Source organism: Cetorhinus maximus, chromosome 16, assembly GCF_964194155.1.
Source record: "Cetorhinus maximus chromosome 16, sCetMax3.hap1.1, whole genome shotgun sequence".
In the NCBI taxonomy this organism is placed as follows: Eukaryota; Metazoa; Chordata; class Chondrichthyes; order Lamniformes; family Cetorhinidae; genus Cetorhinus; species Cetorhinus maximus.
The window spans coordinates 33,658,241-33,802,419 of NC_135894.1; the positions used below are offsets into that span (position 1 = coordinate 33,658,241).

General features: G+C 43.7%; 2 protein-coding genes across 5 annotated transcripts in view; one reads left to right on the top strand and one right to left on the bottom strand.

Annotated features, from left to right (window-relative positions):
* The first annotated feature begins 2,004 nt into the window (after positions 1–2,004).
* On the top strand, positions 2,005–91,873 carry LOC144691494 (kelch-like protein 13). Of its 3 annotated transcripts, XM_078559627.1 has the most exons (8): positions 2,005–2,162; positions 8,460–8,677; positions 71,333–71,477; positions 71,954–72,086; positions 77,399–77,595; positions 79,018–79,813; positions 89,693–89,806; positions 90,777–91,873. In XM_078559627.1, the coding sequence occupies exons 3-8, from the start codon at positions 71,388–71,390 to the stop codon at positions 91,271–91,273; spliced, it is 1,827 nt and encodes a 608-aa protein (XP_078415753.1). In that variant the 5' UTR covers positions 2,005–2,162; positions 8,460–8,677; positions 71,333–71,387; the 3' UTR covers positions 91,274–91,873. The 3 variants fall into 3 exon arrangements, with proteins under 3 accessions (XP_078415753.1, XP_078415752.1, XP_078415751.1); XM_078559626.1 differs by lacking the exon at positions 8,460–8,677; XM_078559625.1 differs by lacking the exons at positions 2,005–2,162; positions 8,460–8,677 and adding an exon at positions 50,832–50,984.
* Positions 91,874–134,833: 42,960 nt separating this feature from the next.
* Positions 134,834–144,179, bottom strand: part of wdr3 (WD repeat domain 3) — a 57,762-nt gene continuing 48,416 nt past the window's right edge. For both annotated transcript variants that reach the window (XM_078559629.1, XM_078559630.1), the window contains exons 20-27: positions 144,011–144,061; positions 142,013–142,078; positions 141,809–141,901; positions 139,667–139,714; positions 138,172–138,215; positions 136,922–137,050; positions 136,621–136,714; positions 134,834–135,261 (exon numbers count right to left, since the gene is read on the bottom strand). In XM_078559629.1, coding sequence (XP_078415755.1) covers positions 135,106–135,261; positions 136,621–136,714; positions 136,922–137,050; positions 138,172–138,215; positions 139,667–139,714; positions 141,809–141,901; positions 142,013–142,078; positions 144,011–144,061 — 681 coding nt within the window. In that variant the 3' untranslated portion in view covers positions 134,834–135,105. The remainder of the gene's footprint in view (positions 135,262–136,620; positions 136,715–136,921; positions 137,051–138,171; positions 138,216–139,666; positions 139,715–141,808; positions 141,902–142,012; positions 142,079–144,010; positions 144,062–144,179) is intronic.

Consider the following 144,179-nt stretch of genomic DNA (forward strand, 5'->3'; position numbering starts at 1 on the left):
AAACTTCATGAGGACTGAAGCCGATGTTGAGGACTCCCAGGGCAACTCCCTCCCGACTGTATACCACTGTGCTATCACCTCTGCTGGGTATGTCCTGTTCCACCGACAAGGATTGTCAATAGTGGTATCTGGCACATGATCTGTAAGGTATGATTCTGTGATTATGACCATGTCAGGCTAGTCTGTGAGACTACACTCCCAATTTTGGCACAAGCCTTCAGAAGTTGGTGAGGAGGGCTGGTTTTCCATTGTTGTTTCCAGTGTCTAGGTCGATGCTGGGTGGTCCGTCCGGTTTCATTCCTCTTTATTGGCTTTGTAGCAGTTTGATGCAACTGAGTGATTTGCTAGGCCATTTCAGAGAGCATTTAAGAGTTACATGTAGGCCGGACCAGGTATGGATGGCAGATTTCCTTTCCTAAAGGACATTAGTGAACCAGATGGGATATTCTGACAATCAACAATGGTTTCATGGTCAACATTAGACTTTTCATTGCAGATTTTTATTGAATTCCACCATCTGTCGTGGCGAGATTCGCACCTGGGTCCCCAGAGCATTATCCTGGATCTCTGGTTCACCAGTCCAGTGACAATACCACTACGCCATTACCTGCCATGCAGGGTTGGTCACAAGCCTCAGCCTCCTCCTTCCATCCTTGGGGTACAGGGTGTCCCTCCTGGCCTCCACTGAATTAGGCAGCACATTAAGGGTAGAACCGCTGAACCTGGGGGCCGGAGCTCCCTGGGATCACCAGGCCATCTCCCCCTTCCACGGTGGGTTTGCAACAAAGAAGTTGATGTCCAGGTGCCTTTTAAATATGGCGCCCTGATATGACGGCGGAGCGTGTATCATCCAGGTCGCCCCACCACACTATATGTCTGGAAACCCCCAACTGCATAATTAATGAGCCAAGCATTGTGCAATTTGGCGTAAATTCCCACCAGGCTCCGCGGCAGGAAACAATCCCAGTTCCCAGCCCTGCCATGGGACTTAGACCCAGAATGGAAAATCCCAGCTACTGTTTATTTGAGATATTTTTCTTATTACAATATTGCACTTTGATACCTCCAGATGCATTATCAGGTTTTGTTTAGAATCCCTGGTTCATTTGTACCTTAGTAAAACCCAAAATTACAGTTCTGCTATTTCTCCCTAATGTTAATGAATTCAGCAGCTTGAAAAAGACACAAGCAGCATGACAGCTGATCATTCTAGCTCTATTTTGTTATCACACTGCAAGTTTAGAACAGCACAGCCAGAATAACAACCAATTTTTTTGTATTATCATTCTGTTATTTTCCTTGAGGGTTTTGCTTATGTTAGTGTGACCGACAATGTAAAGAATCTGAGATGGAAACTCATTTGGGCCCGGCTTCAGGCTTGTGATGGATGCTGCACTGTGAATTGTGCACCCCAATCAGATGGCCTGAGGCCAATAACATTAATATTATTTACAGAATCTCCCAGTGTCTTTCACTTGTCACTCTCGCACAAGCAACTTACCCTTTTCAACAGGATCAATTTCAGGCTACTTACATCACTAGGATCAGTCCAAATGCAAGAGGCAACTGGAAATAGATAGTGGGAGGTGTGATAGGAGAAATTGTGGGATCAGAGAAGCGCTCCTGCGCTTCCTGGCTATTTAGGAACAATTTTTCGATTTTTTTAAAAGGCAAAAGCTTAACTTTTGTTGGTTGTCACTGATTGTCACAGTGATTGTTTAAGAATCCTAAACAGAACAGGTACTACGGTATTTAATTTTGGCAAAGGGGACCTAAACAGGTGCCGGCAAGGACACCTGAAAAATGGCCCAACCCATCATTGGGTTGGACAACTATCAGGCTTATTTTGGGAACAAGATAGCAGCCCCAAATTTGGCCCTTGTTATACTCAGAGCACAGGTGCAAAGAGATACCCTGCTGAACCTATTGATATTTTGTGGGTTTTTCAACCGCTGTAGCAGCATGCTCTTTGCAGACGTCAGAAACCACAGCGTTAGCATATGACTCAGGCTGTGCTGATAACTGCTGCACTTGGTTAGTTAGTTCTCGGCCCATTTGTTGCATGGCTTCAATCCTGGAATGAAAGAGGCCTAGAAAAAATCGAATGTTTTGTTCTGGAAATACAAATTCTCATTTTTAAAAGTACCTACAGGGCATCACTGGTAAGCGGTTCTCCAGATTTGATTATTAAGCATGAAATTATATACAAAGTAATTAATCATGATATTGCTACATGCTGTTTATTGCTTTTTGAATATTTTTGAAATGCATTTGATCTTACAATTGTACCGTTTTTCTGTAAATTGGAACTAAAGGAATGTATTATGTCAACTCATAATTCTTAGTCCAGAGGGTCCTTGAAGAAATATAGAATAAATGGGACCATAGCCTTCAAGTATTGAAGCTTTTACATTCTCTTCAAGACTCAAATTGAAGAGGTAATGCTAACCTATAAAAAATATTAATTAGACTTCATTCATAATAATGTGTTCAATTTTGGAAATCTTGCTTAAAGAAAAATTTTAAGCACATAGGCTGCAATGTTATGGCCTCTCCCACCAGCGGGATTTTCTGGTCCCGCTGAAGTCAGTGGATTTTTTGAATGGCTCGCTGTATTTTCCGGCTCCGTCCCCACCACGACAGGGCCATGAAACCTCATGGAGAAATTGCAGAAAAGAGTCTCTAAGAAGACACCATAAAGGGCACCACAACATGTTACTTTAGTTATGAATAAAGATTAAAAACTGGGACTCATTTCATTTGAACAAAAGAAGTGTAGAGGAGACCTGAAAGAGCTAATCATGAGAGATTTCGATTAAATAAATGACAAAGACTATTTGGACTAACCAGTAAGTTTGTGACTTAGTAGCATAAATCTATGATCACCAGCAAAAGAATGAAAAGAGAGGCAAGGAGAAGGGAGTTTTTAAATGGAGGTATGTAAGCAAATGTATTGGCCTGGAAACAGCAGTGGAAACAGAATCCAAATGAATGCATGAACTTAAGAAATCTGAGCAGGAGCAGGTCATCAGGTCCTTCAAGCCTTCTCCACCATTCAGATCATTGCTGATCTTCCACCTCAACTCCACCTTCCTTCATGATCCCCATGTCCATTGATTCCCATTGTGTCCAAAAAAACCTGTTGATTTCTGAATTGACTGAGCATCCACAGCTCTTTGGGGTAACAGTGTTTAAAAGGGAAATGGATAAATATTTGAAAAGGAAAAACTGAAAAACTTATGTGGAAAGGGCAGAGCAATACATCCAAATGGAAAGCTGTTTCTGAGAGCTGACAGATGCAATAGTTGAATGATTTTGTTACTGTGTTGCAACATTCTATGATTCTATTCTATCGTTTAAATGGTTTTGTGGTGGGTTGTGTCATTTTTATTTTTATCTGTATTGGTCTGCAATGAGCCAATGACTGTCATTTGGAACTGCAGTTCTATTAACAAAAGCTGCCAGTGATTTGTCTACTGTAACTCTGATACTCAATTTGCTGTGAACTGGATCCCTTTCTAATTCATGAAGGACTATATGGATGAAACACAGCGTTAGGTTTAGGGGCAATGGTGTGTCTAATTTCTTCTACAACAGTGCAATCACTTTAGCGAAGTTGCGACTGCATGTAGCCTCCTGATGGTGCATCAGTCCTATTGCTGACAGTCTAATCCAGAAGATCTTGTGATGGCATTTCAGTCCAACCTCTGAGTATTCTAAATGAGGCTTATCCAATGCTTGTGGTAGTTCCATCCAGTCTTGGAGTTCTTAGCAAATATGAAACATGCCCATAAAGTTACAGGATTTGCCCCAAGTTCAGCATTTGAATTGATGTGAAATTTTGCAGAAACATTTGACTTTAGTTCAAATAAAAGAGGTGAAACTGAACATTCAGTGTGATAAGATCTGTGTGTCAACAAGATGATGGGCAGTATTTAACGGAGGTGATGGGATCTCGCACTCAGGCTGAAGAGCAGCCAAGAACTCCATGTTGCCTCATTTTGGGAAGGTTCACCACATGAAGTTATATCTCTGGGCAGTGGCAGGTTTCCTGGAACCCCATAACCCCATGGACAGTAGTTCCACCCACTGGGAACTCTTCATTGCTCAGCAGAACCACAGAGGAGGCAGTGGCTGCTGCTGATACTACACCCCCAAGGCCTAGCGTTGCCAATGGGCCGAGGCACAGGTGAGTGATAGCAAGAGAGGGGTCATGGGGATGGGAGGAGGAGGGTCAGCAGCAAGAGTTGGGGGTGGCTCTGGGCAGTTGCCTTTACTGATGCCAAGGCCCTAAATAAGGCACTGAGTCCCTTTGAATGCGGGACACCCTCCCCCACCAACCCAGCCCAACCCCAACACTGGGATCTCGCAAGTAAACATGCCAGGATTTGCTTTTTTGGGCTTCCCACATGGCAAGCCCCCACCAACAACTGAGTGAATACCAGCAGCAGCTGCATAATGCCCTTAGGTGGGCATTAATTGCCCACTTAAGGGCCTCAATTGACAATAGGGTGGGAAGGCCATCCAAGGGCAGTGGTGAGAAGACGGCGAGGTCTTCACGCACAATGCGCCCACATGATTACATGACCCCCACCAAACTGAACATGGGAGAGGGCATTAACTTCCGCCCAATGTTTCACTTTTGTCTATTTCTGTGCACATATAGACACAATACAATATTTTGCTCATGACTTCCTATGTAACGAAAGAAGCTCTCTGTAGCTGGAACTGCAGTTACAAACGTTGGTGGGTTTCTTTGGTCTCCATTATTTTTAACCTGATACCTTGGAAAAGAAAATCAGACTCAATGTTAAACTGGCCATCATCACCTGTTTCAAACTCCACCCAAGAGCAAATCTCTCGCTCCCGGGGAGGACAGTATTTGATCCGTATTGATTCAGTGACAGAATGTCCATCCATTTCCTTGTAGGTGTAGGCAAACTGCAGTAATGCTTGCATCCTGAGCCTATGCCCATCTTAACCTCGCACAGCTGAACACAATGTTAAAATGGAATGAAAAATCTCCCAGACCCAAACAGCGTTATTTGAAGAGATCCATGAACTATTTATAGGTTAGTTGTTGTATTATTTCTTCTGGTTACAGGTGCAATTTTATGCATTTTTTGGAGCTTTCCTGTACTTGCTTAAAATTGCACAAAAGTCTTACACTGAGAGACATACTGCCATAAGAAGCATTATGGAGCACACCATCTGCATCCTCAAGCAATGGCTGAACCACTCTGGAAGAGCTCAGCTGAATGGGAGCCAAGATTTGTGGCAATATGCTGCACAATTTGGTTATTATGAGGATCGGCCCTTGCCAAAATTAACCAGCTAACAAGCTAAGGAGCAGGAGCATGAGGAAGAAAAGGAGGAGGGGGACGATGTGCAATAGGAAGTGGAGGAACCGGAAGAGGAGAGTACAACATGGACACCTGCTTTCTAACCTGGGTTGTAGGGATCACAATTCCTGAGTAATACCTGCAACAACAGCATCTCCCCAGTCTCAACAGTTCCACAGTCTGTACCTTTCCTCTGTCACTGACCATCAAATTGTTCTCTTTCAAAGAACACAAAAATAAAAACCACCAGAAACTGCACATTCAAACCCTAATTTATAAATGTAATTATTACATTATGCAAACAAAAATAAATTAATCACTCTTGTGCATCCCCTCAGTGCCTACCTAGTGTGTGTCTTTGCCTAGTGCTCCTAAGTGTTATCAGTAGCTGCAGTATGGCTGGTGGAATGCTGCTGACCTTCAGTCGTGTGGTCTGCAAATGATCTTGGTGGGCAACCCCAAGGAGCTGTGGGCCTAGACAGCCTGGCTTCAGACTGCCCCAACCTGGCTTGGGCTGAAACCGCTGGCTGGCTGACAGGCAACAGCAAAGGCGCTGGTAGAGTGGCAGGGGTGGGAGCTAGAATGTTGTCATCCTGAGGGAGGACAACAGGATTCATGCTCCATAATGCCACATTCATTCTCTGGGGCAGCACCTCAGCAATCTTACTAAATCATTGGAGAATAGATTGATGAACTGTTGTGAAGTCTTGGAGCCCCTTTGGACATTAGTATCCAGAGCCATGAGGATAGCAATTTAGGTTTGTAAGGCTTGAACTTTAACTGCAGCATTCAGACCTTTGATGGAAGCTGTTTGTGCTGCAATGGAAGGAACATAATGTGACATTTGTCATCAGACAATGCAATTGGTTCCACGGGTGCATTGGTCCAAACTGGAAAAGATATGCTCCAAGTTCTGCACAGAGCCCTGTGCCATGGGCTCTTCCATACTCCTTGCTACAGAGTGTGCGCTTTCCGGCAAGTTGTCCTATACACCAAGCATTTGGCTGTACACAGGCATTTTTCTGTAGCCTGCTCCATTGAAGTCCTCACCCGAGTCCTCTTCAGCAGAACTCATTTGTGATCTCACCCCTCAGGAAAGACACTTGCGCTATCTTTTTCCTTGCCCTGGTTCCAGTGCACTTGTGCCTGCTGTTTCACCACATGCAGATCCCTCCTCTATTCTAGCCACTAAAATTCATGCAGTGTCAGTATCTGAGATGATGGCTACAACTGTATAAGATTGAGTAACGATGTCTCTCCATTTTCACTGTTTTCTTTCTGTCCTACCATTGACTGATCAATTTCCAGTTCTTGGGAATCTGAAATAAGAAAGACAATGATTGGGTTGTGGTAAGAGCAGAGGAGAAAGTGAGATCGACTGCTTACACCATCAACAGCTCCATTCGAAAGAGGCTAGGGGTGGAGGGAGAAGTGGGGTGAGAGAAGGAGCATTAGATACCTTGATATCATCGATCATTCCACAGCTTCAGTGACTCACCCTCCCATGATGGTCAGTACTGTCTCTTCCATGGGTGATAAAACATGCAGGCACTGTTGTCCCCCTGCTGTTATGTGCCACTTTCTCCTGCAAGAGAGAGGGAGATATGTCAGTGAGTGTCCTGCAATTTGTCTAGGTGATTTGGCTACCATGGTTGACTAGCTGCCAGTGAATGCAAGCTGTGAGTTGGAGGTGCAAGGTTTGCAACAAGGTTCAGTGTATAAGGGTGAAGTAAAGCATATGAGTGAAAGGGTCAAGTCCTGATAGATGATGGACGGGTGATGGGGTGAATTAATCAGTGATTGAGGCCAGTGGTATAGTTGGTAGTATATGTCATTTGAAAATGAACTCACTTATCTTGTCAACTTGTCATTAAACTTTTTCCTGCATTGCCTCCAGGTTCTAGGCGTTGGACTCCACCAATATTGCCTCCCACTGCCTCTTGAGTCCGTATCAAGTAGGCCTCCCGGCCCCTGGAGACACAGGACGTCTCTCTTCCTTTCCACTAAGATCTTGAGTGCAGGGTTTGAAAACCTTGGTGATGGTCTCTTACAGCAAATTTTCACTCTTTCACAGGAGAGATTCATTTCTGAAATGACTCCCAACACTTCCTGCAGCCACAATGTACCTCCATATTAAGAGGCTGCCTTTAAGTAGCATTAGCCACTCCGGATATTGAGCAGCCTCCTGATATGAGGGGCTAATGAAAAGCATGAGCAATGTCAGATGCAAGCAGCAATCATGCAAATCAGCAGGCAGCTCTCATTTACTGTGCTTCCTGCACAATTCAACAAACAGGCGTGGGTCAATAGCACATCACAATCCCCACGACCATTTGTGGTCCCTATCCAATTTAACCTCCATTTTGTTTAATTTCCTGGCAGCCTCGGGAGTCTTGTAACCAAGCCATTGGGACTGAACTTTATCTGCACTTCATGAATATTTAAATTTTATGTTCCTAATATTCTCTGATAAACTCCCCCATAAAATAAACGATACTACATTTTTTTCATTTGGTGTTTATCAACTAGGAGCAGAGAAAGCACAAATGATCAATGGGATTTAAAAATCTCCCAGTATTTCTCTGATGCTGCACTTTGAAAATTCCTTACTAAGTGAGAAATGTATTTTCATCTGATAAACCTGCTTCAAATTATAAAACCATTGTTCTTTTTTCACCAAGTTATATCAACAAACTTTCATCTTCCTCAGCTGGCTGTAGAAGCAATTTAACAAGACTGCAGCTTAATGTACGGAGTTGTGAACATTAACCCAGCACTAACAAGGGATTACATTGGCTTTCTATTTTCCTTTGAAGACCAAAGGATCTATAAAAACAGCGCTTTGAGTGCAGGTAGCTGTACGTTATGTAATAAGTTGGCTAAAGCTGCAGCCAAAGTGTGACTATAGTCATCAGGAACTGGAAGCATGAACTTACATTTATCATTGCCTTATCACCGGACCCTGGTCACCCGAATAATATGTTCTCTATACAATGATTGTTTTGTTTTTGCAGTGCAGTCATTGTTACATGGATAAAATTTGCCATCTTGTTGACAGTTTTTACTCACAATTAGCCTTCTGGGAATTACTGTATTCCTGTGCTCCATAATCCCTAGGGCTCCCAGTTTAACCCAGCTGCTACACTTATGCATTGTCAACAAAACAAAAAAGCACTGGATCAGAAATAACTTCAATCCAGAAAGGCCGGTTTCTGTCCAGGAGTGGGAAGGCAGCCCTCCACCCAGACAGCTGAAATGTTGCTCGCAGCAGGTATTGCAGAGCATTAAGAGAAAGAGCTAAAATACTTATTAATTCAGTCAGCATCTGAAGACAGGTAATATTTTTGTTGTAGTATTTTCAGAATGTTAATCTGATTTAAACCTCATGTTAATGCCTATTTTCTAAAGCTGACAGATTCAACGTGCAATTGTATTTTTAGATGTGGCAATTGCACAACTATTTTCCTATCACCCCTTGTGCTCTAGGATCAAGTCATGGTATAAATAAAGAAGATCATACAGTATTGGGAGTGGTTTTGCACTATTACTGGAGTAGGGGTTGATATAGCATGAATAGGGAAAGGAATTTATCTCATTGCTGTTTGTGGGACCTTCTTATGGGTAAATTGGCTGTGGCATTTGCTTCCAAAACTGTAGTGACCACAGTTTGAAAGTAATTAGTTTGCTGTAAACGCCTTTAGAAAATGAAGGGAAAATTCTTTTTTGAACTTCAGCCATTATATTTATGTAACTGTCCAATGATCTGGATAAACTTTGCCTATTGAATTGTACCTTTATAAACAGCTGTGCCCCAAATAGCCCAGTTAAAAAGTTGTTGCCTTGTGTTTTTGGAGCCACTAAGCCACTATAACTGACAATGTGTGATATACTTCCAAATGCAATCATTCTGTTTATAAGTCAATGGAGACATATACCAGTGCAAGATTCTGACATGTTTACCCATCACACCTCTGAGTGGGGACTATGTGAATGCAATAAATAAGTTAGTAATCTGATAATTCGGAGAAGATGGGCAGGAAGGACAATTGCTAAATTAAAACATAGGCACACATCACAAAAATGAAAACAGAAACAAAGAAGTAAAAATTGACACAAACTTTTAAAGAAACCACTTCCAGAATTTTCCCGTTGGTGTGCGGGGGCGGGCCCCGCACACCCACACGTAAAATGACATGCGGTGACGTCGACGTCACCGTGTGCCATCGCAATATTTGGGAAGGCGGGTGCGCTGTAAGTTCGGATGCGCACCCGCCATCAATTAACGGGCCAGTTAAGGCCCTTGAGGCAGCAATCGATCTCGATTTTTCAGGGCCCATGTGATCTTCAGGACGTCGCATGGGCGCAATGGGTAGGCGGGTAGGAGACATTTGTATAAACCTCATCCACGGGTGGGATAAGAGGGGTGAGTGGGACCGCAAATGTGATGTTTGAGGTATTTAAGTGTGAAAGTAATTTTTACTTGCCTAAGTGAGCAGAAAGACTTCAAAACTCAGCTGCTAGGACAGGAGTAAAAGCCTTGGTCAGAACTCTAGAAATCAATTCTGGGGCCTGCAGATTTCAGGAAGCCTTCCCTTAACCTGGGAATAGGATTGTACTCTCCACTGGAGGCACCTCCTCTGAGGAGGAAAGGAGGGCCAGAGGAAGCAGGAGGCTTCCAGGGGAGCCACCTTTTGGAGGAGAGGCGCAGGCATAAGGGGTGCAGGGCCAACAGGAAGTCCAAGGCAGAAGGGGCCGCAGAAGAAGCCAATATCTTGCTGGCAGGGTTTACAGGCAGCGAAACAGCTACCTCAATACATCTAAGCTGCAGTGCCGAAGGAGGCTCCATCTCTCAAGGGAGACAGTCAACTATATCTATCAGATGATAGGCCCTGAGATATCCCCAAACTGTGTGGGTGGGAACCCCATGCCAGCGGCTCTGAAGGTCACAGCTGCCCTCAACTTCTATGCCTCCGGCTCTTTCCAGGGCTCGGTGGGTGATTTCTGCAGAGCCTCCCAATCAGCTGTCCACACTTGTGTCAAGCAGGTGACAAACGCTCTGTTCAAGCGTGCATTGATTTTCATCCACTTCCGTTGGGACGATGCCAGTCAGATAGAGTGAGCCAGAGGCTTTGCGACCAATGCTGGCTTCCCCCGTGTCCAGGGTGCAATAGACTGCACACATGTGGCCATCAAGGCGCCCGGTGAGCCCGGTGCCTTCGTCAACAGGAAGGGCTTCCACCCCATGAACGTGCAGATAGTGTGTGACCACAGGATGCTGATTCTACAAGTCTGTGCAAGGTACCCAGGCAGCTCCCATGACGCCTACATCCTCAGACACTCCCAGGTGCCGGGGCTCTTCAGTGTTCCAGCCCGGCTGGATGGATGTCTGCTGGGTGACAAGGGCTATTCCCTCAGCAGGTGGCTCATGATGCTTCTCTGCCATTGAAAAACAGAAGCTGAGCAGCGGTACAATAGGAGCCACAGCTCCACAAGGGCTGTGGTGGAGAGAACCATCGGTCTTCTCAGGATGCGCTCCCAATGCCTGGACCGCTCAGGGGGCGCACTGCAATACCCCCCAGATCATGTGTCGCTGATAGTGGTTGCATGCTGCACTCTCCACAATCTGGCGCTGGAAAGGGGCGACACAGTGGACGAGGAAGACGTGGGCACAGTGGCTGCGGCTGCACATGATGAGTCCAGCAGTGAGTCCGAGGATGAACACGCATTGGAGAATGCTGAGGGGGTAGACGCTGATCCGGGCATACTCCAGGGAGGCAGGGACACCTGGGAGACTTTAATCCAAAGAACCTTCAGCTAGCACACTACAGATGGACCTCCAATACACGCTAGGGCTGCAGGCCCCACACTCGATACCTGAGTGCTAAATCAGCCTGGATAATAACATTAACTAAGGTCCTTGTCAATCAAGCTCAATGTCAAACAACTCACTCATAACATCATGGCTTCCTGTACACATGCAGAAGTAAGGAATAACCCTGAGGCATGGCAACATGTCAAAATGTATTGAGTAAACAAAAATAAATTCATAAAGCAAAACAAAAACAGTGTTGGACATCACACCAAGTCTTCGAATAAGTACTGTGGGCCAACATAAAAGCACCAGTGAGAAGCCTGTGGTGTGATTAAGGTGCCTTAAATTTACGCTTATGGGTGCTACATCTAGGTGCTGTCCCCTCGCTGGCGCTGGCATCTGAGACAGCCTGCTCACTGTGCTGTCCTGTTGGCCTCGATGACCTTGGTGGACGTCCTCTGGTCCGCAGAGCATTCGATGGCCCCGCCTGGAAGGGAGCGGACAGTTACACAGCAGCATCATCGGATCCCATGGTCACTGGGAGAGGGGTGGAGGAGCTGCTGCCCTCATCCGGAGTGCCCTGAGAGGAGCCCGCAGAGACGACAGGCAGTTGCTGCGCCGACGTGAGGTCACTTCAGACCTCCCTGCTCATCATAGATGGATGGACACCGAGCTGGGATACTTGGTGCCCAAACCATCTCCCACACTGGCACTGACCAGCTGAGGTCAATGCCACTCTGAGGGCTTGCAGGTCCAAGTGCAAACCCAAGAAGCAATGATTGTTCTCCTGGAGGAGCCTCTCCATGAGAGTCGCCACTCTCTCCATGGAGGAAGCATGGCACTCAGCCATGAGGCTCATTGCATCAGTGATGCTCCGCGTGGACTCTTCCACCACAGGCACCATACCACGCATAGCCACATGTATCTCCGCTGGATCCTCCCGCATACCCTGCTGCACTTCCAGCATTCGCTGCCTCACGGACGACTCCAGAGGCGCATCATCAGCCACTGACCGAGCAAGTACCTGGTCCCCTGCAGTCCTCTGACTGCCGGCGCCCTGGGCACTCTCTGCCTTTGCCCACACCTCAAGCGAGCTTTTAGTCCCCTCACCATTGCACCCCGGGACACTAGCCGATAATTTAATTTCCACCGAGGTGTTAGTATCTGCGCTGGTGCCTGCTTGGCAGAGATGGTGTGATGCTGGTGAGTGGATTTGCTCGGGGGCTTCAGGGATGAGAGGTGGGCCCCTCTGCTTCCTCCTCCTGGCCCTGCTCCAGTGATGCTGAAAGGAAGAAATTAGTTACAGTGCAGACAATGTCAAATTGCATGCCGCTCACCCAGATCAGTATGTGCTCATCCTTCCATAATCAATGGTCAACCCATGTTGCTAACTTCAATCACAGAGCACTCAGCAGTGCCATGGCTTCTGGGATACACATGGTGACCTGAGTGCTCGCCAAACATACCTCCCCGTGGCACCCCAGCCTCACCGCCATCGGTGGAACTGGGGGCATGGCGCCTCTCAAGGTCCATGGTCTGCTGCTCGTAAGCTGTTAGGATGGTCAATTGGGCCTGCCCTCCGCCAGTCTGCATTCATTCCGATGCATTGTGTGCGGTCTTCTCCTGAAAAGGAGAGAAGAGCAATGATTAGTCCAGCGTGTACCTGGATTCCCATCGCATCCCTGCCAACCCAGCCAGAGTGGGACATTGCAGGACTCCAGTTCTTCATCACCCCGCAGCTGCCGCACACTCACACAAACAAGCCAGGGCTGACCCCCCGCCTCATTGCCCAAATGCTGCCTCCTTCACATGTGGTACCACAAGGTGTCACTTTGCTAAGCAAGGAGGCACAAGCATGTGGAGCGCAAAGACCAGCAGATGGATTGGTGCCCCGCCAACTGGAAGCTCCCCTCCCAGCATGTTAGCACCCTTACTTTGACATGCTTCCCAGTTCCAGCACTCTGCCTTGACTTTCACCCTCATTCTATACTCTGGGTGTCAGTGTCACACATGCTGCGGATGCAGAACACATCCTAGCTCAACCCTCTCAGGATGAACTGGGCATGGGAAATCTCTGCTGTCACACCCAGTGAGGGGTACATGCCGTCAGGGATTCAATGACGTTACTGTACTCAGAGTTGACAGGGGTGTGGGGAGGGGGGCGGGTTTGGGGAAAGGGTGCCAGCTGCATTAAGTGACTTGAGGCAATATGGTACTCACCCTTCCCGAGCGCAGGAGGTCATTCAATCTTTTACGGCACTGGACCCATGTGCACCGCACCACATCATGGGAGCTCACACTCTTGGCCACCTCCTCCCACGCACATTTGGCTAGTTGCGGAGGCCTCTGCCTACCATCCCTCAGAAGAAGGACCTCCCGCCGCGCTGCCAACTCCTCCAGGAGGGCAGCTAGGCACTCGTTTGAAAAACGAAGGGCACACTGTCCCACTGGCCTACCCTCCGGCCTGGCCTGCCCTGATGTCCTACCCTCCGGCCTGGCCTGCCTCGATGTCCTACCCTCCGGCCTGGCCTGCCCCGATGTCCTACCCTCCGGCCTGGTCTGCCCCGATGTCCTACCCTCCAGACTTGCATCGCCAACATTGCCTCTCTGCAGAGCCCTTCGCCCAGCCATTGTGAGCAACCTTTCCAAGGCTGCCAGGCCTTCCTTTATACAGGCCTCTGGGTCGCCACTGGACCCAGCGGGCTAAGCGCGCCCACCGTGGCCCACCCGCTCCCACTATGCACAAGAATTGTGAAGTACGTTGGGCAGGCCTTAATTGGCCCGCCCAAGTAAAATGGCAGCGCGCAGCCAATCGCGGGCACCTGCCCGCACCCAGTCCCACAACACCCCCCCACCCCCCCCCCACCCCCAACAGGGAGAAAATTCTCCCCTTCTCCCCTAGAATATTATCTATTCTCACTTGCAATGTTTCTTTGTCTTTTTTAATTAATTATTAGAAGACATAAAGTATTTTTAAACTGTCGTTGTCAGCTGTAGATTATACAGCAGCAGATGTGCATTATGTGAAGATGGAAAAGATTGCTCAGCGAGGAGCCCAGAACATAGTGACCACACTAAACCACATCCTCTTGTTTCTTCATACTTCATACTTACCAAAAGTAACTTACTGCAGATTGAGAGCATTCAGATTGAAAAACTAACCTTGATGATATATTTTTCACTGAGTGTGTACTGGCATTTTTTTTATTATTCGTCCATGGGATGAGGGCATCGCTGGTTGGGCCAGCATTTATTGCTCATCCCTAATTGCCCTTGAGAAGGTGGTGGTGAGCTGCCTTCTTGAACTACAGCAGTCCATGTGGTGTAGGTACACCCACAATTCTGTTAGGAAGGGAGTTCTGGGATTTTGACCCAGTGACAGGGAAGGAACGGCGATATATTTCCAAGTCAGGATGGTGAGTGGCTTGGAGGAGAACTTCCAGATGGGAGTGTTCCCATGTGTCTGCTGCCCTTGTCCTTCTAGATGGCAGTGGTCATGGGTTTGGAAGGTGCTGTCTAAAGAGGGATAATATGAACACAATCAAAAGCTTTTCATGGACTTGAAGACATTTAGGTACACTCCAGCAATAAAGTACTTTGGCTGCAGCTTGTTGTTCAGTTGGTAGCCATCCTAAGCCTTAGACCTCATTTTAGCAATAAGGGTGAGCTGCCAGAGTCTGTTGAGCCTCCAAAAGCTGACTCGGCGATGCTAACGAGTGAATTTGGACCTTCTGCCTCACCAGCAGTGTCCCTCTGTAAGTTTTGAAGGGGTAACAGAGGAAAATGTGCTGGGGGAGTAGAAGCAAAATGCAGGGATGTAGTGGTCCACTGTGGAAATGGAAGGAGCACTCTGGCTTTTCTTGACTCCTCAGGAAGGAAAGTACAAACAATATACCCAACCATTTCTTTGGCGGTCTCCAGTTGCCCCTTTAAAGATAGGAAATCTAATCAGAACTTTCATGGCATATATTCCATAGAACCATAGAACCATAGAACACTACAGCACAGAAAAAAGGCCATTCGGCCCTTCTAGTCTGTGCCGAAATATTATTCCGCTAGTCCCATTGACCTGCACCTAGTCCATAACCCTCCAGACCTCTCCCATCCATGTATCTATCTAATTTATTCTTAAAACTTAAGAGTGAGCCCGCATTTACCACGTCAGATGGTAGCTCGTTCCACACTCTCACCACTCTCTGAGTGAAGAAGTTCCCCCTAATGTTCCCCCTAAACCTTTCCCCTTTCACCCTAAAGCCATGTCCTCTCATGTTTATTTCTCTTAATCTAAGTGGAAAGAGCCTATTCGCTTTTACTCTGTCTATACCCCTCACAATTTTGTAAACTTCTATCAAATCTCCCCTCATTCTTCTACGCTCCAAGGAATAAAGTCCTAACCTGTTTAATCTTTCCCTGTAACTCAACTCCTTAAGACCCGGCAACATCCTAGTAAATCTTCTCTGCACTCTCTCAATCTTACTGATATCCTTCCTGTAGTTAGGCGACCAGAACTGCACACAATACTCCAAAGTTGGCCTCACCAATGTCTTATACAACCTCACCATAACATCCCAACTCCTATATTCAATACTTTGATTTATGAAGGCCAGTATGCCAAAAGCTTTCTTTACAACCTTGTCTACCTGTGATGCCACTTTCAGGGAATTATGTATCTGAACTCCCAGATCCCTTTGTTCCTCCGCACTCCTCAGTGCCCTACCATTTACTGTGTATGTCCTACCTTGGTTTGACCTTCCAAAATGTAACACCTCACACTTTTCCGCATTAAATTCCATCTGCCATTTTCTGGCCCATTTTTCCAGTTGGTCCAGATCTCTCTGCAAGCTTTGAAAGCCTTCCTCGCTGTCCACAACGCCTCCAATCTTAGTGTCATCAGCAAACTTGCTGATCCAATTCACCACATTATCATCCAAATTATTGATATAGACAACAAACAACAATGGTCCCAGTACAGATCCCTGAGGCACACCACTAGTCACAGGCCTCCAGTCTGAGAAGCAATCATCCACTACCACTCTCTGTCTTATCCCACACAGCCAATTTCGAATCCAGTTTACAACCTCTCCATGGATACCAAGTGTCTGAACCTTCTGAACTAACCTCCCATGTGGGACCTTGTCAAAGGCCTTACTAAAGTCCATGTAGACAACATCCACAGCCTTTCCTTCATCTACTTTCTTGGTAACCTCCTCGAAAAACTCTACAAGGTTCGTTAAATACGACCTACCACGCACAAAGCCATGCTGACTATCCTTAATCAGCCCTTGGCTGTCCAAATAATTATATATCCGATCTCTCCTTTCTAGTTTTTCACAATTTTGGCTGAATGGTCTTGATCTGTACATGGATCATTCTTTTCAGTCTAAATCAATCCAGATCAAACTCAGCTCCTGACCTCAGTGCAGCCTTAGTCCAAATATGGACAGAAGAACTGAACTCAAAAGGTGAGGTGAGAGTGACTGCCCTTGACATCAAGGCAGCATTTGACTGAGTGTGGCATCAAGGAGCCCTGGCAAAACTGGAGTCAATGGGATTCAGGGGGGAAACTCTCTGTTAGTTGAAGTCATACCTAGCACAAAGGAAGATGGTTCTGTTTGTTGGAGATGAATTATCTCAGTTCTGGGACATCGCTGCAGAAATTCCTCAGGATAGTGTCCTAGGCCCAACCATCTTCAACTTGTTCATCAGTGACCCTCCTTCCATCATAAGGTCAGAAGTGGGGATGTTCACTAATGATTGCACAATGTTCAGCACCATTTACGACATCTCAGATACTGAAGCTCATGCAGCAAGACCTGGACAATATTCAGGCTTGGGCTGAAAAGCGGCAAGTAACATTTGTGCCACACAAGCACCAGGCAACGACCATCTCCAAAAAGGGAGAACCCAACCATCTCCTCTTGACATTCAATGGCGTTGCCATTGCTGAACGCCCACTGTCAATATCCTGTGGGTTACGATTGTTCAGAAATTGAACTGGTCCAGCCATATAAATACTGTGGCTACAAGAGCAGCTCAGAGGCTGGTAATACTGCAGACAGTAACTCACTCCCTGGCTTCCCAAAGACTGTCCACCAACTACAAAGCACAAGTCAGGTGTGTGATGGAATACTCTCCACTTGCCTGGATGACTGCAGCTCCAACAACACTCAAGAAGTTCGACACCATCCAGGACAGAGCAACCCACCCAACCAACTGACACCCCATCCACCATTTTCAACATTCACTCCCTCTACCACTGGCGAACAGTAGCAGCAGTGTGTACCATCTACAAGATGCACTGCAGCAATTCACCAAGCCTCCTTAGACAGTGCCTTCCAAACCCGTGACCTCTACCATCTAGAAGGACAAGGGCAGCAGACATATGGGAACACCACCACCTGCAAGTACCTCTTCAAGTCACACACCATCCTGACTTGGAACTATATTGCTCTACCTTCACTGTCGCTGGGTCAAAATCCTGGAACTCCCTCCCTAACACTGTGGGTGTACCTACACCACATGGACTGCAGCAGTTGAAGAAGGGATCTCACCACCACCGCCTCAAGGGCAATTAGGGATGAACAATATATGTTGGGCTAGCCAGCGATGCCCACATCCCGTGAAAAAAATTTAAAGAAAAGATCACTTGCCAAGGATGCCTAAAAGCAACGTGGGTCCACAAAGTAGTAGTCATGTCACTGGCTCATTTCAGGCACAGGACCATATGAATCATATATCAATTTCTAACTTATAATCTTTTAGTGCTGCTATACAAGACAAAACAAAATGAAATTATAGTCAAAGAAAAGATGAGGGTTCAGCATCGCATAAAGAAAACCTGGAATTAATTCCTTTTGAATCTCTAAATCCAGCAATAAATATAAGTCCATTTGACACTGAGTGAATAAATGGTTTGTGGTATTCTTTATCTGGAATGGTCATTTAACCCAGCAGCATAAATGGACCCTAATGGGCAAGAGTTTACACAGAGTGGAGTGATTGACAGTTTTGGGGTGGGGATTTTCAACTCCAGGCTGTTTGTTTCTCACCTGAAAATGCCCAACTAGCAGAGGAAAAGCCTAGAAATGTGAACACACAGAAATCTTTGGGCAGGCAGGGGTGCAGGGAACAATCCCTGTGCCTGATGAGGCTTGAAGCATAGCCAGCTTGGTTTTCCTGAGAGCAGCCAGCCAGTGCCGAAGCAACTGGTCATAATCTTTGGGAGCCAGGAGGAGCAGGAGGACACCCTCAGGTTTCTCCTCTCCTGTCCCTCCCTCTTCCCTCTTCCTCTTCCTCCCCAAACTGATATTTGTTTGGGAAGCTGCTCCCAGTACTTATGCCAAGGCCCATTCAATTAGGCCCTGACAGCTAGCATTGGCCTCAATTCCTATTCCTGTCCATTGGCCTTGACATCATTCCTGTAATCTCTGAGCGACCACTAATATTATTTATTCAAATATGGCCATTAAGTTAAAACCATCTTAAAAGCTTAACTTTATTTGATGGCAGCCGGCAGTGATTAATCCACATGTAGACCTGGTTTTGCTCAACACAGAACAAACCAATTTCATAAAGGTGGGGATCAAGCTAGTGTCAGGCCGCTTATAATGCAAGAGGCCAAATATTTATTTCAACCCTGGGCCCTGGATACCTCTTTTGATGCCTGTGCCAATACCACTTCTAGCATAGAATGTGCGAGAACATGCCACCCAGCATATTATATGCTTTGTCACCCATTTTCTGCCTGTAGTGTCATTGTATTTCTAGGCACCTAGTCACTGAGGAGGGCTGAGTAAGGAACAGATTGAACATTAGCCTAGATATAGTTCATAGCCTAGAGTAATTCAGGCATCATTGTCATTTATACTGTTTTACCACACAGTGAGGCATGCTTTCTCTGAAATAGCATCACCCTGTCATGACAATAACACTTATTCCCCCAACAAAGTATTTTTTTAAAAATCAATAGAAGTATAGAGAGAGAGAGAGAGGAGGGGCAGGCAGGAGAGGGAGAAGATATGACACAATAATAAAAGGAGTTTATCAGTCCCTTTAATGTAGAAAAGTATCCCAAGGCACTTTAGGAACACAATCAGAAAAAAATTAATGCTGAGCCAAAGAATGAAATATTAGGAGTAGTGACTAGATGCTTCTGCTAAGAGGTGGTTTTAAGAAAGAGCTGGAGAGGTGGAGGTTTAGGGAGTAATTGCAGAGTGTAAGGCCTTGACAGCTGAAGGCATGGCTGCCAGTGCTTGGAGCAAAAGGAGTGGAGAATGCATAAAAGGCCAGAGTTAAAAGAGTGCAGAGTTCTCAAAGGATTGTTATCATAACTCTTTGTAACTGATTTTTCAGAGGAATTAATGATTGTGACTTTTTCTTATTCAGCTCCCATCTGTTTTCTTCATTCTTTTCAATGGTGATAAAAGCTTTGATAGAACTGGTGTTTTTTATGAATGAAATAATGCAGGAAATTAGACACAAAATGTAGTGTCTAAGTAATCACAGAGCATTCTGTTAAAGAAAAACAGCACTGGAGATAGCAAACTTTTACTCCTTAGTAATCAAGTAGCAATCACCGTCGGATTCAGCTCCGCTCCTATTTTCCTACCTTGGACTGGAGCTCCACATTTCTCGCCCAGGCTTGACATCTGGGCCTGCTGAGAGATGTGGAGTGTAGTTGCTCCTGGAGCCATTCAGTGCAGTGTAGGAGCGTCGGAAGAAATGAAGCTATGCCCCATTTTTACAGCACGAGCTGCTGTAAACCGGTAAGTTTAAATATCCCAACCACTTTGACAAACCACAAGGTAAGGTAAGTATGTAAGTAAGAGGGTGAGGGGGTAGAATGGATCATGGGGGTGTCAGGTGATCAGGCAAGGCATCGAGTGATCGTGTGGTGTTGGGTAGTTGGGGTTGGCCGGGTGATTGGGGAGGGTCAGGTGGTCATGGATGGGGGTGTTTGATTGGGTGGTGGGGAGGTAAGAACATAAGAAATAGGAACAGGAGTAGACCATTTGGCCCCTCGAGCCTGCTCTGCCATTCAATAAGGGGGCGAGGGGCAGTAGGTGGTTGAAGGGTGGGGGATTAGTCATGGGATAGTCAGGTGGTTAGGTAGTTCAGAGGGTAGTAGTGGGGGTGGAGGGATGAGGCTTTAGTTGGAGGCGGGGTTTAGTCAGGTGGTGAGAGATGGGTAGGGTACTTGGGGGTCAGGGTTTGGGGAGTCTGCTCGGGGTGAGGGAGTAGTAGAGGGGTTGGGAGGGGTAGTCATGGGTGGGGTAGTCATGGGGTTCAGCATGAGGTGGGGAGGTGCTGTCAGTAGTAAAGCTACTCAGGAGTTAGAACTGGTTTTAATGTTTCTACCTTTTCCTGAGTAACTACTCTGCTAATTAAATCAGGACGATCCAAGGTCTCCAGCTTTAAATCAGAGTTTCAGAGTGTTCCAGATGCAGGATAATCACTCAGTGGAAGTTCAACCTTGCTGGGCAATTCCCGTGCAGTCCATGCATGGGGCCTTCAGAGGGGTTGCCCAGTATGACCCTCTGGAGAAGAGAAGATCTGAGCAGTTAACACTAGGAGAGTTGACGAAAAAGAGTAGCTTTGTAGAGGGAATTGTAAAATATTTGCTTCAATGTGCTGGCACCAATCCAGGATACTGAGTGTTAAACCATTGCAAAATTTGACCCAAAATCACTGAATAATATGCACTAAATGCAGAGAGGCTTGCAAATTAGCTGCACTCTGTTTCTATGATTTTTGTCTAACATTGGGCGGGATTTTCCGGTCCCGCCAGCAGCGGGCATCATCGTGGGCGAGATGGAAAAATTTGGAGAGCTTCCTTTTCCTATCCCACCTATGATGATGCCCATTGCTGGCAGGACCGGGAAATCCCAATCATTGAGTTCTCAAAGCTTAACAAGCAACAGCTCACATCTGTCTGCAGCACTTATCATTGTCTGGAACCTCACTCCTTCAGAAAAAGGGGCAACCAAATGAAAAGTAATGAAACAGAAGTAACTAAATCCACAAACTGAAATGAATGAGTCTAAGTGGTATTGTCAGTACTTAAACAACCTAAATAGTCATTGTTAGCTGTCCCTTGATTCAAGGATTACGTCTACTCAGGGTCATGAGTTTCTGCCATGGATCTTCATGTGACCGAACAGGCCAATTCTTAACCCACAGATCTTTGGGCACATGGGGCAAGATGTCCCATGAGGCAGTGGGATCTGGAGTGTAGGATTTGCTTCCTTTTCTTTCCTTCTCTGCTGCTGCTCTGCCTCATTATTAAGATGTTGTGAATCAGAGTGTGATGCAGCTGAGTGGGCAAGGTGTCACCATTTTGAACGATTGATAGCAAACTCCTCCCAGTCATTAATGTCAATGCTGCTGCGCTTTAGAGGAGCTTCAGAGTGTCAATGAAGTATTTTCTTTGTCCTCCTCTGGAACACTGGCCATTTGAGAGTTGAGGAAATAGGACCTGGCAGGGGAGACGGTTTTCAGTCATCTGGACACGGTCCATCATCTTTGTGGGGTGATGGTGGCATAGTGGTAATGTCATTGGACTAGTAATCCAGGGCCCAGGCAAATGCTCTGGAGGCATGGGTTCAATTCCCATGATAGTACCTGATGGGGACTTTTAATTCAATTAATAAATCTGGAATTGAAAACTAGTCTCAGTAATGGCAACCAAGAAACCATTGTTGATTACCATAAAAACTTATCTGGCTCACTAATGTTCTTTAGGGAAGGAAATCTGCTGTCCTTAACTGGTCTGGCCTACAGGTGACTCCAAATCCACAGCAACATGGTTGACTCTGAAATGGCTTAGCAAGCCACTCAGTTCAAGGGCAATTATGGATGGGCAATAAATGCTGGCCTTGCCAGTGATACCCACATCTCATTAAAGAATTTTAAAAATAGTTGATTTTTGCAGGAGGTTTTCCTGATTGTTTGTAGAGCTAGCTTCAAGAAGGACCCAAGCATTTGTTTGATGGTCCTCCTAATGAACCTGGAGAATGCGGTGGAGGTAATACTGATGGAATTTCTCTAGCACTCTCATGTGTCACTGATACACAGTCCAGTATGGCAGTACAGGAGTGTGGTGACGACAACTGCTCTGTACACTAGGATATTTGTTGACTCACTTTGTTATCAAACACTCGCTACCATAGTTTGTAGAAGGCTGAGCTGGCACAGCTGATCCAGCGTTGGATCTCCTCGTCAATGGTGGCTTTTTGAAAGGTGACTGCCAAGGTATGGAAACATTCAAGGGCAGGTCGAGAGTCTTGTATGCAGAATCGAAGAAATTGAGAATGGCTGGAAAATCTGGTGCAGAGTGGGCAATAACACTATAGTCATCCACAAACTGTAGATCGTGTATGTATGGTGATCAATTTAATTTTGGCATGGTAGCGACTGAGGTTAAGAGTTTTCCATCTTAGCAGTATTTAATACCTACACCTGAGGAAAGTTGACCTTTGATGAGGTGAATAGCCATTGTCAGGTAGATTGTAAATAGTATCAACTATGAAACAGTTTTGCTGACTCTGGTCCAGGTATCTGTTTCAGATCTCCCACTTAAGACAGTGACAGTCATATCATCATGAAGCAGTTGCAGGATTATGATGAAGTTTCTTGGACATCCAAATATTTGGAGCACAATCTACAGAGCCTCGTGCTTTACTGGATCAAATGCTTTGTTCAGGTCTGCAGAGTTCCTGGTGTTGTTCTCAGCACTTTTCTTGGATTTGTCTGGCAACAAAAACCATTTCAGAGGTTCCTCTGGAAGGTCTAAAGCCACATTACGTCTCTGGGAGGATTTCCTCAGCCACAGGAAGTAGGTAATTCAGGAGAATGCTTGTCAGGATTTTCCCTGCTGCTGACGAGAGAAATATCTCTATAATTTCCACAGCATAAGTTATCTCCCTTCTTGAAGATAGCTACAATTGTCACATTCCTGAAGTCGGACTAGGGTGTGGGGGAGTTATTTTTCCTCCCAACTCCATAGGATGAGTGCATGCAGTTTTGATGTGAGCAAAAGTCCACCAGCTTTGAAGACTTCAGCTGGAGTACCAATAGGGCCACAGGTTCTATTGATTCTTGTCTGTTTGATTGGTTGTTGCAGCTCTCCCATCGATGGTGGTTCACCCATGAGTTCTACCACAGGACACTGGGGCTAGCCTGGAGAATATCAGCTGCAACTGTGGATTCGCAGTTAAGAAGTTGTTGTAATTGTTCTTTCCGGTGTTGGTGAATGGCATTGTAATCTTTAAGAAGAGAAGCACTAGCCTGTAAGTGAAGGGAATTTTGTCCATTTGGCTTTGGTCTTTAGATGGCCCTATTGGCTTCAAAAAACCTTTACATGTCATGATGGTCAGCATATTGTTGGACCTCTCAGACTTTCTCTTCCTCCCAATTGTCCTTTATCTTTCAGATTTATCTTTGGTTATCAGTTTTGAGCTGTTTGAATGCTGTCTTCTTAACTTGCGACCTTCGGTTGTATTACCAGGCAGTGAAGGTTGCTCGTTTTTGTTCCTAGAAGTCACATATTTCAGCATAATTTTCATTGAACCAGTCCTGGTGACGACACTCAAACCCAATGGTCTGGACACAGGAGTACAGCTGACTTTATTTGATCTCACTGTTCTGAATTGAGTTGGATGTGTGCAGATTTTCCAGATTGTTTATGAACTGCACTTCAAATTCCTCTCTTCAGTGGGGCTGCTTTAGAGCTGAGACATTCACCTTCTTTCTCTTGGACTTTTAGGTCTTGCGATGTCTTGGTGCTGGGTGGATGTTCATCACCGATCAAACAAGTCAATGATCTGTCCAGCAGGCATTGGTCCCCAGCATGCATCGAGTGATACAGACATCACTTAGAGCTTTGACTCAATGATATAATCCAGGAGGTGCCAGTGCTTTGATCTACGTTGCCTCCATGTGATTTTGTATTTGTCCTTCTGGTGGGAGAGGGTATTTATTATAACGAGGCCATGCTGACCACACTTTTCCAGCAGGAGGACATCATTTGCATTGGCTTTTCCCGACCCTTTTAAAAAATTTATTTACAGGATGTGGACATCACTGGCTAGCCCAGCATTTATTGCCCATCCTGCGTAGGTAAACCCACAGTGCTGTTATGGAGGGAGTTCCAGAATTTTAACCCAGCAACAGTGAAGGAATGGCGATGTATTTCTAAGTCAGGATGGTGAGTGACTTGAAATGGAATTTCCAGTTGGTGGTGTTCCTGTCCTTCTAGATGGTAGCAGTCGTAGATTTGGAAGGTGCTGCCTAAGGAGCCTTGGTAAGTTGCTGCAGTCCATCTTATAGATGGTACACACTGCTGCCACTGTTCATCGGTGGTGGAGGGAGTGAATGTTTGTGGATGGGGTACCAATCAAGTGGGCTGCTTTGTCCTGGATGGTGTCGAACTTCTTGAGTGTTGATGGAGCTATACTCATCCAGGCAAGTGGAGAGTATTCCATCACACTCCTGACATGCCTTGTGGATGGTGGACAGGCTTTGGGGTGTCAGGAGGTGAGTTACTCGCTGCAGAATTCCTAGCCTCTGACGTGCTCTTGTAGGCACAGTATTTATGTGACCAGTCCAGTTCAGTTTCTGGTCAATGGTAACCCCCAGGATATTGATACTGGGAGATTCAGTGATGGTAATGCCATTGAATGTCAAGGGTTAATGGTTAGATTCTCTCTTATTGGAGATGGTAATTGCTTGGCACTTGTGTGGCATGAATCTTACTTGCTACTTGTAAACCCGAGCCTGGATATTGTCCAGGTCTTGCTGCATTTGGACATAGACTGCTTCAGTATCTGAGGAGTCCCGAATGTTGAACATTGTGCAATCATCAGTGAACATCCCCACTTCTGACTTTATGATGGAAGGAAGGTCATTGATGAAGCAGCTGAAGTTGGTTGGGCCGAGGAACACTACCCTGAGGAACTCCTGCAGTGATGTTCTGGAGCGGAGGTGACTGACCTCCAACAACCACAGCCATCTTCCTTTGTCCTGGGTATGACTGCAAATAGCAGAGAATTTTCCCCGATTCCCATCGGCTCCAGTTTTGCTAGGGCTCCTTGATGCCACACTCAGTCAAATGCTATCTTGATGTCAAAGGCAGTCGCTCTCCAGACATCGGAGCTACTGACAACCCTGGTAGTAAACTCTCACAGAAGAATGATCTTTTCTTTTTTGGGATGGCAGTGAAAACTTCATTAAGGTTAGGATAGAACTTTTCCTTAACATTTTCATTGGAGTCAAGGGTCAGGGCATAAGTGCTGATGATGGTGGCATGTTGATTATGGCTGAACTGTAAGTGAAGTGCCATGAGCCTTTCATTTTCCAACTGGGGAGTTCTGTCTGTCCATCCAGGATTCTATTCTGGATGACAAAACCAACTCTGTGGATGCAAGGGTTGCTGTCAGTCCTTCCTTTCTAGTAAAAGATGTATCCCCCCGCTTGTTCCTTCAGCCACCCCTGCCCAGGAAGGTGGATCTCCCTGAGGGTGGCATTATCAATTTAGAGTTTTGTTAGTTCATGTGATATGATTGCAGTTCTTCTTTCCAGACAGTAACTCTAGAGATTATCCATGATTGTTCTAACATTCCAAGTTACAAAATTTAAAGTTTTCTTTCTTTGACCATGAAGATGGTGATCCTGAGCAGTATGGTTCCCCAACCAGAAGAAAGTGGGACAATCTATTTTTAGGCTGCCTTTTCCAGCCCCCTCCTCATTTGGGGTGAGCAGAGGGTACCCTGAAAAGGACAGCTCAGTCACTGATGCTGCTGCCCAAAGACATCTCTGTCCTAACACAGGTGTCCAACAATCTTCATGCATCTGTTGCCTGTGTGCAGATTCTTGATTAGGGACTCCTAGGTCCACAACCCTATGCCCATCACTAATTCTCCATCGCCATAGGGCTTGGCAACTGAAATGAACCCTCGTAGAAATGTGCATGTGACTTTGTTTAACCTGGGGACCTTGAGAATGGTCATTGTTCACATGACCTTGATGGATTAGTGATCAGATTCTGGTGACATGTTGAACCATAATGACCAGGACCACTTTGCCACTGGAGGCTTCTTCCACCTTCACAGCTGGTGAGATGCACAGCCTTCCTGTTTTCGCCTGTTCTGCCATTGAGGAGATTTTGGACTGCACTTCACCTGGCACCTCCCCACAACCTTGCTGCCATCGGTGGCCCTACCAAAAGCAAGAAGCCCCCAACAGCATCACTCAAGGGATCATTGAAGCATATGAGCCTCTCCAATATGTCAAGGTGGCAATCCACAGAGGGCTAAATAGTACACGAGTAACATGGTGATATGTCACTGGATTAGTAATTCTGACTCAATGATCCAGGCACATGAGTTCAGATCCCATCATGGCAGTTGGGGAAATTAAATCCAGTCAATTAAATAAATCTTAAATAAATTAGTTAGTGATGATGACCATGAGACTACCCAATTGTTGTAAAAACCCATCTGATTCACTAATGCCCTTTGGGGGAAGGTAATCTACTGTCCTTATCTAGTCTGGCCTATTTGTGATGCTAGACCTGTGCTCTGAAATTGCCTAGCAAACCATTCAGTTGTATCTCAGGGCAATTAAAGATGGGCAACAAATGCTGGCCTTGGCTGTCTTACCCACATTGTGTGAAAGAATGGAAAAATAGTTCTCCTGCAGCTCATGTTAACTAATTCACTCACAGCCAGGTCCACGTGATTAATGTGTAACTTCAGCTCTTCTTTGTTATGGGATCAGGGCCAGGAAATTCTTTGGTTCTGCTCCAATTACACTGCATTGCTTTGTCGGAAGTGCAGTGGAAACCCCATTTACCACAATTAAGCTGGTTTAAATTTAAGTTAGATAGAAATACTATCTGGAAATCCCCTATCTTGCACCCAGGAACTAGCAGACAGCAACACATTACAGGGCTGGGGCAGCTGCTATTGAGGTAACTCCTTCGCATCAGCCTAGAATTGGGTTTATGTAAGCATGGACAGAGAAAGATCTGGTAGACCAGGGATTTGATAAAGCAGCAAGGCATTGGAGGACTTGGGTAATAATATGTTGAAATAAATTAGAGATAATTCTGCTGAGTGCAAAAGTGAAACATCTGTCAGCATGACCTTCAAACATTAACAACTTTCACTAAAATAGCACTTGTAACAGAGGGTATAAATTTTATGAACTTTCAGGTGGGGTGTATAAAAGATGACCAATCCAATTTTGCTTGTTTTGTGCCCATATCAGAGGAGAAAGTTACAGCGATAGTGAAACATCCCACGCCACTCCATCAGAAAGGAATTGGGAGGAAGGTGACTGAAAGATAAGATTAAATAACTTTTTGTAGATTGAGAGAGATGTACAAGGAAAGGTTTAATCGAACAATTCCAGTGTGTGGGTATGAGGTGGCTGTAGGCCCTACCACCAAGAGTGGAAGTGAAGATGCATGGGTGCACATTAGAGCCAAAGAGCAGACAGTGTGAACTGGGAAATACAGCAGGAACAGGTTTAGACACAGGTAAGAGCATAACTGTGCAATGAAAGTTGACAATAACAGGGGTGACAGATTATATAGTATTACTTACGCTTTTGATGGTTCTGGAATCACCCAGAAGTAAACATGACAAGCTGTTTTTCATCTTGCCCAAAACAGCTGAACAGAGGGCACAACCTGCACTTGAAAGGGGATAAATTGCAACTAATCCGTCGAAACATCCCAACCAGATCTGACTACTCCCCCACCTAACTACCTTCCCGACCGAACCCGACCACCCCCACACTTGATTACCCTCTCTACCTGATCACCACGCCCCCACCTTAGCAACCCCCCTGACCTGACCCAACCCAACTACCCTTCCACCCAACTACCCCACCACCTAACTGACTATTCACCTGCTCGCACACTCAATAAGTAAACATCAATACAAAGAACTCATAAGTATTCCAACCTTCCCCTAACTCTCTAATTATATATCACCCTCTTTGTCCTTAATTGAACCCACTCCACCTCTTACTGTTTACTATTTACTGCTGGTGGAAGATTTTTTTGGGATCCCTGTCTTATTTACCTCTTTACCCTACTGTATTTGACCTGGTTCTCACTTGAAGAATTCACCTGACAAACATCATACACTCTCTTTTTCATCATAAACTCTGGGCGGAATTTCCCCAAACTTGCAGTAAGTGCGGTAGCGGGCAGGCAAAATGGTGTTCCACCTGCCGACGGCAATGGCAGGTTTTCACGCCGTATTGTCCCGAGCCCGCCACATTAGTTATGCATTCCCGGGAAACACACCGTTTCCATGGTGGACGGGCTCTCATTCGCCCGCCCACCATCACCCCGCCATTGCATCAAGCTGGCTGCCATGTTTAAAAGGCAGCTGCCAGCGAAGTGCTCATTGCCACCAGCTCACCACCGCTGCCCAGGAGACATGGCCAGCAAAGGCAAAAAGACTGCAGCCCCCCTGGGTCCCTCGAGCAACTGCTGGATGCCGTGGAGGCACAACGGGATGTCCTGTACCCCCACTCTGGCTGCAAGATGAGCAGCAACGTGACCAATCCAGCTTGGAAGGTGGTGGCAGCGGTGGTCAGTGCCAATGCCCTGCAGATGAGGACAGACACCCAGTGCCCCAAGAGGATGAATGATTTCCTCTGTTCCACCAGGGTAAGTCACTCTTCTCAGCACTCTCACATTCACAAACCCATCACACATCCACAGGACCCTCATTCACTGCCAGTTCAAGAGACATCACCATTCACTCTCTCACACACACCGTCATTGTCCTCATTCCATCCATGGGACAACTTACCACCCACGCAGGCCAGGCATACTTATCATCTGGCCCGGCAGGCGTCCTGATGCACTCTCCCTATCTCTAATCATACAGGACAAGCTGGCTCACAACAAGAGGGAGAGGTCACAGGCCGGTGGCAGAATGCCCAAAATCAAGGTCCTTGGACTTTGAAAACAGAGCCATCCAGCTGGCTGGCCACAGTCTGGACCAGTCCTGTGCTGACAGTGACGTTGGCGCTGCTCTACCAAGTGAGGATCCAGCAGTGCAACATCCATCAGACAACCATGCTGTGAGTGATGTGTCCTCTTTCACAGGCCACTGCCATGCACTAATTATCTCCCCTTGCTTTCACAGGCACATCTGCCAAACAGCCGACAGCATCCATGATCCAGGGTCTCCAATCAAACCCTGAAGAAATCTCTGAAGAGGAATCTGAAGGCACCCTCCCTGAAGTCCCGTCACAGCGCTCCCCCACGCCGTCCACCAGCAGGGACACACACCTCAGTGGGAACTTGTTTTAGAGTAGCCTGGGATCACAATCTGGTAAACACATTGCACTCTGTGATCCACAGCAGGCGGAGGCAGGGACTTCCCCGGTCCCCGGTACTTAGAGGACTACTGGAGATCAGAACGTTGCTGAGTCCGAGTCAGATGACGAGCCTCTGGACTCGGCCATGTCTCAGTTGCTGGAGCTGCAAAGGCAACTAGGAAACATCAGAAAGGGATGTCCGCTGCACTCCTCAGATTGCAAGGCATGGTGGAAGAGTCTGTCTGCCTTCACTCTGAGGTGACAGCGCTGGCATGCCAATGCACTGAGGTCAATACTGATAAGGTGATGGCTGTATTGGAACCCTTGGTCTAAGACTTCACTTCTGTACTGCTGCGTGGGCTCAACTCCATCGTTGATGCCATAGTTGGCTGCCAACAGCTCGAACTCGCTCCAGCTACACCTGCTCCTCAAGGAGTCAGCCTGGGGCCCCTGGGCACCTATAGGGAGGAGGATCAGCAGGTGCGCACTCCGAGCCCATCTATCCAGGTGACTCCAAGAGTGTCCGGCACATCCGACTCCTCTCTTCCTGTGACCTCAGCAGCTCCAGTTCCACAGGCCGAGGAGAGTGCCACTGCCACACAGCAGGACCCCGAAAGCAGGCCGGGGCCCTCCAAGTCTAGGCCCTCTAGAGGACACCCGCCAAAGTTTTCACAGACAGGGCATCGCAGTCGGCAGGCTGCCTCCACCTCCATTGTGGATCTCTAGGAAGCAACAAGACGGAGAGGCAGGGTTAGGAAAGTTAAGGAGAATTAGTTGCACAGCCTGGGCACGGGTGTTAATCACTTGTACATACTGTTCATTATTGTCAATAAACTCCCAAGAATGTCTCCCTGCCTATGGCTCCTTGTTCTGATGAGCAGTGTTCTTGTCACTCAGATGTGCAACCCTTCTGCACAAGATAAAGGCAGGTGTCTCAGTCCAGGGCCTCTTGCCTGTGCTTTGTGCAGCCTTCAGACCAAAGTGATGGTCCAGCCTCACACTCCCTGGAAACATTACTGATGCCTGCACCTCGGCTGTGCTCGTCATTGCTGCCAGAATATTGTGGGCAGGTCCATAGAGTTCTCTCATTCACTCGATGTGCTCTCAGCACCTTTTAAGGAGGTGCTGCCCCCCATCTCTTCAACATCTGTGACCACTGATGCTGTGCTCCAGCTCCTGAAGAGCTCAGGTGCTGAAGGTGGACAAAGCGCCAGATGCTTCTAAAGTTTCTTGGCTGCGTCTCTATGATATGATCCTGATCATGGATCGCAAGCGAGCTGCCCTCGGCCAGACAGGAGTCAGACATTCTCAGAGGCTATGTGAAGATTTATGGAGTGTCCTCACTGTATGTCATCATCATCCACCTACAATTGAGTGACTTTTAGGGCCTCCACAGCATCTCCATGACAGGAGCATTCTCACAGAGGCTACTCGCACTGCCATAAGCCAGACTGGAGTCAAACATTCACAAATGCGATGTGAGGAATTATGGGGTCACCTCACTGCATGTCGTCATCATCCTCCACAAATCTAGCAGCTATGAGGGCCTCCCAAATGTGCCTGCCTCATCTAGCCAGTGCAAGGGCCTCATCCCTGTCATTGTCACCTCCAAGGACTTCCTCAGCCTCATCCCCGTTGGTGTCCTCTCAATTGGTGGAGACATGCAGCTCCTCCATCTCTTCCTCAGCCATCTGCTCGCCCTATTGCAGCTCCAGGTTGTAAAGGGCGCAGATGATGATGTGTGACACCTTCTGTGGACTATTTTGCAGGGATCCACCAGACCGGTCTAGGCACCAGAACCTCATCTTCAGTAGCCCGGTGGTTTGCTCCATCAAGTTGCGAGCTGCAGCATGAGCCTCATTATACCATCACTCTGCTGCAGTCTGAGGCCGCCGCACGAGTGTCAGCAGCCACGGCCTCTGTGGGTAGCCCTTGTCCCTGAGGAGCCAACCCTGCAGCCTCTGTGGATCTTAGAAGACTCCAACGATCTGCGAGCGACTGAGGATGTATGCGCCGTGCACACTCCCTGGAAACTGTGTGCATACCTGCAGGATGCGTTTCTGGTGGTCGCACACCAGCTGCACATTCAGCTTGTGGTTGATGTAGTTCACCGTGCGTAGCGACGGAGACCTGAGCCCCACATGGGTGCAGTCATTCGTACCTTGCACCTGTGGGAATCCCGAGATCAGGGCAAATCCAATGGCCCTTGCATCCTGGCTGTCCCGGTCCCGGGCGAAATGCACAAAGTTGTGTGTCATGGAGAAGATGGCATCTGTGACCTCATGGATGCATTTGTGGGTGGCGGATTGTGAAATCCCACAAGGGTCACCTGTGGAGCCCTGAAAGGAGCCACTGGCATAGAAATTGAGTGTCACGGTCACTTTCACAGCCACTGGCAGTGGATGCCATCCATGTTCCCTTGGCATCAAGTCCTGCAGTAAGTGGCAGATGTGAGCGACCAGGTCCCTAGACCTGCGCAGTCATCGGCGTCACTGTTTCTCGGTCATCTGCAGGAATGACAGGCGGCGTCTATAGGCCCTGGGTGTTGCTAGGCACCGACCAGCCATGGCTCGCCGTCATCCTGGGCAGAGTGTGCGGGAACTCCTGCTGCCCCTCCTTCCTGAGGTTGCTGCTCAGCCTCAGTCACTCTCTCCTCCATCACCTCTGCTCTCTCTAGGCCATCAGGCATACAGCTATGTCAACAGGCTCCATGCCCCTGTGGTCCTCCTGCAGCATGAGAGAGAGACAGAGGCATGGTTCACATGGGTGTACTTAGCACCTTCCCTGGCCCTATGTGACTGCCCCTTAATGATTCCTGGGGAGTGCTGCCCACCCCTCGGATGGCCAGAGATGAGTGCGCTGCATGGCTGCCCTGTCAACCTGCGGCATGGGGAACACTGGTCCAAACCGGGATGCTGAGATTGCAAGGGGCTGTGAGGCACCTCCAGTAGTGATGGCTACATGGCCAGTGTTGGCGAGAAGATTGTACAATGTGTGCAGTCCAACTGCTCTGCGGTCCAATAAATTGGTTGCGGACTCGCAGCCTGTGCCGGGGTGGTTGGTGGGGGGGTAAGGTCTGGAGCGCTTGGTGGAACTCTGATGCCTCCGCATTGCTTGCGTGGGCAGGCAGTCTGGGAGCCCAATCCCAATTATATCATTGTGGCTGCGCCTGATCTGTCTCTGTTGCAGAGGAATGGTCAGTTTGTACAGGTGTCCCTACTGCGTAGCCATTTCCCTCACCTACCCTGCCCCCCACCTCGATTTCTTGTGCACGGGATCCAACACCAGGGCAGCAGTTGCCCCCACCCCCCTCCCCCCAACCCCGACCACAGTCACCTCTGTGGCAGGGCAGCACATCACGCCGGCCCCCCCCCGGTGCCCCTGAAGCCTGCCAAGCAACAGGCGACCCTGGCAAGCTCTACAGAATGATACTGTCCACTCACCTCCAGTTACTCCAAAGTGAAGGCCGCCAAGTGCACGTCACCTGTGTGCTGTTGTGAAACACGTCAACGTGCTTTCCCATCTTCGTGAATGGACAATCTGGTGGGGGGCCAAGAGCCTGGTGGGATGGCTTTTTAATGATATGCTGATGTATTACAATGAGCTCCCTGATGACTGCTGGCAGGAGAGGCAGCCCACCACTGGCAGGCTGAGCGGACAATCATGACCTGCCTTCCTGTCGTCATGAAACAGATGGTGCCATATTGGCTGCGCACGCCACCTATCACGCCCGCTGTCAGTTGGCACAGAAAATTCCATCCTCCAACTGCCCCATCATCCAAGGAGCCCTGGTTTTGGCTCCCTTACATTTCACCCTTGTTGGAATGTACCTAGCCTGACCTGAAGCATCTGTTCCTTAAAGATCACCCATTTTTCAGTCCCTGGCTAGATCCCTTCTCATCACTTTGAAATTAGCCCTCTTGCAATTTAGAAGTTCTGTGCTAGATTGTTCCTTGCTTTATCCCATTGCTGATCTAAATCTTATGATACAATGATCACTCTTACCCAGATGTTCCCCCACAGACACTTGGTCTACTTGGCCCACCTCATTTCCCAGCACCAGATCCAGAAATGCCTCCAATGCCTCCTTTATAGTTGGGCTGAGGACATACTGAACAAGGAAATTCTCCTGAAAAAGTTTCAGAAATTCCTCCCGCTCCTTGCAAATTTGTTCCTCAATCTCTGTGTCTCTCTCTCTCTCACTAATGAAGGCCTATAGAATACTCCAAATAACACAAGCTTACATGTTTTGCTTTCCAGGAGAGATGTTAGAGTTGGGCGATGGAATCCAGGGAGCACTTCTGCTAGTTCAGTCTCCAGAGGAAGGTTTTTGTAAAAATGTACGTTAAATAAACTTACTTTTAGTTGGAAATCGCAGCCAGAATCCCAATAGGACAGGCTTAGCACGCATCCCAGCTCAATTTCTGTAAGAGGACTTAAAACTGGCCTTAGTAACTTATCTAATAAACCTAATGATGTTTTAAGTGATAGGCAAGGACACTTGCAAAATGCCCTGCATCAGACATTTTTACAGGCACTTTGGGTTGCAGGATGTTGATCGCTAAAACTGCGCCTTGTTGCACCTGTTTTATATCCTGTAAAATGAGCACAATGTCCAATTTCTATTGCAATCTGCAAACCACACGACCTTTTCACAATAATGCTTCTATTAATTTATTGTGGTGAATAAACTTGACAGAATTGCATTACAAAAGAATTGAACTGAGTCAACTGATTATTTCAAGGCCGAGATCGATGGATTTTTGTTAGGTAAGAATATCAAATATATATGGAACAAAGTCAGGTAAATTCAGCTGAGGTAGAGTTCAATCATGATCTGACTGAACACGAATTAGGCTCATGGAGGGTAAATGGCCTACTCTTGTTCCTATCTGTTTTCTACTTCCACTCCCTAAATTACCTGATTACTTGACTATAGAATACCCACTGTATTGAATTAAGAATGGGACCAATCTGATTTCCTGATTGAATCTGACTTTAAATAGTTTCCTTGACTTGTAAAGATCCAGGATTGAATTATGTTGATATTGCTATTCTCTGAAACTGATTATATCTGCTGTGTTATTTTGAGTATCAATCTGACTGCTGCAGAAATAAAGCCTCTTGAATGGTAAACACTTTGAGGTAGGAACTGGTCCTCACTACGCCTGTTTTTTTGAGACATGCAGTGTGAGAACATTCTAACGAGGAAAATGAAAAGCACAAACATTACCAAGAAATGTATAACCTACTTCTGGCTGCAGCAGGTTAATGCAGGAAACTGAATAAGGCTGGCGGTTTGAACAACACGGTTCTTGAAGATCTTATCTCAGAAATGCATATCATAATGATTATGGATAGCATTGTGTGGGAGGGCATCACTAGCATAAACAGTTTAACCCTTAAGTTGCACAACTGATTTCACAGATTTTAGTGGGCCTTCCTAGCTTTGGTGAGATTGGCAATTTTCCTTCATGATTGCTGCTGCCAGTGAACCAGAAGCTGCCAGCCACTTCTGCCCACTGCCTCATCACCAGTCTCTCTGGGGCCACGAATGGCACCGACAGCTAAACTATTGTGGCTGGCAGACCAATTCCCATGATCATATTGCTGGTTTATTAAAGACTGCGCTGGGATCAGGGTGCAATCAAAGTTCTTGGCCATCATTTTTGAATCCCGTCGTATATGCTGCTTTCCTGCCATGATTTCATATTCAGATCATGCAAAACCTTGACATCATGATCATAACTGAGCTACAAACTCCACATCCTATCTGCCAACAACATCCACAGTATTACCTGATTTTCCATTATCTACACTTCTGTCAACTCTGAACTAAGTAGGGGGTTAAATTGACTTGGCCAGTACTGCTAGCTGAACTGTAGTGATTTGTCCACACATTTCGCACTCCATCGAATTTTTTCTTTCATTGAGGTCAAAGGGAAAGAAAATCAGGCAAACAGTAAAATCGTCTGCCAATTCATTATTGTTTTGATGCGGGAGCATCTCCTAGCTTAAACATTGAACTGAATGCAAATAAACTTTTATTATAAGCAGATTGTTCTCTGTACTTTTACAGTTTTTCTGAGGTGAAAAGTTTCTTAAACAGGTTCAGTCTCCTGATCTTATCCCACTTACCAACAACCTATTCCTACAGTTGGTCACTCTCTGTGTAAAGTGCTATTTCCTGACATCTGTCCTAAATTCATGAATATGATTCATTCTCTCAGCTGCTCTGTTTATTGCCACCTCATAGTGTTTGAGGCAAATAGAAATTAAAATTGGGAGAGATATAGAACGGGCGTCTGAATCGATATCACTTGTTTTACACTCTCAGCCAGAGTCAAAATTACTCTCAGTGTGTGATGAAGCAACCAATACCCTGAGATCTCTATCAACTTCCTCTTTGGCAAGCACTATCCCACATGTGCCCCTTATTATAACTTCTGCAAATAAGTTAAACTACTACATGTAGCATTTTATTTCTTTATATAATCTTGCTTTATTTATTAACAGCTTCCATATTTCAAAGGAAAAACTCCCACAAATCAATCTTTAGTAAATATAGAATTTGATGGCCCTAATTAATTCTGGAAAATTCATTTAATTTGATTTTATTGTCAAGGCATTCTTATCAAAATTTAATTGAAGTTAATTAGAAGCTTGAGGTGCCTTACAGCAATGCCAAGATAGTGGGTAACCTTTACAGAAGCTCATTTATCAGTGTCTCAGTCTAGCTGACATTATTAAACAAATATATTACTCAGCTTGGTGACAAATAAATGTTTATTATTACTTTATTGTTTGGATTTTACTTTTCTGCATATTTTATGCTTATATTTGGCAGCTTTATTATAATCATAATTGAAACAGCACTCCAGTATCTGGCACACGCAGTATGACTCAATATGGTCAGCCCTAGGTCAAGCTAAAGCAAATGAATTTGTCAGAAAAGGCAACAACCAATTAGAAACCCGCTGAAATAATTACAGTGAAGTATGCAGCAAAAAGAGTCATTTTATAAAATAAAAAAGTGACTTGTCACCAAAAAAAGTGAGATACAATAGGTTTACAGCCTAATAGCCTATGAATTTAGAGAATACTATAAATTAATTGAATTGGGTTGGTAGCTCAAGGTCTGAGCAGTTATTATATGCAGGGTAATTCTTTTATATTTAAGACATTGGGCAGAATTTTGCCCTTGATGGGCGGGCAGGCAGCCGATCACAGCCACCGAAACGGGCCCCGCCGCCATTTTAAGTGGGCGGGCCAATTAAGGCCCAGCCAGCAAGCCGCCCGACACAAAGCGCTATGTGCTTCCTGTGCAGGGGGGGGGATTCCCCAACTGCCAGAGTGCGCTCTTCTGCGCATGTGCGCAAAAGAGCGCACATCTCCCTGAGACTAAATGCTGTCTCAGGGAGATCACTGACAGTGTTTCAAACTTCAAAAATAGAATAATAAAAACTTATTAACATGTCCCCCACATATGACAATGTCACACGAGATGGGACATGTTAATAAATATCACTAAAACTTTATTAAACTTTTTAAAAACAGACACGAAACCTCATCCCACCAGCAGATGAGGTTTCATGTTTTTTTAGAAGCCTGCTGGGGCTCCTGGCCTGCCCGCCAGCCTTAAGGTTGGACGGGCAGGGCCTTTAATTACCTTAATTATCCCGTCAATGACCTCAGTTGGCCATTGACAGGTCAGTGGGTGGACAGCTAATTGCGCTGTCCACCCGCCTTCCTGAATATTTAAATGGGGCAGGATGACATCGGGGGTTCCTCGCGACATCATCCCGTGTCATTTTTACGTCGGCGAGCGGGCCCCGCACCCAGCTCGCCAAAGAAAAAATTCTGCCCAATATGTTTGAAGTTGCAACAAAATAAAAAAAGTAGGCTTGATGTAGAGAACATGGAATGATAATTTGCCTCAGTTTTTACAGACGCAGTGGATATCAGGATACTACCAGAAGTTAGTACAGAACCGAACCATTAGTAGAGGCTATTCTTCAAGTAGTAGCGGTAATAATGAGTAAAGATTGCGAAATCAAAGGGACCTGATGGTTTAAGGATATTTAGGGGATCTCAGGACAAAATAACAAAAGTTGTTTTTTATTTCCCAGAATTTTGTGTAGTTTAGAGGATAAGATGAAGAGGTCTTCGCATGAAGAAATATTGGGCAGAAGTGTGCAGGAGCGAGGGTTGGAGACAGGACAGCAGAGTAGCCAGCTCATCAGATGGTGAGATTGAATCCAAGCCCTGCTATCGGTGGCCCAGGTGCTGACTTCATGAACCTAGACTACTGAAGAAAACAGCTGACCATACACCTGGAAATGCAAAATGTACTGGCTGACAGTTTGAACTTAAGTCAAGCCTTCACCCAGGAGCTGGTTAAAGTGACATCACTGTTCCATCCAAAAGATGGGACCGTGACTTGCATTATTAATAAGGTTTCCACCAGAGTCACAGAAAACCAGCAAAACTGAAATCACAGCAAGACCTGGACAACATCCAGGTTTGGACTGATAAATGCCAAGTAACATCCACACCACATAAGTTCCAGTAATGGCCATCTCCAATAAGAGAAAGCCTAACAGCCTCCTTTGACATTCAATGGCCTTACTATTGCTGAATTCCACCACCATCAACACCCAGCAGCAAACTTAACTGGACAAGCCACATAAATACTATGGCTACAAACACAAGTCAGAGGCTGGGTATTTTGGGGTGAATGACTCACGTCAAGACCCCCCAAAGCCTTTCTTTCCACTTTCCTGGATGAGTGCTGCTGCAAAAACACTCAAAAAGCTCACCCAGGTCACAGCAACCCACTGATTGGCCACCCATCCACTACCACATTCATTTTATGATAGGAAAAAACAGTTCACACCAATACTCTTATTTCCCAGTTTTTACTGGTGTTCCATTTTAAGGTGCACAAGACCAGTTCGGACCAGTGTCCTTATTTCCCAGTTTTTACTGTTCTTTTGTTCTGGGTCCCTCCCTCACTGGACTCTGGTGTGTACCATTCCCCAAGGTACACTGCAGCAAATTGTCAGGACCTCTTCAACAACAGCTCTCAAACCTGAACCTCTGCAATTTAGAAGGACAAAGGTGATAGGCACAGGGAAACACCGCCACCACCAAGTTTCCCGCCAAATGGCACATGATTCTGACTTGGAAATATATCATTGATCTTTCATCGTTGCCGGATCAAAATCAAGGAACTCCCTATTTAGCTGTAGCACTGTGGGAATACTATCACCGCATGGACTGCAACAATTCAAGAAGGTGGTTCAGCCTTGCCTTCTCAAGGATAATCAGGGATTTGAAATAAATGCTGGCTTTGCCAATGATGCCCGTGTCCCATTAATGAATACATTTTTAAAAATCAGTGGAGTAGAATGGGAAATGGAGCCGCTCCATTTTAAACGTCCATGCACTTCTTGCTGAAGATTGGGGAGAGCTGAAATCTCTCCGTAAGTTTTACAAAAAAATTCAGCAACATAGATAAAACTAGGGACCTGCTCATCCCATATTCTGCTTTTCAAAAACTTCAGTACATAAAATGTTTGTTGTATGCTTTTTGGTGATCTATGAAGCTGTTTGATTTGAACTCATGTTTTCTGGACTATGAGCCAATAACTTAACAACCACCCTACCTTGATTAATGGTGATTGGTTACTATTCAAGAAATATGTTCACAGGCTGAATTGCAGTGTAACTTACATCAAAAAATTCATAATATTCATAAACAGGTTAAGCAATCAGGGTTAAAAAATGGAATCTTGTGGCAATCATGTAATAACAGAAATAGACAAGCAAATAGGGAAGTGGTGGATGGGATATTAAGGAAGGAACATTGAATTAAAGTTGCATTAAAATACGATTCCTACATTACAGGCACTGAAGTACATTGCTAATTAACTATGATAATGATCTGTCAAAATCATGGTGAGGCTATTAGCATTCACCATTATTTAAGTGCACATGCCATGACATCTTCAGGCAAGGGCAGATGCACAATTAAACATGGAAATCCAAAAATTGCTGTCAGAACTGCAACTATCCTCTGTTAGCTCCGTAAAAGCAGTTTTCCACTCTCTGATCCTCCATTCAAATACTTCCAGCAGTGTGAAATTGCTGCATTTACATTGTACATACAAACTAAATTTACTACAAGAAGTTAAATAAGTATCATTTTAGCAGCTTGATAAGTGTTAATTACTGCCAGGCAATCTTTCCAGCATTGAAAATTAACTATCACAAATGTGGAGTCTCACTCCTTCAGGTTGTAATTGTTGTTGGAGGTTTTAAAAAGACAAATTTTGTTTAGCTTTTTATTTTTGTCTCTTTTTTTTATCTCTCTTAACCCAACCTTTCTTTCCCACTCTTTGGGTGGAATTTTCCATGTCTGCTGGCGGTGGGCGTGATTGGTGGTGTGAGCGGACAATATGGCATGACCGGTTTCACGTCGACGGGAAGGCAGGTCACGATTGTCCGCTCAGCCCTACCTCTGAGGTGACTGGTGGTGTGGGCACGGGGGTCAAGGACAGCTCTACTGTTGAATATAGCGGCATTTCCCACGATCAGTCATCAGGAACCTCATTGTAATACATCAGCATATCATTATCAGGCCATCCCGCCAGGCTATTGCACACCCCCCACCCCCACCGGATCCTCCGTCCACGTTGGTGGGAAAGCACGCTGACATGTTTCACAACAGCACAGGGGCGATGTGCACTTGGCGGCCTGCACTTTAGGTGAACTGGAGGTGAGTGCACAGCAACGTTCTGCAGAGCTTGCCAGGGTCACCTGTTGCTTTGCAGATTTCAGGGGTGCCAGGGGGTTGGGGTTAAGTGCTGCCCTGCCCCAGAGGCGACTTTTGAAGGTGAGGGGGAGCAGGGGGCAAGTGCAGCCTCGCCATTGAGGCGACTTGTGAGGGGGAGCAAGTGCAGCCTTGTCGTTGAGGCGACTTGTGAAGGGGTGGGTGGTGGTTAAGGGCAGCCCTACCTCTGAATCAACTGGTGGCACGGGCGCGGGGGGCAAGGACAGCTCTGCTGTTGAATATGGTGCACAAGCATTTGGGGTTGGGGGGTAGGGTGAGCGAGGGAAGTGGCCACGCATTCGGCAAACCAGTACAAAGTGACCATTCCTCTGCAATTGAGACAGTTCAGGCGCAGCCACATTGATAGGATTGGGGTTGGGCTCCTAGCTTATCTGCCCACTCAAGCAATGCAGAGGCATCAAAGTACCACCAAATTATCCAGAGCTCTCCCATGCACCACACCCCTCCACCCCCCCACCCCCACCCCACAGTCCCCCCAGCATAGAGTGCACATTCATGAGCACTTCGGTGCACTGCTGAGCAGTTGGACTGCATACGTTGTACAATTGCCTCACTAAAGTTGGACACGGAGCAGTCACTGCTGGAGGTGCTTACAACCCCTTGCACTGTCAGCATCCCGGTTTGGACCAGTCTCTCCCGTTGTTCAATCTAATAGGGCAGCCATGCAGCCCACTAATCTCTGGCCATCCAAGTGGCAGCCAGCACTCTCTGGGAAGCGTTAAAGGACCATCACACTTAACCAGGACAGATTTTTAGTACATCCATGCTAACCACGTGTCCCTCTCTCTTATCCTGCAGGAAAAGTACATATCAGGATCATGAAGCCTGGTGAACTAGCTGTGTGCCTGATGGCCTACAGAGCACAAAGAAAATGGAGGAGAGATCAACTGAGGCTCCTGGCTGCACAGAGGCAGGAGCAGCAACCTCAGGAAGAAGGAGCAGCTGGGGTTCCTGCACATGGCACCCAAGAGCCACGGTGAGCTGTCGCAGGCTGGCACCTAGTGACACCCAGGGTCTGTAGATGCTGCCTTTCATTCCTGCAGATGACCGAGAACCAGTGTTGCCGAAGACCGCAAATGCCTAAGGAATTGGTCAGTCGCATCTGCCACTTACTGCAGGACTTGGCGCCAAGGGGACATGGAGGACATCCACTGCCAGTGGCGGTGAAAGTGACCGCGGGGCTCAATTTCTATACCAGTGGCTCCTTTCAGGGCTCCACAGGTGACCCCTGTGGGATCTCTTAAGCCTCCACCCACAAATGCAGCCATGGGGTCATAGATGCCATCTTTGCGAGGGCACACAACTTTGTGCATTTTGCCCAGGGCCGGGAAAGCCAGGATGCAAGGGCAATTGGAATTGCCTAGATCTTGGGTTTGCCACAGGTTCAGGGTATGGTTGACTACTCTCACATAGCGCTCAGATCTCCATCGCTACACACGGTGGACTACGCTGACCACAAGAGCTTCCATTCGCTGAATGTGCAGCTGGTGTGTGGCCACCAGAAATGGGTCCTGCAGGTATGTGCACGGATTCCAGGGAGTGTGCACGACGCCTACATCCTCAGTCAGTCACAGATCCCTGGAGTCTTCCAGGGTCGTCAGAAGCTGCAGGGATGGCTCCTCGAGTCAAAGGGAGGCCGTGGCTGATGACATGCGTGTAGCGGCCTCAGACTGCAGCAGAGCGACACTATAATGAGGCTCATACTGCAGCTCACAAATTGGTGGAGCAAAACATCGGGATGCTGAAAATGAGGTTCTGGCACCTGGAATGGTCTGGTGGAGGCTGGCAATATAGTCCATAGACCCACATGCACCCTTTACAACCTGGCGCTCCAACGGGGAGATGAGCTGGCTGAGGAAGAGATGGAGGAGCTGCACGTCTCCTTCGAAGGGGAGGACACCATTGGGGATGAGGCTGAGGGGGTCCTCAGAGTTGAAGATGATGGGGATGAGGCCCTCACATTGGCTAGACAAGGCAGGCGCACTCGGGAGGCCCTCATAGCTGCTAGATTTGCGAAGGATGATGATGACATGCAGTGAGGTGACCCCATATTTTCTCACATTGCATTTCTGAACGTTTGACTCCGGTCTGGCTTATGGCAGTGCAAATATCCTCTGTGAGAATGCTCCTGTCATGGAGATGTGGTGGAGGCCCTTATAGTCACTCGATTGCAGGAGGAGGATGATGACATGCAGTGTGGACACTCCATAAATCTTCACACAGCCTCTGAGCATGTCTGACTCCTGTCTGGCCGAGGGCAGCTCACTTGCGATCCATGCTCAGGATCATATCATAGAGACGCAGCCATGAAACTTTAGAGGCATCTGATGCTTTGTCCACCTTCAGCACCTGAGCTCTTCAGGAGCTAGAGCATGGCATCAGTGGTCACAGATGTAGAAGGGATGGGGGACAGCCCCTCTTTAAAAGGCGCTAAGTGCACAGAGAGTATGAGAGAAGTCAGTGGCGACTGCCCACTACATTCTGGCAGCAATGACCATCACTTTGGTCTGAAGGCTGCACAAAGCACAGGGAAGAGGCTCTGGACTGAGACACCTGCCTTATCTTGTGCAGAAAAGTTTCACATCTGAGTGACATGAACACTGCTCATCAGAACAAGGAGCCATAGGCAGGGAGATATTTTTGGAAATTTATTGACAATAGTGAACATTATGTACAAGTGATTAACACCCATGCCCAAGCTGTGCAACTAATTTTTCCTAACTTTCCTAACCCTGCCCCTACGTCTTGTTGCTCCCCAGACATCCACAGCAGAGGTGGAGGCAGCTTGCTGACTGCGACACACTGTCTGTGTTGACCTGGACGACGTCCTCTCGGAGGCCGAGATCTGGAGGCCCCAGCCTGCTTTCGGGGTCCTGCTGTGTGGCAGTGACATCCTCCTCGGCCTGTGAAGCTGAAACTGCTGAGGTCACAGGAAGAGGGGAGTCGAATGAGCCGGACACTCTTGGGGTCACCTGGATGGATGGTCCCATGGTGTGCACCTGTTGATCCTCCTCCCTATGGTTGCCTGAGGGGCCCCAGGCTGACTCCGTGAGCAGAAGGGGTAGCTGGAGTGTGATCGAGCTGCCCAGCACCCCTCTCAAGTACACACCGTTGGAAGCCAACTATGGTATCAGCGATGGAGCTGAGCTCGCGCAGCAGTGAAGGAGCGAAGTCCTGGACGAAGGTCTCCATGGCAGCCACCATCCTACCACTGTCGACCTCAATGCGTTGGCATGCCGGTGCTATTATTTCAGCCTGAAGGCGGACAGAGTCCTCCATTGTGCCTTGCAATCTGTTCCCTAGCTTGTCTTTGCAGCTCCAGCAAGTGTGACATGACCGAGTCCAGAGGATAATCATCTGGCTTGGGCTCAACAATGTTCTGGCCTCCAGCAGTCCTCCGAGTGTCAGGGACCTGGGAAGTCCCTGCCGCCGCCTGCAGTGGATCAGACAGTGCGATATGCTGATCAGATTGTGATCCTGAGGCTACTCTAAAGCTAGGTCCCACTGAGGTGTGTGTCTCTGCGCTGGTGGAGGGTGTGGGGGAGCGCTGTGACGGGACTTCAAGGAGGGTGCCTTCAGATTCCTCTTCAGAGGTTTCTTTGGGGCTTGCTGCCGGGTCATGGATGCTGTCGGCTGTTTGGCAGATGTGCCTGTGAAAGCAAGGGGAGATAATTAGTACATGGCAATGGCCTGTGAAAGAGGACACATCACTCACAGCATGGTTGTCTGATGGATGTTGCACTGCTGGATCCTCCCTTGGTAGGGCAGCACCAACCTCACCATCAGCACAGGACCGGTCCAGATCCTTGCCGGCCAGCTGGAAGGCTGTTTTCAAAGTCCGTGAGGTTTGTGACATCTCCCTCTCGTTGTGTGCCAGCTTGTCCTGAATAGAGATGGAGAAAGCGTAAGCAAGACACCTGCCAGACCAGTTGATAAATGTGTCTGGCCTGTGTGGGTGGTGAGTGATCCCATGGACGGGATGAGGATAATGATGGTGTGTGTGAAAGAGTGAATGGTGAATGTCCCTTGAGCTGGCAGTGAGTGAGGGCCCTGGGGGTGGGTGATGGGTTTGTGAGTGTGTGAGTTGGGAGTGATGAAAAGAGTGACTTATCCTGGTGGAATGGAGGAGATCATTCACCCTCTTGCGACACTGGATGGGTGTCCTCTTCTGAAGGGCATTGGTGCTGACCACAGCTGTCACCACCTCCCAAGCTGAATTGGTCACATTGCTGCCCATCCTGCGGCCAGAGCAGGGGTAGAGGACATCCCGACGGGCCTTCATGGCATCCAAAAGTCACACAAGAGACCCGTCATTGAACTGGTGGTGGGGAAGCTTCAGTCGTCTTCAGTTCCAGGGCCACATCTCCCAGGCAGCAGTGGTAACTTGGAAGCAATGAGCGCTGTGCTTGCAGCTGGACTTTAAACGTGGCACCCGGCATGATTGGGGGTGGGTGAAAGCGAACCCGCCAGCCATGGAAAGGATGTGTTCCTGGGAATGCCTAAATAATGAGACAGGTTTGGGACGATACTGCGTGAAAACCCGCCATTGAGGCCTGCGAGTAAAATGTCATTTTACCCACCCGCTGCCACACTTAGTGCAAATTTGGGAAAATTCCGTCCTTTGTTTCTCTTCCTATACCTGACTTGACATTGAAGTCATTCACTACAATTTCTTCTAAAACTTGGGAGTGATATTTTATTCCCTTGTTCCTCCAATCCAATTGGTTAAGCAGAAGCATAGTTGCTTGTCAGGTCCTCAGATCCCTTGTAGCGGAAGTGCGGCCGCCCAGGAGGTTGTGACCCAGCGGTCAGTTCACTGTACAGAAAATTTTTGGATATACAGTGGTCATCCATCTGATGAATGTGACCAAGCCAGCACAGAATCGTTGGTTTAGAAATGAGTGTATACTGATGGAATTAGCATGCTCCAGGACTTTTGAGTTGGTGACTTTGTCCTACCAAGAGATGCCAAGGATACTATTGAGACAGTGAAGGTGGAAATTCTTCAGCCTTTTCTCCTGCCTAGAATACATTGTCCAGGTCACACCTCTGTAGAGGAGTGCACTGAAATCAGGCTTGGTAGACTTGCAGTCTGGTTTTCTCAGTCAGATTGCTGTTGTTCCACACTCTCTTACTCAGCTTGGACATAACAACTGCAGCTTTTGTGATGCCTGTTTTGATTTCAGCATCAAGTGACACATTGCAGGTGATTGTGAAGCCTAGATATGTGAAGCTATCAACAACCTCCAGTGTCACATTGCCAATGCTGATAGATGGCAGTATGGCAACATCCTGGACCATGATATTTGTCTTCCTGATGCTGAAGGTCAAACCAAACATGAGAGAGTCTGTCCATTTGCTGCTGAAGGTGTTCCTCCATCTGGAAAGCTAGCGCGGCATCGTCAGCATAGAGCAGCTCTCTGATTAGGACTTGGTGCGCCTTTGTCTTTGGATCTCAGGTGAGCAAGGCTAAACCACTTTCCATCAGTTCTGGTACATAAGTGGACACCATCTATAGATGACCTGAAGACTAAATAGGCTAAGGCTGGTTGAATATAAAATAGTCATTGGTTCAATTTTAAAGAGCAGACCTGGGTGATACATTACTTATATCTATTTCTAGCTAGCTTATTAAAAATTTTGCAGCTTCGTGCACTTTTAATCTGCATCGTTTAACCTCCTGTTGTCAGCTTTTTGTCACTTGTTTGTGTCAGCTTATACCCGATTATAAATTCCTATGCCATGTTCATTGTGGGAACTGGCTAACTTTGTACCCAATGTATGAAATTCTGAACTCTGAAAAATCACACAATTCTTGCCCACCAACTTGTTTTCTCTGCAGGTTATTTTTTGTTCTAAATGTTTTCCTCAGATTTTGAAGATTTTGATGTTTTTCACCTAGAGGAAACAAGGCGTAAAATAACAATACTATTCTCACCAACAGTGTGGTCAATGCTATATTCTCAGTCTTAAGGTTCTGTCTCTGGGTAATCAGTGTGCCTGCCTGAATTAGGCAATAGGCCTTTTTAACATGCAAATTAAGGTCTAATAAATTAGGACCCCAATTGCCATTTTATGATACAACTGGGTGAAAAGTGTGTCAAGCATTCTCTGCAACTTCCGCTGGCAATCTGACTAGGATGGTAAATTTTCATCATTTTTCTGCGACTGGGAAGAGCAACAGTGCTCCCTCTGGCTTCATTAAAACAACTCGGGTGATCACCGATGTAATTCCGCACCACGCACCCATGTCCAAAGCACACCACCTTCCTCAAAGCAGCACAATGTCTGAAAATTGCTGTGCCTTGACGAGTAATGTTATGTCTGTTACTCCAGAAACGTGCTTTCCACACACCAGCAACAAAGACCACTTCCACATGAAGTGCAGACTGGCTTTAGGGAGTAACAGGCCTGCCGGACTGCCTGCCTTCCCCAGGCGCAAGATTAGCACTGACAGCTCGCCACTCCAAATTAAATGAGGCCCAATCACAATAAATTGATGGGACCGTTTAGAGGCTGACTAGAAACGGTACTTCCAAATCTCTGGTCGAGTAACTAAGCTAGAAGACCTATAAGTGACCTACACAGAGTTCAAGCTTTCTATGGGATGTGTATTTTTTGGTCTGCGCAACAAAAAATGAAATCCAGTTTATATAAATTCAGCAATTTTACACTTAATGTTGCTTTTGCTTGGAGCATGACTGAAAGTGATGTGTTAGTAAGTAGAAATGCTTGTGTTTGATTTCTCTATAAAGCTGTGGCATACAACAATGCATTTTCTAACATGACAATCCAAGATTATAAATCAGCTATGGCCATTGGGAATCTCTAAGAAAACTGTGACATTGACCCTGAGAAAAAGAAATATGATCAAACTTGTTCTGACAGCTATACTTAGTGACCAAATAATAAATGGCAGAAGTACACTGGCCTCATAGCGCATCACTGATGCCAGCAGGGGCTCAATTAGTGCAGATTCAGAACTGACAACAATTAAAGGCATAATTGGTACAGCAGAGAGGGTAGGGGGTGAGTCAATGTTGATAAAAGCTTGGAACAGTCCATAATCCTAATTAGTGTTTATTCCAAGGAATTGCCATAGTTTCTGCATTAAAGATTTTATGATCAAGATCCCCCTGTTCACTACTTGTGGGAAATTTGTAAACTAGACATTTATGGCAATGTTCATATTTTCACTGCAAATAGAAAACAGAAGAAATCTCTCCCTTCCATAAGACATCATATTTTTGAAGCGATCCACAGATAGAAGATTTGATATCAAATGTGCTCATTTGAAGCTGTCCAAAATCATCTTTATTATATCAAAGAGCAGCAGCACTTAGCTTTAAGGAGCACCATGGATTTTATTCAGTCGGAAAAGAGGCCAGGGAGGTGCTTAAATGCAGTTTGTGCCATTATATCAACTTTTTGCAAACAAATGTAAATGTTTACTAGATTTTATGAATGACTACATTACCCTTTGCATTTCCATTTCTGATCTGATCTTGATTTGAACAGGAATCTGATGACTGAAAGCAAGATTTCTGCTTCCTCCTTCTTTATTTTGTTATAAGATCACGAAAACTGCAATTACAGCATTTAATTTTGTGAAATGAGTGGTGACAATTGTTGAAATTTAACAGACAGACTTCTCTGAAAATTGGATTGATAATTTTTTAAACTCACAATCAGGTTGTTTCCAGATCTAAACCATAAGCCTCACCACAGGTGACAATTAGATCCTGGGATGTGTATTTTTGCCCTGAATCTCATTCGTGATGGTTATTTTAAATCCAAATGGTGATTTAAAGGAGCTATTTACCCTAGCAGAACTTCCTTTCATTGGCAACCATGTTCATGGTGAATCTGTAACTAATACCACCACAGTAGGTGGCTACTTAATTAACACACAGCCTAAATGTATTAGAAATATATTGATTGGTCAGCACCTGTTTAATCCAATGAGCAAAAGCAGAAATTTTACAGGACATCTTGGTCCATAATTGAATCTTTGCTGATTTATTATCATGTCTATTCTTCCCCTCCCCCTCTCAGCTTCTCAACAGTGCCACAGGCTGCGAAGCTGTGCCCCAGTCAGGAGGATGAAATCATCTTGGACAAAGGCTTCTCCAAGGAAGTCATGTCTGAGTAGCACTCAGCTCTGGGACTGAAACCCATGGGCTGTTTAAATGAAAGCAACCTTAACAGCTGTTGTGCTGAGCTTCCCAATCCTTTCAATTCAAACCATAAATACAATATAAACTGAAATAAGTACAAAGAAATGCTAGAAATGCGCTACAGGATATAGAAAAGGAAAGGTTAATGTCTTGACTATAGGCTTTCATAATGTTTGCTTTTTTATGCCATCATGTCAGGTTGTAAAGTCTGAACGTACTTCACACAATGAATTCCACTTGGAATGCAATGACAGGTGATATATAGAGGTGCAGTTCTCATAAAGAGCCAGACCTACAATATAACCTTTTATTGTCTTTCAGATTGTTGTGCCTCTCCATCATTTTTACTTCAGACTTTCCATATTTGCACTTAAAAAATAATCTCTACTTATCAACTGCTCTAAAGAAACTTGTTTCAGATCAGTGTCGTAAATGTAAACCAATTCTGGCCGCCCCATTGGTTGAATATTTGTGTGTGAGGAAGGGGAGGGAAAGGCATTGCAATTTTAAGAAAGAACTTAAATTTTAACTGTGCTTCATCATGTCTATAAGAAAAATCCCAAATTATTTCACACACAGTAAATCATTTTGAAATGCAGTCACTATTGTTGTTGAGACAAATGTAGCAGTCAAACACATCAAAATTCAACAATCATTTAATGAAAGACTTGTTTATTTTTTCAAAAGCGAAATACCGAAGGTGCTGGAAATCTGAAATAAAAACAGTAAACGCTGAAAATACTCAGCAGGCCAGGCAGCATTTGTGGAGAGAAACAGAGTTAATGTTTCATGTCAATGACCCTCCATCAGAACATCTGATGAAGGATCATTGACCTGAATGGCTGTGTTAGTTTACTCTGTTCCTCTCTGCATGACCAGCTTTGTTTAGTATTTGATGGTTTTGGCTGAGGAAAAATACTGGCCAAGAGACTGGGAGAACACTCTGCTCTTCTTCAAATAGTTCAGATTGATATCAGTCGGAACCCTCAGAACAGGACGATAGGCCTCATTCAACATAGACCTTCCATAATGCAGCATCTCCTTGATAATACACTAAAGTCCTGGAGTGAAACTTAAACACATATCCTTCTGACTCAAAACTGAGAACGCTTCTAATTGAATCAAATTGACACTTAAAACATATTCTGCATCACTTCTGCCTTTGCAACTAATTAAATCCATTTTCTTTGCCCCTAATTACATTACTTGTAATATATTCTGTGTAATGCAGATTTGTTAATCTAATCACAGCCTCATGCCATCCAAGTTGATTTTTTCACAAATGCTGAAATCTCCAGGGAAAACAATGGGACCAGTGTCCAAGTTGTCAATTATCACCATGTTCATAATAAAATGCTGGACAGATGATTCTAGAACCTCTTAATATTTTCATAACCAGCAATGACAGCTGAGGTTACAGGCTGCTGGAGGGTGTGGAAATTTGCAATCAGAATATACATTTTTGGTGGTGTGCTGTACAAGGTAGCAGGCATACACTCACAAGCACAAGTATTTTTTTAGCAGTGCAACAAGACTGAAAGTCAAAGGTTTGCCCCAAAGTTTAGCAGAAACTCTGAACCTTTTTGTTTAACTGAGTTCTCCTCGTGCAACATATGGGGCATTTAAAGAAAAACCTGGCCAAGCAGGTAACAGTGTTTTAATATCTATCATCTCGGAAATACCGTATTGACATTTCATTTGTGCTTTTTTTTTCACTTAAGGATACAGGTTTATTACCACATAGCAACTCATATTTTTTTTTAATTTTCTTGTTTGAATCTTTTCACTTGTGAGAGATATTTTGTACGAAGTACCCAATCTATTGAAACTGTCTATTTAGTGAGAATGAACACAGTGGATGTTGCTGGAAATGGTTCCAGATTTTCTTTCCCGTGATTGTTTAAAAGACAAATTCCTATAGGTTTTGTCAAATATTCTCTGGATTTCATATGTACGCTGCTTACTAATGCTGACCTTCTTCAAGGCCCCCATCTCTGTCCTGAAAAAGTCTGAAAGCTGGGGAAAGTTAGGAAATGCTGCTGCCTGTGGTTTTATTGAAACAGCTATCATATGTCCACTTAGATAGAATCCACAGTAAACAGTTAGTCAATAACCCAGAATAGGGAAGAGAGAGGGAGCCAGTGAGAAAAGCTTCTGACTATAGCAAGCTTATGTTCCCCAATCTGCTAGGTTTAGAAGCTGATGGCGTTAACTAGATCATGTCCTGCTATTTTTAGAATAGCCTCCAGAATTAAGTTACCTAGAGGGGAGAAGGACTAATCTGAGGGAGTGAGAGGAAAGATTCTGCTGTAAATAAAAATACATGGCATTGTTTGCTGTCTTACCTAACTCACCATGCCATTGAAATGGAAACTCTGTAATAGCCCCAGTGACAGAAGATTCTTGGTTTCTGTTCTCAAGGCATCCAGGACAACTACAGCTTCTCCAGCATACATGTAAGTGGAATTTTATTTGTCTTCATCAGCATGCTTTTGTGATCAGATTATCAGAATAGTTACAGAATAAGTTACTGATCAGAAAGCTGCATAAACTATCTCAAAAAAGGTGTAAGTAAGAACGTAATGAGGAGTATTTGAGCAAGCAAAAATAGTATGGAATTATTTTGATATCAAGACTCTTACTGACTTCTAATGAAATCGTGGTACAAATGAGAGTTGTCATTCTAAAAAGCTGACATGATTCTGATTAATGTTGATCAGAAGCTATCACCCTGCTACTTTGACGTGATGAGACTGTAATTGTCCTGCGTTGGTCTGAGCCACTGTGGTCGGTATTTATAAATACAGTTCTTAAGATTTAATTGTTTTAAACTGAGTGAATTGTATCATTTTGAAGCAGGCTCCATAAATCGAGCGCTGACTCTTTTTTATGTGCAGAACTACAGGATTTATATTTTGGGAAATATATTGTGGAGGTCTTTAAATGGCAGCATTACAATAATGAGTAAACCATTTGTGTTTATCCAGTGGTTTTTATTTAGCTAAATCTCTTTTTAACAAACATACCCACTCACAGGATATCCATTAATAGCTGCAAAAGGCATGTTTGGCTTTTTATATATATATATATATATAGAGTGGCAGTATCAAATTATACTTCTCCCTTTTAGCTTTGTTATCCTGCTCTCCTACCCTTTGTGTACAAATTTTTTTCATTTGTTCATGGGGTGTGAGCATCGTTGTCAAGGCCAGCATTTATTGCCCATCCCTAATTGCCCATGATAAGGTGGTGAGCTGCCTTCTTGAACCGCTGCAGTCCATGTATTGCAGGAACACCCACAGTGCTGCTAGGAAGTGCTCCAGGATTTTGACCCAAGGAACGGCGATATCAATGGTATCCCAGATGGTGCTACATAATTGGAGACAAGGAGCTTTGTGAAAATTTCTGGAATCATTTGATATTTTTCTCTCTCTCCTTTGGCTTCTATGTTTCCCTCAATGTGCCAGATAAGAGCTGTTTTTTTTAATTAATTCATGGGATGTGGGCTTCGCTGGCTGGGTCAGCATTTATTGCACATCCCTAGTTGCCCTTGAGAGGGTGGTGGTGAGCTGCCTTCTTGAACTACTGCAGTCCATGTGGTGTAGGTACACCCACAGTGCTGTTAGGAAGGGAGTTCCAGGATTTTGACCCAGTGACAGTGAGGGAACGGCGATATATTTCCAAGTCAGGATAGAGATTGACTTGGGAGGAAATACTACATGGTGGTGTTCCATCTATCTGCTGCTCTTGCCCATCTAGATGGTAGTGGTTGTGGGTTTGAAAGGGGCTGTTGAAGGAGCCTTGGTGAATTCCTGCAGTTCATCTTGTAGCTGGTACACACTGCTGCTACTGTGCGTCGGTGGTGGAGGGAGTGAATGTTTGTGAATGTGGTGCCAATCAAGCGGGGTGCTTGTCCTGGATGTTATCAAGCCTCTTGAGTGTTGTGGGAGCTGCACTCATCCAGGCAAGTGGAGAGTATTTCATCACACTCCTGATTGGTGCCTTGTAGATGATGGACAGGCTTTGGGGTATCAGAAGCCGAGTTACTCATCGCATGATTCCTAGCGTCTGACCTGCTCTTGTAGCCACAATATTTATATGGCTACAAGAGTTCAATTTCTGGTCAATGGTAACCCCCATGATGTTGATAGTGGGGGCTTCAGTGATGGTAATGCCATTGAACATCAAGGTTGGATTCTCTCTTGTTGGAGATGGTCATTGCCTGGCACTTGTGTGGCATGAAAGTTACTTGCCACTTGTCAGCCCAAGCCTGGATATCACCCAAGTCTTGCTGCATTTGGACATGGACTGCTTCAGTATCTGAGGAGTCGCGAATGGTGTTGAACATTGTGAAATCGTCAGTGAACATCCCCACTTCTGACCTTATGATGAAAGGAAGGTCATTGATGAAGCAGTTGAAGATGGTTGGGCCAAGGACACTACCCTGAGGAACTCCTGCAGTGATGTCCTGGAGCTGAGATGACTGACCTCCAACAACCACAACCATCTTCCTTACTGCTAGGTATGACTCCAACCAGTGGAGAGTTTTCCGCATGATTCCCATTGACTCCAGTTTTTGCTAGGGTTCTTGGTGCCCCACACAGTCAAATGCTGCCTTGATGTCAAGGGCAGTCACTGTCACCTCACCTCGGGAGTTCAGCTCTTTTGTCCATGTTTGAACCAAGGCTGTAATGAGGTCAGGAGCTGAGTGGTCCTGGCGGGGTCCAACTGGGCATCAATGGGCAGGTTATTGATAAGCAAGTGCCGCTTGATAGCACTGCTGATGACCCCTTCCATTACTTTGCTGATGATTGAGAGTAGACTGATGGGGCAGTAATTGGCCTGGTTGGATTTGTCATGCTTTTTCTGTACAGAACATACCTGGGCAATTTTCCTTATAGCCAGATAGAAGCCAGTGTTGTAGCTGTGCTGAAACAGCTTGGCTAGGGATGTGGAAAGTTCTGGGCCCATAGATTTTGCAGTATCCAGTGCCTTCAGCCATTTTTTGATATCACATGGAGTTAATCGAATAGATCCGTGATGCTGGGGACCTCTGTAGGAGGCTGAGATAGATCATCCACTTGGCACTTCTGGATGAAGATTGTAGCCAAATGCTTCAGCCTTATCTTTTGCATTTATGTGCTGGGCTCCTCCATCATTGAAGATGGGGATATCTGTGGAGCCTCCTCCTCCAGTGAGTTGTTAAATTGTCCACCATTCGCGATTGGATGTGGCAGGACAGCAAAGCATAGATTTGATTCATTGGTTGTGGGATCGCTTAGCTCTTTCTATCAAGTAGTCCTGTGTTGTAGCTTCATCAGATTGACACCTAATTTTTATGAATGCCTGGTGCTGCTCCTGGCATGCCCTCCTGCACTCTTCATCAAACCAGGATTGAACCCCTGACTTGATGGCAATGGTAGAGTGGGGGATATGCCGGGCCATGAGGTTACAGATCGTATTCGAGTACAATTCTGCTGCTGCTGTTGGTCCACAGCTCCTCGTGGACGCCCAGTCTTGAGTTGCTATTTCTGTTTGAAATCCATCCCATTTAGCAGGGTAGTAGTGTCACACAACATTATGGAGGGTATCCTCAGTGTGAAGGTGGGACTTCGTCTCCACAGTGATTGTGTGGTGGTCACTCTTATCGATACTGTCATGGATGAATGGGTCTGCGGCAGGCAGGTTAGTGAGGATGAGGTCAAGTATGTTTTTCCCTCTTGTTGATTCCCTCACCACCTGCCGCAGACCCATTCAGGACTCGGCCAGCTCGGTCATTAGTGGTGATACCAAGCCACTCTTGGTGATGGACAATGATGCCCTCACCCAGAGTGCTGGTGCTTGACCTTACCAAATGGCTCAGCAAATAAATGCACTACTCCATGTGGAGCTGAGCAACACAGACCGAGATTGATTATCGTAGACTTTGCCGAGTTTGCTGATCACAGCCACAGGTGGTAAGGGAGGTGCACCAATTAGCCACAATACCATAAGTTCAAAAGAGGAAGAAATCAGCCAGGGTTTCAACTCCTGATCACTGTCCAATTAATCCTGCTGCAATTGCACATCTAAGGATGTGAGGTGAAGATAAGATTTGGTTTACTTCTGATACCCCTCGCAGTTATGCAGTCTGTAAACATTCATTATCTAAGCTACTTGGACAAAGTACCATGGAGGCCATGGAATAATACCCCAGCATTAGACAGTAACTTGAGAAGAGGAGGGGGAAAATTACATTTTCCACCACTCAGTCATGTGATTTGTTTTGCATTAAGTTACAATAAGTGTATAATTATATAAAAGCAAAATACTGCGGATGCTGGAAATCTGAAACAAAAACAAAAAATGCTGGAAAAACAGCCGGTTTGACAGCATTTGTAGAGAGAGAAAAACAAAGTTAACTTTGAGTCTGTATGACCCTTCTTCAGATCTGAAGAGAAGTGGAAATGTGATGAAATTTATACTGTTTAAGGGGGGTGGGGCAGGTGGAGCTGGATAGAAGGTCAGCAATAGGTGGGGACAAAGGAGGGATTGACAAAGATGTCATGACCAAGAGGACAAAGGGATTGTTAATGCTAGTGGGCAGAATTTTTCCGTCAGTGTGCGGGGGACAGGACCCGCACGCCGACACGTAAAATTATGCGGGGTGACATCGGGTGGAACTCCCGACATCACCCTGCGTCATTTACATTTTCAGGTCGGCGGGTGCGCAGCCGAGTCGGATGCGCCCCTGCCGACCTCTCAATGGCCTATTAAGGCCATTAAGAAACCAATTCAGCTCATCAATGGACCTGCCCATCCAACCTTAAGGTTAACGGGCAGACCGGGAGGCCAGGCGGGCTTGTGGAAAAACATGAAACCTCATCCACTGGTGGGATGAGGCTTCATGAGGGTTTTAAAATTTTAATGAAAGGTTGCAGTGAAAGTTATGGACATGTCCCAACTCATGTGACAGTGTCACATCAGGGGACAAGGCAGGGAAAATTTTTAAACTCCTTTATTAAAAGTTTCAAAACGGAGCCGATCTCCCTGAGACCTGAATGTAGAATGCTTGTTTTATTTTTATTTTTATTAGTTATCTGCAGTTTTATCCCCTTTTATCCCATTTTCTATCCTTTTCCCCCCACCACTGCCTCTCCCCCCAACCCATCCCCTACAGGGCCATCTGTCTCTTGTTCCATGTTGTTCTTTCACTCAATGCTACCCTTGTTCTGCTATTATCACATTTTGCTTTCTTACCTTTACACCATTATTAGCCTTTTTTTAGGACTAACCACTAGCATTAACAATCCCTCTGTCCTCTTGTTCATGACATCTTTGTCAATCCCTCCTTTGCCCCCACCTATCGCTGACCTTCTATCCAGCTTCACCTGCCCCACCCCCCTTTAACAGCATAAATTTCATCACGTTTCCACTTCTCTTCAGCTCTGAAGAAAGGCCATACAGACTCGAAGCGTTAACTTTGTTTTTTTCTCTCTCCACAGATGCTGTCAAACCTGCTGAGTTTTTCCAGCATCTTCTGTATATAATTATGTATTTGGCTATTCTATATAGAATTTACAGCACAGGAACAAGGCATGTGGCTCAACTGGTTCACGCTATGCTTAAGCTTCACACACCTGTTTTCTAACCCTATCAACATAACCTTCTATTTTTTTCATCGTGTTTATTTAGCTTCTTCTTAACTGTTGATAATTCATCTATTTATGCGTTTGATTTTAACCATTCCTCTACTCCTGCAGTTCTGTAGTTCTGCATATACAAAAAGAGAGTCAGTGCATGATTTAAGGAGCCTGCTTTAAAATGATACAATTCGCTCACAGTTTAAAACAATTACATCTTAAGAACTGTATTTATAAATACCGACCACAGTGGCTCAGACCAACACAGGACAATTACAGTCTCATCACGTCAGAGTAGCAGGTGGCAGTGGCAAGATCCCCTTGTTTTACTTCCCACTTAATTTTCCATTTTCATTGACTTCCCACTGCGCGAGAATGGTTAATATCAAATCTAAAGATAGCTAACTAAAAGATGAGCTGGCTGATTTTGTGCATAGTGAGTATGAGAGCTGTGTTCTGACACAACAGTTTTTCTTGTGCTCTGCTATATAACATCTAGACACAAAAATACAGCTTAAGGCTAATGAAAAGAATATATATAGAGCTGGCACAGATAGCGCTACAAAACTTTTAAGTCTGCATTGAATATGCATTAGCTACAATGCAATTAAAGTAATCAAATCAAAATTAAACCAAGACGCTATTACAAGTATATCAGTTTATTAACAGAGAATGATAGTTTCACACCTGGTTATTACAGCTGCAGAAAGAGTTCTCCAGTACAATTTTTAAAAATATTTTTCTGTCCCCACTGTGCACTGTAAAATAAAGCTGAACGATTGTATATATGCAAAGTTAGTTATATTTGGTGACAGAGGCTGGGTCTTGGGAAAAGGATCAAATGCAGCAAGGTTTGCCTATAACATTTCAAAACTCTACTACAATTTATTTTAAAATGCATAAATTAGCTTATTACTGCCAATTCATTCTAAATTATCTAATGTTCCCCATTCACAATATCCAGGTATAATTTCTGGCCCCGGCACCAAGCATTTTTTTGGGAAGTTATTATTAAATAAATGTTCTGTACCAAAAATGAGTAGAATCTGTCATCATTCCAGATCATAAAGCAATTCAGTACTAGGATGTAATTGGGCCATGTTTGATCAACACCATGGAGCAGCATAGTTAGGAGAATATTTTCAGCAACAATAAAATGCATTTTTGCAACCTCAAACATGCCGGCTACAGTTTGGCACCAAGCCAAGCTTTTTAACTAATTAGTTGGACAGGAATGTGTGGAGGTTGCTTTTTCAGTGAATGTAAGAACTGTTTGTACAATTATACACTTGGAGGGCAGTGGCGAGTTTTAAATAAATAGTTCTAAAGATGACCAGCTGGACAGGAATTAATAACAATAATGAATTTAATATGCTAGGTGATTAAAATATTTTAACAAACACTTCATTCCCTAGACAACATGTTGAAATGTGTTACATAAAAAAAGTTAAATAATGGAAATATGTGGCTGGTTCAGCATCAAGCTGAGTCTTTGGTTTAGACTTAGTTCCTCTGGTCCCGTGCAGGACAATGGGCAGCAACACACTGCCACCGACCCTAGACTGGAGTCTTTCACTCCAGTCCAGGTGGTGTCTCACTCTTTAAATGTATTTTGCCGGGTCTTCTTTTTTCATCTGGTGGTGTCCATTTTACGACCACTCTGGAAGGTGAAATACGTGTCCTGCCAGTATCGGTTGACTCTCTGTCAAGTTGTCCTGCAGTGGAATCTGACCATTTCTCTGTAGCACTTCTTTATTAGTGACGTTGTCCCTTCATGTGATGCTCAGGATCTTAGGTAGGCAATGCTGGTGAAAGACATTCAACTTACTTACTATCTTTGCTGTTCTCCTCCATGTCTCACTGGCATAGGTTGGTACTAATATAGACATGAGTTGCAGCTTCATGCCATACTGATGGTGTTGAATGCCCAGAACATGTGGAGCACTGAAAGATTAATGCTGCTTTGCCGATTCTCTTGTGGACGCTGATCTCTACATTGCCCTCCCTGGAGATGTTGCTTCCTAGGTAGGGGAAGTGGTCAATGCCCTCGATATTATGTTGCCCGATGATGATGGTAGGACCTTGTTACCATCCAGTCATCAATGTCTTGGTCTTTTCACAGCTGATGTGGAGACCAACCTTGGCATTGCTACTCTCAAGAATGCTGGTCATGTCTTTGAGCGTATTCAATTCTTCAGCTAACAAGGCAATATCATCTGCAAAATCCAGCTCCGTTAACTGGTGGTGTTGACGAAGTCTGCACCCACCATCACCTTCCTCATGATGAAATCAATAACCAAGAAGAAAAGGAATAGGGAGAGTATGCAGCCTTGCCATATTCCTGTGATGATGTTGAAGGAGGCCGTGGTGCCCATGCTGATCTTGACACAGCAGTTGGATTTGTGGTATAAGACTTTGAAGATGTTACTATACCATGACTGGGTGCTGCACTGTCTTGTGATGTACCAGACTGATGGCCAATGAATGTAATGGAAAGCCTCCCTGAAATCAATGCAGTTGGTAACAAGTGGCTTCTGATATTCTAAGCTCTGGTCTATGATGTTCCTGAGTGTATAGATCTGCTTGCAGCATGATCTGCCACCCCAGAAAACTGCCTGTGATTCATGACAGGTTTAAATATTGGCAGTGACCGTTAGACATATCTTGGGTTCTGATGTCTTAATTTGAATTCTACTTGCATAGCAGATACGATAACCCATTGGAGTCCATAGCGTTCACATTCTAATATAAATCGCTGGTATGGAAATACCTGTAATTGCATTCTATGTTAGTGACAATCAGATAACTAAAATTAATAGATTCTTTTCTATCTGCACCCAATATATTAATTCCAATATAAGCAAATGTATATTAGCTCAGATTGCACATTTTATTCAGTCTGCAAGCCATGCTAGTCACGTTCTGTGTAACATATATCATTACTTTGGCTATTTCACTTATCTATCAAATTACTGGAGGTTTGAAATATTAACCCTGTGTCACTCTTTACATTTCAAAAAGCAATTCTAAATCTCTGAGAAATTCCAGACCATAGGGTTGTTACTGATATTTCTAAAGAGTTAACATTGTCCTGTGCGGTATTGGTAATAAACACCTTACAGATTTGTATAAAGTGTATTTATAAAAAACTACTTTAATGAAAGGATTGTGCTCCTTGTTTGAAATGGGTTAATTTGTAATAGGAATTTTATGAGAATTATTAGCGAGTCTGTTATTAATCTCATACAGCCCAATTTGAACTCAAAACTGCTGATCAGGCATGTTCTGGCATTCTATAATCTAAGAATCCAGTAGGGTTGAAAGAGGTGTGTGATGCCTTAGTAGATCAGAGCCTCAGAACACACTGTATGGAGCTTCATGGTGCACATTTATACCAGAAATCAGCAATCTCAGCTGTGTGATGTGTGACAGGTTGAGGCCAGATGCCTTACGAAGCAGAGGCAGGAAAAGTTAGAAGGACAATTCTCTAAAGTGCTCTTTGCACGGTTCTGAAATTGATCATTTCAAGACTGTTTTGACAGGGGTGTGGATGCTGGGTTTTTTCCTCTCCCTTTCAGCCAGGTTTGGTGGGTGGCATGTTGAGACCCAAGGTCAAGGTAAAATTAGCTGAAAGAAAACCTGATGTTTGCTTCCCTTTTAAATAACAGCTTAAAGGTGACTGGTTCACTGTATAAAGAGATAGGTTGCCTCTGTGCACGATTAAATTGTAAACCCACTAATAAAATGAAGAGTGCAGGAGGGCATGCCAGGAGCAGCACCATGGATACTTAAAAATGAGGTGTCAACCTGGTGAAGCTATAGCACAGGACTACTTTTGCCAAACAGCATAAGCATCAAGTGATAGACAGAGCTAAGCGATCCCAATGCCAATGGATCAGATCTAAGCTCTGCAGTTCTGCCATATTCGGCCATGAATGGTGGTGAGCAATTAAACAACTCACTGGAGGAGGAGCCTCCACAAATATCCCCATCCCCAATGATGGAGGAGCCCAGCACATCAAGGCAAAAGTTAAGGCTGAAGCATTTGCTACAATCTTCACCCAGAAGTGCCGAATGGATGATCCATCTCAGCCTCCTCCGGAGGTTCTCAGCACCACAGATGTTAGTCTTCAGCTAATTCGATTCACTCCATGTGATATCAAGAAACGGCTGAAGGCACTGGATACTGCAAAGACTATGGACCCTGACAACATTCTGGCAATAGTACTGAAGACTTGTGCTCCAGAACATGCCGCGCCCCTAGCCAAGCTGTTCCAGTACAGCTACAACATTGGCATCTACCCAGCTATGTGGAAAATTGCCCAGACATGTCCTGTACACAAAAAGTGGGACAAATCCAACCCAGCCAATTACTGCCCCATGAGACTGCTCTCCATCATCTGTAAAGTGATGGAAGGGGTCATCAACAGAGCTATCAAGCAGTACTTGCTTAGCAATAATCTGCTCACTGACGCCCAGTTTGAGTTCTGCCAGGGCCACTCAGCACCCGACTTCATTACAGTCTTGGTTCAAACATGGACAAAAGAGCTGAACTCCCGAGGTGAGGTGAGAGTGACTGCCCTTAACATCAAGTCCGCATTTGACCGAGTGTGGCATCAAGGAGCCATAGCAAAACTGGAGTCAATGGGAATCAGGGGGAAAACTCTCCGCTGGCTGGAGTCATACCTAGCACAACGGAAGATAAAAACAAAAAGCTAAAAGCTACTGCGGATGCTTGAAATCCAAAACAAAAACAGAATTACCTGGAAAAACTCAGCAGGTCTGGCAGCATCGGTGGAGAAGAAATCAGTTAACGTTTCGAGTCCTCATGACCCTTCGGCAGAAGATGGTTGTGGTTGTTGGAGGTCAGTTGTCTCAGCTCCAGGACATCACTGCAGGAGTTCCTCAGGTCAGTGTCCTCGGCCCAATCATCTTCAGCTGCTTCATCAATGACCTTCCTTCCATCATAAGGTTAGAAGTGGGGATGTTCACTGATGATTGCACAATGTTCACCACCACCTGGAAGTTCCCCTCCAAGTCATTCCCCATCCTGACTTGGAAATATATCACCGTTCCTTCACTGTCACTGGGTCAAAATCCTGGAACTCCCTTCCTAACAGCACTGTGGGTTTACCTACACCACATGGACTGCATCGGTTCAAGAAGGTAGCTCACCATTACCTTCTCAAGGGCAATTGGGGATGGGCAATAAATGCTGGGCCACATCCTGTCAACGAATAAACTAAAAAACAATTTTGCGCTGTGTAGAGTAAAAATTTATAATTACAAATTACTGATGGTGTAGAATTATATCACGGCTCCTTCACTGTTATTGGGTCAAAATTCTGGAGCACCCTTTCTAACAGCACTGTGAGTGTACCTACACCACAGGGACTGTAGCAGCTCAAGAAGGTGGCTCACCATCACATTCTCAAGGGCAATTAGGGATGGGCAATAAATGGCGGGCTAGCCAGTGATGTCCACATGCCATGAAAGAATAAATAATAAAAAAAAACGTAACTAGAAAATATATTATTGGGAGAGTGCTTTCCTTTGTGCAGTTGACATAACAAGATTATAAATCTGCTTTTTAAAAATTCATTCGCGGGATATATCCATGTGGTATAGATACACCCATAGAGCTAATAGGGAGTTCCAGGATTTTGACCCAGCAACAGGAAAGGAACAGTGATACAGTTCCAAGTGTGTGGCTTGGAGGAGAACTTGCAGGTGGTGGTGCTCCCAGTACTTCTGCTGCCCTTGCCTTATAGGTGTTAGAGGTTGCAGATTTGAAAGGAGCCTTGGTAAGTTGCTACAGTGCATCTTGTAGAGATGATACATACTGCTGCCACCATGCGTCAGTGGTGGAGGGACTGAATGTTTAAGGTGGCGGGTGGGTTGTCAATCAAGCGGACTGCTTTGTCCTGGATGGTGTCAAGCTTCTTGTGTGTTGTTGGAGCTGCACTCATCCAGGCAGGTGGAGAGTATTCCATCATGCTCCTGATCTGTGCCTTGTGGATGGTGGACAGGTTTTGGGCAGTCAAGAGGTGAGTTACTTGCTGCAGAATTCCCAGCCTCTAAGCTGCTTTTGTAGCCACAGTATTTATGTGGCTGGTCCAATTCAGTTTCTGATCATTGGTAAATTCCAGGATGTTTGGGGAATTCAGTGATGGTAATGCCATGGAATGTCAGGGGACATGGTTGGATTCTCTCTTGGTGGAGATGGTGATTTCTGGGCACTTCTGTGGCGCAATGTATCTATTACATATGTATCTATTAAAGGAATTCTATTACTGAAAGCAATGCCTATCTTCATTTAGCAAGAGCTAGATGATCAGCAAATTGTAAAGCAACAGCTAAACTAATGGTCACAGTAACAGGTATACCTTGTCTTCAATTTTAGTTGAAGCCAGTGGGCAGAATTTTACGTCCCATGGGCGAGCACACGCCCGACCTGATTAGGCATAAAATAGTGCGCGATGATGTCAGGCGAGCATCCCGACATCATCGCGCACTCGCGCGATATTTCGGTTGGCAGGCACGCGCGAGAGTCGTCAGCACATCCGCCAACAATTAAGAGGCCTATTAAGGCCATTAATGTAGTAATTGTCCTGGAATTTTTGCTGCATGTCTGACGTTATGGTTGGTGGGCGGGCGAATCGGCCAGGTGGCCTTTGGATTTTTGAGGAAGGCTCATTCAAGGGCAGGATGAGGCTTCTGATATTAATTTTTAAAAAATGTTTGGGCAGACTTTTTATCATCAATATGTTTAGATTCTTACGGGTGGAAATTTTTTTCAGAATTTCATAACGTTTATTTTTGGCTTTAAAATTCTTCAGCTCCCTAAGGCCGCTTGCTGCCTTCAGGGAGCTTTCATTACATGCTCCCCTGTGCCGCGCTGACTTCAGCGCTTGCTTTCCTCCCGCCCCCATCCCGGCAGCGCTAGGCATTTCAGCATGTTTCACGCAGGCTGGCCATTAATTGGCCAGCCAGTGTTAAATTGCAGTGGGGGCCGATTGCAGACGGTGGCCTGTTTCCTGGCCGCTCCCAGGCCTGCCCACTGAGCCCGCCCAACAACCCGAAAATCCTGCCCAGCGTCTCTCACACACATTTGTTGTTGATATTACATCATGGAAATTTTTAGGGGAGAAAGGTCTCACTTGCTCTTTCTTCAGCCGGTTAAATCAATAAATAAACTTATTTGGATTAAGTGGCTTAGGTATAATTCAGAGATGCAGAAATAACTGCTATTATGTCTTAGGCATAACTGCTAGTGAAATGGTTTTAACATGTGCGCACCACAACCTTCCTCTCCAGAGATTAATAACTTGATAACAAAACACTTTTTAATTGGAGCTAATTCCACACAACTATTAGGCTTGGTCCTTTTATTGTTATGAGGGCACAAACTGCTTTGTTTTGAATTGTTTTTTACATCCTCCTCTACCCCGATAATCTCCAAGTATGCACAGTGACCAATAGGGCAGGTGGTTGAGGGACCTCCACCAACACCATTCTGATCCAGCTTTTATAAGCATTGTAGACCAGCCCAATAAGATCACTCCTTCCTGGAAAGCATCTTCCCATAGCTATAAAGCTCAGATTAGAAGGAGAAAGAAAGGACTCGCGTTTATATAGCACTTTTTGCAACCTCAGGATGTCCCAAAATGATTCACAGCTAGTGAAGTACTTCTGAATTGTACGCACTGCTGTAATGTAGGAATCACAGCATCTAAGCTGTACACAACGATGGGTTGCTACTTTGGGTGTATAGTGGGCACTGATCCACATATATAACGGAGCTGATCCGGGTATGTAACAGGCACAAATCCGTGTATGTAATGGACACTGATCTGGGTACATAACAAAGCTGATCCAGGTATGTTATGGGCACTGATCCAGGTATGTAGCTGGCACTGATTTGCATATGTAACAGAGCTATCTAGGAATGTAATGGATACAAATCCAGGTATATAATGGGCAACTGATCTGGGTATGTAATTGATCTGATCCAGTTATGTAATGGGCACTGATCCAGACATGTAATGGTGGTTGATCTACAACTGCCAGTTTTCCACCCAGTGGAGTTAAAATCTATCTCATTGTTTCCATGCCAGCAGAATTAAATAACACAATTTACCCTTTGTTGCTTAAGTGAGCTGGTTGGTAGTCAGGCTGGAGTGACCAACAGTGATCTTTAAATGAGTCTAACAAAGCTTCAGATGCTGCACCTCAGTGTCTTTCCTGTATTCACCAATTCATTATTTTAAAGATGGTCAATGCAGCAAACCTGACAGCTGACAATGGCGGATTAATGTATCACATAGAGAACTAATTTTGATGAATTTCTGCTTCAATTGTACATAAAAGTGAGATTTTATAACGTTTGTTAAAGCGATGTCTCTCTGAGTTAACAGTGCAATCTTTCAACTCTATTGCGCTCTTTAACATCTTGCAAGTGCAGGATTTAATGACTGGCATAATTAACATTACCCTTCAGAATGCTATGTGCATGAATAACCAATAAAATCCTTCAAGGACCCAGAACACCAATCTCATTATCAATAAATAAGCAAAAATAGCATTTATTAAATACATCAGAAAAACTTGCATCTTTATGATGATTTTCAGAACCTCAGGATGTCCCATAGCACTTAACAGGCAGTGAAACGCATTTGAAGTGTGGTCACTGCTGCAATATGGGATTACAATGAGCTGTGTGTGTGTATAGGTTTGAGGAGAGATTACAATGTGTTGTGTGCGTGTAGTTTAGAGGAGAGATTACATTGTGCTGTGTGTGTAGGTTTGGGGGAGGGATGTGCTGTGTGCGTAAATTTGGGGACAGATTACAATGTGCTGTGCTTGCAGGTTTGGGGGAAGAAATTACAATGTGCATTGTGTGTAAAATTGGAGAGGATGAAGTGCAGAAAGTGTAGAAATGTGGGGTAATTTTCAGAGTGGAGTTTCTAGCAGAACGGCTGGACTAACAGCCGCACATATGGATCAATCACAGACCCATGAGTTTCAGTCCATTACAGGAGGAAAATTGTGAATAGCACTCCTGTAATTTCCTAGTCCATGCTGTTGGTAGGTGAGGTTCATTAGTATATAAAGACAGGGCTAAAACAATGGTAATCTACCATATGATAAAAATAAATGGAGCTATCACATAACGTTAATTGAAAACACAACTGAGTCATTGATAACTGATGTTTGTTTTGTAAATATTTTAAATTAACTTTTCAAACCAGAATTTCAAACAACATTTGATATTGCACAATAAAAACAGAAAGTGCTGGAAAAACTCAACAGGTCTGGCAGCAATTGTGGAATGTCAGGAAGATACAATAATTTCCATAATGTTTTTGGAATTTATTGTAAAGTAGAGTAATAGTGGGGTCTGTGTCTATGGGCAGGATTTTGCCGTCGGCGAGCTGGGGGCGGGGCCCGCTTGCCGATGCATAAAATGATGCGGGATGATGTCGGGTACAACTGCTGACGTCATCCCGCCCCATTTAAATTTTCAGGAAGGCAGGGGCACCCCAAAATCAGCTGCGGGCCCGCCGACCTGTCAATGGCCAATTGAAGCCATTGACAGGATCATTTAAACAATTAAAGGACCTGCCCGTCCAACCTTAAAATTAGTACTATGGGAGATTTTTAGTATTAGAGAGGTAAAGTCCAAAGACTTTGAGAAGCAATGGGAATTTGCATTCAAAGGGGAATACATGGATAAAGAAGAGAAGGCTGTGGGCAAGTGAAGGCGCTCTAAGGTGTAACAAGCGTGAAAAGCCTTCAGCATCTAAGCCTCAAGCTGCTGTCTACAAAGAACTGAAGTTAAGAAAACTCACTTTGAATTTGACTTTTTCAGGGTATTGTGTGTTACTTTGCCTGGGTCTTTTAAAATCTGTGTGTCTTACTGTTGCCTTAACAAAAGTGTAACTGGGAGTTAGATTAGCTAGGGGATTTAGAAGTTATGGTAGGAGTAACTTGTAAATCTATGTGTGTACTTAAAATAATTTCTTCTATTAATAAAGATTTAATTTAGTTTTGTAAGAAACCTATAAGTTTTGGTGGTCTTATTACTACTGAATTCAAGGCACACTTCTCAAAATTTATATAAATTGCAAAACAGTTGTGACAGTTGTTTCAAGTTTCCCTTTGGGATTTGAGCAGCTCAGCATTTACCATTGGCTGTGCCAAAACAGGAGTGAGAAATAGAGCTAATGTTTTGAGTCCAATGTGTCTCTTCCTTGGAATTTTTGATATTGCATTTCAATCATTAGTCTTGTTCTGTTCCTCAGTTCTATAAATACAAATTATACAATAACTGTTTGTCGTTTAATTAATGTTTCAATAGGACTGATCTTAACCAGGCTGGAGCTGGAAATGAAGCAAATTATTTCTAAAGTAAATTTACTATTTGAGATTTTTAGTAAAGATTGCACTCACTTTGAAATGGGATTAAAAATCCATGGGCTGTGATGCACAAATGGAAAAGTGATGGAGCAGAATCCCCATTGTCCTAATGATTGGCCACTAACTCAGGTCCTAATGCCGAAACCTGCAGGGACATCTCAGGGTTGCCTAAAAGCTAATCCACCTGATGTGTCCCTAACTCTTTCTTGGGTGAAGATAAGTATAGATTTCACCAGTCTTTGCCTCCAGCAAAGGCTACAGGGTGAGGGTTGCACTAGGAAGTGGGGTATCCCAGGGTGTGTGTGGGGGCACAAATTGATCTGTGCAAATGGCCTCAAGATGCTGAGGGCTGAGGAGGCAGTCTCCAGAGGAGATCAGGCCAGATGGAGATGTGAGAGTGTGTGTGAGAGAATGAGTGGTGATGTCCCTTGAGCTGGCAGTGACTGAGATGCCAATGAATGTGTAGTGGGCTTGTGAGTGTTTGAGTTTAGAGTCATGAGATGGTTGCCTTATCTTGGCGGCACGGATGAGATCATTCATCCTCTGTCTGCATGGGGTGGCCAACTTCTTCTGTGCAACATTAGCGCTGATCACCACTTCCGTCACCTACCAAGCCGGAGTAGTAATGTTGCTGCCCCTCCTGCACCCAGAGCAGTGGTAGAGGATATCACGGCAGGGCTTCACGGTGTCCAAAAGACGATCACGGGATGCGTTACTAAGCCAGGGTGGGGGGAGGGAGACTGCAGTATTCTTGCCTTTCGGGGCCATGTCTTCCTTGCAGCAGTCCTGGGCTGGAAGCACTGAGAGATGTGCGCCCGACTACACTTTAAATATGTCACCCGGTGTGATGAATTGGCGAGGTGACGGCGTGGTGGGTGAATTGGAGCCCACCCGCCATCGAAACGGTGTGTTTCCCAGGAATTCCTGATTAATGAGGTGGGATTGGGACGATATGACATGAAAAGCTGCTATTGTGGCCAGCGGTAAAACATCCTTTTACCCACCCGCTACCACACTTAGCACAAATCTGGGATGATTCCACCCTTTGGCTCAAAATGGGATCAATAGCCGTAGTCTAGGTTTAGCGTCTTTCGAAAAGACTCTAAAGGACTCACACCAGCGCTGAACAGGAGTGAGTTTTGATGAGGCCTTTCAAGGACATAAAGGATAGAACTCCTAAGAAACCAGGAAACTCTCTCAACAAGTCTCCTGGATAGAGGGCAGCAGAACTGTTCATGGCCATTCCTACTGAAAAGGTCTGGAGGTAAAAAATGGCAGAATCCAAGCACAACCTGTTTCTACCCAATCTTCTGGTTCCTTGACCAGGGATTTGCTCCAATTGTACCTGAAACTTTGGGCCCAGTGTCCATATTTGTCATCTGATCATGGTTATTTTGACAAAAAACGATTTACTGTAGCTACACCAATATCTCAGTGAGCATTAGGCAGCAGTTGAGCTGAGTCATGATAAGTCTAAGTATGCTAAGTCATACAAATCAGGAAGGTCCCAGATTTAATTAGTAGAGATGCAGAGTCTGCTTATGTCAGGCAGGGCAATGGTTGCATTGTTACAATTGGGCTGGTAATGGGGAAATCAGTCAAGGCTCCAGCTTCTAATTACTATCCTCTCTGTTGCAAAATGTTATGTGGACTTTAGATAAGGACACAATGAGACTTGGCTGCGGCACTCCCTTCAAATGAATAGCTGCTAACATGCCACGTATGGGTTTACACATGGGGCAGAAATTTGCGCTCGGCAGGCGGGCACATGCCTGACCCGCTTGAGGGTGAAATGATGCGCGTTGACGTCGGCTGAGCGTGCTGACGTCAACGCGCTGGAGCCTGTTAAGGCCATTAAGTAATCAATTAACTTAAATTTCTCGCTGTGCGTCCAACCTAACGGTTGGCTGGCAGGCGAAAAGGCCAAGCTTTAAAATTGAATTAGAGTGACAGAGTCACACAAGGGGACTTGATTTATTACATTTTTAGTTTCTTCATTTTCTTTTTTTAACACCGCTTCATCTCCCTGAGGCAGCTCTGTGCCTCAGGGAGATTATGAAGCGCTCACTCACGTGCATGCGCTCGCCCTCCTCCCCCCTCCGCACAGGCAGCGCTCAGCACTGCCGCTCGCCTTAATTGGCTCACCAGCATTAAATCGCGGTCTGGTCCCAATCGCGGGCGGCGGTCGGCTTCCTGACTGCTCCCGCCCATCCCCACCGAGCCCACTGCCAAGGGCAAAATTCTGCCCATGAAGAATGGCTGCCGAAATGCACTACCCTGATCCAGAGTGTACCCTGGAAGACCAATCTGGTCTGGAGGTAGAGGGGAGAAAAGAAGAGAAACATGGGATAATAAAGAAATGTTTGCAATTTTCCAAGAGTCAAACTTTTAGACACTAGTTTAAGGGGCCTAAATTTATTGGCACCCAAATAAGGGTGAAATAGTCGCAACGATCATTGTGCAAGAAGTGGCAGGTCCAAGTGCATCCAATCTTGGTTCTCAGACGTCATTAATGAAACACTGCAAACTGTGGGCACTAAGTGGACAAACTGACCCAGAAAGAAAATCATCCTGCTTTCGCACCAGCTAGGAGACAGAGGAAATATTAGCAACTTTGAAAGTAGATAAATCCCCAGGCCCAGATGAAATGTATCCCAGGCTGTTAAGAGGAAATAGTGGAGGCTCTGACTATAATTTTCCAAAATTCTCTGGCTACAGGTGTAATAAAGGACTGGAACACTGCTAATGTTGTGCTGTTGTTTTAAAAGAGAGAAAGTGATAGACTGAATAATTACAGGCCTGACCCCAGTAGTGGCAAATTACAGAAAAATTTCTGAGGTACAGTGTTAATTGTCATTTAATCCTGACTCTTTTGAGGAAATAAGGAGGGCCAATAAGGGTAGCATGTTTAATATGGTCGACAGGGGATTTAACAAGGCTTTTGACAATTGGTCTCACATGGCAGATTGGTCAGAAAATTAAAAGTTCAAGGGATCCAAAGGAAAGTAGTAGGGAACAAAGGGAATGGTTGACAGGTATTTTCATGTCTGGAAAGCTGTTTCCAATGGATTCCACAAGGCTCAGTATTAGATCCCTTAATTTTCATGGTACATATCAATGATTTTGTTCCAGTCCCATTCTGGAACTTGATGGCCATGGAAGGTGCGTTCATTACGTTTCCAAACAGGTCGATTATCAACCTCTAAATCTATCCAGTTTGCCTATGGTAGGAGGTAAGAGTGGGAGAGTCTATGAGCCAGAGCCATGTGGTAGCTGCAGCGCAACAGCACCCCTGCATTAAAAGACTCCACGCACAGGTTCTTGCCACGGAATGTACTCCATGACAAGCATCCTTCCCACTCCAAAGGACAATCAGAGAGATATCAATGATTTAGACGTAAATGTCAGGGACACAAGTAAGAAGCTTGCAGGTGATGTAGCAATTAACCATGTGGTTGATAGCGGGGAAGAAAGCTGAAGATATCAATGGATTGATCAGGTGAGCAAAATAATAGCAGCTGGAGAAGTGTGAGGTAATGTACTTGAGAAGGACAAACAAGGCAAGAAAATATGCAATTTATTGGTAGGAAACTGAGGAGTCATGGAGAAACAGAGGACCTTGAGTGCATGTTGACAGATCCCCAAAGGTAGCAGGACAGGAAGATAACATGGTGAAGGAGGCATATGTGTAGCAAAGAACATGGAGCAGGACAATTAGGTTAGAACTGTATAAAACACTAGTTAGACTCCAGCTAGAGTACTGTGTACAGTTCTGGTCACCGCATTACAGGAAGGATGTGCTCACAATAGAGAACATACAGAGAAGGTAGAACCATAGAACCATAGAAAAGTTACAGCACAGAAAGAGGCCATTCAGCCCATCATGCCTGTGCCAGCTGAAACAGAAAAAATAAAAAACTAGCTTCCCGTTCTAATCCCACCTTTCAGCACCCGCTCTGTAGCCTTACAAAGATTTACAAAGATGTTGCCAGGAGTGGAGAATTTTAGCTATGAGGAAAAAATGGATATAGTGGAGCTATTTTCTTTGGAACAGGAGAAACTGAGGGGAGACTTAATTGGGGTGCATAAAATTATGAGGGTCCTGGAATGGATAGGAGGCAATTTCCCTTAACAGAGGAGTCAATAACCAGAGGTTATAAATTTAATGTAATTGATGGAAGGATTAAACTGAAGTTGAGGAGGAAGTTTTTCACCCAGTGGCGGTAGGGGTCTTGAATTCATAAGCCTTCAGAGCGTTTGAAAAGTACTTGAAGTGCCTTATACAAGTAAATTTCTATAATTCTATGATGCCTTGGAAGGGTGGAGAGGCAAGCAGGACGAGAGGTGAATGTGGATTTGTAATGATCTATTTTTTCCTGTATGTAATAAAAGCAAAATATTGCAGATGCTGGAAATCTGAAATAAAAACGGAAAGTGCTGGAAATACTCAGCAGGTCTGGCAACACCTGTGGAGAGAAAAACAGAGTTAATGTTTCGAGTCTAATATGACTTCTTCAGAACTTCAGTAATCCTAATTACTGATAACTTGGGATATAATGTTTAGTGTAATGTATAGTGCATTTGTATAATGTATTAGTATAATGTTTAGTGACACATTTGCAATTACATGTTCTAATTAAAAGCCCATCAGATGTAATATTTTTTCCAAGGGGTTCTTGGAAAAATAGGTTTCACCTATTGCAGAATGATGTCTATACTTTATTACCTAACTAAATATCTGTCTATATTGTCTTACCTTTCAGTTCGCTGCTAGAAGAGGACATTTTTCCTCTGAAAGTGTCTTTGGCCTGCAGTAGGATGGGAGTGTCAAAAAATTGCCAGCCTTCTGCTTCTCTTACAAGCTCTCAAGCCTTCAACAGTGAGACACATAGCTCAGCTGTGCTGCAGGTAAATCCAAAACCTTTTTATTAATGCCCTACATGCAGTTGCCTTGCATCTGTGAGTAAAATAATCATTTTTCAGGTAAAGTAATACGGAGTTTGGGAGTTAATTTGCTCTTGCTTATCAAGCTTTCTTTACTACTGAGCAGACAGATGCTAGCGATCAAGTTTTTGTTGCTAAATTGCTCTAAATTCTCTCTTTGCGCACTTGTTTTATATTAAGAGAGTATTATAATATCAATATTTTTTGCATGTTTTGTTTTGTTTCTTTTCAATACTGACATGAAGCACTCGTCGATTGTTATCATGTTAACAATCTTTGAGAGTTAAAATTTGTGATTTGTTAATCTTTATATAATAGTTTGTTAATCTTTAGATACCTTTGGCTCTTCTGTGTTTACCTCTACCATGGTTCACCCTTGTCATGATGTTTTCCATTCATTAAATTCTAATATCTGTGCTCTTATTTGCTCCCTTTTTCAGGGCTTTAACAACCTCAGAAATAATGGTTTACTCTGCGATGTTACTTTAGTGCCAGAAGATGGAGATGAAAGATTTCCTGTGCATAGAGCCATTATGGCATCAGCGAGTGACTATTTTAAAGCCATGTTCACAGGTAATTAGGACTTTTGTCAATTATCAATTAGGTAATCTACAACCTGGTTTCGTTATTTTGCCGTAAAACAAGATTAGCAAGAACATAAACATAATTGACAGAATGATCCGTACCTTCCAACAAAGCATTTTCTTGATGCTCTGCCTGCTGTAACTCAGCAGAAGCTTTGTTTGTATCATTTCAATTGGGTTTCTGCTGATCGTCCACTAAAACTAACTCAAGATATCAAGAGAACCTTTGCGAAAAAATTACGCCTGAGTTATAAGGAAGAAATATAAGGAAGGCCTCCCTCAAGATAAAAGGGCAGCAGGGCCTGCTGTGTATGTAGCTGAGGATCTACAGCGAGCTGTCGCTTGTACGTGCCTCGCTAGACCCCGCATCTATAGACGGTGCCTGTCAGAAATGTTCGATGGGAATTTTCTAGATGAGCCCGTGGTGTATCCGGTTACCATCGTTGCCAAGCAAACGCCTGACCTTGCAATAGTGAAGGTCCTGGGCAGATATGCCACTCTTCAAGAACATTACCACACCTTCCTCGTACTCATTCTGCAGTCTTCCATTCTGGAATGCCATATACAGGCGCACACCTTACCTGTTTCTCCCTGCAACCTCAGTTTCATTTTTCAGCTGCTTTACTCACTTTTGCGCTTCCAGTAACTGCACAGGCTAAGCTGGACAATGCATATCATCCATACACTTTTCATCTCCTTCCATAGTTGGAAGAAAAATCAGTTCACAATCTAATAAACTCCCATTGGATGCCACTTTGTACTAATAATTACTATGGGCGGAATCGTCCCAGATTTGAACTAAATGCGGTAGCGGGCATGAAAAAAGTCATTTTACCTGCCGGTCGCAATGACGGGTTTTTGCACTATATTGTCCCATTCCCGCCATGCCTTGCCTCAGTAATAATGCATTCCCAGGAAACATGATAGGCGGTGGATGCCCTCCATGTCCCTGTGGCGCCAAATCCTGCAGCAGGTGGCACATGAGACCAACCAGTTCCTAGACATGCGCTGTCTTCAGCGACACTGATTCTCAGTCATCTGCAGGAGTGACAGGCAATGTCCATAGACCCAGGGTCTAGCGAGGCACCTACAAGTGATGGCTCACTGTAGACCTTGAGCTGCGTGCGCAGCAGGCCCTCCCGCTCCTTCACCTTGAGGGAAGTGCTCCTCCCTTTGCCAAGCCAGGCACCTCTGCTGCTCTCTTCTCCTTCATCTCTGCTCCCTGTTTGCCTTGAGGCATACCGTAATCACCAGGCTCCATGATCCTGATGTCCTGATGTTCTTCTCCTAGAGGATCAAAGAGAGAGATGCGTGGGTTAGCACAGGTATACTAAGAGCCTCTCTTGGTTAAGTCTGAAAGCCTCTTCACACATGCAGGAGAGTGTTGGCCACCACTTGGATGGCCAGTGTGCAGTGCGCTCATTGGCTGTCTGAAACCCCACCCACTTCCTCTCCACTCCACTTGACTGATTGGTGGCAGCTTCAGCCACTGGACTGCACGCTGTGCTATCAGGTCAAGCGCAGGCATTCTCCTAACCTGCACTGCAAGGCTGTGCTATTAGCTTGAACCATAATGGATACTGGTCCAAACCTTAATATAGACAGTGCAAGGGGCTGTGAGTACCTCCACCAGTGATTGTGCCATGGCCACCTTTCGCAAGGGTGCCCAGTCGGCCAATTGCTCTGCTGCCCCCTAAAATGCGCATTAATTTGCTGTCTGCCCCTGAGGGGTGAGAAGTTCTGGAGCATTTGGTGGCACTTTTATGCTTTTGCATCACCTGAATGGGCAGAAAAGCTTCAGAGGCCTAACTCCAAGCATGTCAATGGAGCTGCAGCTGAATGCTCACTTCCCTCACCCCACCACCCCCACCCTCCTCGGCATGTGCTTGCCCCCCAACCCCCAACCTCTGGCCTGACCCACAATGGAGCTTGTGCCCCGGCACCACACTGAAAGCCAGTTGGGGAAAAGCGACTTGCCTGTGCCTTCCGCGAATGTGGTGTTCTACAGGTGATGTTCGCGAGCACTGTGTAAGGTTGTGTGCACTCACCTCCGAGTTCCCCTCGAAATTCAGGTCGCCAGGTGCACGCCTTTTAAAGGCAGTCATGAAGCACGCTGTTCTGAAGTCACACTGAACTGGGCAGTAAAATGATGTGGGGAGATGATTCCGGCAAGCAGGGCTGATAATGAGATGCTAAAGTATTGAAATTAGGTTCCAGATGTGCGGCAGCAGGAAACGCGGCCCGCCATTGATGGATGGAGCGGACGATCGCAAACCGGTTTCACGATGGCATAAAACCAATTATTGGCCTTCTCACTATATTGTTTCCACTCCCCACGCCCCCCCCCCCACCACCACCACCACCTGCTGCCATGATGCCAATGGCAACAGGGCCAGAAAATTCCAGCCTATAATTAATGAAAAATGCCTGACATCACTTTTGGGGTTACAGCAGTGTCATGCTGTAATTCTGACAGGAGATGATCCAAATCCCTCTGGGGACATCCGGAATTATTTTTGCAGATCCACCTCCTCATGGATTAATGGTCATTCCCTGGTGGCGCTGACTGCCCCCTCCTCCTTAGATAGGCACCAGAGTTTCCAGGAGACATGCGAAGATGGATTGGTAATGGTATACATGCTCACGGTGGTGTCCTTGCCCAGCTCTTCCATGTAAATGATATGCTGTCCCGTCACCCTGAAAACCTCAGCACTGAAGGACACTGTAATCACAGAATCACAGAAAATCACAGTGTAGAAGAGGCCCTTCAGCCCATCAAGCCTGCACCGACATGTGAGAAACACCTGACCTACCTACCTAATCCCATTTACCAATACTTGGCCCATAGCCTTGAATGTTATGACGTGCCAAGTGCTCATCCAGGTACTTTTTAAAGGATGTGAGGCAACCCGCCTCCACCACCCTCCCAGGCAGTGCATTCCAGACCGTCACCACCCTCTGGGTAAAAAAGCTTTTCCTCACATCCCTCCTAAACCCCTTGCCCCTCACCTTGAACTTATGTCCCCTCATAACTGACCCTTCAACTAAGGGGAACAGCTGCTCCCTATCCACCCTGTCCATGCCCCTCATAATCTTGTACACCGCGATCAGGTCGCCTCTCAGTCTTCTCTGCTCCAACGAAAACAATCCAAGTCTGTCCAACCTCTCTTCATAACTTAAATGTTTCATGCCAGGCAACATCCTGGTGAATCTCCTCCGCACCCCCTCCAGTGCAATCACATCCTTCCTATAATGTGGTGACCAGAACTGCACACAGTACTCCAGCTGTGGCCTCACCAAGGTTCTATACAACTCCAACATGACCTCCCTACTTTTGTAATCTATGCCTCGATTGATAAAAGCAAGTGTCCCATATGCCTTTTTGACCACCCCACTAACATTCCCCTCCACCTTCAGAGATCTATGGACACAGACACCAAGGTCCCTTTGTTCCTCAGAACTTCCTAGTGTCACGCCATACATTGAATACTTCCTTGTCAAATTACTCCTTCCAAAGTGTATCACCTCACACTTTTCAGGGTTAAATTCCATCTGCCACTTATCTGCCCATTTGACCATCCCATCTATATCTTCCTGTAACCCAAGACACTCAACCTCACCGTTAACCACCCAGGCAATCTTTGTGTCATCCGCAAACTTACTAATCCTAGTCATAGTCATCTATGTTGTTTATATAAATGACGAACAATAGGGGACCCAGCACAGATCCCTGTGGTACACCACTGGACACTGGCTTCCAGTCACTAAAGCATCCTTCTGTCATCACCCTCTGTCTCCTACAACTAAGCCAAATTTGAATCCACTTTATCAAATTACCCTGTATCCCATGTGTATTTGCCTTCTTTATAAGTCTTCCATGTGGGACCTTGGGGCTTTGCTGAAACCCATAAAAACTACATCAGCTGCACTACCCTCATCTGGTCACCTCCTCAAAAAATTCAATCAAATTTGTTAGGCATGACCTCCCTCTGACAAAGCCATGCTGATTATCCCTGATCAAACCTTGCCTCTCCAAGTGGAGATAGATTCTCTCCATCACAATTTTCTCCAATAGTTTCCCTTCCACTGACGTGAGGCTCACTGGCTTGTAGTTCCCTGGCTTATCTCTACAACCCTTCTTAAATAGCAGAACTACATTAGTGTTCCCCCATGGCCAGAGAGGAATTAAAAATTTGGGTCAGAGCCCCTGCGATCTCCTCCCTTGCCTCCGTCAGCAGTCTGGGACACAAATAATCCAGACCTGGAGATTTGTCCACTTTTAAGCCTGCCAACACCTCCAATACCTTGTCACTCCCTATGTCAATTTGCTTAAGAACCTCGCAGTCTCTCTCCCTGAGTTTGATACCTTCATCCTCATTCTCTTGGGTGAAGACGGATGTGAAGTATTCATTCAGCACTCTAGCGAAGTCTCTGGCTCCACCCATTGATCGTCCCCTTGGTCCCTTATGGGCCGTACTCTTTCCCTGGTTATCCTCTTCCCATTGATATACTTATAGAATATCTTGGGATTTTCCCTACTTTTACCAGCCAGAGCTTTCTCATATCCCCTCTTTGCACTCCTAACTGCTTTCTTAAGCTCCACCCTGCTCTTTCTGTACTCCACTAATGCCTCCGCTGATTTGCTTCCCTTGTACCTGCTAAAAACCTCTCTTTTCCTTCTCATCGTAACCTGAAAATCTCTGGTCATCCATGGTTCTCTGGGCTTGTTACTCCTTCCTATCACCCTAGAGGGAACATGTTGAGCCTGTACCCTCCCCATTTCCTTTTTGAACACTGCCCACTGCTCCTCTGTAGATTTCCCCACAAGCAGCTGTTCCCAGTCTACCTTGGCCAGACCCTGCCTTATTTTACTAAAATCCACTGTCCCCCAATCCAAAACATTTTTTTGCAACTTGTCTATTTCAAATAATGTTTGATTCCAATTGCTACTGCTAAAGAATATCAAGATTGTGACCTTTATCTCTCTGTTTTCTTTTCATCTCTTTGTTTATTTCCATTTTATAAAGATGTTCATCCATTTTCCTTCTTGAGTTCTAAGGAAAGGTCAATTATCCTAAAATAATACCCAGTGCATTTCCAACGTTTTTTTGTTTTATCAGCCATTAAAAATTATTCTGCTTCCTCTTCAAGGAATCAAATAACTGGAATTTCTTTACTTTTCAAAGCTGTTCCTAATGAGTGCTTACAGGTAGAATTTATGGAACTTTAGAAAATGTAGTAAATGTATGCCCTAGCATTTGGAACCACTGTATATCTAATCTTGAGTTCAATTACCCTTAGGTGGTATGAAAGAACAGGAACTGATGTCTATCAAACTACATGGAATAAGCAAAACAGGACTGAAAAATATTATAGAGTTCATCTATACATCCAAACTGTCTCTCAATATGGACAACCTCCAGGACATACTAGAGGCAGCCAGCTTCCTTCAGATAATGCCTATCCTTGAGTTCTGCAAAGAGCTTCTAATTTCTCAGGTTTGTCTCACTATCCCTTTGATGCCCAAATAAAATATTTGCTTCATTTTTATTTGTCATATTAGGATATGTGTTGGAAGTATGTTTCTATGTTTCACCTTCAGCTTTGCTTTGCTTTGGCTTCATGCTATTATTTTCCATGATCCACTACAATCTGGGTCAGGATTTGGGATGCTACTCAGTTTCAGATAGTTTATATTTGTTTTTGCCAATCTCCTCCTTAGGGAGCTTGATCGCTCCAAGGTATTTTGTTAATTAAATCGGGAATCGGTGAACCTCGCCACTGGAGGCTAGGATGTAGACCACAGTCCTCGAAAGAGAAAAATTCTTCCATGTGTATTAACCCACTGTTGAACTGTTTATTAAATGCACAAAATTTCATTGCTCTAAAAGTTTTGGAATACAAATATTATTCCACCAAAGATGCATTTGCAAAATGTACCTGTGCATCTTTGCACCCTGGAATTGTTCCTCAGTTAATCAGGCAAGTAGACCCATACAGCCAACTAGCAGAATGTCAAGTTGTAAATGTTTCCAATTTTTAGACATGTTGGATAGAATGTGCGGGATCCTGACATCTCTGTTTCAGTCAATTGTTTCTAATTTGTTCCAGTGCAAAACTTAGAAATCTCTTTCATCTGTCCACTTGTTCAGCATTGCTCAGTCCTAAACAAAATTGTTGTTTATGCCAGGGAGAAAGTAACATGAGGTTTGAGAAAATGCTGTTACTTCTGCCCCAACAAAATTGATACAGGTGATTAATTTAAATTGCCTCATGAATTTACCTGTGTGAAACGGCACTTTGCATTTTGAATTAAGTAAGTGCAGTTCTGCCTAAGGGCCCTGAATGACATATCTCAGGTTCCAGTGCACCATCAAAGGGTAAATGTAACCCTTAGTACATTAGCATTTCAAATAGAAGATTCTCTCACATGTATTAACCCAGCAAAACAAAACAAAACTCTACAGCATGTTTTATGCACTTTTGAAGTTGAGGCGAAAATGAAATTATTGTCACTGTCTTCTATGCAGATGACAAATTTGCCACTTTAGGAATTACTTTGTATGCTGGAGTATTAATGCACAGAACTCTTAAGTAGCTCTCTGTTCACCCTGCCCCCTTCCCAATAATTGTGTGAGCAACCAAAATATATTAGCTATTTGCTTTATAAATCAACAGACTGATTAATTGCTGTACTAATACACAAGGTATTAAGGGGTAATAATGAATTGGTAGAAGTATGGGATCTTCAACTGATCTTCAGTACTTTGATGTAGGAACTTCCCATCCTCATAAGATCTCACATTGAAATAAGATGCTGCATGGCTCATGGCATTGAGCTAGTGTAGAGTAATACCAAACCTGAACTATTGATGGTAGTTTGTGCTTATTAAATAATCTTCCTTGAATTCATTTTCCAGGTTTCTCTCGAAAACTGTGTCGAAATTGGTCGTATTGCTAATGCATACCACTTGACTAAAGTAGATGATTACATCAAAGACTGTATTCTGAAGAACTTGTTAACACTATTAAACAATGGGGAATTTATTAAGTTGTCATACGACCAACTTGCCTTTGCACTTGGCAATGATAGCCTGAAAAACTGCTCTGAGCTTCAGTTATTTAAAGCTGCCTGTCAGTGGCTGCAGCACGAGGAATGTCGAATGCAGTTTGCTGCAAAACTGATGAAGCACATTCGTTTCCCATTGATGTCGCCACAGGAGCTTCTTGAACATGTTCAGAAAGTTGAGTTCATGCGAACTGATACCACTTGTGTTAACCTTCTACTTGAAGCTAGCAACTACCAGATGTTGCCCTACATGCAACCAATCATGCAGTCAGAAAGGACTAGGATCCGTTCCAATTCGACACACCTGGTCACCCTGGGGGGTGTTCTCCGCCAGCAGCTTCTGGTGAGCAAGGAGTTGCGTTTGTTTGATGAGAACACTCAAATGTGGAAGTCGTTGGCTGCCATGGATGTGCCACGTTACCAGCATGGTGTAGCTGTGATTGGAAATTTCCTCTTTGTAGTTGGTGGGCAGAGCAACTATGACACAAAAGGGAAAACAGCTGTTGATACAACATATAGATATGACCCCCGCTACAACAAGTGGAAACAGATGGGCTCCCTAAATGAAAAGAGAACTTTCTTCCATTTAAGTGCTCTTAAAGGAAATCTGTATGCAGTAGGAGGCCGGAATGTTGCTGGAGAATTAGGTAAACTGTGATCTATCTACATCCTCTTATTGTTTAGGCAAACCAATTAGTCGAATTTTGACTTTTAGTACAGATTATGAATATAAATCCCATCTCAGAACTGCCATTTCTAGCTAATCTTTATACTGTAGATTGTAAATTGGAACTGTGCAATATCAAGAATATACCTCCCCTTGGGTTAGACTGATCTTGGGATACTTCTCCAAAAATTTGCTTTTAAAATTATTGTTTCTTCTTTATCTCAATATTGCCACACCTCACAGGGGAAAAGCCAGAAATTCTATTCTCTTTTAAAGAGTAATTATAACAATTTATTAGATCAGTTTCTTTCTAATGCAGCAGTCATATCTTCATTCACTCACCTTCTAAATGGCTGTGGCTGTTGGAGATCAATCATCTCAGCTCCAGGACATCACTGCAGGAGTTTCTCAAGGTTGTGCCTTCATCTTCAACTGCTTCATCAATGACCTTCCTTCCATCATAAGGTCAGAAGTGGGGATGTTTGCTGATGATTACACAATGTTCAGCGCCATTCGCGACTCCTCAGATACGGAAGCAGTCCATGTCCAAATGCAGCAAGACCTGGACAATATCCAGGCTTGGGCTGACAAGTGGCAACTAACATTTGTGCCACACAAGTGCCAGGCAGTGACCATCTCCAACAAGAGAGAATCTAACCATCACCCCTTGACATTCAATGGCATTCCCATCGCTGAATCCCCCAATACCAACATCCTGGGGGTTACAATTGCCCAGAAAGTGAACTGGAATAGCCATATAAATATTGTGGCTACAATAACAGGTCAGACGCTAGGAATCGTGCGACGAGTAACTCACCTCCTGACACCCCAAAGCCTGTCCACCATCTACAAGGCACAAGTCAGGAGTGTGATGGAATACTCTCCTTTTGCCTGGATGAGTGCAGCTCCAACAACACTCAAGAAACTTGACACCATCCAGGACAAAGCAGCCCGCTTGATTGGCATCCCATCTACAAACATTCACTCCCTCCATCACAGTAGCAGCTGTGTGTACCATCTACAAGATGCAATGCAGAGACCCTCCAAGTCTCCTTAAGCAGCACCTTCCAAAACCACAACCATTATTATCTAGGAGGACAAGGGCAGCGGATACATGGGAACACCACCACCTGGAAGTTCCCCTCCAAGTCACTCACCATCCTGACTTGGAAATAAATCACCGTTCCTTCACTGTCACTGGGTCAAAATCCTGGAACTGCCCCCCTAACAGCACTGTGGGTGTACCTACACCACATGGACTGTGGTGGTTCAAGAAGGCAGCTCACCACCACACTCTCAAGGGCAGTTAGGGCTGAGCAGTAAATGCTGGCCCAACCAGTGATGCCCACAGCCCATAAATGAATTTGAAAAAATGTTTTTAATTTATGTTGACTGTATTCAACAATAAATCCCAGTAATACCTTAAATACTTTGAGAAATCCTGTTTGCTTAAAACTGAGAAAATAGCAAATGCTTCCCCTTTACAAAGCACGGGGTATTGTTACAAGTGCAATGGAGCTTCCCAGCAGAAATTGAAAATTACAGGTGACTCCAGCCCTTGCGTTCAATCTGGTGTTAAAAATAAACAAAAGATCTTTCTTTACAGTTGAGCAGCAATCACAATGCTCAAAGATTAACCTCTACTGTCCTAACAGACATGAGCCCAGAAAACTCACCCAATACCCTGATCTGGAATTTCCGCTTGATTACACTGGCATTTTGGTGCAAATCAAACCACAGAATTTTACATACAAATTGTGTTCAGTGAAACTCAAGCTTCTGCGTTCTTTTGCACTGGTATGAAAAACATCACACTAGAAGCCAGGCTCCTTCTTAAAACTGGCCCACTCCCAGAATGGTTAATCACCATCGGGAGTTTCTGCTAATTGTGCTCATTTGCAGACCTTTGAGGAGTTCTAAAATTAAGCTGGTTATTTTGGGCACAAGGACAAGTCAAAAGCTTTTGAATATAAGTTTTTCACAATTTCCTAAGAAACTCTCAATCTACCTCAATACAACTAAGAAAAAGCTCTGCATATTTTTTTTAAGTTGGTTTACTCATTGGCTCACCACTGCCTTCTCAAGGGCAATTAGGGATGGGCAAGAAATGCTGGCATTTCCAGCAACGTTCACATCCTATGAAAGAATAAAAAAAGGTGGTGGATTGACATAGTTATTAAAAATGTTTTCCTGTGATAAATTTTTAGCTGTGTTAATCAAAGTGTACCCAGTTACCCGTCAAATTTATCAAGGAATATTTGTTGAACCAAAATATATTTTAGAAGTAAAATTATGTCTTAAAAAGCTGCCCAATTGGCCTGGGGCATTGGCAGATTGTGCGTTTGATGATAAGGTGGAAATTCAAGGAAAAACACTTATCAAAAGCAGCACAATTTTACATGTAAATTTCACCTATTTTGCTGATTGTGCCCAAAGTAGAATCACTTTTTGAATACCAACGTAAATGCATTGTGACATTTCATTGGGTACCCTGGATAATAATATGGCAGTACTTAGTTTTCAACCTCTGTGTTACGATTCTGCAGCTTATCCTTCTCTTCCAACCACTCAACCCTCCTGTCTTCCATCAGTTTTTTCAACTTCCTGCTGTGCCTCTTCTGCTGGGCTTCTTGCATTTTGTATTTCCTCTTTTAAATGCTCCAGCATTTCTCACGGCTTGTTATTGGCCTCCAGTAAATTATTCTCTGACTGTGATAGTTAAACTGCAGCTGAGGTTCACTAATTTACTGTCTGAGCTCAGCACTGTCATTCTCTTCTTTTTCAAGTTCTTCTATTTGAAATCCGTGCTGATGAAGTTTTGACCTGAGGTTCAGGACCTCCATATTTGATGCCTCCTCTGCTAACTACATATGCAGTTTCTCTTCTATATGCTCCTTCTCAGCTTTCCATGTTATGTCCTGCTCAGCCTTCAGTTTTCCCAGGTCAGCGACTTTATTCTCTAGTTCTAACTTTTCGTCATGGATATCTTCCTGTTTAGCTGCCAGAACGCCCTGTTTTGCCTAAAAAAAAGAAAAGTTGACGGGCAATATGATCGGCGCAGGCTTGGAGGGCCGAAGGGCCTGTTCCTGTGCTGTACTTTTCTTTGTTCTTTAGCTCTCTTTCTTTTTCTGTCAAGAGCTCTCCATGCCTTTTGATATTGGCATTGAGAATTTCCAAATCTGACTGCAACACATTCATTTGACTTTGCATGTTATTTCTCACAACGATCGAATTTATCCGATTTGTAAACTGTGACTCTGGCAATCGTTTTCTTTTCATCCATTTCTTGGAGCTCTTTCAAACTTTTCTTTAAGTTCTTTGGTATTTTGGTTATCCAGAAACTACTAGAGGAGAAACATCACATCTACAGGGCTTATCTCAATGATAAGCCATCACTACCTAAGCATGATGCCTACTGAAACATTCACAGGACTGTCCAATGCAAGATCAAAGAGATGTGGGACACTTGGCTGAATCAGAAAACAGGGGAACTTCAGTCAATGCAGACCACAAACACAGGAAGAGATACTAAAATGCTCTGAAATTTGTCTACGAGCCCCAGTCTACTGGTTCATCACAGATCTCAATGCTGATGGGTCAACACTGCTCACAGAAAATGCCCAAATTCTAGAAAGATGGACTTTAATCACATCCCCTATCAGCCTTCATCCATCAGTGAATCTACAGGCTGCCAAAGATTGCCAACCTGCTCTCTTGATGACCTTCCCACCATGTTACAAGCGACAAACACAATCAAATTCCTGTTCAACAGCAAAGCTCCAGAAGATGATGCTAAGCTACCTGAGGTCCACAAGGCCACAATGGCTGGTCAAAAAGCTCACTGAGCTCTTTCAGTCTATGTGGGAGCAAGGAACCATCCCACAAGAAGACATGGATGCCTGCATTGTTCACCTCTACAAGTGTAAAGGAACCCGCCAATCTTGTGGCAATCATAGAGGAATCTTACTCCTCTCCATCGCCAGCAAAATCTTTGCCAGAATCCTTCTGAACCACTTAGTGCAACATCCCGACCAGAATCTGCTGTCAGAGAGTCAGTGCAGTTTCAGAAAAGGTTCAGGAATCACAAATATGGTGTTTGCAGTTAGACAGCCCCAGAAGAAATGCCAAGAACAGAACATAGACTCCTACTCCAGGTTTATTAACCTCACCAAGGCCTTCGACCATGAGAGCTTTTAGAAGGTAAGGGGGAAATACAGCTGCCCTGAGAAATTCATCACAATGGCTCAACAGTTCCATGACGCCATGCTCACGCATGTCCTGGTTGATGGTGAGTCTTCTGACTGATTCCTGGTTATTAATGGAGTTAACTAGGGCTGCGTGCTAGCGCCAGCCCTCTCCAGCCTGTTTTCTCCACAATGCTCTCTGACGCCTTCCATGATAGTAATCCTGGCGTCAAAATCAGATATCGCATGGATGGCAAGCTACTCAATCTGAGACAACTCCAGATAAAGACTAAGGTCTCCAACAACATACTTTGTGATTTCCTGTTTGCTGATGACTGTGCACTAGCTGCCTGTTCAAAGTTGGACATGTAATGTAGTATGGATTTGTTCTTTAATGCGTGTGACAACTTCAACCTTACGATCAGCACAAAAGAAACTGAAATAATATACCAACCTGCTCCAGGAAAGCCCTATCTCAAGCCCAAGGTTTTAATCTATGACCAGATCCTGTCAGCAGTGGATAAGTTTACTTAATTCAACAGCACGCTCTCTCAAGCTGTCTATATTGACAAGACATGTGCAAGAATTGCCAAAGCAAGTGTAGCCTTCAGCAGGTTTTGAACATCAGCCTGGGAACAAAGGAGTGTAAGTCTGCCTACCAAACTGAAAGCCTATTGAGCAATAGTCCCGTCCACTCTATTCTACACATGCGAGACCTGGGCTGTGTACCATTGTCATGCCAAGAAGTTCAACCACTTTCTTTTGAGCTACCTTTGGAAGCTTCTGACAATCAGATGGCAGGACAAAATGCCAGATACTAAGGTGCTCACCTGAACTAGCAAGCCAAATATCCTCACCATGAACTGGGCTGGTCATGAAGCCAAAATGCCTGACACTGGCTTAGCAAATCAGATCTTCTGTGGAAAACTTGAGTGTGGAGTGCGCTCTCATGGCATTCAAAGGAAGCACTACAAGGACAGGCTGAAGGTTTCACTTAGGAGCTTTGATATTGACTTTGAGTCATGGGGGAAGCTCACCGTACCTGGCACAACCAAAGAAAAAACACAAGGAGGGCAAATCCCATGTTAGCAACTCATCGAAAGCTCAATCGTCAGCGGTATCCTGTCTGATTTACGGCAGAACCTTCCCGGTGCAGTCACGTGTACCCACTAGAACACTAACCAAACACCCCAGATGATGAACATGGTCATCTTTGTCTCGAAGGATGAACAAGAGGATTGGTAATTTGCATGGCAGATGGATCACTAGTTTCTTCCTTGGATCAATGGTGGTGTGATACTCAAAATCTTCAAAGCATCCAACAATCTTATCAAAACACTTAAGACAGAATTTTCTGTGCTTGCTGGTGTCGGGCGTTTTTGGCGGTTTGGTGGACAATATGGCGAGAAGGCCAAAAATCGGTTTAATGATGTAATGGAACCAGTTTGTGATCATCCGCTCAACCCGTCGATGGCGGGCTGTGTTTCTCGCTATCGGACGTCAGGAACCTCGTTGTAATACGTCTGCATATCATTATAAGACCAGCCCGCCGAAATCATCCCCCCAGACCGGTGCAGCACATGCCTTGACAAGTGTGACGTGCAGAAGTCGGAACTTAATGCCAGGACCTTGCTCACATCATGGACATCCGAGGTGCAGAAGATGCAGGAGCCCGACAGCAATAGGGCCCTGGAGGAACTTCTATGACATGCTGGGCAGATTCTCATAGATATGGCTCTGCTGAAAAGCAGCTCACCAAAGATAGAAAGTCACCATTGAGGATCTGTTCACAATGGATGATGGTGGAGGGGGTGGAGAGGAAGGTCCAGCTCTGTTTGGGAAAGGAAGATGTACCGGGGAGGGGGAGAGGAAGGTCTAGAATCGACTGGGAGAGGAAGGTGAGTCAGTGGGGCTGAGGTTGGGAGGGAGCAAACAAAGGTGTTGGAGGGTAAGGTTGGGCTGCGGAGGGAGTATGTGGGAGGAGAGGGTAAGGGGGGAGAAGATGGCAATTGGGGAAGTAGGTGTAAGTGGGGGAGGAATGTGTAAGGGAAAGGGTTTGGAGATGGGAAGGAATCTGGAGAGGGCAAGGACTCCAGAGAGGGGAAGGAGTCTGGGGGGAGGAAGGTATCCAGGGGGAGGGAGGAGTCGGGAAGGGTTAGGAATAAGGCTAGAGGAAGGAGTCTGGAGAGGGGAAGGACTAAGGTGGGGGGAGTCCAGATTGGGAGAAGGAGTAACAAGGGAAGGGGTGTCCAGGGGCAGGAAGAAGTCCTCTGGAGAGCCAAGGCATTGGGAGCCCCAACTTGCTTTGGCTGTCTTCCTGTGGGCCAGCTACTCCCTCTGTGGTGACAGAGGATGAGGTTGAGGGGGTCACAGGCTAAGGGGATTCGGAGGGAGAGGACAGCCTTTGAGATTCCTGAGTAGATGACCCAGGGGTGTCCAACTGCCCCTCCTTCTCCCTTCGGGTGCCCAAGGGCCCTGACCTGACTCCTTGAGGGGAAGGAGCATCGGGGGAGATATTGAGGTGCCCCGTTTCCCTCTCGCATTGCCACTGCAGGAACTCACCCATGGCTACTGTGATGGAGTACAGGTCTGCACACATCTCTGCGTTCTGCTGGGCCAGAGTCTCCATGGCATCCGCCATCCTCCCCATGGAGACCTCCATATACACACATGTGGGCACCACTTCATCAGAGAGCAGGCAGACGCACTCCTTTGACTCGCACGTCAATCTGTTGAGGGCTTCCCACGCCTTCTGCTGATTCTTCAGGATGAGCTGGAAGGCCAAATCCAGAGGCTCGTCATCTGACTCGGACCTCAGAGCTGCCTCTTTTCCAACAGTCCTCTGAGTGCTGGGAGTTCGACTGAACCTGCCTCTTCCTGCTGCAGATGCGTGTCCATGTGGTGACACCAGATTGTGAACCCAAGCCTGCTTTAGATCTAGGTCCCTCTGAGATGTGTGTCTCTGCGCTGGTGGATGGTGTGGGTAAGCGCTGTGACAGGTCTTCCAGGCTGCTTATTTCCAGCTCTTCAATTGAGGAGGAGTCCTCTTGGTTGGAGGTGAGGACGTAGATGAAGGTGAGGGACTGGCTGGCTGAGGTTGTCGGTTGCTTCGCAGAGCACCCTGTGAACCAAAGTAGAGATATTAGTGCATAGCAGCAGAGTCAAAAGCAGGAGAGAGAGCACTCACAGTTGTGTTGAGAGACAGATGATGTGGTGCAGGATTCTCACATGGGTGTTCACCACCGATCTCACTGTCACTGCAGGCACGGTCCACGTCCTCATCAGTCATCGCGATGGCACACTCCTCAAAGTGAGTGAGGGGCCTAATGTGGGCCACTCCTCCACCCCCCCCCCCACCCCCACCCCCACACCGGCCCCTACCCTGGTCTGGGACCTCTCCCTGCTGTTATCAGCCAGCTTCTTCTGCATGAAAACAGATGGAGAGAGTGTGAGCAGGACACATGGAATGTTTGAGCGGTGAGTGGAGCCATGGACTGGATGAGGACACGAGCTCGAGGGGATATGAGCCTGATGGAGATGTGAGGGTGTATGTGAGTTAGTGGTGTTGTCCCTTGAGGTGTGAGATCCCTGTGAATGTATGATGGGTTTGTGAGTGTGTGAGTTGTGAATGATGAGAAGAGTGACTCACCCTGGCAGAACGGAGAAGACCATTCATCCTTTCTCGGCACTGGGTGGCTGTCCTCTTTTATAGGGCATTAGCACTGACCACCACTGCCACCACCTTCCATGTTGGATTAGTGATGTTGCTGCCCATCCTGCAGACAGAGCGGGGGTAGACGACATAACAGCAAGCCTCCACTGCATCCAAAAAGGGCTCAAGGGACGTGTCATTAAACCAGAGGGCTGCAGTCTTCTTGCCTTTCGAGGCCATGTCTTCTTTGCAGCAGTCCTGGGCTGGAAGCACTGAGAGGTGTGCACGTGGCTGCACTTTAAATATGGCGCCTGGCATGATGAAGCAGCGAGATGATGGCATGGCAGGCCCGCCCGCCATCAAAATGGCATTTTTCCTGGGAATGCATAATAGATGAGGTGGGATTGGGACAATACAGCATGTAAAGCTGCCATTGCAGCAGGGGGTTAAAACATCCTTTCTCCTGCCCGCTACAGCACTTATTGCAAATTTGCGATGATTCCACCCTTAAGATTTATTTGGACCAGATCTTCCTTGCTTCTGATTGGAGGGCACTTTTTAATGGGTGTACTATCTTCAATCCTCAGTGATACCTCCTTCACCTCATGGTTTACTGAGATCAGCTACAGCTCTTCACAACTGCTCAACCCCAAGATAGCAGGGCCAGCAGTTAACATCTTTTCCTTTGTTTGGCCCTCTGATTTGGGCCGTTCCTAGCTGTCAAGTATCAGTTCTCCATATGTTTCTTAATCGCTAAGAAATTGTCAACAGGCTCACTTGGTTCCTGCCTCAAGCTCTGAAATTCATACTGGTGGATCCAATGGTTTGACGTTGGCTGGAGATGCGTGCTGAATTTCTCAAAAATGGTGTCTCGATTTTTACTATTGTCCTCACTTATCTCCCAACTGTGAAAAAGATCTAAACATTTATTGCCTGCCCATGTAAGGATATAGTTGACCCTTTCCTCTTTGCCAATCCAATCTGCACTTTTGTTTATACTTCTCAAATGCTTCCATGACATCATCGGCCTCCCAATTTATCACAGGCTGAAGCTGCACATTCATTGCTGTGGTGGTGGCCATTTTGTATTCACAATTCACTCATTTTTTTTCCTCTCTCTGACACTAATTCAGATTGATTTTTCTCAATCTATATCACCATTAGATGTGTTTAAAATGTTTGGGTTCCACTCACAGGCACCTGCTACCAGCATGATATACTTTGTGGTTCTCAGAAGTTCAAAATAATCACACCATTTTACACCGATACAGGAGCTGACATCAAATGTATTTCTCCGATCTCACCCTGTACTGCGGACCGATATTTTGTTGTTTTGGTACACGGATTGCAGTGCAGTAATGAGGCGTTCTAGATATACCTGTATATCAAATAATATAACAATATAACAGGTTTTGTAGGTTAGTAAACAAGTGTGAGCACTTGTTTCCGTTTCCCGGCCGCTCCTGGGCCCGCCCACTGCGCTCGCCCAACGAACGGCAAATCCTACCCCAAACAATAGTGCAATTCTTAGTTTCAACCATGGTGGCGGCCAGTTTAATTAGTTCAGAGGTGGTTATATGATTAATTCTGAAATCACAGTTGCTATTTGCTTAGCCATTAGCTATTGTTCTATTGGGGATGAGTCTAAAGGACTGTGAATATGTCAATTTCTTAATGATTGAGAAAAGTAGCCAGCAATGGTAAATTCAAAGAAATGGATGAAAGGCTGGTCGATTAGCTCACTTGGGGCTCACCCTGATGTAGAAAATGTTCTGATTGAAAAGGTGAAGCTCACAATATCACAGATTATTGACATTGCCATAGCACATGAAGCCACGAGTAGACAGATGGAGATGCTGATTACCCAACTGTGAAACTGTTGCCAATGCTACATGTTTTGTTATGAATAATTACTACTTAATAAAGAGTGAGACTATTTATTTATGTTCACCAATTAAGATACTAATCTTGATGAAAAGAAATTTTAAAGCACATGTGCTGTATTATTCTGGTACTTTAACAGCCACGGTTGAACGCTACAATCCGGCAACCAACGAATGGACTTTTGCCACTCGAATGAATGAGCCTCACTATGGACATGCTGGAACAGTTCATGGGGGATACATGTACATATCAGGTAGATAAAAACTAAGAGGACTGTGTGATGTTTGGCAGCATTACAACTTAATTGCAGCAACATTATTTTACTTATGAGGATATAATTGTTCTCTTATGTTATAACATCAAAGTGAATAATTGTATATCACTGCTTACACAGAATTGGAAGGACTTGAAAGTTAACCATGGCTCAGTTGGTAGCATTCTCACCTCTGAGCTGCAACAATCCAAGTTTAAGTCCCATTTCAGGGTTTGAGCATAAAAATCAAAGTTAACACTCCAATGCTGTACTGAGGGAGTGCTGTGCTGTTGGAAGTGCCATCTGTTTGGATGAGACTTTAAATTGAGGCCCGATCTGCCTGTTTGGGTGAATGTAAAAGATCCCATGGCACTATTTTGAAAAAAGAACAGGGGAGTTATGCCTGGTGTCCTGGCCAATATTTATCCCCTCAATCAACATCACAAAACAAACAGATTATCTGATCATTATGACACTGCTGTTTGTGGGAGATTACTGTGTGCAAATTGGCTGTTGCATTTCCTCCAAGAGTGACTACACTTCAAAAGTACTTAATTGGCTGTAATGATTTGGGACATCCTGTGGTCATGAAAGACATTTTATAAATGCAAGTCTTTTTTTCTCAGTATGATTCTCATAAGGTATCAGACTTTTTTCATTAAATAAATTGTTCATTTTCTGTTTGTGCATTTCTGTTTGTAAAGTACGGTTCTGACATCCAAGATAAATGAATCTAAAATAGCCACAGGATAAACCCTATGGTAATTATTCTCTATTGTTATATGACAATGGTAATCCAAATAGCTCAACCAGCAAGCAAATCACCTAAGACTAAAGCATGGGTTAGTCAACTGGAAGAATCAGATTTTCAGGAAGAACAGCAAAATTAATGGGTCTTCAAATATAATATCCGATGTTGTCACACTAACACTTTGTCTTTCTAATTATAATTACTTATATATATTTATAGGTGGAATTACTCATGATACATTTCAGAAAGAACTGCAGTGCTATAATCCAGAAACTAACAGCTGGTCCCAAAAATCAGACATGTCTACAGTTCGTGGGCTACATTGCATGTGCTCGGTTGGAGATCGGCTTTATGTTATTGGAGGGAACCATTTCCGGGGCACAAATGACTATGATGATGTACTGTGTTGCGAGTACTATTGCCCGATTGCAGATCAGTGGAGTCACATTGCTCCAATGCTACGTGGACAGAGTGACGTTGGTGTAGCAGTGTTTAACAACAACATATATGTCATTGGGGGCTATTCGTGGAACAATCGTTGCATGGTAGAAATTGTCCAGAAGTACGACCCAGAAAAGAATGAGTGGCAGAAAGTTTTTGATGTGCCTGAACCACTAGGTGGTATTCGGGCATGTACCCTGACAGTTCATATGCCAGAGGATGAATTGGAATCACCACCTCGAGAATCGCCACTTGTGGCACCATATGATACTTAGTGATTTGAATCTTAACCAATGACTACTGTTGATTTCTCCTTACTGTGCCATCTATTCATTGCATTCTTTCAACAAGCTCTACTTAACTTAATCAAGTCAAATAGTCTACAACACCCTTGTTTGTAAAAGGCATTGATGCTATACGTGAAATCTTGGGCTAATTGATTCACAGATAACCATATACTGTAAATTCATGAAAATTGTTCAAACTTTAATATAATCTCTATCATTCACTTCATGGTGAAATGAAAAATGTAAACATTTCTCAGTCTCTGCATGTCATATCTGTACTACCTAGTAATTTAAATTACAGACGTAATTATTGTCCCTTTGCTAACATTTGCTACTCTCAAACATCTGTCCGACTTGCCAACCTGTGTGATCTCTTCCTTCATTTGGAGGCCTAGGAACTATCACGATTGGCCAGCTTTCTACAAAAACACAAATGGGGCGCCAATGAGAACTGGTCGTTGTACATAGATTTTTTTTTTCAATGTAGCCCAAGGACTTTATTTCGTTCCAGTATAGTTTATTTGATGATGATATTTTCAAAACATCACATTTTAAAGAGTAAGTAAATATAAAATAGTTAAACAATGAGTTATTGATCTCTTTCACTTCTTCAGAAGATTTTCTTTTCTCAACTGGTTTTCAACCAATTATTCACTGTCTCATTGACACATGTGACTGTCTGTGACAGGAAGGGCTGAGTTTTCCTAGCCCAGTGGTGGCAGCCTTGGAGGTGGGGTCCATGAAAATAGAGGGGAGACAAGTCAGGACAGTTCCCTGACGCAATTCCACCTTTGGGGAATTTGCCGAGGAGTGGGCTGAGAGGGCAATTGTTTAAGGCCCCAAGCAGGGGTAATGGTTTTGCAAGCTTGCTGGCATTTTGCTGTCAGCTAAGCAAACACACCCACCCACTGCAGAGGCCACCTGTTCAATTAAGGCAGCCTCCATGCAGAAGGCTGGAGGGTCATCAGAGCTAGAGGTTCCATGTCCCAGAGAGGGGGCTGAGAGTAGGAGAGGGTGTACCTGCAGCCCAAATGATTGATCCGAAGAAGGTCTCCCTCCTCTCCAAGAGGCTTAATGGCAAGACCCTTTATAGATTTGATTTTAGCTCTCCATGTTTCCAAAGGTGGCTTCCTGTTGAGGCACCTACACTGTCACTGACCTGGCTCAGCAGCACCCAACTCTCCTGATGGAGCAGCAACCATTTCTCCCAGTGGGGCAGGGCCCACCTCTCCCAGTGGGGCAGCACCCACCTCTCCCAATGGGGCAGCGCCCACCTCTCCCAATGGGGCAGTGCCCACCTCTCCCAGTGGGGCAGCTGCAGCATCAGAGCTGCTTGCCCTCTGAATGGGCCAGCAGTATCAGGAGCCCACCCATCCGCTGTCCTTAATAAGATGACGAACACAGAGGTGACCAGTTAGGAGGATGCCTCTAGATTCCTGAGCCAGTCTTGCTGTGGCAAGTACAGGCTCAGAATTCCCGTTTGGTTGCAATGTTAGTGTCTCAGAGCACCGAGCAAAATCCAGCTTAAAGTCTCTAGCATTAATGTGTTTAAATTCTGTGTAAAAATAACATTACAAAACTGCATATGCTGGAAATCTGAACGAAAATAGTGTGTGCTGAAAACATACTGGTCAGTCATACCCAGTCACTGGAACAAACAGGATCTGTTTTTTGGACAAATGTTAATAGCTCTCATGCGGTTCCAAATATATTGGACAGAATTTACAGGCCCATGCTGGTGGGTTTGCAGGTAGGTGGTAGTGGGGGTGGGGGTGGGTGGTAGGGGGGGCAGGGGTTGGGGGGGTGGTTGGAAAATTCCCTGGGCTGGATTCTACACTGAGGGTAGGCTCCCAACATAAATTTCAGAGGAAAGCCCGCCTCTGCTTGGTCGCTTGCTCTGCTTTAATTTTTCAGGCATTGGCCCTTTAATTTTTTTGGGCGATGGCCCTTTAGTTAGTATTAGGCAGAACTTCCATTCATCTCCAGGAGGAAGTCCTGCCTCATAGAGTTGCCAGCCAATCGGAGGCCTGCAGCTCTGTGCCACACCAGGATTGGTGGCCACTGCCAGTGTTGCAGGAGGCCCGGGAGGAAGAGGAACCATGGATGCCCCCACACCTGGGTAAATCCAGGATATTGCTGGGACCAGGTTGTCAGGCTCTGCATGTTGGGCAGGACGGGGAGAGTGGATGCGGGGAGACAAAACTGTGGGGGAAGGTCCTCCGATTGGCACAGGGAGCCCGGGAAGGAGGCAGCCCCCCACCTCTTCACTGACCAGCTGACCAGCAGCCTGCAGGGTTAAAACTGCCAGATTACACATTGGGCACAGGCCTCTCACTCTGCACTTTACATCGGAGTGGTGGCAAGATGAGGCCCTTAATTAGGCATTAATTGCCCACTCAAGGGCCTTGATTGGGCCACGGGCAGGCGGGCAGCCCACCCACGCTTTCCCCTCTGCCCGCAAATCATGGCGGGATTTGAGGTGCAAGTGGGCAGGCCACTTAGGGCATGATGCCGATGGCATGATGCCCTAATTTACAGGTTCACCCACCTGTTTCCCCGCCCAAGAGTGGTCCGCAAATTTAAGCCCTCCCACCTTTCCAGGTGATCTTTCTACCCATCCCTGAACTGTCCTTAGTTTTAGTAGGTGAGGCGGGTGGAGGTGGGGGGAAAGGGAAGGGGGTGGGTTGTGTGGGTGACGCCTAAATCAGCTTGCCCACCCTTGTCCCAAATGAGGCCCTTAAGTAGTCACTTGGCAGTTACCCTGCTCAGGCATTGGGCAGGAAGGGGTAGGCTCCTCCCTCACTGGCCCCCTTTCCACATCAGGCACACCATCTCAAGAGCTTCCACCCCCCCAACACCTGGCCTTTCCATCAAGACCCGCACCCCAACGCCCTGGCCTCCTTTTCAACTCTGTAGTGAGACCCTCCCCCAGACTTAGCTCCATTCTGGCTCCATTAATTAGACTGGTGGGACTGCTTGTAGTCTACCCCTACCCCATCCTCGGAATGGAAATCCAAACTTCTGGGGTACTTTCTCCTGGCTCGGGTTTGTGGAGCCGGGAATTGACCAGATTCTGCACTCTCAACCCAGGAATGAAAATTCAGCTCCAAGTGGGATATTCACTAGTGGATGTGGGTGCCCCACCCCCATCATCTTAAAGCCCGTGTGAGTCCATAAATCCTTCATGTTGTATTGGACTAATTAATCGGCTGGTATAAAGATGATTACATCCATGGAATGTCCTCTCAGATTGCTAATCAGCCAGTGAATCCTTCCACTGTTTCAAATTATCTGCTAAAGAGAAGAGTGTGGAGATGTGAAGTAATGATAATATCTTACATACCTCGGAGTCACCTTCTTTCAAACCATGAATTTCTCTGGTCATTTCTCATAATTCAAAACCCTGGCACTAGGATTAACCTCTTGTCTGTACCACCCCTAAAACTTGATTATGTCCCTTGTGACTAACCTGTACTCCATAACAGGCAGACCATTCTTCAACATGCTCTTCAGAAGCAAAAAAAGGAACATAAAAGTTTTATCTCAGATACTAAAACATTTGGTGGAGTTTTGAAGAATTGGACGATCCAGTGCAACACAAGTGGAATGCTAGACCAGGGACGCATTCAATAAAGCTATTGCCCTTCTGCTGACTATATTCATTAGAGACAGAGTCTTACTTTCATTTATCTACGTATATTGATCTGGTCTTGATTACTAGAGAAAACAGTGTCTGTAATTGACGAGAATGGTAATTTTTCTGTTGACCTCCACCTCGTGAATGAGAAATTGATACCTATTTTATGAGAGGCTTGAATTATTTATTGTTAAAGCAATGCAACACAGCTCTGCCCCCACATCAGAATATGCTGTCACGTTAAATCTGAACAAATGTTAGTTAGTGATGTGCTCTCCAATTCTTTTGTATTTCATTTGAGCCTTCAGAATTCCTTAGGATTTTTTTCTCCTTCAGCACTGTGTGGACCTTATTATAAATAAAATATTTGGTTCCAATGTTTATGTTTCAGAATGTTGTGTGGAAACATATGTATTTTTGAAAGATGCTATTTTACATCAGCAAGTCGTTTTCAAACAACTGACCTATTGTCCCCAAATAGAGCACCTCCTGAGCTATGAACGTGAACATTGAGATAGATGGTGGGTGGAGGGGGAAAAAGGGATATCATTCACAATGAAATGCTTCTGCACACATGGGCTGGCACGGAAAATTGGTCTACCGATCTCACCAGGACAGTGAGCTCTGAGCACTATTTGCGGTTCCAGAGGCAGCTCACCAGTTGGGCAGAAGCCTACTTCTGTGAAAATGTAGTAAGAGTAGACCTTGGCCTTTTTATTAATTCCTTAACTAGCTTACTAGCTTGCATTGTTATAACAAAGTGATCTCTCAGAGAGTAAGACCATGGATGCCAGGCTGACGTCAAGAAGAAACAATGGGGAGTTGGAATGAGGAAAGTGGAGGTTGGTAAAGGTGGGTAAGGACCTTTAGGAATCTTTTGAAAACAGTAGGGTGATGCCAAGATGGTGCTGTGGAAAACAGAACTTCAGAGGAAGGCTGAAAGAAACCATAAATATTGGAGTAAGGGAAGCTGGAAAGAAAGGGGGAGCAGCAAATGGCTGCATCACAAATCAATACCTGGCTTCGTGCATGATATTGGACCCCCACCCCCGCTCTCAATGCATCTCTTAATTAATAGCCTGCAGCGTCCTGAAAGAGTTAATTGGTAAAATCCTCCAAAAGCTTGACTAGAGTAAATATATCATAATGCAGTCTGCTCGGGAACCAAATAGTTGGCAGATTATGAAAACATATTTCCTAGCTTTCAGTGCAGTAAGAATTATAAATACATGAGTTAGGAACCAAAGTGCATTTTTTTATAAAAGAAACAGCCCTAAAACAGTGAAGGCAAATTGTAGTAACACAAGGGATAATTTCTCAGTCAATATAGTTGGGGCTGAATTGATTAATTCCTTCAAGAAGAAACTGGATAAATATTTAGTTGGAAGTTATGAGATAAATGAAGTGAAATGATATGCCACAAGATACAATGGTTCCCATGATGCTGGGCCCAGTGAGGGGAAAATTCATTATTTCTAGTTAGCCACTTTCATTATGTGTTTTTGTTTCCAATTATGAAATGTTGGGTTGAATTTTAACAGCCAAAAATGGGTGAATTAGGGTCAGGTCAGAGGTTAAAATTTTTAAAAATTTCATACGTGAACCCAAACCACCTCCAAACTGCTAACTTCCAGGTTTAACAAAGGTGGGATATGGGGTGGACAACCCAGGAAGTGGGCTGACAATTTAAGTACTGTACTTTAATGAGGCTGGCAGCCTCTGATTTACCTGTTTTGCTGGTTCTTCTGTGGTCTCCCGGGTATCCCTGGCATCAGAAGACCTGGAAGCTCAAACAAGGCAGGGACAAATTTGGGATGAAGGTAAGCACCTTTGCAGCACTCCTTGTGGGCTGGAGTGCTTTCCCCTGCTGCCACCTCCCCACCGACCCCCCACCCCGAAAGCTCTCTTACATCAGATCCCCTTCATAGAGAGATCCCTGCCATTGGGGAACAGACCCCTATTTCATCCGTGATCTTAGACAATCTACTTAAGCATCTTATTCAACCGTGGAGGACATCAGGGCCAACCAAGTAGTGTCCTATCTAGATGTACATTCACATGGTCCTTTTAGCTGATATAGCTGATAGCCATCAGGAAAAAGATTATACTTTTTTTCCCTTTCCCTGATCCAGAAATACTGAGGTGAGACTGTAGAATTATTAATCCCTGGTGGCATTCAGTTAACTCAGCAGGGACTGGGGATCTAACATGGAATCCTTCTGGCTCATATGCCTCTTTTATACACCGACTAATTGGGTAGTGGATTTATCAACTGAGCTGAAGGATTGTCTCTTTTTGCCTGATACCCTGCCTGAGCTGAGGGTTAAAGCCAAGTTTATTTGAAAACCAGGCAGATTTCCGAACTTGTAAAATGAACCTGATGTATCAGAATTTCATTTGTGCATGTGCACAGTGTTGAACATATCCAAACTTGCTGTGATGCATTTCTATGTGAAAATTATGCCACAAACTGGCCAACAGGGTGGGTCTATCTATCCTGGTGACATTGACTATATTGTTGTACCAGAGCAAATACCCATTTCAGTAAAACATATAATTACATCACGCGTACTAGATTGTGAGGCAAAAAGAACCCTTTCATTTGATAAAACTCCACATATTAGTGTTGTCAATGTCATGTGCATTTGCCAGCTACATTTTAAACCTAACATGTGCAGTTTAACAGAAATAACATAATATCATTACAATTTTGCAAGCACCAGAATGGGTATTTGCTCTGGTACAACAATATAGTCAATGTCACCAGGATAGATAGACCCACCCTGTTGGCCAGTTTGTGGCATAATTTTCACATAGAAATGCATCACAGCGTTAAACTGCACATGTTAGGTTTAAAATGTAGCTGGCAAATGCACATGACATTGACAACACTAATATGTGGAGTTTTATCAAATGAAAGGGTTCTTTTTGCCTCACAATCTAGTACGCGTGATGTAATTATATGTTTTACTGAAAATGTAGAAAAAGTAATGATTACATATGCACTTTATAAAATTGCAATTCCCTCCAATTTAAAAGTATTAAAAATATTCAAAAATATTAAAATCAAATCTGATTTTAAGCTTATTTGCCATAAGGATTATCAATGTTCTTGTGTTATCTTAATGTTCGTTCACCATTAAAAAGGGATTAAACTGTAAAGACAAGCATCTGCTAGCCTCCTACCATGCTGATGATTTGATAGTTCACATTGCTGATTTTAAAAATAATCTGCATTCATTTTCATTAAATAAAGAGATGCTTCTCTGTCTCTGAACCACCCACACAACATGGTTCCTGCATAAAAACACATTATGAGAAATCACTGGGACACCTTAAGGTATGGGTAATGTTTCAACTACAATTGCATGTGAAAACCTTTATTTCTCACACATTTGTGATGTCTGTTGATGCATATGCCGTGCCCAATCTATGAAATAAAAACATGAAATGGCAGAATACACAGAAAATGCACCAGTGTCCATAAAGAGAAAAGACAAATTAATGCTTTGGGTATAGATCTTTTGTGAGAATGACTGTAATTCATTTTGTGCTTAACTTGTTCCAGAATTTTATGACTTTAGATAGTTTTGAATGGTATTTATTAAGTACAAAATAAGAGGCCTCAGATATATTACTAGAAGCCATCAATACCAGGATAATATGTTATAAAAGTAATTTATTTATTAGTCAAACCTGTATATTTTACCAAAAAAATAACTTTAAACTGCTTAGTTTCATCTGCGAACTTATGGTACAGGTGAAAGGGTTGAGTTGAAGCCCACCAGTAAGAGAGAGCTAATAGAAGATGTAGAGATGCAATTAATTACTTCAGCCTCAGACAGTTGCCAGGGAGAGGGATAGAGTCAATGGCTAAGGAATGGAGTTTGTGGCAGGAACCAAAGACAATGGCTTTGATCTTCCCAATATTTAGTTGGAAGAAATTTCTGCTCATTCAGTACTGGATGTCAGACAAACAGTCTGAAAACTTAGAGACAATGGCGGGGTAGAGAGAGGTGGTTGTGGCATAGAGCTGAGTGTTGCCAGTGTACATGTGGAAACTTGATGCTCTGTTTTCACATGATGTTGCAAGAGAAAGCTGTAGATGAGAAATTGGAGGGAGTCAAGGATAGCTCTGTGAGGGACATGAGGTAAAGGTCCGGAAGCAAGGAGATCAACCATTGCAAATGACTCTCTGGTTCTGATTAAATAGATAAGAATGGAATCAGGAGAGGAAAGTCCTATCCAACTGGATGACTGTTGAGACTCATTGGAAAAGGATGGTATGATCAACCATGTCAAAGGCTGCAGACAGGTCAAGATGAATAAAGAGGGATAGTTTATCTTTGTCAACGCCACATGGGTGACTTTGATAAGAGCCATATCAGTACTGTGGCAGGATGAAAAACCTAATTGGAGAGATTCAAACATGGAGTTATGAGAAAGATGGGCATGGATTTGGGAGGCGACAACACATTCAAGGAATTTGGAGAGGAAAGAGAGGTTAGAGATGGAGCATAGGGATGGCAGTGCCAAGGGTTGTCTTTTGAGGAGATGGGTGATGAAGGCAGATTTGAAGGAACGGGGGAGAGCATCTGAGGAGAGAAAAACTGATAACAATATCAACTAACATGTTAGCTAGAAAAGGAAGTTAGGTGGTCAGCAGTGTAGTGAGAATAGGGTCTCATGGGTAAGATAAGTTTGGAGAGACATGAGGGGTGATAGGAGTAAAACGAAAGAAAGATATGAGTTCAGGGCTAGGGTGTGGGGAACCTAAGAAAATGTTGGCCCAATGGATTAGGACAAGGGAGGGAAGGCAGAGGCAGCTGATTGGATGGTCTCAATTTTAGTGTAAAGAAATCTATGAGCTCCTCGCACTTGCCGTTGAAGAGGTGGCTAGTAAAGACAAGGGAAAGAGGTTTAAAACAATCTTTGCCACTGACAAAAGAAGCCCATATCTTTTCATTTCAGGATGATCCTGGGATAGTGAATAGTTTTAGCAGATGAGAACATGACCTAATAATGCTTCAGATGTGGTGGTGAAAAGCTAAACCAGTTGTCCACCATAATTCATTCAAGTCTGGGTCCCTTGGACTAAAGGGAGCAGAGATGAGGGCAGTACCGGTGGCGTGGCCAGGTTGAGAGAGAGTAATGGTCTTAATGGGGACTAGGGCACCAAAGGTGAGGGCGTGATTGAACAGATTGGTAGCTGCAAAAATATCTTGGTGAATGGAGGGCCAAAAGCTAGATTGTTGCAAGTCAATTGGGAGAGAGGATTTTCTAGGGGCAGGCACAGGAAGAACTTAGGTTAGAATGGGAAGAGCAATGTGGGTGAAGAGGAATAAGGTAGTGATCAGAGATAGCCTTATCTATGATTCAGGCAATGAGAATAGCATACCAACATGAGATAGCAAGTTCAAGGGCGTGGCTATGAATATGGCTGAGGAGATTGGCAAGATTAGCCCCAGCAGGCTTGCTGGGTGGATAGGTTGGCAAGAGATTAGGATGGAGAAGTTGGGGTTGCTGCTCGTACGGTGACAGTGACGAGCATCTTGATTGGTGGTTGGAGGATGCCAAGAGAGGCACAGAGGGCACCTGTAAGCTTAGTCAAGAAGGAATCAAGCCTGTAAAAGCAGCAGGAGAGTAGGAATGTTGAATAGTGCTGTAGGGTTCAGGAAGTGATTTGGGAGGGCAGAGTACCCAAGAGGGGAAAATCGAAAGGGGGTTGAATGGGGGGTCTAGGAAGGGTAAAGAGAAAAGAAGTAAAAAAGGGGTAGACAAAAATGTGGAAGTAGAAGTGATGGGCATGGGTCTGGAACAGTAGCCATACATGAATGGACACAGGCAAGCTCAAGTTACATAGGCTTGATTACAAAGCAATTATTAGTTAGCAAACAGTAAATAGAGAGGAGACAAGAGGAGGGAGTCCAGAGTTAAAGCTAGAGGTCCTGTGGTGGGATAAAATTGGCGTAGGTAGGGTGGAGCTGGCATGGACCATTGACAAATTGCTGTTTAAATTTCTTTACAGGCTGCAGTAAAGGGCAGCATCATCTCCCTACATAATAGCAGAAGAAACAGCAGCCTTGGGGATGTAAGCCTCTGGAAGGAACATAATACATTAGTGCAAGTGCTATTGGCAGAAATGAAACCATAAGAGACTGGTTGAGAGACACTGAAGGATCTTATGAAGGTAGTGCAGGCTGACTGTAAAGGAGTGACAGAAACACCCTACACCAGCCTTAGAAGTGGCAAACAGTACAGAAAGAGGTTCAATGACCTCACAAGGATAGTCCAGTTAAGTGAAGGCTTGAATGGCATTGCATATCCTTTACCACTCTTACAGCTTTATTCACCTCACAGAGACACACAATGGTTACAACATAGAAGGAGGCCATTAGGTCCATCATGTCTGTGTTAGCTTTCTGAAGGAGGAGTTCATCTTGTGACACTCCTTGTAGCCCTGCATGTTCTCTCTCCCCAGATAATAATCCAATTCCCTCTTGAATGCCTCAAGTGAACCTGCCTCCACCACACTCTCAGGTAGCGCATTCCAGATCCTAACCCTGCACCGTGTGAAAATGTTTTTCCTCGTGTTGCCATTGCTTCATTTGTCAATTACCATAAGTCTCTACCCTCTGGTTCTCGATCCTTCCACTAATAGGTACAGTTTCTCCCTATCTGCTCTGTCCAGATCTCTCAAGATTTTGTAAACATCTCCTTACCTATTGTACTCTTTCTCTGGCAGTTTTGGGAGTCAGGGAAATTCACCTGCAAAGAGTAAACACTTAAGCATATTCTTTACTCAAAACCACTCCCTCAACTCATCATACTGACCACAAAGGCTACTACTAGTCTCCAAGACATTTCCTTCAAATAGACAAGGCACCTTCACCTTTCATCATCATGATTTGTGGGACCTCACATGTGGCAAGTCTCCAGAACCCTCATATGCCTGTAGCATTGGATTCCTGTCATTCCAATTTGTCCTAATAGGAAGATCGGTTTTAATGTTTACAAACCACTCCAAGCAACAGTAAGATATATAAATCTACTGAGCATCTAATCCAATTCCCTTTAGATAGCCTCAACTGACCCTGCCTTCACCACACTCACAGGCAGTGTATTCCAGCTCCTAATCATTTGCTGCATGCATTCTGTATTTGCCAATTTGCTATTTATCTTATTTATCTCAGAGCAATGGAGAGATGACTCTAGTTCTAAATCCAAACAGTTTATTTACAGAACTTTAAAACATCTCGGAGGTTACAGGTATTTTCAAGACACATGGGCCAGAATTTTAACCTCGCCGGGTGGGCGCACGCCCAACCCAAAAGTGCATAAAATGACTCGCGATGATGTCAGGTGAGCACCCCGATGTCATCACGCACTCGTGCGATATTTCGGTCGTCGGGGGTGGGCGGGAGTCAGCAGCATGCCCACTGATAATTAACAGGCTTATTAAGGCCATCAAAGTACCAATTAAATATAATTTTTCACTGCCCATCCAACCTTACGCTTAGTGGGCAGCTGAAACAGCCAAGCAGCCTTTGCATTTTTTAAGAAACCTCATTCACAGGTGGGACGAGGTTTCCAACAGCAATTAAAAATTAAATAAAAATTTTAACTTTTCATTAATAACATGTCCCAGCTCATGTGACAGATTCACATGAGGGAACATGTTTTGTAACATTTTTAAAATCTTTATTTTTGATTTTTTATATCATCAGCCCCCCTAAGGCAGCTCTGTGCGTCAGGGAGCTATTCCTGCATGCACTTGTGCGCATGTGTGAAGTTCCCCAGCTTAATTGGCCTGCCAGTGTGAAATCGCAGTCTGGCCCTGATACCGGGCAGCGGTCGGCTTCCCGACCGCTCCCACCCGCCCCCACCAAGCCTGCCCGATGAGGATAAAATCCTGGCCATGGTCTCTGTAGGAAGCCCCAGACCCTTTCTGGAGCTTTCTCAGATTTCTTAACTCTCTAGCTCCACAGCAATCAAGCAAGTGTATAAGGATCAGTTACCAGGCTAGCATGATCAAACACAGATGAAACAAACCGTCGAACACTACCAGTTCTTTTGCCAATTACCTTAAAACTGTGCCCTCTGGTTCTCAATCCTTCCACCAATGGGAACAATTTATTCCTACCCATTCTGACCAGATCCCTCATGATTTTGAATATCTCTACCAAGTCTCCTCTCAGCCTTCTTTTCTCCAAGGAGAGTAGTCCCAACTTCTCCAATCTTTCTGCTTAACTGAAGTTCCTCATGCCTGGAGCCATTCTCATTAATCCTTTCTGCACCCACTCTAATGCCTTCACATCCTTCCTAAAATGTGGTTCCCAAAACTGGATGTAATACTCCAGTTCAGGCTGAACCAGTGTTTTATAAATTTATACCATAACTTCCTTGCTTTTGTACACTATGCCCCTATTGATAAAGCCCAGGAAGTCATATGCTTTATTAAGCACTCTCTCAGCCTGTCCTGTCACCTTCAATGATTTATGCACATATACACCCAGGCCCCTCTGCTCCTGCACCTCCTTTAGAATTGTACCCTTTATATTATATTGCTTTCTGCCATCTTCGTACCTAAATGAATCAGTTCACATGTATCTGTATTAAATTACGCCTGCTACTTATCTGCTCATTCCACCAACCTATCTATATGCTTTTGAAGTTCTACACTTTCCAGACAGCCTATCCGATATCTCCCCTTTATCAATTTTAAACCTTTCAAGTGTATGAACTGCCCCTTTTTTCACCATGACCTGGGCAGCATCTTCTTCCGTAGTAAAAACAGATGCAAAGTATTTATTTAATATCTCAGCAATGCCTCCTGCCTCCATGAGTAAATGCTCATTTTGATCCCTAATCAGCCCCACCCCTCCTTTTACCACCCTTTTACTATTTATATACAGATAGAAAACTTTTGGATTCCTTTTTGTTAGCTGCCAGTGTCTTCTCATACTCTACTTTTGCTTCTCTTATTTGCTTGATCAGTTTCCCTCTGAATCTTCAATATTCAGCCTGGTGCTTCATTGTATTATCCACTTGACATCTTTCATAACCAACTCTTTCTGATCCATCTTAATTTCTATATCTTTCGTCATCCAGGAGCTCTGGATTTGTTTGCCCTACCTTTCTCCTTTGTGGGAATATAGCTTGACTGTACTTGAACTATCTATTTTTCAGTTACAGTTTTTCCTGTTAATCGTTGATTCCAATTTATCTGGGCCAAATTCTAACCCCATTGAAGTTGATTTTCCCCTAGTTAATTATTCTTACTCTGGATTGCTCCTTGTCCTTTTCCATAGCCAACAATGATACAATGATCCCTGTCCTCTAAAAGGTCCTCTACTGGCACTTGGTCTACTTGGCCCACGTCATTCCTAAGGACCGGGTCCAGCCGTGCCTCATTGGACTGGAAACAAACTGGTTTAGAAAATTCTCTTTCTCCCCTCTGCCCCTTCTCGTGCTGTTTAACATCACATCATTAATGTCGGGTTCAGGTGGGATTTGGGCCTAATTTATTTCATTGATGCGCCTGAGTTAAAATAGCTCTGCCCTCATGTTGGTCCAAGCCAGTTGCATTTGTCCCCAATTAAAATCAGGCGACAGTGTGTAACTGTGAAAGGGTTACAGAACATAACGATGCTGGATTAGCAATCTGTCATTAGTGTGCTATTAATGCCAGGCTTTTGCTTTAAACATTAGTAAACCTTGGTTCTGCTATTAGTGTTTGCAAAATATGATTCTTATAAAGGTAAGCAGGGCATCATAAATAGGGAAGCATAAGTGTAACTGTTTTCATATATTAGGTTTATTAATTTCAACCATAACTTAGCATCTCTCTCCACAGGTAATTTTTACCTTTTAAACCGGCTGTTTACTTAATGAAGAATGGGTATTTTGGACTGAGTTTCCCCTTTGGAGATGGGCTGGGAAACTTAAGGGCTGGCAATATGGCAGGGGAAGGAGTCAGGAGGGAAGCCTGCATCTTCTTGCCACCATGGCATATTACCAATGGCAGGAACCTTAGCAGCAAGGCCACCCACCAGGTAGCCAATTGAGGTAATTAATTGCCCATTTAAGGGCCACCTCCCATGCCCGCAGGTCTCCTAGTGGGTTCCCTAAGGGGAGGTGCTTCCTTGATGGGAGCTCCATGGCCCACAGAGTGACCTCTGGCAGCAATGGCTGCGCAGTGCTGAAGGTGGTGTTGTTGAAACAGCCACCACTGATTGCTGGAGCCTGCCTGCCTGGCTCCAGCTTCCCCAGAAAATCTCACCTCTCTTCTGTATTGAGGTGGTGCTTCCAAGGCAGCTGAGATGTTGGCCCTTTTGACCCTCTGACTGGGCTGGAGGCTCCTGGTGGGAAGAGAGGTGTGGGCCACCGCCCTCAATTGGGGAAGGGTTCCCCTTCCTGCTGGAGTAGAGTCACCTCCTGCCTCTTTATCAGTGGCAGGTCTTCCAGCTCCTCCAAAAATATTCAGCTCTTTATCTCCATACAATGGGAGTATTGCATTAGGCCTTTGAATGTGGAAATCAGCTGGTCACATTGGGATTTTAAAGTATGGGAGTGAAAGGTGTCCCTAAAATCCAGGTGTCAAACATCTCGAAGGGTGTGTTCTACAGTTTCTAGGAAAAGTTGGAATTATTGGAGACACATTTAGCAGTTTGATGTGAATTTTTTTACATGTGTTATGTGATAAGTTTTATTTTCAAAGATAAATGAAGTGCAGAACTTTCTGATAGTTAGATCTCATAATGCTTTTGGTAGAAAATGATAGTGTTGTATTTTTGGGGGAACAGGGTTTAAACTTGCAATCTCTGGTTGCTAGTTTAGTACAATGACAATTACACAGCTGTACCCAAAAGATAAGTATATACAGCACAAAAACAAGCTGTTCAGCTCAACCAGTCCATGCTGGTGTTTATGTTCCACTCGAGCCTTTTCCCATTTTTTCTCATCTTAATCTACCATCGTAGCCAACCATTCCCTCCTACTTCATATGCTTGTCTATCTTCCCCTTAAATGCATCTATACAAATCACTTCAACCATTCCCTGTAGTTGTGGGTTCCACCTTCTTACCACTCTAGCTAAAGATATTTCTTCTGAATTCCCGATTGGATTTCTTGGGGACTATCTTATATTGATGGCCTTGAGTTATGCTCTTCCTCACAAGAGTAAATATTCTCTCTGCATCCACTCTATCAAAACCTTTTATCATTTTAATGACCTCGCCCCTCAGAGTGTTTTTCTCATGAGATAATAGACCCGGCCAGTCAATCCTTCCCTTGTTGCACAATCAATAATTCAGAAGTAAAAATGAGTTTATTTTGTTATTAATAAAATAAGAAGCTAGTACATCCGTTTCTTTTAGTTTCTCTTCATTTAAATTTTCTCTTCATATTAATTATTTAATAAACAACTTAACTGCACATAGTTAATGCAGATAAATAATGGTGCTTTCTTCCATTTCTGATCACTTATATGAATACTATACTCTCTGACATGATAGTTTATTATCATTTATTAACTATTTGTGTTATATAACTAGTAGCAGATTATATGTTCATCATTCATTATAATCTGATTACATTGCATATATACTTCAAGGATAATTCTTATTACACTGATACTAATTAAATGCAAAACAAAATTAGAAGCTGATGCATGAAGTTTTGCATGATATTCTGAATGATTGGATTAAATCTTCTGGACTACTCTGGATTGTCTGAGATTGGACATATGACTGAACATGCACGTCAGGACCCTGTGGAAGACCTGACATATGTGGTAATTTCTCAGGAAGATGAAACTTCTGATGGGCAATTCCCTGCTCCCTGGGACCCTGTGTAAATGTTTCCAACTCTGAGCTAGAGCAGAAGACTTTAGCCAGTTCCATGGTACTTATCTGGGTAGTTATCACATTTCCTGGGTGAGGAAATGTTAGACAGATTAAAACCTAGTCAAACACTTGGGTAACTACACAACTGACTCCACAGTCAACCCTCTCCACCTGAATACCACCTGAATAACCTCCGGCCTGACCCGACTACCCCCTTACAGACTACCCCTCAAACACCCAAAAAGCCCCAGACTACCCGACTAACCTCTGACCCGACCCAAATCAACTAGCTAAAAGCAAAATACTGTGGATGCTGGAAATCTGAAACAAAAACAGAAAACGCTGGAAAAACTCAGCAGGTCTAACAGCATCTCTGAAGAAGAGTCACACGGACTCGAAACATTAACTCTGTTTTTCTCTCCACAGATAAGTTTTTCTAGCATTTTCTGTTTTAGCACCGAACCAACTAGCCCTGCCCAATAACCCCCCAACCACTCCCCGCTTGACTATCCCCACCCGACAACCTATCGCTTGCCTGACTACCCCCTGACCACCCAACTAACCTCTGATCCAACTTGACTACACACCAACCAACTGACTATTCTCCCTGACCTGACTCGACTAACTCCCGAACCGACCCAACTACCCCTAGGACATCTCAGCTACCCCCCCACCCCCACCGACTTGACCTGATTGCCTTCCTGACTCGACCTGACCCGACTACCCTTCCAAACCAAGCAACTTCAACCCCCCGACCTAACTGAACTTGACCCGACTACCCTCCCGATCACCCAACTACCCTCTCGACCAGGCCTGACCAGGGTAGTGCAAGGATATTTGCTGCTCTAGGCAAACTTTCAGCCTGCTGCACCCAACCCCTGCCCCCACTACACACACACACACACACACACACACACACACACATACATATGGACACACAATTAACTTTCGAAAATGAATTACTCACTGGTAGTTGACATCCGTGGCCTGCCCTTGTTCTGGTCTCAGCCTCCTACTGTTCTGTAGCACCACACTCGCTCGGTGCCATTCGCTAGATTTCTGCCCTCCACTCCTGCACCTGTCACGAGACCTCAACAGCCTCAACGCCACAAGATCAACCAAGAGCTTTCTGATTGGTTGAAAATGTGGAACCGGTGTTTCTGATTAACTGGCATCACTCATTCTCCAAGCATAACTGAATAGAAAAGCAATTGCTAAACAATAAAAAAAAACTTTTAAATTAACTTTTTCGCATTCATATTACATGATGACTTAAATACTAGGAATTTGGACTTTGGGTGAGACACTGATGTACTAAGCAATGGTGGCATTTACAATCTTCATAGTTCATGTGGGACATTCAAACATACAATTAACAAACACAAACAAATCACCAAGCAGGTCAAATTAGAACCAATGTCATAAGAAAATGTCTGGTTGTTTTAAACCAGTGTTTTGAGACAACTCAAATTGCTCCAGTGACGATTTGTCATGCATCATCTTCCCTTCCTTTACAATGCTAATGAAACTGTGTTGCTAAACGCATTGATTCCCCAAGGTGCCCCAATCATTGCTGTAAACCATGCAATTGTTATTACACCTATAATATAATTACCACAATATGTTCACTTGTGATTTTTTTTTTTCTGCAGCCTCACCATATAGAGAGATGTACTGCTATTTCAAAATGTTTGAACAACACTAAAATTGGTTCCTTTGACTGTGATGAATTCCAGATGGTAATTCGAAGCTATCGTGGCTTCAAACCTGAACAATTCTGTCTCCCTTACCCCTAGTAAAGAATCCTGGCTCTTTCTCCTTTTCATATTTATATCCTAATCTCACTAATACCACATTGTGCTGGCATCCCCAAATCCCTTTGTATGGAAGAAAAGATCCAAATGGGAATTCAACAATTATCCTAGTAAAAGTGGTATATTTTTTTTAAACCCTGAAATATTCCAAAGTACTTCTCCCTGACAAGATTGTTGGTGCAGAAATTGTGATAACAAAGAATCATGAATCTAGAATATCATAAAGAAAAATGTACTCTACATCATCATCCAGCAAATGAATATATATTGGCAGCTTTGCAAGCCACAAATTTTAATGTAGTGATTAAGCTAGACTATGGCACAGTGGGTTTATCGTCATTTGTTATGACCTGGCAGATGATGTGTGCCAGGTGGACCAAATCCACAAGGGAAAGTTGCCACACTATCACAACGGTTTTGCAATTTGTATTTATTACAAGAAGATGTGTGCACTGAATTCAGAAGCAATGAGTCTACTAAGACCTTTCCAGATTTTGAAAATTAAATTAAAATATTTATTAACAAAAGAAAAGATTTCAAGCACATACATAAGTCTACAATTACTTAATACTATAACAAATCCTAAAATTCCTAATTAACCTGCCTCCCAATTACAGGCAACAGTCCAAAATAGATTTTAAATGTAAAAAGCAAGCCACAGTACCTACTTGACAGTGGAATTCCAAAAGCATGTCTCCAACTTTAGTTACCGGACACAACAGACTTATGCACAAGTGGTTGGAGTCTTTCCGAAGATTGTTTCACACACTCCTGTTAGATCTTACATGATCCCCCTAACATAGCCTTTAATTCTCCTTTATATATGTTTTTCTCTATTTAATCTGTAAATTCCATTGTTCCATATGTCTTTGGAAATATAGCTTTTCCATAACATAAAAACTTTCATGTTGCCAATATTGTCAGTAACATTTGGGAAAAAATAAACACACTGCTTGGGCTTGCTTACCTGGATAGTTGTAAACATCCTAACATCCCTTTGAAATCCAACCAACTCCTTCCCTTATCTAAAAATGCAAATTTCCTTCACATCTTACATGCTAAGACCCCATCCATGTTTACTCATTAACATTTCAAGTACCTTTCCACACCTAACTTTTTCTGATAATTTCAAGCTTACAGTCTACCTGATTCCAAGGTAATTAAATCACACAGACCGAACCAACTACACTCACACCCATAAGCCTACTTTACAATAAACCAGAATAATATTATGAAAATTGTTATACTTTCATAACACATTTAATATGAGATCTCAAAATGTTGTATCAGACTTGCCAAGTTCCATCAGCGCTGCAGAAAGACAATAACCATTCAAAATCAAAAAGCTATCTTTAATGTTATAACTTTTCAAATATTGCCATTTAGTTACTAGGCTTTGAGTTCTTGTCAAAAACTTAATTTAAAATATTTGCATTTCATTTCTCTATGTCCTACTAAATCCATGAGCATTGCTCATAAGGAGCTGAAAGGAGTGCCCTGGATAAGTGACAAATTAGAAAAGCATAATAATGCCAGGGCTTGATGATTCTTGTCTATGAGTCAGAAGGTTGTGGATTAGAGCCCAGCTTCAAAGGGCGGAATTTTCCTTGCCCGTTGCCATCAGGCGTCATTGTGAGCATAAACGGACAATATGGCGTGAGGGCAAAACTCGATTCCATGACGTTGTGGAACCAGTTTGTGATCGTCTGCACCACCCCTCAATGGCCTTTCCTGCCGCCGGATGTTGGGAACTTCATTTCCATATATCTGCATATCATTTTAAATCCAGCTCACTGGGACCATCCCCCCAGGGTGGATTATTCGGGATCATGCCAATGTGTTTCACACGCGACGTTCACCAGGCAGCTCGCCAGGTCGCACATCACTTGGGACTTTGAAGCTTGTTTGTCGACCTTGCTTCGGGCAGCACTCGCGGTCCTCAACGCCAGGCTTCGCAGGCAACAGCACATCACTTTTAGGGGGAGCTCATGGACAAGTCTCTACTTATGAGACCAGCTGTAAGGCTTTTAAATGGCTGTAGGGCTAGGGCTTGCTTGGGGAAGAGGCAGAAGTAGCTTCAGGCAAGGGGGGAGGCTGCAGGCTAGGTCATTACTGTGGAAGGGGGGTATCCCAGGGTTTGCGTAGGTACACATGTTGATCTGTGCAAGTGGCCCCAAGAGGGTGAAGGCAGAGGAGGCAGTCTCCAGAGGAGGTGAGGGCAGATGGAGGTGTGAAGGTGTGTGTGAGAATGAGTGGTGATGTCCCTTGAGCTGATATTGAGATGCCAGTGAATGTGTGATGGGCTTGAGCATGTGTGTTTAAAGTGATGAGATGGTTGCCTTATCCTGGCGGCATGGATGAGGTCATTCATCCTCTTTCTGCACTAGGTAGCTAACCTCTTCTGTGCAGCATTGACATTGACAACTTCTGTCACCGCCTCCCAAGCTGGACTGGTGACACCCTCCTGCAGCCAGAGTGGGGGTAGAGGACATCGCGGCGGGCTCCAACTTTGTCCAGAAGACATCCCAGGGATGCGTCACTGAATTGGGGGGCTGCAGCCTTCTTGCCTTTCGGGACCATGTCTTCTGTGCATGAGTCCCTGGTTGGAAACACTGAGAGGAGTGCACGAGGTTGCACTTTAAATATGGCGCCTGGCGTGAGGAAGCAGTGAGGTGACGTGGCAGGCAAATCGGAGGCTGCCCACCAGTGAAAAAGTGTGTTTCCCAGGAATACATGATTAATGAGGCGGGATTGGGATGATATGGTGCGAAAACCCGTCATTGCAACCAGCTGGTAAAACGTCCTTTACCCGCTCACTATCATGCTTAGTGAAAATATAGGACAATTCCAACATGAGCATAAAATTCAGGCTGACGCTTCAGTGCAGTACTGAAGGACTGCTGCCCTTTCAGAAGTGCAATCTTTCAGATAGAATGTTAAACCGAGGCTCTTCCTACAAGCGTGACTGCCCATTAAAAGCAATTCATTAGGTGTGAAGCACTTTCACACATCCTGAAGAAGTTAAAAGTGTTATATAATTACAAGTACTTTCTTTCATACATTATTCTTGGCAGTTGCTGCATCCACAGGGAGAGATGATGATTACAATGGGGAGATTTCCTAGCATAGTCTCATACATGCACTATCACCATCCATTATCCACATCATTTCCATTATTGGACATCCCAATTATAAGGCAGGATTTTTCAGGAAACAGTCTTGTGAGAGACATCAGGCTGTATTTTAGTTCCTCGTCCGGATCCTGGCGCCAGGCTGAATTCTGGATTGGGAACCTGAAGTTAGCCATGGCAAGGCCCTAATGGAAATTTTGTAACTAAGGGGCCGCTTCTGGGAACCTGTCCAATTAGGAATGATGAGCCGGCTCTGCAGCTGGGTGAACAAAGGCGCATGATGGCCTGCAGCCCCTCAAGACAGAGACACCTTCTGAAGATTTGTAAATGATACCAAGTATCCAGTGGCCACAGCTGCCAGGCCATTATAATGGAGGGGGAAACACGTCCACAGGTTGGCATTCAATCGCAGTTGTGGTCCTCACAGCCCAGCAGACCCAGGCTGGGCTGTTTTGTAGGATCTGCCTCTGGCCTTAAGTTCCCCTGGTCTGTCATCCAGAGGCAACACTATTCAATCTATAGGGTCCAGCCACATCGGGGGGCCTGTCTGTCACCTGGGAAATCCAGACAGTGTGAGAAAAGTACCCTCAATTGGCACTTTAATTGGTTTAATTGCCTACCTGCCACTGACTTAATTCCAGAGCATGTGACATAGCAAGAAACAACCGTTAAGGTCAACATTTTAGAACTCTTGATTATCATCCAGTTTCCTAAAACACCAAAACGTTGTCTCCATTAAGGCCAATAATGAAAGTGGTGGATTAATATTTTTGGTGGTGCCATGAGTATTCTCTGTTGCTCTTATGGATTGATATAATATATTGCAATAAAACATGAACACGGAGCTCTGGCTCCAATGTTAACAGCTGTCCTGGGGGTATTCCAGTCACAACATTATGGTGCAGTGATGATCTAGCTATATCTCTTCAATGTTATAGATGGCGGACCTAGAATACAAACAACCACTCATCAAATTTGCTTCCTGCTTTGACTGTGCTGAGTGCAGAAGCAGGAGTTTTCTCTGCAGTCGACAAAACAGGTGCAGCATATTCCATCAGCGGATGTACTGAAGTTATGTATAACTTTGAAATTACTAATATTAGCAAATATAGAACCATAGAACACTACAGCACAGAAAACAGGCCATTTGGCCCTTCTAGTGTGTGCTGAAATATTATTCCGCTAGTCCCATTGACCTGCACCTAGTCCATAACCCTCCAGACCTCTCCCATCCATGTATCTAATTTATTCTTAAAACTTAAGAGTGAGCCCGCATTTACCACGTCAGATGGTAGCTCGTTCCACACTCTCACCACTCTCTGAGTGAAGAAGTTCCCCCTAATGTTCCCCCTAAACCTTTCCCCTTTCACCCTAAAGCCATGTCCTCTCGTGTTTATTTCTCCTAATCTAAGTGAAAAGAACCTACTCGCATTTAGTCTGTCTATACCCCTCACAATTTTGTAAACTTCTATCAAATCTCCCCTCATTCTTCTACGCTCCAAGGAATAAAGTCCTAACCTGTTTAATCTTTCCCTGTAACTCAACTCCTTAAGACCCGGCAACATCCTAGTAAATCTTCTCTGCACTCTCTCAATCTTACTGATATCCTTCCTGTAGTTAGGCGACCAGAACTGCACACAATACTCCAAAGTTGGCCTCACCAATGTCTTATACAACCTCACCACAACATCCCAACTCCTATACTCAATACTTTGATTTATGAAGGCCAGTATGCCAAAAGCTTTCTTTACAACCTTGTCTACCTGTGACGCCACTTTCAGGGAATTATCTATCTGAACTCCCAGATCCTTTTGTTCCTCCGCACTCCTCAGTGCCCTACCATTTACTGTGTATGTCCTACCTTGGTTTGACCTTCCAAAATGTAACACCTCACACTTTTCCGCATTAAATTCCATCTGCCATTTTCTGGCCCATTTTTCCAGTTGGTCCAGATCTCTCTGCAAGCTTTGAAAGCCTTCCTCGCTGTCCACAACACCTCCAATCTTAGTGTCATCAGCAAACTTGCTGATCCAATTCACCACATTATCATCCAAATCATTGATATAGACAACAAACAACAATGGTCCCAGTACAGATCACTGAGGCACACCACTAGTCACAGACCTCCAGTCTGAGAAGCAATCATCCACTACCACTCTCTGTCTTCTCCCACACAGCCAATTTTGAATCCAGTTTACAACCTCTCCATGGATACCAAGTGTCTGAACCTTCTGAACTAAACTCCCATGTGGGACAAATATGCCCAAGCTTCCTTCGAATTGTCACTTTTCTACCAAGTTTGCCTGTTACCTTTAACACCTATTTGTGCAATATGTAACTCCCAAGCCAAGCAGTTAGTATTTTGTAACTGGAATGAGCTTGCAACCCTTAAAGAGCAGATTGAGGTAGATGAATAATCATGGTTAATCTTTCTTGACAGAGCTATTAACTTTTATCTTTTAGCTCCTGAAGTTAACTCAGTCCCACTGTTGGAATTCTGTTTATAGATGCCTGAAATGTTCTGGTTGCTTTTTGTCTTTCTGTTGTGTTGTTAACCATGTTACAGGTTTTCTCTGAAGCCAAGTTGGTCACCAGACAGCAATAGTCTGTGATTGAAATGTTACAGCTACTTCTCATTCATTATGTTATTGGATGCAGGGAAACTGTTCTCTTGTTACTGGGATCTGACTTTGATCCCTTCTTGTGGGGAGGCTCAATGTTTGCAGCTGTCCACCAAATGGAAGAACTCAAAAGTGTTTTTCTATTCCTTTCCCATTTTCTGCTCCTAAGACTCTGGCAGCTCTCTGGAACTTCACCTAAGGGGTGAAGGCAACATGATTGATTGTTGGCCAGATATAGGGATCACAGCCACTCCAACCCTCATCTGATGGGCATGGGGAAATGTAAAAATAATCCTGACTAATTCTTTGCTTTTACATGGATTTTACAGGACTCAAGTTATAGCACCCCACTACCTTCACTGCTGAGATCACTATCTCAGCACAGATAAAGGATTTTCCTGATCTGCATAGCCTATTATTGCATCATGTAGTGCACTTACCCACTCAGTTATTTGTGTGACCCTAACAACGTGGAAAGAAGCCAGAGGAGCCAAAGGTGTCAGAGGAACAGCTAATTTCTCAGATGGAACTCTAGCCTTATGTCATTGTGGCCAAGAGCATTTGTTGAAATTTTAAAATTCTAAAAGAACATTTTGGTGCTTGCTCTTGACTTGAACGACTAGGTGGATCTGCATAATACACAGATGTAATTCACATTAGTTAACTTCCATGCAGTCCCTTAAATTATTGCTTCATTATATTATATTGTGCAATTATTACCAAGTCCAACAGAAGGCAAGAGTCCATGTTATCAACCCGATATTGTCAATTAACTGTAGAAAACAATTGCCACTGAACTTCTCAGTTGACACTCTGAAAATGCAGCAGAACGGAGATGGCTTCTGACAGTTCAGAATATTCTGAAATGTCTCAGCCTACAACCTCCTTGGTGAATTAACATAGAAGCCATTTAATTTGCAGTGACTTTTCCAATTTGTTCCAAATAAATAGCCGTTAATAATGACAACATGGCCAGTTTTTCTCATTTCCATCATGAAGAAACAAAAACAAAGAAAGAACTTGCATTACTAAGGCATTTTTAAAATCTTCAGGATGAGTCAAAACATTTTATAACCAATGAATGTAGTGCAGTGTAATCATTACTGTTCACTGGGCAAGCACAGTCGACAATTTGTGTAATGCAAAATCCTGCCAACAGAAGTGAGTTGAATCCCCAGTCAATCTGTTTTGGTGGTTGTTGGTTAAGAGAGAGAGGTGAACAGCAGGCCAGTTTCCACCAGTTTGAAAGGATTCCTAAATATAATGGCCAACTAATACTGAACATGCTGGTTCTAGCCAACAGGCTCATTCCACAGTGCTGAAAGAAGTTGTGCATCACCTAGTGGATATGTAATTGCATGTCTTAGAGGGGGTTTTGAAGAACAGCAGGGGAGTTATCCCTTGTTGTCTTGGCCAATATTTATTCTTCAATGAACATCACAAATACAGATGATCTGGCCATTATCACATTTCTGCTTGTAGTTACAAAGCAGAACCTAAATTATTATCCCGAAAACTAGAAATCCCTCTTTATTTCCATGAATCAGTTTGTTAATTTTGCCACAGGATTAGAGTGCAAGAAGGGCTGATCTTCTGGGTTAGCCATAATCCTGCCAGCATAATATGTTCCCCTTGTGATAATGTGTGTAAGGGATTGTTAGGTTTTCATTACTATTTTGTAGAATATTGTATTGTATCACGTTGTATGTGCCTGCGTGCCACTGTAATGTAAAGGTGCTCGGCAGAGCAAGGGTTAATGTAGGACTGGAGAATAACACTGCCCACGGTATGATTTATAGGGTCACACGGTAATAGACTGAGAGAACAGCCTAGAGAGAACACTTTGGAACCAGCCTGCATGGAGGTAAAAGCTTCATGCATGACCATACCTTGGATCTGTAAATAGTTAAGAGTTAACAATAAACAGTTCATGTTTAAGTTTACAAGTCTCAAGATCTCATCATTGAGACATCTAAGGAAGCCATATTACAACATGGTGGCAGCGATGGGATATCAGTGCTATCAGCATAGTACAATGTGGTTGGCAGCGGTAGGAGCACCTAAAAGACATCATATCAGAGATTGTGCCATAATCTAACATGGTGACCCATGGCTATATGAAAGATGGCAGCTAAATGCATGAACCCAGAACAGCATCCCTAGGTATTAAAAACTAGAAGCAGCTGAAGCAAAACTAGAGAGATATGCACCTAAGAAGAAAACTTGAAGGAAAAGTTGAAAATGCTTTTACTCAAGACTTGTAAGTGATGAACCCACCAGAGTGAGTGGAAATCCATTACAGACAATTGCAAGGTCCTGAGTTACACAATCCACAAGGTGGGGAGCATAAATACAAAAAAAAAGTAGCTGCACTTACATTTTCGAATTGGCGGCCGTCCCAAGGGCTCAGCATCCTGCGGACAGTTGAACGCAAGCTGCCAGTAAAAAACAAAGGTTTGGAAAAAAAAAAACCTGTAAACATTGTTTGGCAGAGTCAGAAGTTTAAGAAGAGAAACTATCTAGTAAAGAAGAAGCTGCTAAAAAAAAGAAATTTTCCAAAAAGAACCCAAAGGGCAGGCAGTGCAGTGGAGAAAAATGCTGTTGCTTTAAGTTTTTTAAAAAAGCTGATCACTGACCAACTGAGCAGTCTCCCAAAGTGCAGAAATAATAAAACATGACCTGCAGGGGTAGGAGAAAAAATGAAAGAACCATCCAGAAAAGAAATTCTCCTATCTTGAAAGTTTAATATGTTTAAGCAAAGAAGGTCCATGATTGCCAGAGAGCTTGTCAAAACCATAAAAGCATGGGAAACTCACAACAAAGAAAGCCAACAAGCAGCAGAGACTGTCTGGGTAAAAAATGGTTACTGCACTGACAGCTCTTAAAGAGATAGCAACATTTAAAGTTGTACCTACAAGAAAAGAAAACAGCCATGGACAGAAAATTGGAAGAGTCCCCAAAGAGAGGGCAACTGCATTGAGGGGAACAAAAGACCCCAGAGAGAGGGGGAAACTCCACCAAGGGTGAAACTCCCCTGAATGCAACAAGAGACCCCAAAGAGAGAGGGCAGCTCTGCCATGGGCAACAGGAGACCCCAAAGAGAGGACAACCACCAATAAAGTGCCAAGGGCAGCAAAATGCCCCAGAGCAAGGGCAACAACAAGAGAATCCAGAGTGAGGGCAACAAGAGACTCCAGAGTGAGGGTGACAGATAGCAGTGCAGAGTGAGCAGATGGCTACGAATGAAGGAAAGCTATTTGATGTACTCAAAAGAAGCAAAATGTGCAAAAGGTAAATGAGGCTGTTCTGCAGGAAAATGTTAACATCAGAGCTGAACTGGAAGATTTAAAGCACAAGATTCAAGCTGAGTATATACTTTTGAAAACACACGATAAACTGAAGTCTTCAATGAACCAAGCAGTTTGAGGTCTGAACAAACAAATTTCAGTGATGACACAAAGGTACCGGGAGGAAATAATAACTCAACTCCACGGTTGGCAAATCAAATCAGGAGTTGGGAAAACTCAACTAGATGCACAACCAGACAAAATAGTGGGAAGAAAAGGCATGCAAAGAAGTTGCAACTGTGAAAGACTCCTTGAAGAATCAACATGTAACCATGGACAGTCATGAGGAGCTAAAGAGAATGTTGAATATTACTTCAGAAAAAGCTGTGTTGGAATTATCAGTAACAACAAAACAATGCACCGAAGCCCAGAGTGAGTTAACAAGAGGTCAAAAAGAAAATAAACAGTTGAAAGAACATCTGATTGTCCTTCAAGATCAAATGCAAAAGGAATATATAACCATTCAACTACATGAAGAAATGAAGACTGTCTTCAATAGCAGAATGGAAACACAGCAGAAGAAACACAAAGAAACATTATTGTATTATAGGGAAGATCAAGATGAAAAAAAGCGAGCTTCACAAAGTAAAGGAAAACCTGTTGACAGACCTCCACATGCTACAAGAAGTCCTTAGGATGAAGTTTATTCCTCTGGAAAATTACGAAGGAAAATTAAGGTAACATCACTCCGAACAAACTGAAGAACCAGTTGGAAGAGAAGACTCAGCAATGTTCCATATTCCAGGAGAATGCCAAAAGCTGCAAGAAACAGACTGAAGAGCTGAAGAAGCTGTTGAATGGAAAAGAGCAGACATTGAAAGGAAAAGCGGATAATGAAACCATAAATTGCACAATTACAGAACTGAAACAAGTTAAGACTTTGCTGGAGACAGAGCTGGCCAACAGTGAAACCAAAATGAAGGACAGGACAAGGTTATGCTGCAGACAAAGAAAGATAAGACAGAATTAAGATTGGAAAATGTAACTCCGTCACTGAAGCACAAGGCACCAGAAGAAGGAAAAGCTGAGCTGAATGAAAAGATTCATAAGCTTGCAAAACAATTTGCAAATAAAACAGCAAACAGATGTTTAACTGAAATTGTGAAACAACTGGAAATGAAGATTCAATTAGCGAAACGTCAAGGTCCAGCAATAACGTGGTGGACACCATGGAAAAAGAAAATTTGAGTCCACTCTAAGAATGAATGTTCTAGCACATTCCCTGTGGAAGGAATGGGACAAACCCACAATGTCGGAAAAAAACAGATAAGTTGTTAATAAAGTGAAACACAACTCGAAAGAATGCAAAAAGCGAATCAAATGCAGTAGCCAAATACCTGAAACACAGAGTACTACCATTCCTCCAAACATGACAGACTGAGATATGGAACAACTGTCAAGCCTCAAGATTGTCTGAATTTATAAAGTCAGAGACTTGAGATGGGGAGCAGGGATAGCAAGTAAAGATAGTATTACAAATAGTTATAATCAGTCGGAAGGGAAAATTTTCTTTGGCGAAGAAAGGGCGATGTTGTATGTGTCTGCATGCCACTGTAATGTAAAGGTGCTTGGCAGAACAAGAGTTACTATGGGACTGGAGAATAGTACCATCTATGGAATGATGTATAGAGTCACATGGTAATAGACTGAAAGAACAGTCTAGAGATAACACTCTGGAACCAGCCTGCATGGAGGTAACAGCTCCATATATACCTTGAATCTGGAAATAGTTAAGGGTTAAAAATAAATAATTCATGTTTAAATATACAAGTCTCAAGATCTCATCACTGAGACATCTAAATAACCCAAATTACAATATATTGTACACTTCAACTGCATAATGTTTGAGTTTGTGTTTGCAATAATGTAGTGCCTTTCACAACCTTTCATGTCTTCAGGACATCCCAAAGCACTTTACATCCAATAAAGTACTGTTGCAGGGTGGTCACTGGGGTAATGTAGGAAGCCATTACTGTGCTTCCAATTTGGATCCTGCATTCCAACCAAGAGAGTCCAGGTCAACTTTAAACCAAGATCGCAGAGTTGAAAAAACACAGGATCTGAAATTACACTGTGGGATACTGAAGAATACATTTTTCACATGTTTGTCTGAAATTCCCCTTTCTGCTATTATCTAGAGACATTAACACATTTTAAGTAAATGACCTAATGCCTCAGCTAAAATAGCAGTGAAGGATTGCAGAAAAATGCAAAATTTCAAGGACACTGTGATAAATCCTGAATGTGTAAACTGGAACAAAACAATTGTTTTAATGCTGACATTAAAACAAGCCCCTTCTAAGTATGGCCTTGGGCTACTGTTTGTAAGAATTCAGGCCATTAATGAAATAGATCAAAGAATACTGCCCTGGGTTAATCTGTACTGACGAGCTAGATAACACCAGGAGTTACTCATTTCCACATGTCGCAGCTCTTGTTGCCCCTCAGCACTCTTCTGTCTGAAATGATTTCATCATTTTGAAGGGGAGTGGTTGGAATCCATAAGAACCCAAACTAGATGTGAGAAAGGAGTTTGATATTGATGAGCTGTTTGCCAGTAAAATGAGCTTTGTTTCTAATCATTATGGCTATTTTTACTGATAAAAATAGGTCCGAGTATTATTACACTGCCTTTTCAGGAGTTTTGTGTTAGCCTATTATAACAGAATGTAATTCATTTGAAGATTTGTGGAGCACTTCGTAATAATAAAACTTGAATTTTCATTTTCGTAACAATACACCACTCATGTTTCCTACCTTTAAAAAATCAAACTGATAGGGGTAATTTATCAATGGGCCATTTCAGTTAAAATAAAGCTTTGCATTTCTACAGTGTCGTTCATGACCACACAAAAGCCAGTGAAGTACTTTTAAAGCATAGTCACTGTGGTAACGCAGTAACACAGCAGACAATTTGCGCATAGCAAGCCCCCTCAAACAACAATGTGGGAATGACTAGATCACCTGTATTTGTGATGTTGATTGAGGAATAAATAAATATTAGGCAGGACTGAGGATAATTCCCCTGCTCTTCCTGGAAATACGGTCATGGGATCTTTTACATTCAGTTTAGAGGGAAAATGGAGTCTTGTTTTAACATTGCATCCAAAAGGCAGCTCCTCTGACTATGGTGCAACCGATCAGTACTGCCCTGGAGGATCAGCCTTGAATTTTGTACTGAAGTCCCAGGCTGGGATTCTGTCGGGCCCAAGTAGGCCTCACCCACCAGTCGAGAACTGCAGGGATCTCGTGGGGGAGGCCTAATGGAATCAAGTGCCTTTCAGGCACTGTTGGGCCTTCCCTGTGATTGGGGTCCCCGGCGGCAGAAGTTCCGCCCGTTGAAAATAGCTGCTCAATCAGGGGCCAGCAGCTTCTTGTGCTGCCAGCACCAATGGGAGTAGTGGTAGCTGGCAGCAATGCACCCATCCGAGGCCTAGGGTCATCGTCGGATCCCAGACCAAAAGCAAGCAACGGTGGGATGGTGATTATGGGGTAGGGATCGTGGGAAGGGGGTCTGAGGTCCGAGTTAAGGCCATCCTTCTGCACGATGCCAAGTCCCTCGATCAGGCACAATGTGTCTGATAGTGAGAGACCAACCACCCAACCCCCTGGAGGTAATGACAAACCCAGCAGGAGTTTGATTCGTGGTCTTCTGAGGGTGCAAAGAAGCTGTGTGGCCTCCATTTAGTCCCTGATAATGGAGACCTGGCTTAAGGAAGGGCAGAACTGGGTGTTAAATATTCCTGGTTACAAGGTGTTCAGAAAAGGTAGGAAAGGGAATAAAGGAGGAAGGGTGGTGTTTTTGGTTAAGGAGAGTATTGCAGTACTGGAGAAAGAGGATGTGTCAGAGGATTCAAGGACAGGATCGATTTGTCTAGAGCTAAGGAATAAGAAGGGTGCAATTACATTGATCGTTGTAATATATAGACCACCAGCTAGTGGGAAGGATATAGTGGAATAAATCTGCAAGGAAATTACAGAGAGGTATAAACATTGAAAAGTAGTTATAATGGGGGACTTTAATTACCAGTATATAGACTAGGATAGTGGTAGTGTAAAAGGCAGTGAGGGACAAGCATTCCTAGGTTGTGTTCAGGAGAATTTCCTACAGAAGTATGTGTCCAGTCCAACAAGAAAGGAGGCACTGTTAGAGCTGGTTCTTGGGAATAAGGTGGGCCAAGTAGATCAAGTGACAGTGGGGTAACATTTAGGGAACAGTGATCATTGTATCATAAGGTTTAGGATGATGGTGAAAAATGACATTTATCAATTCAGAGTAAAAATAATCAACTGGCAGAGAGGGGACTTCAGTGGGGCAAGAATGGAGCTGGGCCAGATAGACTGGAACCAAAGGTTGGCGGGAAAAACAGTAGCTGAACAATGGGTTACCTTCAAAGAGATGTCTTGGTCATAGTCAAGGTATGTTCCCTCAAAAGGGGAGGATAGGACAAACAAATCCAGAGCTCCCAGGATAGCAAACGAGATAGAAATTAAGTTAAAGAAGAAAAAGTATGCTTACGACAGGTGTCAGGTAGCAAATACAATTGAGAACCAAGCTGAATACAGAAGGTTCAGAAGGGTACTCAAAAAGCAAATACAAGAAGCAAAAAGGAATTATGAAAAAGAATGACAGCTAACATAAAAGAAAATCCCAAAGCATTCTATAAGCACATCAATAGTAAAAGGGTGGTAAAAGGAGGAGTAGGGCCGATTAGGGACCAAAAAGGGGATGTCCACATAGAGGCAAGAGGCATGACTGAGGTGTTAAATGAATACTTTACATCTGCCTTTACCTATGAGGCAGATGCTGCCCAGGCCATGGTGACAGAGGAGGAAACTCAGTCACTAGAAGGGTTTAAAATTGATCAGGAGGAGGCATTAGATAAGCTGTCAGTACTTAAAAGTTGATAAGGCACTGGGACCAGATGAGATGCATCCAAGAATATTGAAGGAAGTGAGAACGGAAATTGCAGAGGCACTGGCAATAATCTTTCAATGTTCTCTGGATTTGGCGGAGGTACTGGAGGACTGGAGAATTGCAAACATTACGTCTTTGTTCAAAATACATTGTAAAGATCTGCCCTGCAATTGCAGACCAGTCAGTTTAACTTCAGTGGTGGGGAAACTTCGAGAAACAATTATTAGGGATAGAATTAATAGTCACATGGAAAAATGTGGATTGATTTAGAAGAGTCAGCATGGATGTTAAAGGAAAATCATGTCTAACTAATTTGCTGGAGTGTTTTGAAGAGGTAACAGAGATAGTTGATGAGGTCAAGGCCATTGATGTGGCGTATATGGCCTTCCAAAAGACATTTGATACAATGCCACACAACAGACTTGTGAGGAAAATTATAGGCCATGGAGTAAAAGGGACAGTAGCAATGTGGATACAAAACTGGCTGAGGGATAGGAAACAGAGAGTAATGGTTAAAGGGTGTTTTTCATGCTGGAAGAAGGTTTGTAGTGGAGTTCCCCAGGGGTTGGTATTGGGACTCTTTCTCTTCCTGATGTATGTAAATGATCTAGATCTTGGTGTGCAGGGAACAATTTCAAAGTTTGTGGATGACACAAAACTTGGGAGAATTGTAAACTGTGAGGGGGACAGTGTCGAACTTCAAAAGGACATTGGCACATTGGTGGAGTGGGCAGATGAAGTTCAATGCGGAGAAGTGTGAGGTGATACACTTTGCTACAAAGAACATGGAGAGACAGTATAAAATAAAGGATACTATTCTAAAGGGTGTGCAGGAGCACAGAGGCCTAGGTGTATATGTACATAAGTCATTAAAGGTGGCAGAATAGGTAGAGAGAGCTGTTTCTAAAAGATACAGTGTTCTGGGCTTCATTAATAGCGGCATAGAGTACAAGAGCAGGGAGGTTATGATGAACATATATAAGACACTGGTTAGACCTCAGCTGGAGTATTGTGTACAGTTCTGAGCGCCACACTATAGGAAGGATATTAACGCACTGGAGAGAGTACAGAAGAGGTTTACGAGAATGGTTCCATGGATGAGTTACTTCAGTTATTAGGAAAGATTGGAGAAGTTAGGACTGTTCCGTGGAGAGGAGAAAGCTAAGAGGAGACTTGAGAGAAGTTTTCAAAATCATGAGGGATATGGACAGAGTAGATAGAAATTGTTCCTGCTCATAAATGGATTGAAAACCAGAGGGCACAGTTTTAAAGTGTTTTGCAAAAGATGCAAATGCGAGGTGAGAAGAAACTTCTTCACACAGAGAGTAGATCAAGTTTGGAATGCACTGCCTGGAAGTGCGTGGAGGCAGGTTCAACTGATTTATTCCAGAGGGCATTGGATGGTTATTTAAATAGAAACAATGTGCAAGGTTACAGGGAAAAGGCAGGAGATTGGCACTAAGTTAATATGTTCAGAGGGCCTGTGCAGAAATGATGGGCCAAAAGGCCTCCTTCTACACAGTAACAATTCTGTGATTCTGAGCCCCCCACTAAATAATGGTGTGCTCAGGGATAATGGATGTCAATTGACAATCCGCCACTAGGATCCCACCCTTCAATTTCTGTATTTGCTAGAAATGAGGTTGAGACGGGACAAACTAAAATTATTTTGGGCTGTCGTTGCTGATTTACAAAGGACCAAGAATCCGATAAGATGAAATAGCAAGAATTCCATGAGGACAGAATGAAAACTAAAATACAGCAAAGCGTATCTAAATGCATTTAAATATACAGAGCTGTATACAGTTATTGAAGCACACTATATATTATATATGTGTATTTCAATCAAGTAATGAGAAAGTGTAGATTTGGCCAAAAGAACTAAGTTATTTTACTGTTATTCAACAATTTGGACCTGAAAAAGAAAATGCTAACTAACAATAGGCTGTTTCAGTTTTGGAAATGGACAAATTAATGACTGACAATACATCTAACACAAACAAATAGAGACAGTGATTTACGTACAAGGTAAACTGTCACCATGTCAAAATGATTAGCTGCAGACTTATTGCTGTTTAACCCACTGTGGATGAATATGACAGTTTGACAGTAACATTGATTGTTTATACTGAATGGGCAAGAAGAATACTGGGGCAAGGAAAGGAGGAGGCAGTTAGGAAGACACTGTTCTGCAGTGTTAATTTTCTGAGCACTCTTAGTAACAGATTTGTTAAAATAAATATATCTGGTACAATCACAACTTTTACTTATAAAGCACATTTAACATGAATAAGGTTCCAAATTGCTTCTTCACATAATCATAAGGAAAAATGCACACTGGCCAAACATGGAGATATTATGAGGGGTGACCAAAAGTTTTGTCAAAGAGGTGGCTTTAAGGAGGGTCAAAGGAGGGAGATGGAGTGGCAGGGGTTTTAAAGAGGGATTTCAAGAGTGTGGGGTCGAGGCAGCTGACGGCATAGTCAACACTGGTGGGACATTGGGAGCGTGGATGCAGAGGAGGCCAGAATCAGAGGAATGGAGATTTTGGAAGTTGGATAATGGCAGGGTAATTGTAGATTTCTGTCTTATGAAAAAAATAAAAGAAGCCTTTGACAATGAGGGAATTTGTATGCATGTGGGAGAGAAATAAACAAATGCAACAAGACTATATTTGGAAAGATGACAGGTGTCTGTAGAACCATAAACCAACAAGGCAATTAGTATCGTTATGAGAAAAGGAAGAAAAAATTGCAAGAGCAAGTGAAAAATACAACCTGAATCAGTGAAATGTTTTAATGCAGAGCTGACTTGTAAACTCATTACCTTAACATGCAGCAAACTTCCAGTTCGATATCATGTTGGCCAATCAATCCAAGGTGCAATTGTTAAAAATGTGTTTACCATAATCCAAATTGCTGATTGCAATTTATGTGCATGTAATTTGTTTGCTTTCAAGCTATTTCTGATGGCAATTGGTACTGTTGTAGTTAATTCCTGAAGAAATGTTTGAGTGAATGGACATCATCTGTATTTGGTATATTTGCCATATATAATTCTACAGCCTGTTGTCTCTATTCCAATTAGTTGACAAAATGTCAAAGAGAATTACACGCACTTTATTCAAAAAATAATTCCTTGATATAAGTGACAAAAATAGCATTTTGTGCTGCAAGATGTGTATGTCTCCTTGTGTATCATTTTAAACTAGGATGTACCCCAAGCGCTCTACTGAGAAGCTGTAATGGCTGCTTGGAGACAATTTGACTGCTCCAGACATCCATTTTGACCCAGAGTTAAGAATTGGCTTTTCAATTAGATTGCTGTTTTTCACCAATGTGCCAATGGTGTTAGCAAGGTTTGGATGCTCTAATGCCTGCAAATTAACTGCTGGAACCAAACAGCCCTTCGATCCCATAGTTATAAAGCAATTATAATTGTGGTTTAGGATTGGAATCATTGTCACAAGTAAAGTCACCATTACTGGGTAAATGAGTAATGTAATCAAACTAAGTTTCAATGAATTTACTTGAGTTTCAAAAAGAAAACAAGCATAAACTATAAAGGAATGTTTTTAATCTCCTTATAGCAGAATATAAGCAATAACAAGACTCCTAATCATGATCCTCTGCCATCGTCCTGTCCAAAAAGTACACCCATTGTCATTTTCAAGTGGGCCTTCAGATAGAAGAAAATTGGAAACAGGCAGGAATTTTATTACTATTTGCTGATCAGGGTCCAATGACATAGGAATTCAATATGATTTTTGTATGAAACTGTGATGCTTGCTCTGTGCATCCCCCTCTCACTGACCCATAATAACAAGCAGCCACTTAAAGGGATCACTAGAGGCTCAGAAAAGGGGAGGAAACGCTTTGTAGGCTGCCTTTTGGAGCAGGAGGAGCATGATTACACTTCCTAAGCTCCCACAAATATCCTCATAATTATTGCATTGTCTTCCTTAGCTCTTCCATCAATTGCTCTAGCCCTCCCTTTTAATGATTTCACTTGCCTCCATAGAAGGGCTGTTGAATTTCCTGGCCCTTCCCAATCAGTGAGCTGTCTATCGATGTTTGTTTGCAATGGCAGCTTGCTGCATTTTTTAAATGAGACCCGACTATGAAAATGGTTCAAGTCTCTTGCAAGCTGCTTTTAGTATGCACTGTGTCTTTGTTGTATGCTTCACATCAAAATGACCCCCACATAGTTTTCAATTCTCTTTAAAATAAAAGAATTTAGGTTCTATGAATGTGTGACTCACAAACCCCATGTACAGCATTGCCTCCTTAAAGGTGACTAATTGAATACCAATGGAGTATGAAGCTCGTCTGCTTTGTTTAAATAAGTTATGTCCTAAGAGTCCACAAAAGACAACTTTAGAAAAGAGTATATTAAGCTTTTTTAGCTTACTCCAGACCTCATCACAAGCATTATGCTGTTAAGCATTTTGTTTATGTTTCTGCTTCTGTGTATTATTTTATCTGCAAGTAAATCTATTTCTATGCAAGCAAATCTGCATAGACTGGTCTCGTGGGGTGACATTTTCAGCTTCCTTATGTGATGGAAGAAAGTATAAAACTCTTAAGAGGGCTTGACAGGCTAGTTGCTGAGAGTCTGCTTCCCCTGTCTGGAGAGTTCATAGTCTCAGCATAAGAAGTTAGCCATTTAGGACTGAAATTTGTAGAAATTTCTTCACTCAGAGTTGTGAGTCTTTGGGATTTTCTACCTCAGAGAGTTATAGATATTCAAGTCATTGAGTATATTCAAGGCTGCGATCAATAGATTTTTGAACACTAAGGAAATCAAAGGATATGGAAATAGGGCAGGAAAGAGCAGTTGAGGTAGATCAGCCATGGTCTTACTGAATAGTGGGGACGGCTCAAGGGGCCAAATGGCCTACTCCTGCTCTTATTTCTTTTGTTCTTATGTACTGAGCACTCAATGCATTCTTCAATCAGCAATTTGTCATGAACAAATTAATTTTAAGATCTTTTAGAGATAATAATAAGACAAAATTAAATATCATTTGGGAAAGTATGGTCAATAAATGACAACCAGCACTAATTTATTAAAGGTAAATCATGTTTGACTAATTTGATTGCTTTTTGATGAAGAGAGGTGATAAGGGTAGATATTGTGAATGTGGACTTTCAAAAAAATGTTTGATGAAGTACCATATCTGCAACCTGATACCAAAATTGAAGCCCATGGCTCTGTGGATAGTAAATTGACTTATGAACAGAAAGCACACAGTAGTGGAAAATGGATGTGTTTCAGATTGGAGGGAATTCTACAATGGTGTCCACTAGTGATTGGTGATGGGAACACTGTTATTTTTGTTATTTATTAATGGCTTGGAATTGGGAATGCTGGGTATAATTTCAAAGTTTACAGATGATACAAAACTCAGAAATGCAGCTGTGAAGGGGACAGTAACAGATTTCAGGAAGCCATAGACAAGACTTTTGAAATGGGGAAACACATGGCAGGTGAAATTTAATGAAGAGAAGTGTGGAGTGATCAATTCTGATTGAAAGAAAGTGGTCATATAAACAAAATGGCAGAGTTTTCAATGTGGTGTGTTAACAGAGAGACCTGGGCATGCACTTGCACAATTCTTTGAAGGTGGCAGGTTGAGAAGGCTGTTAAAAAAGGCAAACAGGACCCCTGGCTTTATAAACAGAAGCACAGTGTACAAAAGCAAGGAATTATTCTGAACATTTATAAATCAGTGTGTTTCAATTCTGTGCACACTTTGCCAAGGATATCAAAGACTTCAGAATGTGAAAAGACTAGAGAAACCAAGCTTGTTTCCTTTTGGGCAGAGAAGAGTAAGGCAAGATTTTGTAAAGGTGTCCAAAAGTATTAAGGGTTTTGATAGAGTAAATAAGGAGAAACTGTTTCCATGGCAGAAGGGGCAGTAACTGGAGGATACATATTTAAGATAATTGGCAAAAGAACCATAAGTGAAGATTAAAAAGAATGTACACAATGAATTGTTATGATCTGGAATGCATTGGTTAAAAGAGTGTGGAAATAGGTTCAATAACTTTCAAAAGTGAATTGGAGAAATACTTGAAAGGGTCTGTCCAGACATGAACTAATCTTGTGTGGAATACTCACTACAGGGAGAGGTCATGTGACCAGAATAACCATTTTGAAATGTCTATTACTACCCACCCAAGCTGCTATAAACAGTCTAGAAGAAACCTGCCAATGGAGCAGCAATATCATCGCTCTCTCTCTCCCCCCTGTTTACAAGTTTGGAGTCTTATCTTTGTTACAGTTTGGAATCCATCACACTTTTGACTTTTGAAAAAGACGATTGCATTTAAAAAAAGACTGTCTCTCAAAATTTCAGTTTACATTGGCTTCAGCCCCACTAGAAATTCAAGACCACCCATGGAAAAAATCTGCCTCAGCCATGATAACCAGCAAAAGACTCATACAGTGAACTCTGTTTTTTTCACCTTTTATCATTCAATTTTAAATTTGGTCAGAAAATAACCTACTGTTTAACTTGTAATTTTACATGCTTGCATGTGTTGTGAAGTTTGGCACGTGGGTTTACCTTTTTAAATAGCTTTATATCTTTACCTGCGTGGGTTTTTAGCTCAATTAAAACTAACCTCTTTGTGTTTAAACTCAAGAAAGCTTGTCGAGGTGAGTTCTTTGCAATCAGCATGTAAATGGTTAAGTATGGACACTGAATTAATACCTTCATTCTTATAAATTACAATACAATGCTGTTATGATCAGTCGAGAAGTGGAGTAGATGGGGTCTTGATCTAATGTCTCATCTGAAAGACGGCACCTCTGACAGTGCAATACTCCCTCAGTACTGCTGTGTGATTCCATGATAAATGCTTTTGTGTTGCTTTGTTTGATATGAGTTTACAGTAATGCATCTGCCTGATGTCTTCACTGAACACTAGCAGTGGTGCCAGTTGGTATATTTCAATTATTTTCCATGGACAGATTTATGATTTTCACAAACTTAATCATAACTGGCACCAATCTGCATGTCTCTGAACACATTGTCTTAGGAATAGAAATGGGAGCTTAAGTATGAATAATACCACATGATATCTTTACAAGTGTGACAGGCAACTAGAAGCCCATATCTTAATGTATGATGCATCTTAATTTTTCACCCACTTGGGCAGGCCATAACAGAAAAACAGTTCTGTACATGTAGGATGATAAAGGGAATGTGTGTCATAGAATGTAAAACATTTGTATTTATACTCTTAAATCTAATGAAAATAACCATTTATAGGGAATTGTGACTTTTCATACCATGAATGTGTTACTCCCATTTCAAATGGGTATTAAAGGACCATTAAGTATTAAGCATCTTAGAACTACACTATCACTTCCTTTTCCTACTACATAGCTGCAAGCAATGGTTTCAGTTCTCCATTCCCCTGTATTTAATGGAGAAGGATGAACATAAGAACAAGAAGCATGAGTCATTTGACCCAAGTTTATTCCACCATTTAATAAGGTCATGGCTGATTTTGTACCTCAGCTACATCATGCCACACTTTCCCTATATCCCTTGATTTCCTTAGTATCCAAAAATCTATCGGTCTTAGCCTTGAATATACTCAACAGCAGTACCCACAGCCTTCCGCGGTAGAGAATTCCAAAGGTTCATAATCCTTGAATGAAGAGATCTCTTGTCTCAGTCCTAAATGGCCAATCCCTTATTCTGTATGAAGAACAAAGAAGGGGCACCAAGGATATCAGAAGGCACCAAAACAGAACTGGTCATATCTGCAGGTTAAACACACTGGCCTAGAGTTTTCACTAGTGACATAATCAGGAAATGCATTCAAATTGTGCTGGAAATTGTCTGTTTTGATAAGGTGTAACACAAGTTTCAACTCGAACTTATGTCCATATGTTCAAATGTAAAATCTCCCATGAATCAGCATAATCAAGCAATGTTAGCGAGCATAATCAATTATTGACTAGAACGTGGGTTTCAAGATTATTGAATTAAACTAATTTAAACTAAAAATTTGTTCAAATAATTGCTGCAGCTTAAAAAACAGGCCAATCAATGGTTTCACTTGATTGCTGGTAATGTGTCTAATATATCAAGGACAGATCAATTAACTGAATTTAAATTCATTTAAACTGAATTTGAAGTAATTGTGCAATCAGTATTAGAAACAGACATGTGTGAGGCTTCACTTAACTATTGTTGAAAAAGAGACATGCCTAAACTTTTCACCTTGCATTCATCAGGACACTTGCAAGAATAACAATATAAGGGAGAAAACAATTTATACTGTGTGAAGAGAGTGCTGATTGGTTGGCAAGTGGCGTTGCACGGAGAATGCAACACTGACGATGATTGACAGTTAACTGCCAAGCATTGTTTGAAATTTAAACCAGGCAGTTTGACCCTGATTGGTCAAGGCATTGCCCTGAGGAATGAGTCAGCGAAAGGCTGTCACTTATTTTGTTTAGCTGAAACAGGTGCAATGTATGCACTTGTTCTTTCTTTTTTTTTTATTGTAAAAATATACTTTATTCATAAAAAATCTTCAATCACATTCAAAACCATTTCAAAAACAACATTACAAGGGTACAATCCAGGTTAAACTTTTACAAAATGTATCACCAGGTGCATCAGTACAAACAATATTACAATCATTTACAGCCTTTCATTTTGATCTGTACAGCCCGAGGGGCTCTAAACAGTTCCCAGTCTCTCGGTGCGCTGTGGTAGAAAGGTCTTAGACAGCGACCCTTCCCCATTGCGCCTTTGCGGCAGCTGCCCCAAGCTTTAGTGCGTCCCTCAGCACGTAGTCCTGGACTTTGGATTGTGCCAGTCCGCAACAATCGGTCGGGGACAACTCTTTGTGCTGGAAGACCAACAAGTTTCGGGCAGACCAAAGCGCGTCTTTCACCGAGTTGATGATCCTCCAGCTGCAGTCGATGTTTGTCTCGGTGTGTGTCCCTGGGAACAGCCCGTAGAGCACAGAGTCCTGTGTCACAGAACTGCTCGGGATGAACCTCGACAGCAACCACTGCATCTCTCTCCAGACTTTCTTTGCAAAGGCACAATCCACAAGGAGGTGAACAACGGTCTCTTCCCCACCACAGCCACCTCGAGGGCAACGTGCAGAGGGGGTGAGACTCCTGGCGTGTAGGAAGGATCTGACGGGGAGGGCCTTTCTCACCACCAGCCAAGCTACGTCTTGGTGCTTGTTGGAAAGTTCTGGCGATGAGGCATTCTGCCAAATGACTTTGACAGTCTGCTCGGGGAACCATCCCACAGGGTCCACCCTCTCCTTTGCCCTCAGGGCCTCTAGGACGTTACGTGCTGACCACTGCCTGATGGACTTGTGGTCAAAGGTGTTTTTCTGCATAAATTTTTCCACCAGGGACAGGTGGTACGGCACGGTCCAACTACTTGGAGCGTTCCTCGGCAGCGTGGCCAGACCCATCCTTCGCAACACCGGGGACAGGTAGAACCTCAGCACGTAGTGACACTTGGTGTTTGCGTACTGAGGGTCTACGCACCGCTTGATGCAGCCACACACAAAGGTGGCCATCAGTATGAGGGCGATGTTGGGCACGTTTTTTCCCCCTTTATCTAGAGGCTTGTACATCGCGTCCCTGCAGACACGATCCATTTTCGACCTCCAGATAAAGCGGAAGATGGCTCGAGTGATCGCCATCGCGCAGGAGTGTGGAATGGGCCAGACCTGCGCCACGTACAGCAACAGCGAGAGTACCTCACACCTGATGACCAGGTTCTTACCCGCAATGGAGAGGGAGCGTCGCTCCCACATGCCCAGTTTCCTTTTCACCATAGCCACTCGCTCCTTCCAGTTTCTAACGCATGCCCCGGTCCCTCCGAACCATATCCCCAGCACCTTCAGGCCGTCAGCCCTGACAGTGAAGGGGACAAAGGATCGGTCAGCCCAGTTCCCAAAGAACATGGCCTCGCTCTTCCCACGATTTACCTTGGCTCCCGAGGCCAGTTCGAACTGGTCGCAGACGTGCATCAGTCTGCGCACCGACAGCGGATCCGAGCAGAAGACGGCGACGTCGTCCATGTACAGGGAGGCTTTTACTGTCTGCGAAGAACAGGGCCCTGTGTATTAATATATGTAGCTTCCAGTACATGCAATTGCAGCACATTGCGACTGACAATCTTGTCAGTCAGGCTCACATTGTGACACATTTGCATGCACTAGAAGCTACATATATTAATACACAGGGCCCTGTTCTTCGCAGACAGAAAGAACAAGTGCATACATTGCACCTGTTTCAGCTAAACAAAATAAGTGACAGCCTTTCATTGGCTCATTCCTTAGGGCAATGCCTTGACCAATCAGGGTCAAGCTGCCTGGTTTAAATTTCAAACAATGCTTAGCAGTTAATTGTCAGTCACTGTCAGTGGTACATTCTCCATGGCAATGCCACTTGCCAACCAATCAGCACTCTCTTCGCATACAATATAAATTATTGTTTTCCCCCTTATATTGTTATTCTTGCAAGCGTCCTGATGAGTGCAAGGTGAAAAGCTTAGGCATATCTATTTTTTTCAGCAGTACTCAAGTTCTGTATTTCACTTAGCTGTTGGTCACAGCAGTTTCAGGTCATTAACATTGGGTTATTATGACCCTGGATGCTTGTGAACTCAAAATTCTAAGTGCAACATTTTGAACATCTCCAAACAGACACAATTGGTGAAAACTTGCCATGCCAACCTGGGAGCATGGTCAATTTTGTAGACAGGGATTGTCTCGGGGAAAATTGACTTTTGAACCAGCATAAAAGGTCGTGGTAACTCGAGTGCAAATGGTTATGGGTGAAACTCCTTTCTGTGATCTTTTGCACTATTTTAGTTGATTCTGCCCAGATTGCACTGATATTTGGACGGAAACAGCCTTTCCTGTCATCATTAACTTTCCCACTTATGAATTGCACTGTCAGAAGCAGAGTAAAGGTGCCTCTGCTATACATCAATAATCATTATAAAAGCAAGATCCCCCTCTAGTGTCAGGCCCATTGCAGTCAAACTGCAGTACAGTCAAAGGTATTTGGTGCTATTATCCTGAGCAGCTTCCCCCCTTGGATGACAACTTAATTGGTCCTTTGCGTGCTGTACATTTTAAAAAGAAAATGTAAAATGTATCTACTGAATATTTAAAAATACAAGCACAACAGTCATTTGAGGAAGTGCAGGTCTATTTTGTCCTGAAATCAAACAAAACAAAGACTGAGCTGTTTATAAATAGCCTCAATCATTCGTTATCTCATAAAAAGGCAACATTTTCCTGTTCTTGATCGCCATCCTGTGACCCCTGCAGGAAAGGACCAGGCTTGGGAATCATGGCCATTCTGATACAATAGCCCACTGATACTCAAAGGACGATTTCTCTCTTCCTGATTGGTGGGTAAAGGCAGTAAAATGGAGCAGCCCGATTTCTTCCTTTCACCGTCACTGCCTCTGCTAGCAGATGAGGGTCCTGCTGGGAGTCTGACAGGAGCCTCAGTTATAAATGCAAAATCAGAGCCAGGTAATGCAGTCCAGAATCCAGCAAAGCCTTCGATAGCAAATTCAGAATACTTATGGGACCAGAAGGTGCAGGAGTGCTCCTCAAGGCCACACAAGGAAAATCTGAGCTTCTGTGGATCTATGATCCATTGCCTCTTCACTCACGAGAATCTTGCAACATCCTTTGTCCTGGACTTTCCGTGTTGCCGGCAGCCTTCTCTCAGGCAGCAAGGGGCCAACTCCCCACCCCAGTGGTCAGCTTCTGCATTCTGCTCAAAACGGTAGTTTATATAAGGTTAGGAATTGTTGGAAAGCTCTTAAAACGTGGGCGTCACTGATAAAGATGGCATTTAGAACTTCAGAGTGCAGTTAAGAGTCAACCACAATGATGTGGAATTGGAGTCATATAAATCAGATCACGTCGAAAAACAGGTTTCCTTCCTTAATGGACATCAGTGAACTAGCTGGATTTTTTAGTATCTTATAGTTGTGTGGTTGAGTTTACTGATTTCAGATTTTTCTTTTAAAAACTAAACTCAAATTTTTAAGTTGACATGGTGAAATAAGAACTCATGACCTCTAAATTTTTGAACACTAAGGCAGCTAAGAGGAAGGAAATTATTGCAGTAATTCCTGGTAACTGCCTCATATAGAAAATTTAAAGTGGGTAACCTATGGAAGACTGTTATATTTCACAGAAAGAATACTTAAAAAACTAAGCATTTATTAAACCACATTTACATGTGAGCTGCTAAGCTGGTGTTTGTATTACAGAAGAATCCAAATAAATGCATAAAGGCTCAGTTATATTGTACATGGTATAAATTTGGATGAATAGTGTGAAATGGAAGATACAATTTTTTGAAGTTTCTGGATCAGATGTACATTTTTCTCAATTCTGTTGTGCCAACTTTCCTTAGCGTATTGTGACATTATATGGTGCAATATCAAATTAAATTTGGAGACCCTTGCATGAACCCTAGACAACCATCAGAACAGCCCTCTCTCGTATCTTTCTTTTCCTTTTCTTCTCTTTGAATTTCTCAGTTGCATCAGCAAAAAAGGTTACATCTTCTTTAGCTTCTATTTCCCTTTGTAAAAATTGTAGTCCAGCCATATTGAAGCCAATGACATCCTGTTACAGGAGAGAAATAGAAATGAAACAGTGAGGTGAGATTTCAAATCTATTCATGAAACATCCCTGCCTTTGTCAATTTGTTTAATGAGTGGAACTAACATTTGCATCAGGCCAACTGCAATATTATCAGAGATTGATCCTGCAGCCCAAAAGCTTCGATGGAACAAATTGCCAGTGTATTATCCCTACACTATATGTAAAATATTAGTTTTAGGATATTTCTCTACAAAGTCAGAGTAACTTTATTCCATGTTTTTACGCAAACGAAAACCATAGCTTTATAAGCAATAGGATAACACTGCAACAGGAGCAGGTCCAGAGTTCCAAATATTCCACAGCCCCCTCAGTTACCACTGCAAGGCCCCATTGGTGACAGTTGGAAGTCCTGCCATTAACTGGCCTTTCAATCAAAGGATCTTCATTGAAAATATTCCAGGAGGCCCCTCCTCAGAACTCATGCACATACAATATACATATTTTTAAACTATACATAATTTACTGATCATTGACCCAATTATTCACACTGTTCTCTGGAACTTTCTCTATTGGTCAGTCCTGGGTGGTCTAATCCAAGGGTCTATTATCTTCCTGCAGCTTCTTGGTCTGTTTCCTGCGATACTATTTTTTTTACACTGTGCTTCATCTCTTCCTTGTTTGTTGCCTTGCTCAATTTTCAAGCAACTCAAGCTTTGCCAGCATATGTTCTATTGAGCACAAGCTCTTTCTGCAGTAATGTTAAATGTCTCAGAAGGAATAAGTTCTCTGTTTTCCCCTCTAACTTGACCATACAAATAAGCAAAGTTACTATCCATAATAATGTTCACAGAACACTGGCCTATTATGAGAATGAAGATGTCCCTTTCATGGTCCAAAACAATAATACTTATTCAGGATTTTTAAAACACATTGCTCACAAAAAATGCTTTTGTAGACTTTTTAAAATAAATACTTGGTTAGAATATTTAAGCAGCTTTGTTAAAAATCCATTAAGATTGTTTATTTACAACACTTTCAAACTTGGCATAATCACTAAGTGAAAGGAATACTTCCAGGAGCACAATGTGCTTATGACATTTTCCAACATAATTATTCACAGTGCATCATGAAAAAAAACAATGCTATTGAAAGCCCCTCTGCATGCTTAGTTTTCTGCATGGCTCCTAAAGTCCACCCAATAAAAAACAGCTCATTATAATTTTGTTCCTGTGTGAAATTAGTATGCTCATTGTACAACTTATTAGTTTTCTTTAGGGACTTTGTCACTTTTAGCAGGTTCATTGCTGTTTGTTTACCTTGCAATTTACTTGGTTTATACTCATTAACTTTTGGTTAGTTATAGAAGAACAGCAACCTTACCTTAATTTCATTGATCTTTCCAATTGTGTTTTTTCTCAAACTGTCAATAACTGTAAGGAGCATCTGATTACTTGTGATTTGTCCAAAATGAATCCTAATGAAAAAAAACAGAATTGCACAAACAGTTGATTAAGTTTTGCACTACTCATGTCCAATTTGATTTTTACCCTGTTTTAAGGTTAAAATGTTATTCAAGCCAATCCATTCCCTTTGCCTGCTAAAGAGTCTAAAGGAACTAGGTGGTTAATTTTTGTGATGATGAGGAAAAGGGAATCAAAAATGTTTCTGTCTGAATACCTACCTCAGCAGGAAGAAAAGGCAGCGGCAAATGAGTTCAACCTCTAGAGAAAGCTGAATGTACTCATTAAATAAAGTGAGCAGGTCGGGAATGTAGGAAAAAGGTAGGACGAGCAGGGATTCCTCCATTTCACTAGAAAAGACCAAAGACAAAAATGATCAGAAAATGCACACATTTAAAATTTAAGTATGCACAATTCAAAATTTGTTTCCTATATTTCCCTTAATTTTATGACTATCCAGCCTCCATCAGTTCAAGTCACTAGTGAATATTTACAAACATCGTTATTGCCATGATACCAGAATGTTTAAGCATATACCATAATAATAATTCTTTGAGGTTAAGAAAAGGATTAAAGTGGACTGTATTCATCATATGTAGGTTAATTCTGAATATTTAATAAAGCAAACCAACAAATCTCATAGTCCAGAAGCAGTTTTACAAGTTCAACTCTAGTATGAATATGTAACACAGTAGTTCAATCCTGTTGCTAAGCCAAGAGAGACAAAACCATCTGGGGAATTAAAGTGCGAAGATGAAGTGCCTCCTGCCATTGTTTTGCATTTGGGGCTAGAAGGTCCCTGGAATTGGCTGGTCAGGAGCAGAACAAACAAAGCCAGTAACAACATGCTGACTGCTGTCCCCCTTCACCATCAAAAAATTGTACATTATAACAACTGCATGCATTACAAACTTTTTACAGAGCAATAGAAATGGATCAACTAAAAAGAGTCTATTTATGGTGCAAACTGGGATAAAACCACTTGTAGTGGATTCGAAGAAAAGAAGCTTAATTAACTTGATAGACATTAGAGATCCTGCAGTTTTGGATTATGGAAGCAGTGACAGTAATGGCTATATACTGTTCAAATTAAACTGCAATTAGATAGAGCCTTTCATAAACACAGGATATCCCAAAGTGCATCATAATCAATGAGACAAGTGACTAGGTAATATGTTTTATGTAAAATGTTGGTTGAGGGAAAAAAAATATTGGCCAGGATACCAGGAGAGCTTCTGTGCACTTTCTTGACGAGTGTCATAGGAATTTTTACATTTACCCAAGAGAACAGCACCTCAGACAATATAGTTCTCCCGCAGTACTTCACTGGAGTGTCAACCTAGTTTTTGTGCTCAGCTATCTGACATGGGGCTCAAGACCAAAAACTTCTGACTCAGAGACGAAAGTTCATTTGATTCAGAAGGCTGTGGATTTAGTTTAGTATGAAATTCCATATTATATTATTACCCACCTTGATTTGACTTTCCGAATAACATCCAATACATAGCGGGATGGCTGAGAAAAGCATAAGAAATTATTTAAATAACAAAACCAGCCGACACATTGAATTATTCAATATAACACCATCTGAATTCTACCTGCTACAAGCGTACTGTGATTCAATTTGCTTTTTTACATGAATAGTTTAAATTACTTTAAAATTAGCTGACCAAGGCTCCTTCGACAGCACCTTCCAAACCCACGACCATTACCACCTAGAAGGACAAGGGCAGCAGATAGATTGGAATACCATCACCTGGAAGTTCCCCTCCAAGTCACTCACCATCCTGACTGAATATATCCTGAATATATCGCCATTCCTTCATTGTCATTAGGTCAAAATCCTGGAACTCCCTTCCTAACAGCACTGTTGGTGTACCTATACCACATGGACTGCAGCGATTCAAGAAGGCAGCTCACCACCACCTTCTCAAGGGCAACTAGGGATGGGCAATAAATGCTGGCCCAGCCAGCGACGCCCACGTCCCGTGAATGAATAAAAAAAACTTACCCATTACCAGAGACAACATAAACAAAACAGTTTGGAAATACTTTCAGGCCTTAATAACTGCTTTAGCCTTGAAACAAATTATTTTGGCAAAGTGGCACTGCTTCAAATTAAAGGAAATATCCTTTCCTAAAATTGGCGTAAGAAGAGCTATAAAATCAGTACACTTTAACCAGTACCCTGATGTAATATTCCTCCTAAGAGGCAGAAAATGAATGTAATGATAAAGATTGTAAAATAGCAAAATAAAATTTTAACCATAAGGCATTCACATGCAAAATATCTTACAGCACTGACTGCATTCTCTCTTAAGTGTGTCCACTTATTAACATAGGTTTTCAAGCCACGTCCACAACTGGGCTCGGGTGGACTGCCAGTGGGCTCAGAAATCTGCGTTCCACCTCCCTCCGTCCTCTGTTCCAGAGGATCAGCCCCGTGCATGCCCACAAAAGGCCATGCAAATGACAACACAATGAGGGAAACATGGCTTCCTGTTGTGTTTGGTCTTTTGCTTAGTTTGACTACTGGTTTTAGAGGGTGTCTGTTAGACCCCAGTATGCAATTTTCAATTGCCACAGTAGGAACCTTAAAGGAATAATTGGCAAGTAGTCTCAGCGTACAACTATGCTCCAGCAGTATCATATTAACTTGGGGAGAAAAACATCTTCTTCCTGCTGCAGTAGACACCTGTCTTCTGAAAAAGCGGCAGACAGAGACACAGTGGATTGCATCCTTGAGCATATCTCCATCCTTGTTTGCCTCAGTTATGCCAGAAGATATGGCCTCCCTAAGGAGCTGTATCCCCCAAAATCAGAAAACCCTTTATTGACTATATTCTGATTTTGTATAAGGATGAAGTCTACAAAACTCAAAACTACAATGTAGATAGTTAGATAACATAGCGTTTACAAACTGGAACAAAAATGACAAACATCCGGGAAGAATTAGAACTACTTACAGAGATGTTTCCATACGCGGCCAGTATAGGGTTCGTAGGTGGTGGCAGCTGGGAAGGAAGAAGGTTATACAAGTTATTTTCCAAGAATCTCAAACATAGCCAATGCTAATAAGCTAAAATGGGACATTATATTCTTCAGTAACATAATACAAGGACAGATTATCATTCCTATCTCTGACTACGTCTTGATGAAGGGTTATATCTGAAAAGTTAACTCTTTTCTTTCTTTACAGATATTGCCAGGCCTGCTGAGTGCTTCCCACATTTTCTGTTTTCGTTTCAGATTTTGAAAATCTGTAGTTTTTTTAATTCCTGTCTCCGATTTGAGGAAGCCATCACACATATTGCCCTGAACATAAATTATACTTATTTTCCATTAATAAGCTTCACCAAAAGCTAGGATAGGAAAAATCTGTAAGGGTATATAATCCATTTCTTGAAAATAAAGGCACTGTATCCTGTTTACACCACTGGATGTATAAAAATATCCCATGATGCACCTGAAGGAAGAAAATGCAAATACTGGAAATCTGAAATAATGGCAGAGAAATGCTGGAAGCAGAAGGCCAGTCAAATCTGCCAAGAGGAAAACAAAATAATGTAAACATTTTGGGTGTCGATTCTTCATCGGGACTGAAAATTAAGAACAAGAAGTACTTTGGTGTGGTTAGAAAGTAAGCAGAGGGAAATAAATGGAGAGGTAAAGAAGTAGCAGACAAACCATAGTTAGTGGACTGAATGACCTGCTTCACAGAAAACTAAAATGATTTAAAAGATCATCAGTGAGGCAATGAAAAGAAACTGAAAGAACAAAAGAATATGCAAATAGTTGAGGATGAAAAGACATAGCAGAGAGCAACACAAAAGCTGAGAAAAAGTATTTTGCACTCTTTCCATCTCACATTTGAAGATTTCTGTTTGTTGATCTGTTTGTGAGCATTTTTGCCCAGTTAATGTGGGCCCGCTCTCCTTTCATATCACTGAATTTTGCCTTTTTTCCAGTCCGGCAGACACTTGACTGTCTTTTTTCATTCTTACATTGAATATTACAGTGTTCGAATGGTTCTCCTACCCTCACATCAGTTATTTGCTCCAATTCATTTCACAAAACTAAAGACAAGTGTAACTCTGTTATAAAAAGCCAGCTGTGGTTCAAAACTAAGATGAGAAGGAAGAGCTGATTAATCCGGTAACACCATTAGCTGGAAATAGGAGGAATGTCTTCAAGTTATCCAATCATAGAACAGTATTTATGGTTATAGCTGGTTGATTGGACAGTTGCATTTGTATATCCTATTAGATGATTAGCTGTCAGGTGTCAGGCTAAATTGTTTGGGGAATGCTAATTATAGGTCAGTGACCATTTTGGTGACTCTCTGGGTATAATTTTCTGATGATTGTTTGCCTTCCAGGTCTTGACCTCGTGCGAGTCTGCAATGTGTATTCCAGCATAATCTTCAGGAGATGGCCTCCTAATTGGCCACCCCCACCATCCAATTAAGGACTGTTGGCAGGTTCCTGAGGTTGCAGGCCAATCAGAGGGCCCACAGCCTCACTGGTAGATGTGGGCACTGTGCAGCTAGAAAGGAGGGTGCCTAAAAATGGACGTACGCATAAAATTTCAAAAATAAGGAGGGAAGAGGCTGGTAGGCCCATCAGAGCAGACCGGAAACCCCTCTGGAAGATAAGTTTGGGCCATGAGTACAGTCTTTCCTACCCTCAGCCTTTACCTCTGATAGTCACTCGGCTTGCCACTGGGAGGCCACCTCTCTGGTGCTGCTAGGCTTGGGACTCAGCGGGAGACCGCACTGATACCCAGAAGTTCCTGGTGGCGTTCTCCCCCTTCCCCTCATTAGTGGCTACCCACTGATGCCAGGTAGGTGGGCACTATTGATGTTCAACTACCTCTGGCAAGATTGCCTGGGGGAAGGAACATGTTGGCCCGCCGATTTGACGCCTTAACCTTCAAGTTTGCTCCCAGTTCTGCCTTCAAAGTGGCCTCCACGGGATCAGTAAGATTCTTGCCTACAAGTATATTCCAGAACTGCTATTCACTGAGCTGGATGGCATTCACATTACATTGCTTTGGTAAATAGTTGTCCAAATAAGGAATTATCTAATCACAATATGAACAGGTCCAACCTTTTTGCCTGCGAGTTTACAGGTATGACTGTATTCCTCCAGTTTCTTGGTCTCTTCCCTGTACAGTTCAATAGCTTCCATAATACGTTCAGCCTGCCAAGAACATTCAACAACTGAGCACAGTGGAGCTCACAATTCTCATTTTAAAAAACACAAGAGTATTCTATCAATTTTGTAACACATTATTAGGTTCTACATTCTTACAGCTTTAACGGTCTCTATAGTCTTCTTCCCAGCTAAGCCTGCTTCCCCTTCTTTCTCTCCAGGAACCTGTAAGGTGAAAGACAATTTCAGGGAAAACTCCTTAGTTGCATTGTTTCAAAAACAGTAGACCAACAGGCCCTGTAATAGCTATCCAGACCTCATAGTCAGGAAAATGGATAACTAACTAGAAAAAATGGTGAAATGGCTTAAATCCTCCAGTGAGAGAAATGGTTATCATATATGCCTGACATTTAATTCTGCAATCCTAGTTAGTACACATAAGGTTCTAGAGGGGCAGTATAAAAATCTCCCAGTTGTATTTAGCTAACACTGTTAGTTAAATGAACAATCAGGACAACACTTCCAAGGATCAAATCCAGTAAGCAGGATGGTCATCCATCGAAGTTCACCCACATTAGTATATGTTCAAGGATTTTAGCAAGACTTCCAATGGGAAATTGTAAAGAACAGGAACTTTATAATAAGTGTTATAAAGCCACGTTTTATGTCAAAAATGACTTTACTTACTGAGTGGGCTGAATCCACATGATAAGTGGATAAGTTTCAAAAAGACAGACAACAGTACTTTTAAGTGACCTGATCAATTCCCAAAATGGCCAAACATTTGCATAATTTCACAGCTATCAGAAAGGAGTCATGCTGTCAAGAAGTAGTCCACCAGGACAATCAGTTTAAACTAGTATGAATACCCATCCCCTGAACTACTCACAGAAGTTCATTTAACCCTTATGTACAACTTATCCACCTTACCCGCCCACCGGGGATCAGGCGTTGGACTTCCCACCCTGGGGACATACAATACCCATCTCGAGGAGCCTCCCCGTCCTTCATCTTGGGTCTTGTGGCATCTCTTCGGGTGGTCTCTTTGACATAATCTCCAGACATAATCTGTTTATTCAGGTGGGTGTGGACAAGCTGTTAAACTCAGTCACTTTGCACAATGGAATCTGGCTAATAAGAGGACTCCATCAACTATTCCATCTAATCACTTTAAACAATGGACTTGGAATGAGAGTGCCTTAGCCTGCTGTGACCATATTTGGTAACTGGCTAGTTTGTGAATTGAGGTCATGTGATAGCAAGCTCATCCTCTGTGTTGGAAAAAAACTTTTTTCAAGGTCATTGTTAGACAACCCACAAGTGGATAACAGCGAGAAGAGAACTCATGGTCCCCTCTTGTCTCCAGCCATTTTGTAAGTATGAACCTTCCTGTATCTGGCCAGCCAAACACCACAGGCAGCGTCTTCAATGTAAACTAAACTGCTGCTGAATTCAGAGGAAAAGACAAAAATCATCTGTCAAGACTTTAAATTGTCTCTGCGCAGAAACAGGAAAAATCACCGAACATGGCTTGAAGCCATCCAATGCATCAACTTACAGGATCCATGTATGACTGACTTTCTTTTGGCTACACTTAAACAATTTAATCTACCCTCCCTCCTTGTAACCTACTTTTGTGTGCATGAGAGTCTCTTGGATGCATGTGGGAGTGTGAGTTGGGGCATTTTTATTATTCTTTATCTATTGGATGTTAAGGACAATAAACACTATTCCCTTTTCTTTTAAAACTTAAAATAAAACCTGTCTATGTGTGTCTTCTACAGTCACAGCACTTAAACAGTTAAATACTCACTAAATTGAAAAGCAAACTCTTTTAAACACTCTGGTCAACTGAGACACGGAAAGACAGGAGATCCATTCTACCACTTCTCACCTGGCCGTAGCGTGAGACATACATATAGTATCTGTTCAAAAGAATGATGAAATACAAGCTGATCCCCCATGATCTTGCACTAGCCTTCAGGTAGAGTTACAGAGCAGGGGATAACTGGGCTAATATACAGACAGAGAGGTTTTAATATATTGTAGATAGGAAAAGCTCACAGGTTTGCCTCAACTCTGACAATGTAACTGTGATTTCCAACGGAACACCATAAAGAGAACATTATGAGACTGTTCCATTAGCGAGACACTCACCACAGGTTCATCTCCTTTTCCCATACTCTCTTCAAATTCTGCCTCCCTTTGCTGTGGGAAAGAGTTTATTAAAGAGTTAATTTGCAAATTGCAATAATTCTAAACCAAATGATGTACTCTTCAATATACAACTGGCAACTCAATTCTCCATACACTTAGCAGGGAAAAC

Excerpts from the sequence above, each read along its gene's own strand:
- LOC144691494 (XM_078559625.1), top strand. The coding sequence starts at position 50,884 with ATGCCATTGAAATGGAAACTCTGTAATAGCCCCAGTGACAGAAGATTC. Across the intron at positions 50,985-71,332 it reads ACAGCTTCTCCAGCATACAT|TTCGCTGCTAGAAGAGGACA; the intron begins GTAAGTGGAATT and ends CTTACCTTTCAG. Across the intron at positions 77,596-79,017 it reads AAGAGCTTCTAATTTCTCAG|GTTTCTCTCGAAAACTGTGT; the intron begins GTTTGTCTCACT and ends TTCATTTTCCAG.